Source organism: Mercenaria mercenaria, chromosome 10 (genome assembly GCF_021730395.1).
Source record: "Mercenaria mercenaria strain notata chromosome 10, MADL_Memer_1, whole genome shotgun sequence".
NCBI lineage: Eukaryota > Metazoa > Mollusca > Bivalvia > Venerida > Veneridae > Mercenaria > Mercenaria mercenaria.
In genome coordinates this window covers 77,766,088-77,887,983 of record NC_069370.1, presented here as the reverse complement: position 1 = coordinate 77,887,983, position 121,896 = coordinate 77,766,088, and the positions used below count along the sequence as shown (strand labels likewise).

Sequence of the window (121,896 nt, the reverse complement as noted above, 5' to 3'; positions counted from 1 at the left end):
TGTTTCATCGAATGCATATTTCAACAGATCTAGAATAAAATAGGATTTGATTAACTGTAAAAGGCAAAATAATAAACAAATATTTCATTCAATTCTAATTTCTGTCGTTTTAGTAAAACAGGAAGATATATATACATGTGTAGTTAAAATATTTTACGTTAAAAGGAAGTATATACCGGCGCAGGCTTACATTTTGTTGATCAAACGAATAATTTAGCAATCTTACTTTTTCAAACTTCCTCTTTTCTGTTCAAACGTGAAATGCGACTACAAGTGATTGTCATTTTTATTAGTGCAAAACTATATTTGTATCAATTTTAACTTGTTTTCATTTCGAGACGGACATTTGTCTTGTGAAAACCAAATCTGACTAAGAAAATTAAGGAAGAAGTGGATTTTACAGAATGATCGAGCTTGTAGGATTTGTAGTTCTACTTTTAGGAAGTAAGTAAATGATATCATTACGGATAAATCTTTTCTTATTTGCATAAAAGTTCTACTTGGGACGCAACAAATAAGCTTTCATGTCTTGGTGTGCTCTGTGCATCGGGTAAATATATCTTAACCCTTTTTGTTGCATTTATTTTATTACCAAATCGGTAAACACATGAACAATATGTTTAATTTTCCCTACAATTAATTGTATATGCTTGCATTGCTAGCATTGTTAGACTCTACATAATTGTATACATATATTTCATATGTTTTGTTTTTAATTTAAAGAAAACAAGAAAGAACAATTGATAAATCCTTTCCAAAGTATATCTTTAAAAATGCCTCCAGAAGAGGATTTTCTTACATAATACAAAAAATTACCCTTGTTATTTGATATATTCATCTGTATTTAGTTAATGTTTTATTGCGCATACTAAATGTACTTGCAATGCTAAGATATTCATATTTATGTATGTGAGACAGTCCTCTTACTCAGGCGTTTTGGATTTCAACTTGCCTGATGTTGTTTGCACAAATTAAACAAGCGTTTATCTAACACAGATTCATCATGCTGCGCCTGTTGAAATATATACAGTTAACCAATGCCTGGTAGCCTTTAAATCAATTGCATACTTACCTACACTTAAGTATATTGAATATCAAAATATGAATATTATTTGGACAAGCATTGTGTTGGTAACAATTAACAGTTTCTTGTGAATAATTTTGAAATCATTCACGTTTGCAATCGAAGTACGCAGATATAGCGCCCACATCATGGTGTGGTCAGCATTAAATCTCCCGCATTGAGTGTACGCACGCATTGAATCTACACTATTGAACCTATGTTAAACCTTTATCTAACCTTCAGTCAGTATATAGTTTACTCAATGCGTGCTTACGTGTTGTACAATCTGTGATCAAAATAGAATCGTTCCAGGCGGGCCAAAAAAAAAAAATCTTTAAGATATGTTGGCTTTAAAACACCGAAGGAATGTTGGCGTAATCAGTTCCTGTAGCTTGATTTGGATATATAACTTGATTTTTAATTCGAAACAAAACCATGGTATTCATAATAGGTTTATTTTGTATTTTATCGTCATTCTCAAAACTGCTTAAAATATTAGGATTGTATCTTTGATGAACTCTAATTTATCCGGTACTTGGTTTTAAAAGAATCCTGCCATACTAGCCTATCGTACATTTTCTATATTCTATATAAACTGCTTTACCGGAACTAGGCTTTCCTGTTACTCGACACAACTTAGCTATCCCAAAATATAAAAACACATGTCTTTCAAGCCTTCTTAACCGGTTCACACCAAACTGGTTCATATCGTTTGATCACCATTTTAACCAAGGGTAATTCTATGTCATTTAACTTACTCCCTTTATTTATCTTGATTAAAACGAAACCGGATATGGGGTATTTATTACCAGAATAGTGGTTTAGTCTTAGATTTTTTCCTTCTTGAATTGGAAGAAATAGTAACATTCTCGCATAAACATATTCACAAAATTATCAAGTGTGTGAAGTTGGCGAGTAATTCAACATTCGACATTGAACATCTGATTTCAGAACGACATTGGACATTCGAACCCAAACCGGCATTGAACATTCGAAGCTAAACCGACATTGGACATTCGAACCTAAAACAACATTGGACATTCGAACCTAGAACAACATTGGACATTCAAACACAAAAGGGCATTGGAAAACGACATTGGACTAACGATACCAGAACGACCTTAGACATTAGAACCCTAAACGACATTGGACATTCGATACCAGAAAGGCATTGGGCATGATTCATGAACGACATTGGACATTCGAACCCAGAACGGCATTGGAAATTCGAATTCAGAACAATATTGGATATTTGAACCTAACGCGACATTGGATATTCGAACCAAGAACGACATTCGACATTCAAACCCAGGACGACATTGGGCATTCGAACCTAGAACGACATTGGACATATGAACCCAGAAAGACATTGGACATTTGAACGCAGAACGACATTCCACATTCGAACCCAGAACGACATTGGACATTGGACATTCCAAACCAATACGACATTTGACATACGATTGCAGAATAATTTTGGACAATGGAAACCAGAACCACATTGGAAATTCGAACCTAGAACGACAATGTACATTTGAACCTAGAACGACACTGGACATTCGAACTTAGAACGACAATGGATATTCTTTTTCAAAAAGACATTCGACATTCGAACCCAGAACGTCATTAGACATTCGAATTCAAAACGACATTGGACATTCGAATCCAGAACGACATTGGACATTCGAATCCAAAATGACATTGGACATTCGATATCAAATCGACATTGGATATTCGTACCCGGAACATTTGAATCCAAAATACACTGGACAATAGATATCAGAACGACATTGGATAATCAAACCAAGAATGACGTTACAAATTCGAACCTAGAACGATGTTGGACATTCGACCCGTGAACGACATTGGACATTCGATATCAGAACGACATTGGTTATTCGAAACAAAAACGACACTAGACATTCGAATCCAAAACGACATTGCACTTTCGATTTCAGAACGATATTAGACATTCGACCCGTGAACGACATTGGACATTCGATATCAGAACGACATTGGTCATTCGAAACAAAAACGACACTGGGCGTTCGATTTCAGAATGATATCATAAATTTGAACCCAGAACGACTTTGGATATTCGAACAAAATGACACTTGGCATTCAATACCAGAACGACATTGTACATTCTATTTCATAACTGCAGAACGACACTGGAGATTTGAATTCAAACAGAAATTGGACATTCTAACCCAGAACGACATTGGACATTCGAACCCAAAACAACATTGGATATTTGAACCAAGAACGACATTGGACATACGAACCAAGAACATCATTGGACATTCGGACCCAGAATGACAATGGACATTGGAACCTAGAACGACATTGGATATACGAACCCAGAACGATTCGAAAGTCGGACCTAGAACGAAATTGGACACTCAATTCAAGATAGATAGTGGACATTAGAACCCAGAACGACATTGGAAATTCGAATCAAAAACGACATTGGACATTCGATACCAGAATGATATTGGACTTTCGATTTCTAAACGACATAAGGTATTCGAACTCAGAAAGACAATGGACATTCGGACCTAGAACGACATTGGACATTTAAATTTAGAACGAAATTGAACATTTGAACCCAGAACAAGATAGGACATACGTACCAAAAACGACATTGGACATTCGAACACAGTCCGACATTAGACATTCGAACCAAAAAAAGACATTGGGTATTCGAATCCAAACCGACACTGGACATTCGAACCTATAACTACATTGGACATTCGGACCCAGAACGAGATTGGACATTCGATTTGAGAACGGCATTTGACTTTTAAATAAAGAACGCCATTTGACATTCGAACCTAGAACAACACTGGACACTCGGACCCAGAACGACATTGGACATTCAAACCTAGAACGACATTGGACATTCTAACCCAGAACGAAATTTGACAATCGAACCCGGAATGACATTGGACATTCTATTTCAGAACGACATTGGAACTTCAAATCCAAAACGAAACTGGACATACGATATCAGAACGACTTTGAACATTCGAACCCAAAACAACATTAGACATTCGAATCCAAAACGACATTGGACATTCGATATCAGAGCATTCGATTTCTAATCGACATTTGGCATTCGAACTCAGAACAATGTTGGACATTCGAACCTCGAACGGCATCGGACGTTTGAACCCAGACTGACATTGGACATTCGAATCCAGAACGACATTGGATATTCTAACCCAGAACGACATTTGACATACAATTTCAGAACGACTTGGACATTTGAACCCAGAACGACATTTGTCACTCGAACTTTGAACGACATTGAACATTCGGACCCAAAAAGACATTGGATATGCGATACCAGAACGACATTGGACATTCGAACCCAGAACGAAATTGGACACCATCCCAGTAGCCTCTGTATCCTTTTAACCCATTAAGAGTGATCTCTGACACTTTCAGAAACACTAACAGACTTTCATGAATCAGTGCCAATTGAGGAGAAATTGTCCAAGTAGCCACTGTATCATTTCAACCCATAAGAACGGTCTGTGACACTTTCAAGATGACTCGCAGACTTTCAGGAAACAGTGTCAAGTGAAGAAACATCGTAACAATAGTTCTTGATCCTTTCCAAGTCATTTAGAATTGTCTGCGGCACTGGAGGACTCCCAGAAATCGGTGCCAAGGAAGAAAACACCGACACAGTAATCCTTGTCTCCTTTCAAACCATTCGGTCGGCCTACGACACTTCCCGGCGGACTCGCAGACTTTCAAGAACTGGTGCCAAGTAAGATAACAATGACCACATAGTTTCTGTTTCTTTTTCAATCATTTAAAACGGACAGCGACACTGTCAGGAAGACTCAAAACATTTTCAGGAATCTGTGCAAAGAGAGGAAACACTGTCCCAGTACCTCTGTATCATTTCAACCCAATATAAATAGTCTGTGACACTTTCAAGAAGACTCGCACACTTTTAGGAGACGGTGCGAAGGGAGAAAACATCGTCCAAATAGTCCTTGATTCCTGTTCAATCATTAAGAATGCTCTGCGACACTTTCTGGAGAACTCGCAGACTTTCAGAAATCGGTGCCAAGAGAGAAACCACAGACTATGTGTCCTTTCAAACAAATCAGATCGGTCTGTGACAATTTCAGGTTTGCTGGCAGACTTTCAGGAACTGGTGCCAAGAGATATAGCACTAACCTTTTGGATTCGAATCAAATTTCGTTCTGAGTTCGAAAGTTGAATGTCGTTCTTGGTTCGCATGTTCATTGACGTTCTGATATTGAATGTACAATGTCGTTTTGAATTCGAATGTCCAATGTCGTTCTGGGTTCGAATTTCCAATTTCGTTCTTATATGTTATGTCCAATGTTAGTTTGGACACGAATGTCCAATGTAGTTCTGATATCGAATACCCAATGTCGGTTTGGATTCCAATGTCCAATGTCCAATGTCGTTCTGAATTCGAATGTCAAACGTGATTCTGGGTTTGAATGTCCAATGCTGTTCTAGGCTCGAATATCCAATTTCGTTCTTGGTTTGAATATCAAATTTCGTTCTGATATTTAATGTCCAATTTCGATTTGGATTCAAATGTCATTTTGGGTTTGAATGTCCAATGCTGTTCTGATATCGAATGTCCAATGTCCTCCTGGTTTCCAATATCCAATTTCGCTCTCCATTCGAGTGTTCAATGTCGTTCTAGTATCGAATTGCCAATGTCGTTCTAGGTTCCAATGTCCAATATTCTTCGTTTGATTATTCAATGTCGTTCTGATATCTAATGTCAAATGTCTTTTTCGATTTAAATGTCCAATGTCGTTCTGGGTTCGAATGTCCAATGTCGTTCTGGGTTCGAACGTCTAATGTAGTTCTGAACTCGAATGTTCAATGTCGTTTTGGGATCGAGTGTATAATGTTGTTTTAGATGAAATTCTAGTGTTGTGCTGAAATCGAATGTTCGTATGCTCAATGTCGTTTTGGTATCGGATGTTCAATTTAATTTTGGATTCAATGTCCAATGACGTTATAGGTTCGATTGTCCAATGTCGTTCTGGTATTGAATGACCAATGTCGTTTTAGATTCATATGTCCAATGTCGTTCTGGGTTGGAATGTCCAAAGTTGTTCTGAAATTGAATGTCCAATGTCGTTCTGGGTTTGAATGTCCAATGTCGTTCTGTTATTGAATTCCAATGTCGTTTTTGATTCGAATGTTCAATGTCATTCTTAAATAGAATGTTCTCGTATCGAATGTCCAATGTCGTTTTGGAATCAAATGTCCAATGTCGTTTTGGGTTCGAATGTCCAATTTCATTCTGGCATTGATTGTCCAATGTCGTTTTGAGTTCAAATGTCAGATATCTTTCTTCGTTTGAATGTCTAATGTCGTTCTGAATTTGAATGTTCAATGTCATTCTGGTTTCGAATTTCCAATGTCGTTGTGAGTTCGAATGACCAAAGTCGTTCTGATATCTAATGTCCAATGTCAGTTTGGATTCGAATGTCCAATGTCGTTCTTGGTTCGAATGTCTATTGTAGTTCTGATGTCGAATGCCCATTGTCGTTTTGGATTCGAATGTCCAATGTCGTTCTAGATTCGAATGCCCAATATCGGTTTAGATTCGAATGTCCGATGTCCTTCTGAATTTGGATGTCAAATGTCCTTCTGGATTTGAATGTCGTTCTTGGTTTGATTATCCAATGTCGTTCTGATATCTAATGTCTAATGTCGTTCTGGTTTCGAATGTCTAATGTCGTTCTAAATTCGAATGTTCAATGTCGTTCTAGGTTCGAGTGTTCAATGTCGTTCTTGGTTTGATTATCCAATGTCGTTCTGATATCTAATGTCCAATGTTGTTTTGGATTCATATGTCCAATATCATTCTGGGTCCGAATGTCCGCTGTCGTTCTGGGTCCGAATGTCAAATGTCGTACTGAATTCGAATGTCAATGTCGTTCTGGGTTCGAATGTTTAATGTCGTACTGGGTTTGAATTTCCTATGTCGTACTGAAATCGAATGGTTTCATTGGTCCAATTTGTTTTGGATTCGAATGTCCAATGTCGTTTTGGATTCAAATGTCCAATGTCGTTTTGGATTCAAATGTCCACTGTCGTTCTGGGTTCAAATGTAAAATGTCGGTCTGAAATCGAATGTCTAATGTCTTTCTGGCATCGAATGTCCAATGTCGTTCTGAAATCGAATGTCCAATGTCGTTCTGGTATCGAATGTCCAATGTCGTTCTGAAATCGAATGTCCAATGTCGTTTTGAAATCGGGTGTCCATTTTTTGTTCTGGATTCAAATGTCAAATATCGTTTTTTGTTCGAATGTGCAATGTCGTTCATGCATTGAATGTCCAATGCCGTTTTAAATTCAAATGTTCACATCGTTCTTGGTTCAAATGTCCAGTTTCGTTCTGAAATCGAATGTTCAATGTTCTTTTATATCGAATATGTCCAATTACGTTATAGATACGAATATTCAATGTCGTTTTGGGTTCGAATGTCCGATTTCGATCTGATATTGAATGACAAATGTCGTTCTTAGTGCGAATTCCAATGTCATTCTAGGTTCGAATGTCAAAAGTCGTTCTTAGTTTGATTGTCTAATGTCGGTTTGGGATCAAATGCTTAATGTCGAATGCTTAACTTCTCGCCATCTTCACGCTTTAAATGTCCAAAGTCGTTCTCTTATCAAATGTTCAATGTTGAATGTCGGACTTCTCACCAACTTCACACACTTAAATAATTCATGAATATATACGATAGAAACTGCACGTCTATCATAATTAGAATACGATGAGGATTCCAAATATAGTAACATTGTAATGGATATCCAGACATAGCGGAAGTTTTCCCGTGGAAAATACAGAAATATACGTTACAAAACAGGGGGTTATCGAGGATAATATAATTACAGTTATACAATATTTGTAATTCTTTGTAAAGCGGACAACGACATATGCACATACAAGTTCATTTTTCATTTCTATTAGGCCACACCAAATTGGTCAACGGATTTCCCGCTCCATATTTTTTTCCAGGATCAAAATTTTTTTTCTGAAAATCAGCTTCCGCTTGCTTCAGTTTTTGCAGACTGATTTCAAAATTTCAGGGCGGGCCTTTTTTCAGTGTTTATGTGCCTTGTTCACTGTGAAGCGACAAGAATTCATAAAATTTGAAACTTATAATTATCCATTAAAACAGCAGGAGAACTTGCTTCAAGCTCTGTATTGCACCAGTATGCAAAATTGACAGGCTATTCGCCAGTAAGATTATGTAAATATATCTTGGAAAGATCATTAGGAAGGTCATTATTTAGAACAGCGTCATCTAATAATAATTGGTGATAAGAAAAAATGTTTTGCTGCGATCCTTAAATTAATACACATATATCAACAATACCTGGGTAGCAGTTAAATAATATGGTAGTATAATTCAATTTGGACTACACATCCAGTGTTACATCATTGTCCATTCTAAAATCCCCATCCAATTTCGGCAATTTTAATACTTTTTGTACAGATGGGAAGAAGTTCTCTTAACTATACCCAGTCTATAAATCCATGATGTGCATACTTTACCTTGAGACCAAAAGTCTGTTGTGAAGTCTGTTTGTGCATTCTTAGCACAAATATAGTAAGGAAAATGGAACTACATACCTGTTTTCGAGTTTATTCAGGGTTGAAGCCTTTGACATCCGCACATTCACTTATTCAAAATGTTCAAATAGCAAGACACATAAAATAGTTTATGCTTGTCCTGCTGTTTACCCTCATAACTTGTAAGAAATACACATGGAACTTAATCAGGGCAAAGTAATCCTTAAGAGCCTACAAACTCTCAATCCGAGAAACATCCATTAAACATGCATTAAAGGTTTTATTGTATTTTTAAGTAGAGTTTAAATACAAGAATATTATGTTACTGTTTTATAGTTTTTTTATGATTTGTTTAATAGGTATCATCAGATCTATTTGTCAAAAAGAAATTGAAGATGATAATACATTTAGTTAAGACTTGCAGCATCAAAAGTATTTTCCTTATCTGCCTAAGTTAAAACAAAGAACAACTGAACTGCAAAATTAATTATTGAATTTACAAGTGATAGCAGTGGATGATGGATTTCCTGTCATCTGGCGAAATTGCATTGCAAGTTGACAAACACTATAATGAATAGATCATGTGTACCTAATGAACGGGTGAGGTGACTGCAGTGTTTTCCATATACATGTATATAGTAATTCCTGTTATACACTACATGAGAGTAACAGCTTTCTTATTCTTATGAGAGGACATAGAATCCAAGGAGAAACCCTTTGTTTATGTGACAAGGGCACTGGTTTGCCTAGGATTAAAACTTAGCTATCACATTAGTTCTATACACTAGAAATGCCAGGTTTTCTTGTATCTGCCTGTTGTCCCTTCTCTTAATGTTTGTAAATATTACAATGATCTCACTCTAAAATATATGTATACATTCTAAAGTATTTGAAGTGTTTACAAAGTCATTGTATACTTATATGGAACGCTTTTTATAATGAATTATTCTGGAAGTTTAATTACGATTGCCTGACTAATATTCGAAACCCAGCAGTCATTTAAGATAAAATAGTGAACAGAATGAAAACAGTTTGGCGTTTGGAAACCAGTACATCAATATTTTAGACACAAAACAATGGTCGTTGTTTTTTCTAAAATCTAGTCATTCAAATTAGAATATCATAAAAAAACTATGCAAGCATTCTTTGATTTGTAAAGTTAGGACACTGAAAAAGATACCGTTCACAGTCTTCCGTATGATGTCCACAACTACAACTAAAATCAGTAGCTAAATGATTAGTAAAAAGATCAAACTTCAAGTTGCTGCATTTATTTCTTAGTCGAGAGTGATTAAATACTTTTGTTCGCCAAAGGAATATATCTCCGGTACTTTTGGCACTTTAAACCGTGTGGTCAATAATAACTTTTTGAAAGCAGATAGGCTTTCTAATTGTCTTGTTTCAATGGGTGATTCACTTCGCAATGAACAAGAAGATGGAATAAATGAACTAGAAAATAGTTCAGTACGTCTTCTTAATGTCGCATAATCCTTATTGTTTTTTAAGTTATAAGGGTTATTACTTAGTTAATCTGGAACCATATTATGTTTTATTTCATTCATTGATATTAATTTCTGATATATCTGTCTTTCGGAAAAAACTATCTATCCTTTTTCCTTATGGAGATTATTTAGTGATACGGATCGCGTTGTTCCATTTATAATTTCAAAATTAGTACAATTATCCCATACGACAGCTGCATATTCTAACAAGGTCGGAGAAATGAAATATGGATTTGATTCAAAGCTTTCCTGCTAATGAACATATCAGTTTGCGTGTACTGCCTAATATTTTTGAAGCGGACAGCAATATATTTTTAATGTGTTAATGCCATTTTCCATTGCTACTTAAAGTCACAATAACATGTTTGTGACCACTTACAAATTTAACTGGTATATTATCAAAAGCAACAATAATATTATGCGGCATTGCGTTTGAAAAATAATTGCCTCTGTTTTATTAGATTTAAAATCAACAAGCCACTGATGAACCCATTGAGACACAATTAAAAGGTCATGGTTTAAAATACCTTTTAAATCTGCAATATATGCTGTTGTACAAACCAGAGAAGCATCGTCAACAAATAGACGGGAAATACTCAATAAATTGTCAACAATATCAGATACAAAGATGAGAAATACCAAAGGACCTAACACTGTCCCCTGTGGAACTCCAGCCGTCACAGTCTTGAAATCTGATTGAGACGTCCCTACAAAGATTTGATAAATAATTTTCTATCCAGTTAAAACCTTTACTGATGATTCCATTTTCTTGTAATTTGAATAATAAACCTTTGTGCCAGACACGGTCGAATGCCTTAGATATATCATAAAATACTATGCAAGTATTCGTTTTCGAGTCTAGTGTAAGAGTAATTTGATGATATATGTCGATTAATTGATAAACTGTTGAATGGCCTTTCAAAAAACGTGACTGATACGAATAAAGAAGTTTCGTGTAGACAATTGTATAGGTATTTATACATCGTTTTTTCCATTAGTTTACCTACACAACTTAAAAGATAGATAGGTCTATAATTGCTAACCGTATGAATATCGCCATATGGTAGGAAAAATGCATTCATTTAACGACCTATAAAATATCAAACATAACGGTTTGGCTATCGAATATTTAGTATGTTTAAAAACTGTATGACTAATTAAATCTAACCTACTGCTTTATTAACATCAGGATTAGATATTACATCTATGCTTATCTGTAATAATTATATTAGATAACGAATTTTCTCTCTCTCTCTCTCTCTCTCTCTCTCTTTCTCTCTCTCTCTCTCTCTGGGTGTGTGTGTGTGTGGTTTGTTTGTTTTTTTGGTTTTTTTTGCTTTTTTTTTTGTTTTTTATTTTCTTTTATCCCCTAATAGTAATGGGTCTGGAACAACACATTGATTCTCATACAGGAGGACATAGCTTGGATCTAGTCATAACTGAGTCACGTAATGGTGTTCATGTAGAGAAATGTAAGCCTGGACCATTTTTATCTGATCACTGTGTTGTTAAGGTTCTCTTAGATGTTAAAAAGAGACTATTACTAGTAGGAGTGATACATATAAAAACTTTAAAAGTTTGAACGAATCAGAATTTTCCAACGACCTAAGTGCAATTAATATTGATACACAGAATATAGACAAGTGTGTGAAAGAGTTTGAATCGGAAATAGAGGATGTCTTGAATAAGCACGCTCCCCTAAAAGAAAAAACTACAATTCAGAGAGCACTCAAACCTTGGTTCAATAAAACATTGCAACATCTAAAGCAACAGGTTAGAAAGTCCGAGCGTACATGGAGGCGTTATTGTAAAACAGATCAGTGTGAGTCGTATAAAGAAGTAAGAAATGAATACAATTTTGAAATCAAACGTCAAAAGAGAAACACACTCAATGAAAAAATAGAGAACGCTAAAGATGATTCCAAGACTCTGTATGGATTTGTATCTGAGCTAACTGGTACCAAATCTGAAAACCCACTGTCTCAAGGAGAGTCTAATAATTCATTGACCGAAAAAATAATTTGCTGACTTTTTCATGACAAAAATCTCAGAAATACGTCAATCTCTAAGTGAATACCAAAACTTTGAACCTCAAGTAAAGGATATACAAAATTTAAACAAATTGACTCATAGTCTGCCAATATCTGAGGAAAATGTGACTTCTGATGGCAGTTTTTGTTAATGCTCGGATATTATCATAAAAGTGTTCCTTAGGATCAAACATGAAATTTAAAAGGGGCTGTCGCCTTATAGGGTTCCTCATTGCAGTATAATGGGGTCAAAGGTCAAATGAGTGCATTTGCAGATAAACTATAACGCTGTTCACTCGTTTTATTTTCATATAAACATCTAAACTGGTTTAAATATGTTTTTCAACGCCCTTTAGTATTTTGTAAATAAAACTGATGATAATATTATATATATATATATATATATATATATATATATATATAGGAAAAGTGGCATACGATGGCTAAGTGTGTTATACTTGACATGTTTGCCAATCTATATATGTGGGTCAACTGCAAAAATATTTTGCTACTGTAGTATCCAAGGGTTATTTTAATGTAATTTCAAGGTCACAGACATGTCAAGGTCAAAAATGAACTTTTGAAAAATGACTTCTAAGGTACTAAAGGAAGCACAATAGTGCATTTATTTCATAATAAACTCGACAACTTTTCTAACTCCACACCTGTTATTTTTTTCTTTTATCGCCAAATTTTGACAGATTTGAATGATGTTCCACACAATGTTTAATGATTATTTTATTATAATAAAACATAAAAACGATCATAGCCTGAATTATATTCATCTAACCGTAAGAGTAACAATAAAGCAACCCTTAAATTAAAAGTCATATAATTAGTAAATTCATCACAGCAGAAATTCAAAGTATCATATTCTGAATGTTCAAGTATGTTTAGTTGAAATGAAACATCCGTCAATATTCTCAATATGAACATGTAAATTTTATATCAGGTTTGTGATGTCATTAATGACACCAATTAATGACAAAATTGTTTAATACTGCAGGTGGCAGTACTTGCCACATAGAGACCAGCACCAAGTTACATCCATTCTGTGACGTTTTATTTTTAGGTTACCTTATTTGAAGTGTCGTGGCTCAAAGAATGTACGCAGAGTTGATATCGCTGTTATGTTTATTCAACTGTACTGGTCATTATACAATCTGTCAAAATTTGGCAGAGATAAAAACAAAAGTCAGGTAGCAATAAAATTTGAATTTAAGCTTTGAACTGACTATCAAAAGATTATTTACATATTGTACACCTTTTGAAAAATGTGTGCGAAAGGGAAAATATGGTTGGTTTTGAGGAGGAAGACTACAACGAAAATGAATTACATATAAATATATATAAAAATTCTCACATAAACAGTTAAAATCACTTTACTGTCATGTATACAAACAAGTATTTTAGCTTAATAAGGAGAGCGCAGATCTAAGGGTCGCGGGGTCGTGAGTTTGATTTCCAGGAGAGGTGTATGTTCTCCATGATGATTTGATAATAGACATTGTCAGGAGTAATTTCGTCCTCAACTTCTGAATCATATGGAAAAGTTGGCAGTTACTTGCTGGGAAAAGGCTAATACTTGAAAAGACTCCAGCAACACTGATTAGGTTAATTGACCACCGTTACATGACTGAAATACTGTTGAAAGTCACACTTACATACAAATGTATATGGAATGCTTCTCCAGCTCCTAAAGAAATTATTTCAATACTGGTGATAATTCAATATATGATATTTATTTATGTTAATTTGTCCACGCGGTGATTGTTAAATAGGACCGTTTTATAGGAATAAATGAAATATTGGTCACAATATAGGTGTACACAGAACATGTACGGTAATAAACAAAACAGAACAGATCTGTAGGAATTCAACTAGTTACTCTATACACCATGTCTTTGATTTGCTGTAATTTCTTTCCTTTTTTTACTATCGGTCAGACATTTATCATCATATTTTATGTATTTGTAATTTAATAAAGTAGAACATTTCAAGAACTATCAACGAAGCTCTTAATGCGATATTTGCATTATTTTATTCTGAAAAGTCAGCACGCTATTTCTTTTTCGAATCTTATAATTTTTGGCTTTGCTTCCACACTCTCACTTCCTGTTCAAAACAAAAGTTGAAAACGAATCAGATCATAACAATTTACACATCTGACACTTGCTTTCAGATAGGATGTCCTTGATTACATTGTGAAAAGAAAGCTAGTATCTTGACACTGAAACATTAGTCATTCATATGTTTTACAAATTAAAATGTAAAAATAAAGATATAAAAACATCAGAAAGGTTGCTTTAGATTTATTATAATAGTAACATTAAGGCAGATTCAGTGAAATATTGAAAATGTACCTTTCAATATCTTCATGATTACTGACAGATGATGGTTCAGCTAATCAAAATGATGAATTATGGTGGTTCGATAGTAACTAAGAGATATACAATGTGTAAAAATAACGTTCTTCATGATGAGAAGACTGAGCATGAAGAAGAGATTTGAAATTCAAAACGATGGATTTATAATAAACAAATACTGTCATTGAATATGTCAGGCTAAGACGTCTTGTGCTCACATTTGTCTCATTATAAACATCAGATTCCTTTGTGATACATTGGTAAGCTTGCTCTACCCGGTTCTATCACCAACTAAATACTAGGATATCTTAAGGCGTTGTAACAGGCAAACAAACATGCTTACCCCTATATTCACAGTCATAAAGATACTACTAATAATATTCGATATACTTTCAAATTCACAGACAATTATTAAGCCTTTTTGAGTATGACATTGATAGAACCAACATAAACAAACACTAGTAGTTATAAAATTGTAGATATTGAAAACACTTGAAGAGCGGTTACCAGTCCTTATAATAGCCTAATGTTAATGTGCAAAGAAATATTTTTAAGCTGATTCAAAAATATGAAGAGTACCATTTTCATGCTAATGGAATGAAAATAGAAACAACATAACATTTGCTGTTATCTAATATCTACATTGAAACTTTGATACCGCTTAGTTTTTGTACATAGATGGTATTTCTAAACGCCCACACATTCCTGAAATTACTACAGCACATGCGTTAAACACTGGAATAGATTTTTAATTCACAGCATAGACCATTTTAGGTAATACTTGAGAGAATTTGCACATTTCATACTATCTCACAAACAGACTTAATCAAACTGAGAGTGCTATTTTACGTCCTTGAGTTCTATGCTTCCGAAAGAATCTTTAGATCTGTCAATAGTTATTACAGTCAAACTGTGTTCGCTAGTGCTCGACGGGACAAACAAAATGTGTTCGAGATATCAGTAGTACAAGCCAACGTGAAGTTTATATAGACCTGACGATGAGTTCGAGCCAAGAGTAGTAAGCGAATAATCTGAATTCGAGCAAACGAAGTTTAACTGTACCAGTCTTATAATACGGGCCATAGAATGTTTCTACCTGTACTGTTCATATAGACAATCTTACAGGCAATCATATAGCCTTTTTAAAAAGTGTTTGCCTGAAAATGGAAGTTTTAGAATATCAAACATGAAAAAGGTAGCTTTTATAAATGAACAAAATATCAGAGCGTACGAAAAAAAAGCTCATTCTATAGAAATAACTTTAGTCGTTTTGAATTTTGCCAGTCTCAAATGCAATACATCTACACGAAGTCATTTATTTACTTCTCAAATTATCGTCCTGTGAGTAATTTATCATTTCTATCAAAGATAATAGGTAAGGGTGGATTTCTCGGAAGCACAGAGCCTGTTCTTTACAGATTAAACAAACATGTAAATCAGTATGGATATTGAAAAAAAATGTCAACTCTGTGCGCCGGGCTGGATATGCACAACTACGCAGAATAGGTCACATCTGACGGTATCTTACCAGTGGTGCCACAAAGTCCCTTATCAATAGCCTGGTAACTTCACGGTTAGACTACTGTAATGCCATGTTAAGGCGAATCCCAAACAGCACACTTAACAAGTTGCAAGATGTCCAGAACACGGCAGCTCGCGTCATCACTTAGACGCCCCGTCGCAATCATATAACACCGGTTCTGAAGGAGCTCTATTGGTTGCCAGTGAAATACAGGGTGCAGTATAAGGTTCTGACCCACACCTTTAAGGCTTTACACAATCAGTCCCCTGTCTATATTAGGGATATGATAAAAGTGTATAAACCGGTCAGAAACTTAAGATCACAAGTGACGCTGTCACTGGTCATGCCAAAAACTAAAACCATGATGTATGGCTATCACAGCTTTTCGTGCACTGCTCCAAAGCTTTGGTACTCCCTTCCCTTAAAGATCAGGGAAGCTGACACGCTAGCTGCTTTTAAAAGCCTGCTAAAAACCAACTTCTTTGTACAATATTTTGTTAACTGACCGATACATTGATGTTTTATTTTTCCTCTTCATAAAACAGCGTAGAACAGTATTTAGATACTTTTAAATATGTATGTATGTTTATCTTGTTTAATCTATAAGTTTTACATTCATGATTTTTGTTTGTGGAATGCATTTTTGTATGCGTACTTGTTTGTATTTTTGCAATTTATTCTGTAAAGCATTTTTGAACGTGTACATGTGCATGAAAAGAGTGCTATATATATATATATATATATATATATATATATATATATATATATATATATATATATATATATATATATATGAAAAATAAAGACTATTACATGAGTTGCATTATATTTGCCAAACGGTTTCGTTTATACTCATCAGGGCAAATGATACAATATGGCGTCAATAAATGTGTAATTGCTAAGCAACGTCACTTTTGCATACACATGTGTACACAACGTTAATATTGTAACGTCATCAATTTTGGTTAAGTTTCGGTTTAAAAATATCAATGAAATAGCGTTCTTTAGATAACCTAGCTGAAACATCATTACTATGAAATTTGTAAAAAGGAAATATTGAAAATTTAGGGACGGTTTCTGAGCATATATCTAAATAAGTACATTAAGTCAATTGTCTTGTTGATGGGTCTCTTATTTGTTGGTCATGTACTGTCCTTCTATTTCTGAGTTTATCTCCTGTTTGACCAATATAAAATTCATTACATCCATTACAAACCAGTACATATAATACATTTTGAAATGTACAGTCCATACTTTCTTTAACATGAAATATCTTATTATTTAAACTGAAAGAAGACCCTTCAATAATACAAATACATAAACTACATCTAGGGTCATTGCATTTTTGTACTAATGGAGAAGTTCTGTTACCATTAAATTCTGATTTAATAAGAATACTTTTTAAAGTTGGAAGTTGTCTTTTATATTTTATGATTTCCGTATCGTTTAGTATTCTTTTCATAGTATCATCATTTTTTGAAATATCCAAGTTACATTTTAATATCCCAAATAGCTCCCTGCATTTAGGATTGTATGTAGAAATATATAGTATAATGTTTCCACTTTTATTATTCTGAACGCTTAATAAAGTACTTCTAGGTATTTGTATGGCTTTAATAATACCTGTTTTAATAACTTGTAATGGATATTTTCTTTCTATCAGAACCGCGGCCAATATTTTTAAACGTGCTTTAAGTATATTTTTGTCTGAAACAATTGTACATATTCTCATTGCCAAAGGAAATGGAATGATTGGTTTTTGTGTGTTTAGGATGGCATGATTTGAAATTTAGATACTGCTTTGAATCAGTTCTTTTGAAAAATATATCGATGATAACTGAAGTTCCATTCTTTATTATCATTATATCTAGAAATGGTAATTTAATTGTGCTCTGTTTCATTATGAATCTTATATCGTTATGTAATGAATTTAAAGTCTTTTCAAAATAAATTAAATCTAAAACTGATTTTTCCCAAAATACAAAAACAGTCGTCTCAAAACCTTTTCCATTGTTCTTGAACATATTTAGCAAAATTTTCATTTTTTTCTTGATTGATCTTTTCGTATAATTGTTCTTCTAAAACCATGGTAGCATAAGTTGGAGCAACTTTTGTGCCCATAACTGTACCTTTTGATTGATTAAAATAAAGTTTATCAAATGAAAAAAATATTATTTTCTAGAATTATTTTCTAACCTTCAATAATGAAAAATTTATTAAAACGCTCCAACATTAACTCTGGGTGTTTGTCTAACCAGAATGATATAGCTTCTAATCATAATTTATGTGGAATATTAGAATATAAACTAAAATATCAAAAGAAATAAGACGTGTATATTCTGGTACCGTTTCTGGTATATAATTAAGAAAATCAATGTAATCCCGTATGTAACTATGTACTTTTTTAAGATAGGTTTTTGTAAAATATCTAAAAGACAACTTAGACGACTAGTTTCGCATTGTGGGCCTGCAACTATTGGCCGCAGTTGTAAATCTTTAGAATCTAGTATTTCAATATATACCGAAAATCAAAACTGAGTAAGAAATCTTTTTCCTGTTTAGTTATTTTAAAGTTAGAAATATGCTCCGTCAGTTTTCGTATCTTTTCAAAAACTTCTTTTTTATTACTACTAGGAATAGATGAATAATATGTTTCCTTTATTTTTGATAACTGTTTATCATGCGAAAACAGCAGGTGATAGTTCTTAAATTTTTGTAAAAAGTTTTACATTTCAACATTTATATCTCCAATGTTTGTTTAATAAACGCACTTGTTGGTAAGGCTTTATGGGTAGGGTAGTGTGAAGTATTTCGTTCGTAAATAGTATATGATGGCACCATTAACCGGGAGTTTGAACCTCTTTAAGCAGCTCGTCTGGGCGTACCAGATGCTTTAAGCAATGGTATTGGCAATATGGGTAAAATGACCTCAAGGGGAGGGCTGCTGTCATGACTGTTTGTTACAATACGGCTGTTATTATTAATAGTGTCATTATTAATATTGTTATAATAATTATTAATATTATTATTATTATCATTATTATTATTATTATGTACAACGCCATTATATATATCATTGTATAAAAATAGGCGTTTAATCAAATTATTCAGTTTCAGTTTAGCATAAACACAATCATACCGAAGCTAACAAAATTTATAATAAATAAAAAAAATTAATGCTACGAGACATCTATTATATGTCTTTAGTACACAGTAAATAAGAAATAATTAAATGTTCCTTCGGTAAAATTTAAAACATTGCCTCACTTGTGTCCTATGAGTTTTATTATAAAACATTCCAATAGCCGCCCTGTGTGATACTAAATAATTACTTATAAGGCAAAATATTCATTAAATCAGTACTATAGGGAAGGGTACCTTGGCTATGCAACAAATTTAAATCGCGAAATGCCTCACTTGTGTCGTATGAGTTTTATTATAAAACATTCCACTAGCCGTCCTGTGTGATACTATATCATAACCCATTAGGCAAAATATTCATTAAATCAGTACTATAGTTAAGGGTGCCTTGGCTATGCAACAAATTTAAATCACGAACTGCGCAAAAGCTGTCACTGACGTATACTGTTGTATTAATATGCCAGAATATCGAATAAGAGTAATAAGAGAAAGGATAGACAGAAGAAGAAATAACAATTTATTGAAATAATAATGGTAAATTGAGATATTATGGATTGTAGACAATGAACAAAATTATTTGAACACAGAAATAGTAAAATCTAACTTGAAAATAACATTTTTAACGCGTGTGATGGTGATAAAGAACATATCTTGTCAATTTAGCATAAAATGAACAAATGAGATATGTTCAAACAATTACAAAGCTATAACAATTTCCTCAGTAGTTTTTAAATTATATGAATCTGTACTTTTGGCCCGTATTGAGCAAGATAAGCAATATTCTGTTATAAACCCTTTGCAATTTGGCTTTCAAAAAGGTATAGGCTGTCTCATGACTTCATTTCTGTTTCGTGAATGTGTGAGCTATACTAATGACAACAACAGCTCACTCTTTACCTGCTTTTTAGATGTAAAACAAGCGTTTGACAGTGTCTCGTGAGATACTTTTGGTCAAACTCATCAAATTAGGTCAAGACATTAATTTATACAAGTCCATATATAACTTGTACGAAGGCTTGACTAGTTGTGTCCGCTCAGGTGGCTATATTTCCCGATGGTTCCCGGTTTTACAGGGCACCAGACAGGGTGGGGTCCTTAGTCTTTTTTTGTACTTGGTCTAATCAATGACCTTCTAAATAAGATACAAAGTTGTCCATATGGCATGGTCATGTATAACATCAGGTGTTCATGTCCAACATCCGCCGAAGATATGGTTTTACTTTCTTTCTCCAGACGTGGCTTGACACAGCTCATGAAAATATGCTACGAATATAGCATTGATAACAGATATGTTTACAATGCCAATAAATCTGCAGTTATTGTAACACAAGGGGCTTCCTAGAGCTACTAATAATCACGTGTCATTGCATTTGCTAGGGTTTTTACCTATAGAGGTGCAGGATACATTCCCGATATTGTACGTATATGTAGAAAATACAACTTGTTGTCGGTACTGGAGAGATTTAGGTTAACGGGTTATTTCCCTTCAGTGTATACTTGGAAAACAATGGTTAAAAATAACATCAAAATTGTCTTCCAGACTCAATTTCTTCAGCCTATTCAGTCAAGAAATCAAGAGATTCACTTAGAAACTTTCTTATAGTGCATGACATTACAAAATACAAATTTTGCCTACAATGGAGTCTATCTTATTATTGTTAAGATATATGCAAACGTCTGTCAGAATTATAGGTGCGATATTCTCAAAGCCTTACAGTGTTAAGTGTCGTAAATGTAATAAAGTGACCGACAATTTGGCTCAGCATACAGTGTTATTTTGTTGTATGAACTCAATGAAAAGGGAAATATTGTGGACAAATATATTGAATCAGTATGGTATTACAACATTTAGTGCACTCATGCAAATGCAACCTAATGAGCAATTAGTTCATCTTATTTCTGGCATTTGTCTGAAAACGAATCTCTGGAATGCCTACATATTGTCAGTAAAGCACTTTATTTTATTTTTGTTGATATATAATAAATGTCACAAATTTTATTTACTAGCAATTTGTTATATTGCAGATATATTTAAAAACATTGTTTATACATTTAAACAAGCAAGCAGACTATGATTCGATGATTGTTCTAACAGCAAATACGTATACATGTTTAACAAAAAGAAAGAATCTTTTGTTATTTGAAATAAAGTTTTATTGCATATGTGCGAGTTGTCGTTAGAATAGTCAATTAATTTCTTAAGTTCTCCATTACCGATTCCGAGAGGATATTTTCTTTTAAGCACATTAGTTATTGAAATCGTTGTTAAAGACACGCATTGCCAAGCTCTTCTGAAGCTAGGACACGTCGTTTGCTAGCATAGTACATGTAGCATAAACAGGTACTATTTATAAAAGATCAGCCTATTAAAGTGCAAACGACGATTCAATGCAAACTGGTGATTATGGTTTTATATACATTGGATATAGAACACTAGCTTTCCATTGAAAATGTTTTTATCATTTTATTATATATAGATGTTGATTTAGAATTTCGAAATTAGAAAAAAAAATGCACTTGGTATAATATATTTGTTACATCTTATAAAAACATCCCGCATAATTCATGATATCTAAATTTTATTTACTGTCCTGGTATTGTATATTGTCAAAATGTATTCCAAAAAGTGTCATCCTAAATCTGTAACACATCCAGTAGTAGCACCCCATAACTGTAACATATCCAGCTAAACTGTAACATTTTATAAAACCACGAAAAATTAGACCCACAGTGATTTTTCTACCTCGTATTATAAGTGCATGTTTAGAGAGGGTTTTTGTCGATGCAAATGAGCATAAAATATGGTTAAAATATATTTTAATCAACTTCTTTTAGAAAATTTTCTACCAAAATTTCGAATTTTGTCAATAAACTCTTGATAGACATCAATATACTGTGTTTCGCAGGTTAAACCATGTCTCAACAGAGGTACATACCATTCATCTAGAAAAACACCTTTTACTTTTGCAAAAAAGAGATATATCTTTACCATTTGTTTGGCAAACAAAACACCGACAGCGTTTATTATCCTCCGAATGCTGTAACGTTATCCAGGAATACTGTAACAGTAGCATCCTAAATCTGTAACATGATATCCTCCACAACCGAGTCTCATGTAACAGTTCCTCCCCCGTGATTATAGCAATTCACTTCTTTCACTGACATAATTCTTAAAATTTTCAAATTGATGTTAGTCTATGTCTTTTGCAGCTGTTTCAAGAGCGGAAAATATAACATGTAGCAGTGAATGCTCCGACGAGTTAGGAACCTGTAACCATACAAAAGGCGAATGTTTGCATGGGTGCAAGGATGGGTTTGCGGGACCAGATTGCTCTTTTGAATGTCCTGCAAACTGCAGTTTTCCATCCGAGAACGAGACTGGAACATGTAATCATACAACAGGAGAATGTTTGCATGGCTGCAAGGACGGGTTTGCTGGAACAAACTGCTCTTTTGAATGTCCACAGAACTGTGTCTCTTCCGACGACAGAGGAAGTGCAATATGTAACGCAACGTCTGAGATTTGTGTCTATGGATGTAAAGATGGATTTTATGGTCGCAGCTGCGCAGACAAATGTTCTGATCAAAATCAGTATTGCATGCGATGCTCTGCAAAGAATGATAACAGGTAAAAAAAAAACGTTTATGTTATGGTTTAAAAATTACAAATTAAGATAGTCAGGGAATAGACAACGCAATTTTTCAATTAAATTTTTAATTAACCGATACATTCTGATCGCCGAAGCTGCGAAAAATTTTCACACCTCTGCTCGAGTTAGCCAGAAACAACAAAGAGTAAATTAATACACAGGGACCAGATGTCATGCTCGAGCGATCGAGTTATCGATGCTCGACCCAGCCATGGTAATTTCACATAGAAAATAGAAAGAAATCGGCCGGATACACATGAATTGCTCGAGCGAGCCCGGGTGCTCGAGTCATCGATGCTCGAGCGAGCGGTGTTTCACTGTAGTTCGGAAAGTCACAAATAAGACATTGAATATATCTATGTTTTTAAACTGACAGCTAATTTACTTCCACATGCCGATTATCATAATGGAAAGTTTAAGGATGTGCTCTCTGAGTACATAAACAGTTTGGCTTTATGTCAGTCACGGAATGACTATTTCGGATCAAGTAATTACCCGATACTGTTTCCCTAACTGGACTCGGTATTGTAATAATTTCTTGTTATTCAGGATCATGAAATCCATTCTATAATGCTAGGGGATATGAGGGGTGTTGTAATTGGACTCAGTATTGTTATATTTTCTGGATTTTGGAGTCCATTCAGTTTTCCTGTCATAGCATACTGCTTAAATCGGTGCTTGGGGCGTCATTACCTGTATTGAACAGACTCAAAGCGAGTATTGCATTAGATTGCTTTGTTGCGTTCTATGTTTCCAAAATATTTTGTAGATAGATTTTCTGATATTCATGGATCTTATTACCTTTTTGGATCCATGCGCATATATTCTTCACTTTTTTTCTGGAAACACTTACTCCTGCTATGTCGTTCATAAAATTTCAAAGTTTAAATTATTCTTTCAATTACGTATATTTTATAAAATGTTTCAAAAACATTAGAATTAGTTTATATTTTACAAACTGCTTTCTATTTAGATGCAATATTATTGACCTTACAACAGAAACATGTCTGCCTTAAACAAGGTTAAGATGTCACGTTCCTCTAATTTATATGCAGTGAATTCAATTCATTTCAATAGTTGATTGCCACCGGCCCATACACATGTAATATATATTATTTGACAGAGTGCAATTACATACAGGTCAGTAAATAAGCAATGAGATCATGCACTATATGTTCAATTCCATACATATGTAACATCATAAACATATATTGCGAATGCATCGACTTACTGAAATACTGACTAAAACTGTTCTCTTTGTTTTAACGCATAGTATATATACATGGCCACAATGCGTACAACATGTCCATTATCTGATGACATTAAAAGTAAAATTTGTATACAGATGTATTTCAAGATATAATTTTGGAATATAAGAAGAGCAACTATATGTCTTTATATATAAAACAGACACAAGAGGACAAAGTGATATTCATTTTCAATATAGCATTCACAGTAAGGACAATTCCGAATCACTCTTGCAATATCAAAGTGTCTACGCCTTTCAATAATGAGAGAATGACTAAAACTTCTTAATGCTGCAAGACATTTTCTAAATTTATCTTAATATTAACCACATATCTATAATTTTTAATGGCATATTCTGTTTTGTACCTTGTATAATAACTCAGTTTGTATTGTGTTCACATCTATCTATACTGGTCTTTCAGTAGTTGTACATATTGCAGTATGAACAAATTAAGGTTGTCAACCCTTTTGGTTTCCCACACATACCCATGACCATTTTTCATACAAATGAGTTCGTATATCAGTAACTCAATCACTATAACCAATATTGTCATGATATATAAGCACATCATAACGCATTCTGATGTATCTATCTTTTGGCAAGTTTAACGTATCCAGTATTTGACTATACGCATAGCAGCAAGCATATACATACACATAATAATAATTATATATATAAAGGGTATCCATGAGAGAATGTGTGCATGATAAACATATACACAAATGGTATTGACCTCACTTTAATACCCACTTTATTATTCGACTGAGAAAATATAATGTATCCCCACCACATGAACCATTAACACACGTAATATAGAAAGCACGGTATAAGTCTGTTGTTCAACAAGAGATAATTCCTGACCCTTTTCGAGTTTTATATAATTGTGTCCTTTTTCCGCTCATAAAGTGCATGGATCTTGCAAATTATGTTTTCTTCTGTCGGGCTATTACAGCTGACCTAGATATGTCAGATAAACAGGGTAGTTAACACTGGTTTTGAATTCCTATGATAGTAAGGCGCCTGCAGCTAAGGGATAGGGAACGTGCTAACAAAGCTAAAATTTAAGAAAATAGCCAGATTAACACCGTATATAAAACTTATCGATTTGGACAATGTAGCTTATCTGTTTATACACGGAAAGTCTAAACATGACCTTGAGAATATGAAATAAGGCAAAGCTTCAAACAATACAAAGAAATCAGATTTTGCATTATTTACCTTTTACTCTTATCAGAAGAAAGTGGAAATTTGTAAGAGAATAGTCATTTTGTAAAATATATGTATTCTTCAAACATGTGACAGTAAATATTATGCTTTTCAAATTTTCTGAGAAACTGCAGCTGAAAAAATACAAACTTGAAACCAAACTTGTATGGCTTTTGAGTGATATAATAATTTTGAGCTATCGGATGACGATCTGTAATCACTGCGGACAAATTAAATGCTGGCCGCAACGTTCGCCTCATGGTAAAGGAGAACACCAATTGTTTTCCTTTAGACTTCCATTATAGCATTATGGCGAGTACGGCGTTCCATAAATTTAAACGTGTATACCTTAGTTCAACCAATATATCGGACGAAAAAGATATGAATAGTGATAGTTTGATAGTTTATTGAAGTATGTATTTATTTAATTTTTTTTTTTTTTTTTTTTACGTGAATAAGATGACCCCTTTTTATGTTGTTCATATAGCAGGAGAAATTAGTTTTATAAAACGTTTGACAATGCACATAAAACAAATTTAGTCAAAATATATACTGTATTTTGAAAACAAAAATCACTTCATATGATTGTTTACATGGCTGCATCAGAACGGACAAACATTACCATATTCCCAGTTATAGGCTTACCTTATTCCCAGTAAGTTCCCTATACTTTTTCAATTGGTTGTCAACAAAGTTTCATCAGGTAAATGTCCAGGTTTAAGGAAGATACGGACAGTTTACTTTGGTCACCCCACCCCTCTTCTATATAAAGGCCCATATTCAGACTCTGTCGTCAATTTATTCTAATTTGTTACGTTCTGAGCACTGGATTTTGCTTGGAAGCTAAAACATGGTTCATTCTGGAAGAAATAAAAATAAAGTATATTAAAGTTAACAAAACGTCTTCCTACGCGAAGCCGACCTTAATCGAATGGAATCGTGCCTATCACGCATGAACCGTATGGGACAATGCTTATCGATTAATCAAATGGAATTAGACGCTTCCACTGGAATTATCTGCCCTTATCAGTTGTGTATTGTTTAAACCTTCATAGTTGTAGGTTTAACATGTTATGTTTGTTAATTTTGAGGATTAAGACAATTTTCTATGAACATTCAACACAAATGTTTCTATTAAGCTACATTTCTCATAGGAAAAGCCTGGCTATTTTCTAACTAGCATTCGCCCGGTGGATCATGGTATTGATACGATACAGAAATTTGTTAGACTGTGTTACTTCTCATACAGACTTTTAACTTAGTTACGGCTAAAATAGAAGTCTAAGAAATCTGACGCTTGTAATTGGCGTTTTAAGTGGCAGGGGACAGTTTCGCATTTTATCCTACCACTATGCATTTATCAGGCCGATATCTGCCTGCCGTGTAAACTTGAGGTTATTCAGTCAATGCAGGTTTATACCATGAATGCAACTGATGGACTATTTTTTCAAGTGTATGTGCTATAGGCTATGTAAACTGGGCCAAGAGTTCGAAGCTCAAACATTTCTTCATTTTATGAGGACAGCCACGGTAAAAAAATAAATCAAAATAAAAAATTAGTTCACTCTATCCTAGTAAACCTCCATACGGAATGGTACGGTGACGGTTTTTAAAGTCTGTGTGAATCGACCTTGACTTTGTACAAGATTTAGCTTACCAAAAGGTTCCTTCTAGCGCATATTAAATATTCTTTTTAAGGGATCTTTAATAAAATACTTATGAACTGTGTTTTTGCTGGTTTACGTGCATTCTTATCTATTTATTATAAGAATACTTAAAGTTATTTCACACAAACATTTATTTAACTTAAAATAATAAAAAAAACACCTGTAGATGAGCGATCCTACCTAAATATTATCAGCGGACAATAAATACCATCACTCTGTCAAAATTTCGGGAACCAATGTCGACAGCTGTCCTAGTGGCACAGATCAGAATTTGGTCGTATGTTTGCCTAATTTTAATTAGCAATACAATGGAAGAAAGGTTCTGCCTTATGCTAGTAATTGCATTGCATGAATGGATACTTACAGCTCCAGAACGACTAAACAGGGAGAAAAGGGCTTTTATATAAGTCGGCACCAACAAACTGATGGATTTGAAAAAGGTGCGTACAAAAAATTCACAACTTGAAAATTACAAAACAATTAATCAAAAGGTATGGAATTACAAAGTTCGAAATATTTATAGCTCAGTAAAGTGAAGAAATGCATTATTACAGTTCTAGATAAAAACAAGGGAAGTAATTGAAATGTTGTAATCCGGTGACGGTACGTATCGTGCAATAGCATTCACAGACAAGTAAAAAATCTCGAATAACTTTATTAGTACAGTATGTTTTGATGGTTACACTTAAAATGTTAAAATAATAAAGTTGGTATGAAATAAAATCGTAAAAAGAACCCCTGGAAGCAGCAAAGAATGCAACCGAGAAGAATAATAGACTAGTAGACGATATTTATTGGCGGGGGTCTATTTTTAGATGATAAATATTCATTTAGTTAATCTCGATTCTACAATATAGCATGTAAGATTTAGGAGTTAGATAGTTCAAACTAAATTATTGTTTTTGTAGGTCTGTTACGTAGTTGTATTTCACTAAAGATAGACTTAAAGATGCGTAAAAACACATTGGCAAAGAGGCTATTTGTAATGAATATGCATGAGTACAAAATGGCGGCGCCTACTGGAATTCGGATGCCTTTGATGATACCCTTGTATCCATTACCTGCTCATTCAAGTGTGACATGTTCACCATAAGTGTTCCTTCTCATCAGAAGGAACAATAATTGGCGTTCACTCATTTTTAGTTAGAAATTTACACAAATAACCAGATTTAAGCAGTCGTTTATTGTAATTATTGGATCTAAACCATTCATAGTGGAAGGAATTTCATTACCTCACATTTTCTTGTACGAAAATGGAGTAAATTTAAGACTGCGGGCATTTGAATTCATCTCAAGCGTGGGTTTCGGCTGTATTTTATCCGAGACAAAACTATTCTGCTTGTTTTGTACGTGAATGCCCTGTTAGCACCGATGATTTATATTACACAGAACTTTAGAGGGCAAAGTATGAGGTATGAAATACTGTTTTATTGTAAGGAATCGTGTGTAACTGGATCAAGCAGACAAGGGGTTGAAGGGCGTAGGAATTCACAAGTGAGTGAAATTCTGGATTATTTTTGTATAGAAAAAAACGTTTTGAAAGTAAATATATGTTATACACAGATTTTATCGACTGTAGGATAAATAGAATATTAGGTTACTGTCTTTCTTAACTTAAGTTTATCCACCTCGTCTCCGAAAGGTTTATCCCCCTCGGCAAGCCTCGAGTGGATAAACCTTTCTCCAACTCGGTGGATAAACTTAAGTTAAAAAAGACAGTAACCTAATATTCTCTATTTGCGCATTTGGCATTTTTTAAATTAAAATAGGGAGATGTACTTTAAAGACCTTTATATTCAACTGGTCATTTATGGTGTTTATAGAACAAAGGATTTTATCATTTTGTAAAATAAATGAATAAATGCTTGAAACGAATTTCCTAGTTACGTGTAGGCGGCCCGGTCTAAAATCTTACCTTGGGTAACGGAAGTCAGAGAAAGAGAAACGGTCATCCATCCATCCAGATTCAGCCCAAATTTGCGGAAAAAAACGGTTATGAAATACTTTTCTTTCCGCCACTATTTTCGTCTGGTTACATGCTTTATAAATATAGATATGATTTAGGTCAGTCGTTTGCAGATGCTGCGATCCAGGTCGCGCAAGGTGTGCATTTTTGCGACAGTTTTGCTTCAAAATTTTGTGTCCTGCAACCGGAGTTTTACTCGATTTTTAGCATGGGAACAACGGAATCGTCAGTCTGAAAATGACACATGATGAAGTGTTAAACATATGCAATAAGTTAGACATCATGGCCTAAAGTGAGATATTAATATCTCCTTGAACTGCGTTTAACTCGACAGAGCCCATATCTGATTCTCACTCCAATGACGTACATTTTGCCATTGACCTGTTTATGTGAGAAAGTTGTCACGAGTCGTGACTCACACTCTACTGGTTCTTACTGAAAGTTTGCTGAAATCTGGCATACAAAACAAAGAATGTTTTTAAATGCATTTGACTTTAACAGTGGTACGTAATAGGCTGGTATTACTGAGTGTATACATTTGTCAAACTGAGTACGGGAATCTCGTTGTTAAAACACATTTACTCTCCAGTTGAAATCTCACCTTAAACGACACAATCATCAGTTTTATGCTGCAGTGCTTGGTTGCTTATGATTCTGGCATATTTATTCTTACTGTTTGATCCATCCGTTTTGTAAATGATTTTTTTTTTCATAAATTGCAGCCTTAATATGATTGTTTTATGGGCATTTCATCTCGTAGGTAGTACCTCAGATTTTATTATAAATAGTTATAATCTACTATTAAGGTAGTTAAGCAAGTTTGAAACAACTATTGTTCCACATTGTAGAATTTTATTAAACGACATTATTCAAAGCATCATTATCTCTAAAGGAAATTCAGCCAATAAAAATGTAAGATCATGTGCATGATATTATGTTAATAGCGATTGAAAATGTTAGTCCTCCATTCAAATTTTACAATGGAATCTATTGGAAAATCGTTCTTTTGGTAACATTTTAGCATATAATTAAAGTTAAATGATGTAGTTTCATAGATGTAGATTTTTTCATATAATATTTGTAAATTATATGGCCTAATAAAATGTATAGGTCCATGTGCTTAGTATGATATAATTCGACAAATACCAATGAGCCGTTATAATGTTGCTAATTTTATGTAATCATTTTGGATTGTTTTACATCAACACATATTTATTTTCAAAGCGATCTTTTCAGTTCAGGGCTACCTTCAACAATACAAATTAAAGTTGAAACGCTCTTTACAATAATATCACTATTGTTTTCAAGCGGATTTGAATGCAACGAATGCAACAGAAACTTCTACCGAGATAACGGTAAATGCCTTGCGTGTAACTACTATTGTGTTAGAAAGCCAGATCAGCCTCCTCGAACTTGCAGGGAACGTGACGGATACTGTAACTTCGGTTGTCGTCCAGGTCGCTATGGTTTTAAATGTGGCATAAGATGTAGCAGCACTTGCAAAGATATTTGTCAAAGGGATACTGGTAAGACATTAACATCTATTCGGATAAACATGAATAGTAAAATACCTATATCTTTCATCTTATGTTTAATAAACACATATGATATTGCTAAACGTTAATACATTCTGCAATGCTGTTTAAACGAAATAAACGTTTCCATTATACGTAAATGTCATTATCGATTCAATCACAATGTGGAACAAAACCTTATTTTGAACTTCTGACTAGCAACTTCCATAATTTGCCAGATCTTATACTCATGTAAGCGCACGGCCCAATATGTTCATTAACATGTTACGGTATTCCTACAAATAGAGCAGATTTGTTTCAAATGATGAATGTCAGGCTACTGATCGTTAAGTCCAGTCGGCACTACACCGGCAAAAAATGTTTTCTCAATTTTGGGGTAATATGACCAATGCTTGGCTTATATCAATGCTCGGCGTATGTCATATTTAGCACTGAATAAAGAATTGCATTTATGATGTGTTACGGTCGCTTTTGCGTAGCATGTACGTTTAAAACCGATTTCTCACAACTGCTTCAGGAAGTCCACTCTGGCTCAGTAGTTAGAACATTGGACTTCCACCAAATGAAATGCGACACGGTGTAATGGTCAGTTTTTTTTTCAAGTCCCCGGGTAAAAACAACCAATTGATTTCTTCCTGACTGGTTGTTGTTTTTTCTCCCCCTGGTTAGTATTTCCCTCATTATTTTTTGTTTCACAAAGAAGGTGGAAAACAGTTTGAGAGTTTCCCCCTATTATGTATTTATCTACATACCTGAATGATAATAGACAGTGAAATGTGGAAGAAATTGTTTAATTAACTTTCATGTTTCTACATGAATGAATAACAGACGGCGAATAAGGAAGAAACTGACAGGTTGGCTCTTTCTACGCTAGTATGTATTTGTCTGCGTACCAGAATGATATAGACGGTGAATGAGGAAGAAACTGACTACATGTATGTATCTACAAGTCTGAGTAAAACACATTGAAGCGGGAAGAAACTAACGGGTTGGTTCTTCCCAGCCCAGTGAGCATGTAGCTGCATGTCTGAAAATACACAATGAAGGGAGAAGAAACTGACTAGATGGTCGTTTCCTCCCTAGTGTGCATATACCTGCATGCCTGAATATTCCTGCCTAGTGTGCATGTATCTGCATGTCTGAATAATAGGCAATGAATGGGGAAAACTGACTTGTTGGTTTTTTATCCCCCTAGTGAGCATGTATATGCATGCCTGAATAATACATGGTGAAGGGGAAAGAAACTAACTGACTAGATTGTTCTTTCCCTAGTGTGCATGTCTCTGCATGTCTAAATAATACACGGTGAAGGGGGAAAGAACTGACTTGCTGGTTCTTTCCCCCTAGTATGTATGTATCTACCTGTCTGAATAATACATGGTGAAGGGGGACGAAACTGCTTAGTTGGGTCCTTCCCCTGTAGTGTGCATGTATCTACATATATGAATAATACACGGCGAAGTGTGAAGGGGGTAGTGCGGGGATTTCAAAAGGGTTCAGAAATCGAATCCAGAACGACGTTGGACATTCGAATCCAAAATGACATAGAACATTCGACCCAAGAACAATATTGGACATTGTAAAACAGGATCGACATATGACATTAGAACCAAGAACGACATTGGACATTTGAATCCAAAACGAAATTGGACATTCGATTTCAGAACGAAATTGGACATTCAAACCCAGAATGACATTGAACATTTGATTTCAGAACGAAATTGGACATTCGAAACCAGAACTAATTGGACATTCGGACCAGGAACGACATTGGGCATTCAATTTCAGAACGGCATTGGACATTCGAAACCAGAACGACATTGGACGCTCGAATCTAAAACGACATTTGACATTTGAATCTAGAACGACATTGGACATTCGATTTCAGAACGTCATCAGACATTCGATTTTTAAACGACATGGGCATTTGTTATTTCAGAACGACATTGAACATTCGACACAATAACGACATTGCACGTTTGATTTCAAAACGACATTGGACATTCGATTTCAGAACGACATTGGACATTGAAACCAGAACGACACTGGGCATTCGAACCCAGAACGACATTGGTCAATCAAATCTAAAACGACGAAGGTTGAGACCGGGTGGCGGTCTATGTGGGTGGGGGGTAGCATAGTGGCTATTTCGGGAAAAAAATTGTTACCTCACAATCTTGGTGTAACTATCACCAATACTCTGGATTGGTCCAAACACATAGACAATGTGGCTAGTAAGGCCACTAGAACACTGGGTTTCATACGTCGTAACCTCTCTTTTGGCTTACAAAACCTTGGTTAGACGCCAGATTGAATATGCATCCCCAGTATGGAATCCCTACACTACAGAATATACAGAGGATTGAAAAGGTTCAACGCACTGCGGCAAGATGGGCATGTAGGAGGTGGCGTAGGACCAGTCATGTGGGTGACATGCTGACAGAATTAGACTTGGATAGTCTAGAGCATAGAAGAGAGGTCACAAGTTTAACCTTTTTCTACAAAATTCATAACAATCTAGTCTGTATCGATAAGGATAGATACTTGACCCCTATTACAAATAGGTCACTTAGAACCAGACACAGTCATCCTTTCCAGTACTATAGAATTTCCCCCACATACAAATTGCTTTAAGTATTCCTTTTTCCCCAGGTTAATAACAGTCTGGAATGGCCTGTCTGAGTCAACTGTCTCCATTAGTACAGTGGACTCCTTCAAGAAGGTCATTATGACAATGTAAGGTAATATAGCCATGTACATAGTTTTAACAGGTTATGTCGGCTACCCTTTTTAAAAAACATATAAATTGGCTGTCAGAGCGATTTTGGCATCATAATTACTTATTCGTTTTTATTAACTGTATTATATATGGGTAGTTGTTTGTTTTTATCAACTCTTCTGACTGTACAAATTGCCACCCGCATGACGTTATGATCAACAATGATCGAAGTCTTTAAGCAGGTCTCAAAATTGGTTTTATCCCATTTTCGGATTTTTTCAGTTATTTCAGTTTGGGCGCCCCCAGCTCCGCCATATGACCTATCATGTGTCGGTGTGACGTTAAATCAAAGAAAAAAAAAAAAAAAAAAAAGCTCCGCCCCAGACCTTTAGTTTTGGATTGGACCGGGTTGCCGTTGTAGAGAGTGTTTGTTATCTCCCTGAGCACTTGGTCTTGAAAGTCTGCAAGACCTTCTGAACGTGTCACAGACCGTTTAAAGATGAAACCAGAATGTTAAAACGCGGGCCTTTCGGTCATTACCACAAACTCTTTGTACGTGTTATGTTGTTTCAGAGAACTGATGGTAGACCTCCTTCGTACCCACTTGGGCAAAATGAGGGCAAGAGCAGATGATAGGAGGCAGTGAGGAGGACCTCCTTGAACCCCAGAAACGTATAAAACGTATAAGGAGCCGGTGCTCAGAATCATTATCGAAATTTTGTTGATAAAGGGACCTGCATTTAACTCCTCTCCAAGAGGAGCTATTTGGCGAAAGAGGTCCTCCTGAGACCCGAGAATTAGAGTGGGAAAAGCTAACAATTGAAAACAAAACACTGTTTGCATTTAACACACATAAGTTTATTTCTTTAGAAATAGCTTGACAGACCTTCTCTGTCAGACCCGTTACTGATAATAGGTGCGCATGCGTTTTTTTGTGTGTTTTGGGGGGTTTTTTTGGGTCAGAGGAGGGCCTCCTTCGCCAAATTCTGTAGCTCCTCTCAAAACGGTGTGGAAAGCAGGTCCCTTTATCCGGTACATTGCTATTCTACAAGTTGTGTAGGCTATTAATGATATAAGAAAAAAGCGTCTTCTTCCAAAAAGCTCAATTTCACGACGACAATAGATTTGTTCATTTTCCTTTGAAAGTTGGTGGTATTTTTAAGGTATTTCCTGAAGTTGTTTTCAGCCTCGAGGTAACTGTGATCTTGAGATTTAAAAGAATAACCCCAAAACATAACCCGTTCCACACGCAATACTTAAGTTTGAAGGTTATAGGTATTAGCGCTCTGAAAACAGTTGACCTATCCATGAACCGACCGACCGATACACTGATAAAATTACGTAGTTCCTGCTGTTTTTGTGATTATATACTCGTTCTTATGTCAACAACATCTACGATTTAAATCACCATGTCTGCAACAGGAATGTTCGTTTATATGTTCATTGTTTGGAAAAGCCGGATATATCTTATGCTATGTTCTGCGTTTTTCCAGTGGAATGTAGAAGAAACATTTTTAATTTCATAGACATATTTAAGTATTTTCATGAGTGATAGGAAAATCGCGAAAGAAAATGTTTGACCGTTTTGAATTGCTGAAGTCATGATAATTTATAGCATCAAGTGTTTTTAATTGTACTATGCATGAGATCATGGTTTACTCACAAGCATGCTGTTTACTTAAGTTCTATTAACGTTGTTAACAGAGATTCTTTTGAACTTCTGCAATTTATAGAACATACTCCTGTCCATCTTATAGCTGTAGAAATATTATTGTCTTTTTTGTGAAGGATCCTGTATCGGAGGATGCAAATTTCCAAGTTACTGTGGACCAACTTGTGAAATTAAATGTCAAGATGGTTGCAAATTACAACAGTGTAACCAGTCTTGTGGTTGCGTGAACGGTTGTAATCATAATTACTGGGGAGACAAATGCACGAACCTCTGTAGCGAAAATTGCAAGGAGCCTGTAGACTCTGCAATATGTGACAGTATCGATGGGACCTGTCTTCACGGATGTAAAGACAATAAACATTGGGGTAATAAGTGCATCTCTTGCTCCGATGGTTGTCTATATGGAACCTGTGAACAGAAATCTGGGGACTGCACGGAAGGATGCACGAAAAATACAGTATATGGAGGGCAATGTAATGTACCATGCAGTGACAATTGTCTAAACGGCACGTGTGAGAGAGCCGACGGATATTGTAACAAATGCGCAGAAGGAAATTATGGTGTACACTGTGAAAAGACCTGCAATGTAAATTGCATGAAAAGCACCTGCGATAGAGTAAATGGATCCTGTGTTTATGGATGTAAAACGGGCACCTACGGAGAAAAATGTAACAAAGACTGCAGCGACAAGTGTTTTGATCTGAGTTGTGAAAGAGTCGACGGTAATTGTACTGAAGGATGTGTTTCAGGATATCAAGGTTTCCATTGTCTGACCGGTATGTGCAATATTTATTTGAAAACTTAGATGTTATAGTCCACGGTAAATTGTTATCCTGTGGATATTTTGCTATATTTTGAAAAGTCATGTTTTTAATGCCCATCATTATGACAGTCATCTTAAATATAAAATGGTTTCCATATTTAGATATGCATATGTCGCTTTATTTTCAATCTAGCCTTTTAATAAAGCAGTTTATATGTATAAATGGTAAATGTTCGTACATTTATAAGGTTTATGCATGTATGAAGCTTCAGTTAAGCATTGATTTTTTTTTATCCATGTAGTTTACCTTTTCAGGAAATATTATGTTTATTCAAATACGTGTTTATGATATTCATTTTACATAATATCAATTGTTTTAAGACGATGTATTCATAAATTATGCGTGACAGGGTGTAGCAAAATTCCCTGCTGCAATGAAATACCTGCTACCTTGTAGAGAGATAAGAAAGACATTATATTAGATTTTTCCTTTCATTTAAAAATTATCACTTGATATAGAAAATTCTAAAGAAGTAAGTGTACAGCTTTCCCTTTGTCTCACACAGAAAGTCTAACATAACTGAAAATAATGTGGCATAAATCGAAGAAAATAAATGGTACGTTTTGAACATCATGAATTTACATTTAGTGGTTTTGAATCACTTGAAATATGATATTTAGTAAGATATGACTTTGATAAATTGAAAAAAAAAATTTGAAAAAATGCCAAAAAGTTTAATGGCTCATCGTCACAGGGGCAAACAATTTTCAAAATGTCTTTTTGGCATTTTTTTCTAAGAAAACATTATAATTGTTATGTATTTAAGTGTATATGGCTAATTGACCCATACTGTATCCTAGGTACGTTACTGCCACCTGCGGTCATACCATGTCAATCATTCAGGATACAATTCCAATTGTATCTGACAATGCCTCACTACTGGCATTCTTCTCACATATATTTAGTGTTTACATTTATTAGAAGTAGCTCTTCTCAAAAAAACCAAAAATAGACGATCTTCTGGCAATATGTTTGGTTTTGTCGGTCCGAACGACCATTTTTCAGAAGTTTTCAGGATCAGTTTTCACATGCGTCAGGCTTTTGGGGTGCAGTGATATCCGCTGGTATATTATTAAATACAAAAATATTTTACATCAAGATTCATAAATCTACAGCCAAAACATGACCATGCAGGGGCGCCATTTTGATCCTTGTATAATTACCGTTACAGTAGTGTAACATACATGATCCATGTATAATAACCGTTACCATACCATACTTTTCCCTACGACTGCTGTAGCGCCTCTCGGACTGTGCGACCATAGAAAAAAAATGTTGTTTTTTGTCTCAAAACCAATAAAAAAAGTTTGAGGTCGGGGGAAAATGGTTCAGGTCGGTCGGGAGACTGGAAACACACCTATTTGTTGGCCTTAAAACGTATGATTTCTAAATGTAACAGCAATTATAGTCTCAAATATCTTAATGGATTAGATATCCATTATGCTTATACCAGCCGAATAAACTATGAATAAACAGATACGTGTAGTATAATTACATGTTTACACACTAACCAGCGCACAAGCATACAATGTCGGACCCATGTGGTCTCCCACATGGGATCTATATGGGCTACCCACATGGGACCCAGATGGATTTTGCATACCATATAGTATGTACTATATGGGACCAATGTGGGTCCCTTATGGGTCACATATCTTATAGCCGATTTGAAACCTTTCTGGGTACCATATCGTATATAGTATGGACCGTTTAGGGGCGTTTTGGAATTGTGTGGGTCTTATTTTGTATTGATATTGTCAACAGGTGCCGTAACATTGTAGCTGCCCATGTAGTTGTTTCCGGATCACTATGGACTGTTTTATTCTCCTGATCTACTCATCTCCAAGACACTTCTTCACTTCACAGATTCCTTGTAGAGGCATTCTGTAAAGTGGAAAAGTAATGTCAGTCTGAGCACATGTCCCTAACAATTATGAATATTTACCAAATATCATGATAATTTGCAAGCATTTTACATGTTTATTAAGAAAATAAATGACAAATCTACAAGATTAGAAAGATAACCAAGTACGCATCTGAGAGATAGATTTGTACAGAACAAGAAATAATGAACATTTTTATTAACAAGTAATAAAAGTATAAAGAAATATTTCGGACTTTGGATATAGACCATAAGGGTCCCATATAGGCTTGCTCATAAGAGTCGTGAAAACACATGAAAAACATTTTTTCAGTGCTTTAATCAAAGTTTTTTTTCACATTTTAAACAACAACACTTCATTCAGCTATTTATAATAGTTAAATTATGTTTAAAAACTACGAAGGGTTCTCGCTGAAATGACAAATCTGTCAACAACCCAACTATGGAGCCTCCGTGGCCGAAAGGTTATGTTTGCCGACTTCGAATCACTTGCCCCTCATCGATGTGGGTTCGAGCCTCACTTGGGGCGTTGAATTGTGTCGGTGCGATATTAAATCCAACAAAAAAAACAACTATACTGCCATTATGAACGTTATCCTATTCAAAATTGCGCCCGATACAAATAATTTCGCGATATTTTTTTTTTTTTTTTTTTTTTTGAAAGTTCCTTTTTCAAATTCAGTGTATGCAATAACAAGTTAAGATATGATTACACTATTTTTGCACTTATACAAAATAAATAAATACAAAACAAAAATATAAATATACACTGCCAAAACAGTAACAAATATGGGACCCTTCTGGGAAACGTATTTTTGAGACCAAAAATGTATTACAATTCATGGAAAACACGATTGTTTATACTAGTGTCAACACTTATGAGATCAAATTATCCTTCACTGAGATATTGTATATGAGCCCCATATGTGTCCGATGTGGACAAATACTTAAAATATTGGACCCAGAAGGGAAACAGGTTTCAACAAAGAAAACACACAAAACGAATTTCTACACAAGTGACACCACTTACAAACTTAAAATGAATACACTGGTATATCACATCGCTGAGACATTGTATATGGGTCCCATATGGGTCCGATGTGGGCAAATACTAACAGTGGTACATTTTACCAAATATAGCCCATATAGGCCCCGTATAGGCTTGCGTGCTGGGTAAAAGGCATTTGATATTGTTATCATATACTATGTTCTTTCCTTGTGTGATGTCTTAATAAACTTAAGGTTAATTCAGTCACTTTTAATTCAATATCTTTACACATTGCTGTAAGTATTACAAATACCCTTGATCACGACCTTCTTTTGACATTTTCTTACACAAAAATGCAGGAGTTATAACCATCTGATTTAGTTAACGTTTGTGTCCTTAATATTTTTACATGTCACCTCCCCGAGAAGTTATGATTGTTGGTATCAAATCAATTGGTTCGAATCCTGTCAAGTTCGTTATGTGATGAATATTGCCGACCTGTGTAAGGTAAATAAATGAATCTACTTGGTGGCCACCCAAGCCTGCAAAATGCCCGAAACCAAAGCTAGAAACTTGCCATGTATCCTGAGCTATGTTAGCATGACATTGTTTTTTAACTTTGTTTTTCATCTCTTACTGGATTTTCATTTTTCTTATATTCTTTTCCACAAATATGACAAGAGGTTTGTTTTTTAAATAAAGCTTCATCTTTTTTAAGACATTTTCAAATCTTTGTTAAAGTTTACATTAAATATTTCCTTACAATATTCCTCTTCCTCAAGCATTTTTTCGATAAATTTATAAACTGCATTTGGACCTCTGTAAACTTGTGTTGGCTTAGTATATTTATCATCATAACAACAAACAACTTTATAACCGTAACCATAATCTATGTTTTTGATATGGTTCAGTAAATGAAGATTCATGTGATTGTAAAACAGTAGATATTTTTCTAGTTATTGATTCAAAATCAGCATAAATTACAAAAGGTGCGGCTAAGCCTTTGTGATAATTTTTAAAATGTATTTTACTTCCCTCTTTTGGCATTTTTACAGCTTGAACACCATTAATAGCTAAACAATTTGGAATATGTTCATTTAATATTCTTTCTTGAGAAAAAATTTGTAAACATGATTTGCAAAAAATGTTTTTTATGTTGATCTTTGGTTTTGTTACACATTAATCTATTAAAGTCTTTTATCCAAACATAATGGTTTATCTTATGTGAGCTTCCAGCTCCCGGGGACTCACGTCCATCATTATTAATTAACAACATGTCACAGTGTTCTTTATATTAATTTTTTGGTATGTACAATGGATAAACATTATTATCCTCATAACCAAATATTTTAAATGAAATATCATTCTGAGTTTCTGTTTTAGGTATTTGATTTAATGTTACAGGAAATATTATTCCTTTGTAACTGAGTTCTTCTATATACTTTTGGTAATTTGAAACTCTTTGAGGATTTTCTTTAACAGGAAATTTGTAAGCCAAATGGCACCATCTAAAACATTCATTATCATGCTCATTTTTTATATTTATTAATCCTTTCATTGAATTTTGTAATGGTTTTGGTAATTCTTAATAACTAGAAGCAGCCAGCGGTCCGTATTTATATCTATTTATATAATGAGCATCAACTGACTCTATTCTCCAGCCACTTTCTTCTGAAACCCAATTACCAATCCTATTTATTATTTCATCCAAAGCTTGACGTAAAGTGTTTTTTATCTGAGATTCTCTCATAATAATTAAAGGCTTCGATTGAAAATAAGCTGATTTATATATTGTATCTGTTTTACCAATTTTCGCAAAAGTTATTTATAAAACAACATTTATTTCTATAACTTTTAAAGTTTTAAGTTCTGATTTAAAAATATCAAAAGAGTCTTCTATAGTTAAATATAGTTTAGATCTTGTCTATATATAATTTTAATTTCAAATTTCTTAATATATTGATTTGAAGACCTCTCAATTTCTCTAACAGCCATCTATATATTATATTTAGAAAAAAATCGTTAAGCAAAAAGACCAAAAAAAAAAAGTTTAAGAAGAAAATTAATAAAATATTTGAATTGATACTTTCTCCCATTTGGTTTAGATTTTCCACTTTTTATTCGGGTTTTCCCTTCACAGCACATTTTTATTAACCCGGAATTACTATTAAGGTCTTGAGATGCTTTGTAAATACTTTCATATGGTTTTTCTTCATTAGTATCACAATCGGTTGCAATAACTTTTTTACGAATGTTTCGATGATTATTTGGTCTGGGGCAATCACATAATCTTACATTATTTTGCTCTTCTAACATTAAACAACCACAATCATATTCGAATAAATCTATATTTGTTTTCAGAAAGATAAGGATCTATAACATGTTGTAATTTATCAATCACACCTCTTTTGTATTCATCGCTAACTATTTGATCAAGTTTTGATTTAATAACGTTTCTTCTTTTTAGTACTTTTTTATATGAATTTCTATCTTCATTCATTATTTCTCCTAAAGTGCTAGATAATTTTAGTATAATCATTCTATCTACCTTTCTATTAACCATTTATATAATATACTTATAAAAATGCACGTAAAAAATAAATTCAGCAATCTTAATTTAATACAAGTCTTCTAATTTTTTATTTCTGTATCCGTTAAGTTTAAATTCCTTCATATGCGTTTCAAGAGGCATTGAATAGATTTTCTTTCTGCATTTCTAACAGTATTCTAAAAATATCTTGAATAACTTTTTTTCTCATCTTCTTTATTTACCTTTCCAGTCCGTGCTTTTGTTATTAGTTGTTTTATTTTGTGGTGATGTAATTTTAAAATAGTTTTCTTGTCTTCAACTTTTAGTCTATTAATAAATATAGTAATTACTAATAGAACAGCGCCAGCAAATGTCACAAATATAGGAATAGCTGGAACAAGTGCTAATGCAGCCGAGCAACCAAAAATACCTGCTGTAATTTGTAATCCTGTATTTACTCTTCCACAAAATTTATAACTTTTTCTATAAGCAGCAGCAAGTTTAGTTAAATGATCTATTAATTGATCTATTGTTTCTATTCCATTAGAAATTACATTTTTACTCCACATTTATATAATATATTTTTTAATTTAAGTTTCTTCCAGTTCACTAAATGGAATCCAACCATTAAATTTTTCACTATAGCCTTTCCACTTTACTCAAGCTTGTTTTTTCTTATAGCCTCGTCTAATAACTTTTTCTATTCCAAAAACCTCTTGCTTAGTAGGTACCTTTATTTAAGTTTTTACTGGCTTCAGTCGGTGTCATTTTTATACTGGAATGTTTTGTTTTGTTATATTTATCAACTATTTCCTGTAAATTGTCTAAATAAGTGTAAGTATTATTTGCTGTAAAAGATTTCCACATTATTCTTTTGAAACTTCTATTAAATCTTTCGATTTCTACAGCTTTTCCTTCATTAAATGTATGATACATGTTAACCTTATTTTCATTCAAAAATGATTCAAACCTTTTATTATAAAATTCTTTTCCTTCATCTACCCATAAATTTGTAGGTGTTCTACCTTCTAAAACTATTTTATCAAATGCTTCAGTATCAGATTCTCCAGTTTTTTTCTTTAATGGAATAACCCAAGCACATTTGCTAAATATATAAATAACGGTTAATAAATACTTTACACCTTATTATATTTTGGAAAAGCTTGCATATCAACTAAATCAGCAGACCAAGTATCATCAATATCACTAACTATCACTCTTCGTTTAATAAATTTCCGTTTAATTGGTTAATGTAATTCTTCTGCTAATTCATCATCCCATGTTATTTCGGGGGTCTTTTTGAGTGAGCTTGTATTTACCCACTTTTTCCTTTTTTTTTTTTTACCTTTTTCCTAGTCCAAGTTTGTATTTCGTTTTAATTGCTGGTTTTACAACTAAATGTTTTGCAATCTTTTCTCCAAATGTTTTTGAGTGTTATTTAAGTTGGAAAGCATTTGCTTGTCACATATACCTTTTTTACACCACTGTCGCAGCAAAAGTCATGGTCCATACATACTGCGTCTAGTTCATTAACAGGATGTTCATTATCTAAAGGATTTCCTGGTCCACAATAGTTATATCCTGGAAGTGTTAAACCTTTCTTAGGTAATAAAGGTAACATTGCTTTATGAATATCTAAATTACCCCCTGTACTTTTAATAAACTTTGATTTCATTCTTTCACAAGATGAACAGGTAGCCATTATCATTTTTCTCCCGTTTTATTTCTTTTTTTTTTTCTCTTTTTTTTTTTTTTTGGCTGTAACATAATGTATATTATCAGTAAATTTTCTTTCTTTCAAACAATATATTTTATTCTGTAAACTCATTTATATTATATGTATTTAAAAGTTTTTATTTTTTTCACTGGGTTCAACAAAACTTGTGGTTTTTTAACTTTGTGTAAGCTTCCAGCGTCCATCAAACCAGAGGTTTTCACAGTAATTTGTTAAAACCTGTGTTTTTTTAATTAGTTAAACCAAAGGTTTTTTTTTTAATTGGTCAGCATTGGTCAGTTTATTCAAGGGTTAGGGTCAAAATGAGGTCAAATTGTTTCCGCTTCGGTAGTTCTTATACAGCTTGAAATTAATCACTCCGACCGGGCTGAGCCTGGCTAGTTTAAACTATAACTTTCATAGAAGATCACTCATTCATATTTGCTATCGTATGGGAAAGTTGATCCTAATACAACTGTCTAATTTTAGTTTTATGACACCTGAGATAATAGAAATATGGTATGATTTGGGCACAGACTTATTTTTAATTAAAGTTATCTCGAGCCATCAATTAAGATGTCTTGAGCGCGAGACAAGATGTCGTGCGATCAAGATAACAAGAGCGCCGTCTAGCTGGGCAATATACGCCCGAAGGGTTACATCAGAGCATGGGAGCAAAATTTAAAGAACTTGACTGTTGAACCCAAAAGGACAGGAACAACAAAAAGAAAAAAGTCCACTAAAAAATTCTTACCAGGTAAAGTTATGTCAAAATACACCTAAGAATTGGAGGTACCATCCATGTTGTATCACAGAAAAGTGGTCTCGGTTTTTCCCTACGGCAAATAATAAAAAAGTTTCAAAATAAGCTATTTTTAGTAACAAACAAGGGAAGTAATACAAAAAAAAATATTGTAAGAGAACAAAAAAGGGATCTGCCAAATAAAAACAAGAGCACTGCAATGCAGAGCAATAAACACAAAGCAAAGTCATATATGACCTTTCACTCCTAAGTGTGACCTTGACCTTGAAGCTAGTCACCAGAAACAAGCGCTCTACACGTCGTCTCAGTGTGGTGAACATTTGTGCCAAGTTTCTTTGAAATCCTCCCAGCAGTTCAAGAGTTACAGAGCGGACACAGCAAAGTCATATATGACCTTTCACTCCTAAGTGTGACCTTGACCTTGAAGCTAGTCACCCGAAACAAGCGCTCTGCACGTCGTCTCAGTGTGGTGAACATATTATTATTATTATTATTATTATTATACCATATTTGTATAGCACCCTTTTCATACAAAAGAATATACGTTCAAAAGTGCTTAACAATAGAATGAACATACATGCACAATAGATAATTACAAAAATAAAACAATGATACGGATAAGATACGTGTTTAAAACATTAAATAATAGTTAAAATGATTAAATGCTAAACACAGTTTACTACATGAAAGTTAAACAATATCACACTTGCAATATATCTATGCATATGACTACGAATAACACAGTTTGTCTGGTTAAACACAAATTACATCTAAAACAGTTTACGCAGAAAACAACACTGAAGTGTTTAAAATACGATTCATAACGAGATTAAGAAAAGAATTTAGATTGAAAAGCTGACAAATTCACAGTCGGACTATCACATGCATGTGCATGGTTACTGTCCATAGTATTTTACAAATAAATGTGTTTTTAATGATTTTTTGAATGATAAGAGTGTTCCATTGTTTCTTATGTCATTAGGTAGAGCATTCCACAGTCTTGGTGCAGCATGTCGGAAACTTCTGTCACCGTATATTACAGTACGTGATTTTTGCACAACAAGTAAATTTGAATTTTGTGATCTTAAATTTCTTGAAGGTCTGTATATATCAAGCATGTCCTTGATGTATTTAGGGGCATGATCTTGAAGAGCTTTATAGGTGTGGGTCAGGATCTTAAACTCCACCCTGTATGGTACAGGAATCCAGTGTACTTCTTTAAGCACAGGTGTTATGTGCTCGTTACGGCGTGTTCTCGTTATTATACGTGCAGCTGCATTTTGAACGTTCTGAAGTTTGTTTAAACAAGACCTCGGAATGCCATACAAAAGACCATTACAGTAATCGAGACGTGAGGTAACCAGGGAGTTTACTAGCGACTTTGTGGCATTGGAGGTAATGTAGTCCCTTACATGTTGTATCTGACGCAACTGTATATAACAAGATCGACATACGGCATTTATATGCTTTTCCATGTCAATTTTCGAATCAAGGATTGCGCCTAGATTTCTTACGATGGATGACGGTGTTATGGTAGACTCGCCAACTTTCACTGTAATGTTATCAGTGAGTTTTTCATTTTGTTTTGATGTGAAGACAATGACTTCGGTTTTTTCGGCATTCAGTTTCAGCATGTTTTTATTCATCCAGGTGATTATTTCATTGAGACAATGTTCTACTCGTTGTAGGGATTCAATTCTAGTAACAGACTCTGTTGGCTTAAATGACAGATATAATTGTCCATCATCAGCATAGAAATGATAATTGAGCCCATGATTCTCACAAATTGCACCAACAGGTTTTGTGTACATGGTACAGAACTTAGGTCCAAGGACTGAGCCCTGTGGCACACTATATTTCATCAAAACAGGGTTTGACACCTCTCCATCAATACAGACAGTTTGGTAGCGCTCGTCTAAATAAGACTTCACCCACTCAAGTGGTTTGCCTGCAATACCAAAATGATGTTCAAGGCGATGCGAGTCCCGTGATCAATGGTATCAAAGGCTGCTGACAGGTCGAGTAATACTAGAATTGTAACATTATTGCAATCAAGAGATTGAAGTATATCATTCTGGACTTTAAGCGATGAAGTTTCTGTGGAATGGAATTTTCTGTAAGCTGATTGGTATTCTTCATGAAGGCCATTTAAGCACAGATGGTTCTCTAAACGTGCATCTACTACTTTTTCAAGTATTTTAGAAACAAATGGTAAGTTTGATACCGGTCTGTAGTTTTTTAGAATGTCAACATCAAGATCTTGCTTTTTTAAAAGTGGCCTAATTCTAGAACTTTTGAACATCTTTGGTACATATGCTTGTTCCATTGACAAATTGATAATTTTTGTCAATGGCTGTAAAAGCTCATCTAGGCATTCTTTGAGCAACCAAGTTGGAATGGGATCAAGTTCACATGATTTACTAGCAGATTTGATGATGATACGTTTGACCTCTTCTTTAGATGCTGCACTAAAATCTTCAAGATATTTATTTTGATCTGTTTGCTCCTCATTCCATGGTACTTGTTGACAACGATTTTTAACATTTATACCATCCCGGATGTTATCAATCTTATTGATAAAGAAGTCACTAAACGCTTGCGCCAGTTCCTTTGATGTTGAACCTGATGGTAGTACTGTTTCATTCACCTTACCAAGAAGATGTTTGGTTACTTTATATAGGCTTTTCTGGTCTCGCCCGCATGACTCAATTCTTTCTGAATAGTAATTAACACGTGCTTGCTTCAACCGCTTGTTTACCACTCCACACTGCTCACGGTATATTTGGTGGTCAATGGTCAGTTTTGTCCTTCGCCAATTACGCACCAATTTGCGTTTTATATGTTTGGCATCATGTAGTTCCTCATTGAACCAGGGACATGTGGGTCTAAGAACAATTGTTTTTGTTTTCACGGGAGCGTGCTTGTCAACAAGTAAGGTCAAGTTACTATTAAACGAATTCACAATCTCATCCAGGTCCGTGACTGCATCATCTTGGCCGAGAAATGTGAAAGAATTCAAGTCATTTTTGAAGGCTTTAACATCGATAGAACTCATTTTTCTGAAAGTCACTGTTTTTCTGATAGGTGCTGGTTTTGATACACGTGCATTGAATGAAACAGCAAAATGATCACGTGTAAGCTTCCCGTTAGAGTCAGTAAGTCCAGGGTCGACGACCTCCACATTTGAGATAATATCATCAGTGTCTCTCGTAATCACTACATCAAGAATGTGTCCTGCAACATGGGTGGGCTCAAGTACATGCTGATGCATACCATAGGTCTCAAGACAACTGTTAAATTTTGCAGTTTCACGATCATTAGGTAGATCAAGATGAAAATTCAGGTCCCCAACAATAATAACGCTTTTGTCAGTTGTTGCATATTTGGACAGAAATTTAGGCCATTCCTTTTCAAGAAAATCTTGAGTACTAAGTCCATTCTCCTTAGATGGTGGTGGTCTGTATATTACTGCTAGTTGCATGGAGTACCCATTTATAAGAATTTTACTATCAGTGTACTCAAATGTCGAGAAGTCCCCTTCACCGGTTGAAGCAACAAGACGGAGTTCAATGGCAGCCTTATATATGATTGCGACGCCACCACCTCGCATACTTCCACGTCGAGGAACGTGCTTCAACATATAACCAGTTGGCGTGAGTTCACTGATGCTGATTTTGTCTATAGAACTGCCAAGCCATGACTCGGTGATAGCAACAATGTCAAAATCATTTGAGAGAATATAGTCGGATAGTGATAAAGTTTTGTTTTTCACAGATCTAGAATTTAAGGAACACACTTTAATGTTTCTCTGTGACTTGACCAATGGACGACTTTCATAATTGATCTTAATAATATTCTGGACATTTGTAGAATTGTTGTTCAGATTTTGAAATCGTTTCGGCAGGGAGACAGTTGATATTAGCTGCGGCAACGATCGGAGATGCTTCTGGTTCACTCCTTGGTTATCGTCCCATACCCTTCTTACAGTATTTTGACCGCCCCTTTTCCCTCTATATTTTCTATATTGCAAAATCCCGAGATGTTTTAGCTGTGTCAATACAAAAGGATCAGGTTTAATACCCCAGGCAGTCACTGATTGTTTTACATTGAAAAACATGGACCTGTCATAGGTAATCCATGACAAGTGTTCACTCACAGTCATGATTGCTCCAGGGCAAGTGTACTGAGATGAAAATTTAAAATATAAATGTCTAAAACTGTAATTAAAATCCAAATAGCTGGATAACCACTAATTCAATCCACATAAAACGAACATAAATCCAATCATGGTCACATCATTGAACACATATACAAATTTCAAGATTGTAAAACAAGTATATCTGTCTTTAAATCACAAAAAAATACAGGAGCTCAAAAAATGCAGCCTACACCTGGCGCATAACAGTAAACTATCACATGTGCCAAGTTTCTTTGAAATCTTTCAAGCAGTTCAAGAGTTACAGAGAGGACACGAAACACACTCATATGGCCTTTAACCCCTAAGTGTGACCTTGACATTATCATTATAATTCTTCTTCTTCATTTTCTATATCTATATGGCAGTGTATAGTATTGGTATATGTCCCAGTCATATGTGCTCTAACCAGATTAAATAATGACAAATATCCCGCGGATGATTATGGTTCTGTAAGTTCTGACCAGCAGGATTCCTATCTGTGTAGGAGTTAGTTTTATGCCTTTTTAAGCTTAGGTGAGATTATATATCAAGAAAATCTCCAAACGTCAAATTAATTCCGTACAGGATACTGTTATATTTGTATGGTATGTAACTGAATACACAAAGATGAGACCGGATGAGCGACAATACGATACGATGTGCAACGGTTTTATACATAGAGAATAACTTTGATATCAATGTAATCAGGCCGAGGTTACTATGGGCACTGAACCGAACCCTCAGCCCATATCTGCCGAGCCTGATGACATGCCTATCAAAAGACAGTAGTCTGTTATTCTATTTACCACGAACCTAATACAACCTGCCTAGAATAACATATGTCCACATCACTTATTTTGTAAAATTAACTTCTGAAGCAAAATAAAAATAAATTAATTAATTTTTACTAATCAATATGGCATCCATCTTGAATTCAACTTGGGCAATGTTTATTGTCTTTCTAATATTCTTATAAAAACTAACAAAAAGATTTTAAAATTCACTAAATATACACCGTTCCGAGGATTATTATTAAAATAAACACTTTTGTTTCTCCTTAATAAAATAGATGGCTTTTATTAAGCATTAATCAAGAATAAGTATAGTATCAAGTGAATTATTATCCTTTCCAAGAATCGATCCATGTATGATGATGTAAACATACAATGGGTACATTAAGCAGTGATGACAGTTGAGACAGGCATAGTTAAATTACTAGTTGAGATTAAATAATATGTTTAGAAAAAAATCCATGCAAAACTGAAACTTGACTCTGTAATAAAATTCGATCTGGAAGGAAACTGATGTAAACATATCTGAGGAGCTTAATCAAGAATAATAGGCTACTGTTGTTTTGCTATCAATGTCATCAGACCGAGGTAAATATGGGCTGAAAGTGGTGAGAGAACAGAATTCCTTCCGCCCATATCTGCCGAGCCTGAATAATTGATGTCAAAAAAATCTGTAAGTTCTCCATATCAACTTTTCGACTTGTGCTTTTAAAAACAAATTCAGGTATAACAATAAAAAAATTACATTTGATTTTACTGCGAAAATAAATCCGCATGTATCATAGGGTTGTTTCTCAGGTACAATCTTGTCAGGAAATACTTATTAGAATGTTCACTAATCAATTTTAATATTGACTGTGTTTGACGGAACTGTAATTTTGTACGATTTAGTATCTTTGTTTATTTAGAAGATGAGCAGAAAGAAGAAAATGACGCCGTTAAATGCACAGTAGAAACGGATAAGACTGGACTAATCGTCGGAATATTTTTTGGCATACTGAGTGCAGTATTGACTGTCTATTCAACATTTATTACCATTGCACTGAAAAGGAAGACATCAAATACAGGTACATGTGCATGCATGCATTTTTATTTTCAACGATGCAGTTACTGATGATATTCTAATGTATAATTCTCAAAATTAATGGCTAATTGACTCTAATGGTCATGTCAAGAAATACCGCAAGGATGTGAGAGCACTGTGTATTTAAACCGTATGCTTATATTTTTTCAGGAACCCAGTCAAAGGAAGGGTCGACTAAACAAGCGTAAGCATATTTACAAATCATAGTAGTATTACATATTTAGCACATAAATACTTTATTTTGCTTTGCCGAGACATTCACTTAATGAGGGACTCCTTCTTATCATGTTTGCAATCATACACTTCTTTTACATGTCGCTACAGGACTTTTTTTTATTTTCAGCGAGATTTCTTTTCGGACTTAAAGTGTTTTATTTGCGTAATAAGGCAGTGTTTATAGATAAGTATCAGAAAAGACTCTTATATTTTCATTAGAAATATCAACACTTAAATACTGTTTCTACCAAGCAGCTTTGAAATGTCTTAGTGAAAACAAATGTTACAAAGAGTTTTTACGATCAAGTTACCGCTATCACAATTCACTGAATTTAAAACAGATAGTCTGAACTTTTAAAGAAATACAACAAAAACTTTAAAGCACTTTTTAAACTTGTTATTGCACAGCCCGTATACTATTTGGATGCAATTAATGAAATACGGAAATTGAACATGATGGTATTAATCTTAGTCAAATATGTGTAGTATCTGTTAGAAAATATATTGAAGGAGAATTCAATGCAAATATCATAATTTTGGTGGTTGACTCCTCTTGCAGTTAGTCCTTTTCTTATTTGTTGGTGTTTGGCGACTACTCAAGCATGAGACTCTATGATGCTTTTTCGAAACGAACGGAGGGAGTAGATACTTTTCCTTGCAAATTGCCTAGTCCTGTCCCTTTCAATGTTATGTTCCTGATTTTTTGACTTCAGACATGATATTGAGCATATTGTCATATATACTGATACCTAGGATTGACCCTATGTATATCTTTGAATTTACTCAATAGGGTTTTCTTTTTTTTATATTAGAGCTTATCTCAGCGGAGAATTATCTATTTACACTGACTCGTGTAAAGAGCTGAAGACCGGCTAACTGTGAAATGCGTAGGACAAAAAGGCGTATACGCCTCCCAATGAGATCTCTTTTCATAATTTTCTGACCATTACAAGATTGTGCTCCAAATTTTCTTTTTTTTACCGTTCCGTTTTATCAGTTAAGTATGTTGTTGTGTATGTTAGTGTTGTAAAAAACAAAACAGAACAGATTGAATTTCAGGACATACATAAATGTAGCAGAAGGGGGTACAATCAGAAACGACAGTGGTTCAAGTGAAAACAAGGATAACCCTTCAGTGCTATATACAGATTTAATGCGAAGCTCTACGGATGACAAGACAACATATGATGTTATTCAAAGGATTTAGAAGCAGGAAAATGAGGTTTTGAAAAGGGCTTGTTTTAAAGCAATGGGCTTTGGGACCTTTTCAATGTTTTAGTAAATATGCAAATAAATACTTTTTACTAAATATGGCAATTTTACAAACTTGTACTTTATAATTCTAGAAATGTCATCAAAGGAGTGCTAAATTGATAACGTTTTTGATGAAATAAGTAGGTTATATGATTCACAAACGCAATACATAATATAATGTTATGACCTCGCGGACATTGCATGATGTTGTATGCACTATGCGTATTATTATCATATATTTAGGAATATTGCAGCATATTTAATCTGATGACATATACATTGATATCTTATATACAATTTCTTATACTTCTTTTAGCATCTTTTATTCGCCGCCAAATAATGTAACACGCAACGTTCACCTTACTTCACAATTTTTATTATTCTGAAGAGTACACGAAAGAATTATACTTACGCATCTGTATATATTTTGTTCTTGCGTATTTGAGGTGCATTTGAATCGAAACAAATCTGAAATAAATACACTTGCATAGAAAGCGAACTTTATCGGATATCAGCAGGTATTGTGATATAGATAGGCAAACTTGAGTTAGAATGTATAGTCCACGTTTTCATAACACATTCTATAACGCAATTAATCATATAAATGCTACATAATGTCAAGTATAGATCTGCTTTCTGATATTATTAAGAAGTTCAGGAAACATTCTCTACAGAACATATTTGAATATGAAATTTCAAGGCTACCGTGTTCTTTGCGCCAGTTGATATTTAGTGTTTGTAAACCACGCCAACACTACAAATTGTTTCGCCGTCTAGTTTAACATTCAGATATATATTACGAAACAAGAAATAGTAATGATAAATAAAGATAATTTGTCGTGTCCTCGTGTTGTCGAGTTGACTTAATAGAGTCAATAAATGTACTCACTTGTCAAAAAACGATGAGTTACTAATATATTTTGCCATCGATGCAAGCTTTTTGTTTTATTTTTTGTATTCTTGAATTGAAACTAAATTATATATTTTTTGAGATTCTAAGATTATTTCTGATATTGATTTGGATTCTGGGCCCACATGGTAGATAGGGACACCCAATGTGTAGCCTAAAATGATTACTTACCTACTTATGTACGTACTTATTTACTGAGATCAACATTTTATTAAGTTGAAACTAAGGCCATACCTTTTGTCTTTTGTGGTGTTGGAGCTAGAATATTATGTTCTGCCAGCCTACATCCCCGTTTTACTAAAGATCGTCCCCTAACAATTATTTTATTATCTACATGAAAGCATGAAAGCTATACATTTGATTTTAACATTAAATTGAAATGACCTCAACCTTTCTTATAAGAAACACAAACATACTAATACCTGATCACTTCCTCACATTAATGCAATTTCATAATTATAACCTAATAATGCAAGAGATGTGTAAAGTTAATCGGGTTTCATTACTTTCCATAAGATAATTCATTATTGTTAGATCATAGAAAAAAGATTTCTACATTTATTTCAGTTATATCAACACAATTATGTGCCTTTGGCTAACAAACAGAAAAACCTTATTTGTCCTAATCACAATGTGCACATACATGAAAATACTTAACAATATATTTAGATAATACTGTCAAATATGTTTATAGATAACTAATAGTAAATATATATATAAGTAAGACAATTTTATCAAAAAGCTTCTTCACCATCACAGTTTTGAAGAATAAAATTACAAATTGGTATTTTTGTAGACACTTCTAATCCTTTGACAACAAAAAAGAGAGTCATACAAATTAGAATATTTTCACAAGTACAGAGAGGCTACAAAAGTAGTTCTGCACGAGAATTTCTTTGTATTAGACTATTGTGCATTTTAATCGACCTGGCAGGGCGGGGTTTCGCGACGGTCCGCTGCATTATTGTGCAGGATGTGTAATATAGTCGGCATCCTGATTTCTTATTCAGTAGCCATCTACCGGTACCTTACATTGTAATCGATGTAGCGTTGAATTTTAGTCATTGGTTACTGACTAAAGTACATCTCCAATTCACGCTAAGCTTTGGATCCGAAGACGTGCTATTGATAGACTCGTTCTGACGACCTTCCGCTAGCCAATCGGAGCCTTTCTTTCAACATTTTGAAAGTGGAAGTAGAAGTTTAAAAAATCTATATTTAGCCTGGGTTTTCATGTTATTACGACGACCGCATCATGACTGCGCCCTGTATCATATGTCACGATACGGACTAAGTCACGTAAGGGGAGAATATGTGTCAGGCAGCCGGTTAGCTCGGTCGATAAAACACTCGCCCTGTAAGCGAGGGGTTCCGGGTCCGAGCTCCGGTCTGACTGCACATTATACTCACCCTTGACATTCGACGCTAAGTTGATGGTTCAGTCAAATGCTTGTTGAAACGAGTCGTCTGATTGTGTTCGAATAAAAATAGATTTGCGAAAATAAAAATAACAATATCGGAAAATCCAAATATACAGAAGATAAATAGGAATATGTCAGCTTCAGATCTTTGTTTAGAAGATCGAATACTTGAGTCAGATTGCCTATTTCGCTTACCATTATTTCTTTAAGTCAGAGATTAACTCCGCCCCGCCAAGTCGAATAAAATGCACAATGTCTACTTACATGAAAGAGTTACAGTCGCGTGATTTGATTGGTTACAGACGCGAAACAAAATAAATTTCCGTGATGGTAATTATACATGATTTGCATGAAAAAATATTGAGAAATATCGGTACAAATATCTAGTTACAAATTTACAGTGACATATATAAGGCCAAGACGATGTGTTCAATGTCCTAATATATTATTAAATTAAAGCAGTAATATGCATAATACTTGCAATATTAAGGTAAGTTTAGACAAGACTTTGTTTCTACAGTGTAAGATGGTTATAATTCTATGTTTATAAAACTGTTTTAATGATCTGCAGGTAACAAAGTATATTTAACGATATCAATGGACAAACACTTATGAATATTAGGATACCATGCATAGCCTAGTTCATTAAACAAATATCTATCCATACAGCGATCAAAAAGTTCGGTATTTCAATCAAATGAAGGCACTGCAGTTACGTACTGACACTAGTCACTTTGATAGACGCGATAACTAGGGGAACCATTTATAAATTAACCTCTCCAGAGACTGTTTCCAATCAGAAACAAACAACGGCAGGAAATTATTGTTTCTAAATAGTTTCCTACTATGGATCATGCAAGTCAGAAGCGCCACTTATTTTGGCAGAACAGTGACGAGCAAACGACGACATAATTAAGCATTCGCTCTCTGCAAAGTGGTATAAATTTATTTATACCGTCAAGTCATTGATATAGAAATTAAATTCATTCTGTTATCTTAGAACAAATACTTTGTACAAACTTTGGAGGGTTTTGCCTGGCCTAATTAAACAATTTTTTAATGTTATTTTTTACCATTTTAACTAACAGAAAGGCAAAAACTGTGTAACATCAAATATAATTATGCATTCATTAAAATCTTAGTGTGTATATACTTAATTGCCAATATACGTTTAACATGTGTTATCAAATTTAGATGTGTAAATGAGCGTTTTTATGAATCCCGCAGGATGATACAAGGGAGAATACTACGGTGTTGTTTGTACTATATTTATGGTTGTTGCTTCCCTTTTCCAGAATACTTACAAAGTGTCTCTTGACAGGTTGTCATTACTTCGTGAAAATCTGCTCTAAATGAAATGCAATTAACATATAGTCTATCATTTCGATATCGAACGCACACTTATTCCTGATTTCATTTTGGAGTTTTATTCAACGTTCATTTATTAAATATCAAAATACTAAGGTAGCAGGGTACACTTAGATTCGAAAATTTTGGGCACGGCCAGTAGCGAGTCGCAATATTGCACTTCCCTAATGAGCAGAATCATGGTGGCCATTTTATAAATTGCGTGCATCTTTTGAGCTTTTAATTAATGGCAAGATCAGGACACATACAAGAATACAGAAAGTTATCAAAACGATAGTTTTACATATTCAATTAAAAATAGCATGCCAAAATCATCAATTTTGCACTTGTTGAACAGCCTGCAATGATCCCGCTGCAGGAACAATGCCCAATTTTATTGCATTTCTCAATTTAATAGTCCCTACTGAACTGCAGGATATAAACGAAATCGGAGGGGGGCGGGGAGGGGAGGGGGCATCGAGCATTATCACAAAATAGCGAAAAAGATCCTGAGTATCAATCAACAAGCACGGAACCCTTTCGTGATTTGAATTTCCCGCGTCAAGGTGACTCACCGATTCATACAAAGCTAGCTGCAGTTAGTTTTAAAACTTACATCAGAATTTTGCATGTAACGTTATCGGCTGTTTAAATTTTCTAAAGAATTAACAATCATTATCTCTCACCTTAATTTCAGACATCCAAAATCACGGAGTTCTAATTATAACAAATATTGACGGGGGCCAAAATTCGAAGTGTACCCTGTTACCTAAGTAATCCTTAGCGATCAGTTTTCTGTAAATCCCAGCAGGGTCGTTGTAACAATAGCGCTGTTTGAGGTAGCAGCGTTCTTGGAACGTATTTTTTGCTGTAGGATATTTCTCCTATCTTGTTGGTTATAAAGGAAATGTCTTTAAAGTTAAAACCAAGTATTATATGATATATGCAGTAAAGTGAAAATATAGTCTTAAAATCAGATAAAACTTAGATTAAAATCTGCAATTTTTAAATCATGATTCATCGAAGATAAACCTTATATTGCTGCAAACTTACTAAATATTCTTCCAGTTTTACATAAAGATACAGCCTATCTTGGTTTTAATGCTAGTATTTTCCCAAAGAAACTCACTTTTAATGACACTGTTAGGTGCATTCAATGTACTTTGCTAATATCTTTCTGTCGATAATTTTGAACTGTATATCTGTCTAGTGTATATTGATATTGGTACATGTAATTAAAGTGAAATAAATAATACGGTATGTTTCAAACGTTTCATGTTTATCGTGGACTCCTAAATTTCTATGCATTGGAACTACCGATATAGAATTTGTAAAGATATGCTTATCCACAACAGTTTGAGAATCTTGTAAAATGCTTACTTTTTGTCCTAAACAACATGAATAAGATACAATTTCATTAGAATTCTTAAATCTGTCCTCAAAACATGTAACATAAGCCATCGCTGGTATATGTTCAGGATGGTGTAATCTGTTGAAATATATTTCACACAATCAAAATAGATTTAGTAACTGTACAAAATGTCTATATTTGATACATTCACTATATTTATGTTTAGTGACGTGATCGAATGGACTAATTCCCACCTTAAGGTCATGTACTCTTTATTTTACTGGCAATCTTTCACCTGTTCCTAGAATGCACTGACCATTTTTCATAAAGTCATTAAAGGGAGTTTAGAAGGGCAGAGCGTCTATGCCCTCATTTAGGCTTCTTACGACCACACACCTAGCTAATTGCTGGAGGTAATTGCTACCTGTATGTAAGAGAGGTATCAATCATCAAAGCTTCATATACATCTATAGTTATTAAATGATTATCTCAGAAAGTGATAGTAAATGTCACCGAGGACATAGGAAATTGCTGGAAAAATCCAGATATTAATGCGTGTATGATTTGTATGTACGATACTATTTAGTAAAGAAAAATAGTTTATTGGAAATCCAAGGAAAGTGCGGGCACTACATGTTCATTGACCTTTCTCAGTATCGTAAATACTGGATATTTTATGTTTTGTAATTCTTTCTTGGGATTTATTTACATTCATAGCATTTTACTCTAATTTTAGTTTTATAATATTTAATATTGTAACAAAGTTTAATTTTTAACTTAATAACATATTTTTTCTCACTTACGTTAAGACTTTTTGAAAGCTTTATAGAAATAAAGCCATAAACTTGTTAGAATAGGTAAAATTTGAAATTACACAGACTCTAATTCGAGAGCATAACCACTGTAATAAGTAACAAGAATCAATGCATATTTCCATTCGGACGAACAACGCGCTTTTTATGCCGCCAGTGTCGAAGACCCGGGAGGCATATAGTGTTTGAACTGTCCACCAGTCCGTCCGACACACTTTTTTGTGTACTCAACATCCAACTAAAATGAAACTTAATATACATTATGAACTGGACTATGCACATATTGTCGGGACTTTCATATCATTTTTAGGCTTTGAAATATAACAACTACATGATAATATTCAGTACTCAATTCCTTCTTTAGTTCCATCCAAATGAAAATAAACTTGCCATAATTAATCAACAGGAAGGGGACATGAACCTATTATAAGGACTTCTTATACGTTTATCTTTATTGTACTATGCATATAGGAGATATTGTACGGTTTAATTAAGCAGTCTCCATATGAAAAGCGTGTTTATATGTTGACGCATATCATCGTGCTGATGATTCCGGTGAGCAAACGCTTACAAATGTTATTGATACACAGTATATACTCAGCAAATGTTCTAACTCAACACCTACAATTTTGGATATATCTCGCTAACCTTTGGACATATTGCGACAAAATTTGGAAACTATATAGATCAAATGTTTGATAAAAATAATTGATTAAACAATTGGGTAAAATGGCAAATTCATTGAAGCGTGAACAATTTGAACAGCACCAAAATGAAAGGTCAAACAATCCGATATCTTAAAACCTCGTGTGCCCTCTGACAGAATTAATAACGGTTGTATACCTGGAACGCATGAATCGATTGAACGGTCGGATACGCCCCTGTGGAATAGCATTCCTTGTTCTTATAACAGCATTTGTTGTTCATTGAGATTATGAGGAACATGTCTCAGACTCTTCGCCCAAGTTCATCCCACAGCTGTTCAATTGGGTTCAAGTCAGGAGACTTTGAACACCACGGTAGCACACGAATGTTATTTTCGTTTCAACTAGTTTTCGAATATCATTTCATATAAAACATGTTGTTTAAGCGTGTACCTCTCGGTTTGATATGCCACTCTGGACCATTCCGACAGCGCACCCTTTCTCATACTTGTGAAAACAGGAAACTTTTATGTTTTTCACCGTGAACTGATCACACAGATTTCAAATACACATATTTTGGACCGTGTTGAGCGACCGATAGATATCCAAACATGAAAAAGCACGTAATGCACTTGCACTGTTATCTGTAGTACGATACGCAGGTACTTAGCAGATGACATATAGATATATTACCGGCTATAGCATGAACAACATCCATATTTCAAAAGTGTAGAATTGGAACTTTTGCTGAGTGTATTTGCAATATTATTATACCTTGCACATTATTTGTCTGATCCGACATTGAAGCCCCCATTAAGGGTTGACCCCGTTTATTTGCCCCGTCATAGGCAATGTAGGGGTCGAGGCGCACCCCCTACAACTGATTACATTGAATTATTGCGTGACTTTAGTATTTGCTTTAGTCAGACTAAACATTGTTAGCCTATTACTTTGGATAAAGTTTTATTTTTCAAAAGGAAACAGTAAAACTCATTGAATAATTTCAAGCATGTAACTACACTGTATGTTACATACAAGAGGCGTTAAAAAACCCATCTTCGCCATTAAAGGCTAGATGTTCTTGAATCGTGTTACAACACAAATGCAGATAAAATTGATCCTTTGTATTTGTGACCCGTTGGTCTAGTGGTAACACGCAGCAGTCGCTCGACTGTCCGGGGTTCGAATCCCGGTCTCCAGTAGTCAGTACTGGCTATTCCTAGGAAAGTCGGCTTCGCATGTTTCGGTCCTTTTATACTGAGCACGTTTAAAAACCAGATTGCCCATTCGTTATGCGTCAGGGTAACGTAGCCGGGCTTGTCTGTATCTAAAAGACTTTTCCCTTTTTCTGTTGTGGGGATCTTTCTCTTGCTCTATCCCTCTGGTCAGGTTGATCTGCGTCTGTACTGGTGGAGGATGAATTTGCGACCTGAAAGGCTGCCTTTGTCATGAAAATAACGCTATAGAAATCCCTGATATAATATAACACCTAAAATTGGCAAAATAATTATCTTGTTATATATTCTCTGTATAATCCTGTGTTGCTCCTCTAAACATATAAATACATTGGGGTCCACCATGCCGAGTGTTGAAAGTTGATGGTTCTAACCAGGTGTCATCTCATACCCGAAACAATATTTAGATGGGGAACAGGGGTATTCCTCTATCATGTAAAAGACGCCATATGATCCATATTAATTGTTGCAACGTTTAACCCGAAAAAAAGAGAAAAAAAGAAATATTCCAATTATACCTTTTCAACAATAAAAAATTCATTTACTAACGAGAGATTAAAAAAAAATACAAATAGGAACAGCCATACTAAAATGTTTTCTATCTCATAATGTTTTAAGAAATAAAAGGCGACGCCATAATTTTTATCACATTAACTATTTTTTTAAACATAAAAAATAATAAAATCTAAATAAGAACAGTCTGAATATACATTCCATTTTTTTTTTTTTTTTTTTTTTTTGGAAAATGATAATAATGCAGCATAGACTTATCCGGTATACTTCTAAATATTAGGGATGCAGTGTATATGGCTTCAAGCATATGTAGGTAATGCAATGAACCACCGGTCTCAAAGAAAAATCAAATGAGTATGAGTATGAAACTTCAAGTTATAAAAATATTGTTTATAATTATGGCATTCTAACATTCTTTACTTTTTCAGAATTTAGCATGGATGACTATTCCCGATATTCACAGAAAATAATCTAGATTAATGTTTCTTATCAATGCATTTTGAAATATAAAACTCGTGTTTCAGTAAATACATAATCTACAGAAGATCTCCTGGAAGCACAGATCACAAACAAAAGGCGTAATAGCAGATTTGGGTTGGTTAATTCTTTTCTTTGAGATATTGTATTGTGTAACAGCCCTCGTGCACTCTATTACCGACTTACCTGGAACACCTGAAATTGACTTCGTGATATGATAATGATAATAATGATAATAATAACTTTATTTAAAGAGGATAACATATTTGGCTATAGCCAGTCTAACATATGGTCCTCTAACATGATAACGTAAAAATTATTCATTCTAGGTGCGTAGCATAGACAGTGAAGTGAAAGACAGGAATCAAAATAATGTATTATAAACAAATCAATTCTTAGTGGCATAATCAATATAAAGTACAATGAAGAGAGATTAAGACAGGATAAAATTATGCACAAGTGGTAAAAGAATAAATGTTATTTGTAATCCTCGCACCAAAACCCTAAAAACTCTTATGTGAGAAAGTACGGGAATACTTTTTTATAAATGTATATAAGAATGACTTTTCGTGAAACTTACAATGTCTGAGAACTCATGAGTGGGAAGGATGAACAGTCAATCTGACTTAAGTACTTGATCTTCTAAACGAAGATCTGAGAACGACCCATTCACATACACTTTCCGTATATTCTGGATTTCCAGTATTGCTATTTTTATTTTAACCAATCAGACGACTTGTTCCAATTTCAAGAGTAAGAAAAATGTGCAGTCATTCCAGGGCTCGAACCCGGGACCCCTCGCTTACAAAGCAAGTAGCCTACCGATTGAGCTAACAGGCTATCTGATACATTTTGACATAAGAATTGTAAATATCAAAAGTCAAGGATACAGGTATATTTGCAAAATATTGTAAGTTAAGCTCTGATTGGCCAGGGAAAGGGTCGTCAGAACGAGGCTATGAATAGGTCGTTCTCAGATCCTATGCGTAGCGTAATAGGAGATGTACTTTAGTCAGATTGGATGAACAGTATACACGATATTGTGGATGGTGGTGGTCAGAGAATGGAATGCACAAATCAGGAAAATAAGGAAACGAGCAGTCATGACTGCATCCTTCCCCTGAATATTGCCGGATACCAGGTGCTTAAATGCCTTACATGATTCGCCCAGACGGGCTGCATATACAGGTTCAAACAAATCATCCCATAGGACCAGAAAATATAATAACACTGAGTTCATGTACAAAGAGACTTTTACGGTCATCACAAAACACTCTTAGACTGCTGTTGTGATAGTTCATATAATCTTGAAATGACGTTTCAGAAGTATTACAGAAATTATATTAGTTTTCTTTATGTGTTGATTATTGACTTTTCTTTCAATATCGAAGAATTGGAGTGATAAAGTCTTCATTATACAACAGCTTAGTATAACTGACTCCCATTTCCCATATGCTCAATCTTTAATTGATTTTACACCTATGTAGTTTCACGTTAATGGCAACAATTAAGAACATATTTAAATGAATGTACAACAGATGTTAGCTCTTATTGATCTCATTTGACAAAACTTTTCTGTGCAATCTTTGTTAATATGCTTATCTATATAAACAGTCTTGTGATACTGCTATCTGCGAACTCGCCCACTTAGCTCGATAAAGAGAGCGCAGATCCTCACATTACGGGACCGTGAGTTCGATACCCTAGCGAGGCTTATGTTCGCTGATGATTTGATAGAAGTATTGTGCCTAAAGTCATTTGGTCCTCCACCTCTTCATTTGGAGTAGCCGGCAGTTACTTGCGGAGAACAGATTAATACTTGTACAGAATCCAGACACACTGGTAAGTCTACTTGTCTGAAATACTGTTGAAAAACGACTGTCAACCAAACTCCAAAACAACCAAATAAACTAGTTGCTGAGATGTATACATGCACGACTATATCACATTTCGTTGACAGCTTATGGAATATAAATAATGTTGTTATAATTTCAAGAAATTATATCTAAACTATGCACCAAATAATAACGTGTTAAAGGCACTGACCTCAAGATTTTTGTCTAAAAATGAATTTTCTTTAAAACTGAAGTTTGAACATATGTGAACATTAGAACATTAGTTTTCATTTCTAAACTACCTTAAAATGCCAAATTAAGAAAAACTCGGGAATCGAACCCCGACCGCCGCGACAATAAAACATTCCTACGTTCTTGACCTATAAACCTGGGAGGAATACGTACTTAACGATTGTTAAATATTACGCTTTACAATTCCTTTACCCCGTTACAAACACTGGACAAATAGTAGATACAACTAGATTCTAATTCTAATGTGTTTCCATAGCATAAAATCTGTCAGTAACTAAGTTTCAACGCCTTCGTAAGAAATAAAGCAATAATTTTCTGGTATAAAAATATGTTCCATTTTTGTTGTCTGGGGGTCATCGCCCTCCTAAATTTTGCGGTTTCGACTGCTTCTTAATATTGACGTTTTTGAGGTAAAACATCGTTTGTTTAACACAGCAAAGCCATTCGCAGATTTAGTAATTTTGTTTGAACATAAAAAAGCATAAAGGACAAAATGATTCTAGGAAAGCTATAAATTTGCAGCTTGTTGAGTGGATAACTGTTAAACGGTGAGCGAAATGCAATTCTATAAAGCTCCCAAAATTAAACAATGCATTAGATGACAGGGCTAGACGCTTTGATGGACACAGTAACAAGGGAAAACTATTTACAAATTAACCCCTCTAGAGTCCGTTTCCAATTAGAAATAAACAACGCCGAGAAATGATAGTCTCCCAATAATTCACTTGATTGGATCATGTCAATCAGCAGAGCCACCTATATAGACAGGATAGTGCCGAGAAACAAATAGTTACACTGGGGAACAAAACAGGTACAACTAAAAAAACTTTTTTCCACAAACACAATTCTACTTGTGCAATACTGTTTATTGCTCTGTTGCAATTCGAATATTTCGTGTTTGTAAGGTTGAGGGTTTGGTGGTCTGTCTGTCGAATTCATTTTACATGCATGTGGCCTTTCCCAGAAATGCGGGTTTTCTTGCTGATATATTTCTTGATATTTTCTGAGGAACTTCATACAAGGAACATTCCGGAATTATAGCGAAAAGTAATATTATTTGGACTGTTATGAATAATGGCTTCATTCTTTTCTGTGAAAACCAGATCCTTTTTAATAGCGAATCACAATTCCGGTTTACGCGTTCGAATTTTTCGTGTCAGATATTTTAAAACACATCTTAAAACAGTCAGTATATAAATTTTCAAGGATACTTATGTAGGATGTAGTTAATGTAAATACTCACAACCGCAGGTAGTAACTGAAACAAAATTAAGATTTAAATGATGTTAAACTTCGCATTTAAGCAGAATATTCCTTTCATGTAGAAATTAAAAGAAGTCGATGTCTCGGGCTAACAAAGATATTTCCTATTTGCTCTCATGTGTATCACATTCAGCTGTTATAAAACTCAATGATTTTCCAATGGTATTACCCTTAATTGGATGAATAGTGAAACGTGAATGAATTAAGAAAATTGAGAGTCGATTGTGAGAGAGAATCTAGAGTAATTGCTGAGACAAATGCAGGATTTGTCAAATTACCGAACTCTGATTATATGGTGTTTTAACGTTCATTGAATTGATTGCTCTCTTCTATAGTTTGTGACAGATCAAAATTAGGATAGAATGATTTAGAATTAGAGAGAAACCATCTTCATCACGGGATTTTTGTTACTGACCTTGTTTTGGTTATTAAATTTTTCTTTAAGATTCAAAACGTTTTTCTACAGAATAAGATATATCTACAGCATGAGATAAATCTACTCTAATGACTTACGTCTGTTTTCTCCGTGTTCTTCTGGTCAAACCGTCGTTTATATGACTGATTTTTTTAAAAGCCGTAAAACCGGAAAACATACATAGTTCTTCTGATTAATGTGCACGTGCTTGTTTTCTTTGTGAAATTCCCTTGCAACTATCATATGGTAGGACAATAACTTTTATATGTGATGATTTATAAGATAAATTAAACTAGAACTGTCACAGGAGTGACGAATACCCCCACAATACGGTCTTGTCACAGAAGAATGGCAACCATGAGAAGATATGGCCACAAGAAGGTGCAATATTTTAAATCGAACTTGACCTGTATTTTATGATATTACACATGTGTACCAAAATCTATCTAAATCTGTCAAGCTTTTTGTGAGTTATTGTCCGGCAAATTTTGTGTTGGAAAGGGGCCATAACTACATATAAAATTGGTGGTTTGTAGCCAAAGTCGAACTTTACCTGTATTATATGATGTTACACCTGTGTACCAAAAACATTTAAATCTGTCAAGAACTGTCGCTGGAGTGTTTAATGACTCCAATGGTGGATGAATATTGCACAATAGCTTGAGTCTGTGTTAAAAATATCAAATAATAAGAGAGGTACAGATAAAGTGTATCAAAACACTATATAAGTATAATTCTAAGCAAAAAGGGGGCATAATTCAGGAAATATTGGTGCAAGAGTTATGCACTTTGGGTCATATGATGTGGGTGATAAGGTGGAACAACTGATTCAAATTTGAAACAAATGCATTTCGTAATAGCTGAGATATAGTGAAAATGCATCAACATTAACCTTAAATTCTAAGTAAAAGGGGGCATAATTCATGAAAAATCGGTGTCAGAGTTATGCAACTTGTGTCACATGATGTGGGTGATAAGGTGGAACATCTATTTTAAGTTTGAATTAAATCCATTTAATAATAACTGAGATATAGTGAAAATGCATCAAAATTAACCTTAAATTCTATGTAAAAGAGGTATAATTCATAAAAGATTGGTGTCAGAGTTATGCACCTTGTGTCACATGATGTGGGTGATAAGGTGGAATATCTATTTTAAGTTTGAATCAAATCCATTTTGTAATAACTGAGATATAGTGAAAATGCATCAAAATTAACCTTAAATTCTAAGTAAAAGGGGACATGATTCATGAAAAATTGGTGTAAGAGTTATGCACCTTGTGTCACATGATGTTGATGTGGGTGATAAGGTGGAACATCTGTTAAGTTTGAATCAAATCCATTTAGTAATAAATGAGATATAGATTTCGGAACGGGACGGGACGCGACGCGACGCGACAAAACTGACTCCTATATACGTCCCCCAAAACATGTTTGATGGGGGTATAATAAGTTTATTTTAAATTTTCTGTGAACCCAAGTCGTTTAAACAAACATGAAAACAGCAAGACAAGTATCAAAATGGGACATGAAATTTCTGACACATAAGTATCGACATTACTAGAGAGAATGCTACTGCATTATATTTATACAGTAAATTATCTGAGCATTAGTGTACAATTTGCAAACCAAAGACAACATGATTAGAATAATTTATTAAAAAATATTTTGCAACATTGTAGGGATAACGCATGTTTTTTCGTGTTATAACGTCTGCAGAATCCCGAGGGATTGGTTGGTGCCCGAGTCCGTAAGGCGAGGGTACCAACGTATCCTGAGGGATTCTGCAGATGTTATAACACGAGATGAACATTCGCTAACGCTATTCTAGCATAAAACGCGGAAAAAATACTAATAAATGAATACATCCTACCTCAACGTCTTTAAATTTCCGTGAAATGCGCGGGAATGTCTGAGCTGTTTTTTACGTTGACGTCATTTCGTTTTGAATTATCCGTTTTGGGACCGAATGACGTTTACGCTTTGCCATGGAACTCGCATATATAAAAAGGTGTTATAACAGCACGTGAGCGCGAGAATCTCTCTGTTAACACACGTTTTCTCTCCTGTTAAAACACCCCCGAAATGTGACAATAACAGCAGTTTTATGCTAGAATGAATATTATCCCATGTTTTGTTGTCCATGCCATGTTGTTCTCGTTGAACAAATGCAGCGTCAGCAGATGGATCTCGAAAATGAAAAAATAACTTTTTTTAACGTAAGTATCTACCGTGCATAAACACTATTATCTACAAGTGCAAACTTAAAATGTAGAGCACGACCCTTTGAAATGTAGAGCACGGCCTTTCAGCATTCTTCTTTTTCTAGGTTAATTTGAAAGATGTGTTCCTTATTTGTATATAAGGTACAGTATAACTCATCTGTTTACTTAAAGTCTTAAAAGGTTTCTTTCTTCTTTATCCTATTTAGAAATTATATAAACCTTTATATTTTGAAAAAAGTATTTTATATCTCTACCAACACTAATTATAGTCTGTATAACAACAAAAATATAAAGAGAATAAAAAGATTCATCTATCATCCATTACTGACCGAGGCTAACACCTAGGATGATCCCTGAACCTAAAGTTGTTACTGAATTTTATATATTATTCTCTTCTCGAAGGAGCCGTGTAACAAAAATGGACATATGCCTTCAACCTAATCTTATGCCGCAAGAGGGTAATATCACCCTTAAACATTTTTTCAAAACTCATTAAAATGGTTCCTCAAGCAGGAAATAATTTATGAAATTATTAAAACTACTACTGTTTGGTATAGTCCATCTAAGACACATGTCAAGTCCTTGGTTACCTCATGGTTAGACTACTGTAATGCCTTGTTAAAAGATACTTCAAACCGCACACTTGACAAATAGCAACATGTCCAGAACACGACAGCTCGCATTTTCATTAGAATGTCCCGTCACAATCATATTACACCTGCACTGAAGGTGCTCTATTGGTTACCAGTGAAATACAAGGTATAGTCAAGGGCTCAGACCTGCACCTTTAAGGCTCTACACAATCAGTCCCTTGCCTACGAAATATGGTAGAAGTGTATAGACCAGTTAGAAACCTAAAATCACAAGACACGCTATCACTGGTTGTGCCAAAAACTAAAACAGTGATGTATGGCAATCGGAACTTTTCGTTCACTGCTCCCAGGCATGCCAAGATGAGGGAAGGTGACACGGTGGCTGCTTTTAAAAGCTTGCTATAAACCCACTTCTTTGTACAACATTTCGCAAAGTTTTTCACATCACAGTTTAGGATAGTGTTTTTATCTATATATGTTATATTCATGTTTTGTTAATGTAAAAATGCATTTTTCTGTTTGTGTTGAATTTGTAATTGTATTTTCGCAATGCATTCTGTAAAGCCCTAAGGACGCGTACATGTGCATGAAAAGAGTGTTAAATAATAGTAATATAATAATAATACAAAATAGTAATATGAGTATAAATGTGGTATAATAAATAATAATCTATCAGTTTCAGTGTTTAATCTATAAGAACTTTTTGCTCAAAATAATATTTTTAATATTAATCAAATTAAGTTATGGTTGAAATATGAAACAATTTATTTGTCTGACAAAGCGCTCTGTCAGAATCCTATAGTGCAGTTTTGTCCAAAAGAAAGCATTTGTTTTTTTTTTTCAACAACAATGTTCCTTACACTTATCATAAACCAAGCTTCATGAAAACCTTAGGCGCTCCGTAGAGAATCATATAAAGAGCACAAATATGTTTTATTTTGACTGGTGTTCGAAATCGTGGTTATTTTTATTTGATTAACCACCGAAGTGCATAATACTTTTTAACGATTTCACAGTTTCTCAACCCATCTGTGACTAAATGATTAAACTAAATATGCTACAAAATGAAAGCATCTGTATTTTCTCAAATACTATGGAAACTGCTTTCCTGTGTACTTTTAGCATGCTGTGTTGTCCTACTGGTTGGTGGTGATACCTCACTCTAACATTTTATCATGATGAAAACCAGGAGTGATCGTTCGTCTGCTATATCTTGTGTATAATGTTGCACTCATGATTCCTGACCTGTATAAAATGAGCAAGCGCCTAAAAATGTTTCTTGTTGATGGTTCTTCTTTTCTACACACATTTATCTTGTGTGTACGTTTGCACCGTAATCATAACGAAAAAGTCCTATACTGTATAAAAAAAATCAGTGCCTACAAATATGAAGCAATTAAATAGATAATTGAAAAAAAAATCTCTGACGCCGTTTAATTTTTCTGAGGAGAAGCCGAAATGTTAAAGCTGCGGGATAGACCAATGCGCAAGATGGCGCTACGTTACGTCACCACGTGACCGCCATGTTTATTCAAGTCTGCAGACGATAATTGATGTAGTGATATTTAGACTGCATGAAGCATGATTTTCTGCTTCGAATGATTTTGAAGATTTTTCTCTTTTTCAAATTGAGAATAACTTTTGCATCACTGCACAAGACACTTAACATTGAAGCAATTTGAATATGTCACACAGAAAGGACGTCCGCCCGTGAAATATTGCAATCATTTTCACGCAGAGAATCGTTTTGATCTTTATTTTTGTAAACCTTCATTTAATATTCTACCAATTGAGGTATTTCAAATAATTTCCTTTTCATCTTATTGTGTTGGGAGTTTAATAGACATGGCTAAATTCTGTCTGAAATCTTGCGGAAAATAGCTCTGGCATGATATGCATTATAAATGTATTTATTTTTCGTGTTATGATATATTATGATATGATATTTCATACGTTGAATAATTAAGTTTATTTTTGTTTTACTTCCGTTACATTTTTATGCAGTATCTCGTCAATAAAACTGTTCTTTTTAACTTTCTGCTCATCTTCACACGAATTACTTTTGAACCGGTGCAAACAGATATCCACAATTAAAAGGGAGAGTTCATACAAGTGTAGGTTGAAAATGATGTCTTTGATCGTGCAATTGAATGTTTATTTACATTTATATCATGTCTAAATTCTATATTTTTATCATTATTTGCTGTCGTTTCATTACATTGCAAAAGATATTTTACTTGAATTCATACAAATATTAATGTTACAGAATTAAAGCAAAAAAGTGTTTTCTTGCTGCTGCTAATAACAACAACCTTAAATGTACAGTAGTGTTACAATACAGTAATAGGTCTTAGGGAAGATCCATTTTTAAAATTGAGATGAGATTTTTTTCTAACGTTTAGCTCTCAATTTTGTCGTGTCCTTGTGATGGCGGGGGCGCCATGCAGCAACATGAGGTTACGTCAATGTAGCATTCTGTCGTGTTGTCGTAGGGCGCCACGAAACAACACATGGACATGACACATTATTTTGTCGGTTTTTTTTCTTTTTTGTTTGCTTTTTGTTGTTGTTGTTGTTGTTTTGTGTGTGTGTGTGTGCGTGCGTGCGTGCGTGTGTGCGTGCGTGCGTGTGTGTGTGTTCCCCCTTCCTGTTGACATAAGGGCATATATTGCCACCTAAACGTCACCCTTGAGACAACAGAAAATAACTGTTCGTCTACCGTATTGAATAAAATAAAAATGATACGATCATGGCTCGGTGGGGTACTTAATTTCGTTTACCTACATTAGTGGAGATTGCATATATATTATTTAACTTTGTATGTCAACCAGACGGTGATAAATATTTCGTGTCCTCATAGTAACTCGCGCACGACAAAACGCCAACACAACATTATGCTACTTTGTCGTGGCCTCGTATTTACACTTGTAACGCCCTCGCAGATACGACAAAATTTTGTCGTGTCCCAACGTTGTCGCGAGCCTCTCCGCAAGCACGAGGTCCCGACGACACAAAAGACAAAATTGTCGTGTCGTTTCTGTATTTTTATCGTGTCCTCGTGCTGTCGTATTCTAGTGCAGACATGCTGGCGGGACAACAAAGACAACATGGCATGGTTGATACGAGCCTCTCCGCAAGCACGAGGTCCCGACGACACAATAGACAAAATTGTCGTGTCGTTTCTGTATTTTTATCGTGCCCTCGTGTTGTCGTATTCTAGTGCTGACATGCTGGCGGGACAACAAAGACAACATGGCATGGTTGATACGAGCCACCATACCTTATACATAAAAGCATTTACGGCTTTTTAACAAATGACTTCATGTGATATCATTATGAATGTATTGATAACGTTAAAGTAATTTGATGAAGATTTTCTTCATTAGAAATTAAAGTATAAAAACAAAATGCTTGGTGAAAGATGCGCATTGGATATCTTTAAAACAAGAAGCAGTCTGTCCTTTGCTTCCTGTATAAAACATTTCTGGAACAAAGGCGAATGTCCACTTGGAATACCGCAATTGACGTTGCAAACTGACTATAACTCTACTACAAGTGTAGGTCAATTCTATTTCTTAGGAAAACAACTTCACTAAGTAAAATTTAATACGAAATCTGGTATTATATTATATATTAATTTTAGAACTTAAATACAATTACATTGATGGACATTAAGTTCTCTTACTATACCTGATGAGAGTTGTTATCAAGTAGGAAATTGTCAACGATACATAACCTTAATTACCCACTTCAAACAATTCAAAGCGTTTTTCTGCCACAATTTCTTTTATGGCATTTGTGATACAAACCCTTGGTTGTCCTGTAAATGGTAATCCTTACGACTCATTAATCTCGAATCGGTTCATTCGTATACTGTATACGTTAATGGCTGGGTAATTAACGCCCTAATGCCATTAAAGCAAACCCTGGCTTCTTTATGGATCATTTGAGCGTCTAGCATCACCCGCTGAGGACACTTTATATACTTAAACGCTTGAATCATGCGTCGGATAGTAACGACAATTACAGGCTACTACATTCTGCCGTGGGACATAGCTTCAAATGAATATACCAAAAATAATATCCGGCTTATGTTATTAATATTACTGCTGGTGCTAGTTTTATGAATGCAGAAATTGATTTATATGCGTTTTTATTCCGTATGTGTTTCGTTTGTTCACCAAAACGAGACGACGTCAAATCGAGATATTTTATTAAAACAACATTCTGTCCTTTCAAGTGTGCTTAATCACCAATTAACGTGGTAATAATGGGTGAAATATGAAAATGTTGCAAGCAATCGTTAACCCGGGAAAATAAATGAAGGTATCCCAACAATAAATATGGTTCATATTGCTGCCTATATTTCAATAAACATTTTATCAAAATAGACTAACTTTTGATATCAAAACTTAACTTTGCAGTTTTTATCCAGCAATATCAAACAAAATCCTGTTTTATACGTGTCATTTTAAACTATCCCCAATGAAAACAGAACAAAACGTAAGTTTTATTTTGACTTGTACATAGTACATCATCATATACTTATTTATTACATACTCATTTGTAAACTCCGTTAAGTTACAGTGGAACTGAAACGCCAATATTTTTCCATATTGACGTTCAAATTTCATATCGGTGCGTGACGTCATTGGTGACGTCAGTTTTATGCATTCCGTCATGTTTAAAAGTTCTTTAACGACAATATTTTCAATTTTACTCAGACTGAAGAACAAATTATATCATTTATATAATAATTATAAGTGTAGTATGCGTATGTAATAAAAAGATTTTTAGATTTGCATCGAGAAATATGCAATCGTTCTTTTGCGGAATGATATTGCGCGACTTTAGAAGCAGGTGTATGTTCCCCCTTGTTGACGACTCAGCAAAAGTATAATATGTATAACAGTATGATCTGTTATATAATTGGCCATTCAGATATATTAGGCAAAAAGCTACATTTAACCGTTAATAATAGTATTTCTTATTTCAATAAATTTTGTAATATATTTAGCTAGATTGTTTAAAACGTACCTTTTATTTGTAGTAATCAGTTAAATAAATTTCATCATTGATGGCCTATTGTAATGATATTTCTTAAGATGTTCTATTCTTATATCAATATAACACTGGCATATTAAGATGAAACGATATATTCGTCTTCAATATCTAACCTTTTTTACTGAAATGCAAGCTTTAAGAGTACCTGTGTTTCGCAACATATACAGTATCTTTCGTTGCGTGGTATTCTGTTTTTGCCATATCTACTAAAGTCTGTTCCATTCCAAAGGTTTACCCCAACTTTGGTGTCATATGACAAAACAACGACACTTACCGGCAAAGTAAACATGGTTTGATAAACTAAAAAAAAGTCACCCTCGAGAAATTTAACGATTTTTTTCTGCTTTGCCAAACATCCAAATAAATGACAAATTTATATTTTCAACGGCAGTCTCCCATTGTAATTTCTTGTCGCCATTGGAGTTTGCTCTCTAAATTTGGAGTATTACGGGAAAATTCACGTGAATTTTATCGGGAGCGATTCAAGACTCATTTCGTTTATGAATGCATGAGTGAAATGAAATGTTGTATTTAAAAAAAAAAAAAAAAAAAGCTATAACAATGAACACATTATTTAGATCTAACAAAAATGTAAATTGACTCACTTTTAACAAAGTTATATACACTCCAAAATTCTTCCAAGTCTTCGGTAGCTCTATCCAATCCTCGATGAGTAAATTGTAAACAAACAAGCTCTTTTAAACATCGGTGAAATTCAGGCATCAATCGCACCATGCCCTTGAAACGATGACTTGTTCAAAATAACATCATTTCCAAACGCATGGTTCAAAGATAACCTGTATTTTAGCATCCTTACTGAAGTATTTACAGTCCGCCACATATCCAATTTCTTTCACAATGGTCAGTTTTGAACTTCAATAAACAATATTCACCGGTTGTGTATGCAAGAGAATTCTTTTTCTCCGAAAGAAACTTGTGACGTATTAGACAAATGACGTAATCTTGCTGTGGCCATATGCAGATTTATATGAGGCGCACAAGGGAAATATTACCTCCAGGTTTAAATACACAATCAGCTGATAGAAGATAGAAATCTTGACGTAACTATGTCACGCTATCATTATACTTTACTTCTTGAAATATATATTTAAACAATGCTTAATTGTTTATTGTTTTATCAACCTATCTATTTTATTTCATTTCTTTTTTAAATTTTGCTGTTTATATAGAAGCATCTCCTTTTTCTTTTAAGCTCGTGACTTACTCTTGATCCGAGGGCTGCTAATTTAGATTTCTTTTAAAGCGAAATCGGACCGCGAACCCATTCTCTCTATTTATTGTTATCAAATCTATCATTATTATTATACCAGATTTATATTTGACTTAAATAACTTGTATGAACGATCCAGAGAGCAGTCATAGAGCCTACTCGGAATTTGAAGTTATTTGTAATGGCGATTCCAGAATTAAATTTATGGGGGAGGGGCGGTGTCGGACGGCAATCGAATCTTTTAATGACGGGTGGTGGGTTCCATCGGAAAATCATAATTATGGGTGGTGGGGTCCATCCAAAAATCATAATTATGGGTGGTGGTCCTCACAAAAACCGTCTTTATGGGTGATGGGTTAATTGTAAAAATGTATAAAATATGGATGGGTGGGTGTTTGATCACCTCTATTAATTAATTACGGATGTTTTCCTTTCTTTTTAACTATAAGTTGCTACTTTAATGAACGCAATTTTGACATTACCGATCTAAGAAATATTATCTTTTTTGATAAATTTCTGTTCATTAAGCATTTCTTTTTTTCTGTCTCGTTCCCTTTGAATTTGAAGTCTTGGTCATGCTTTTAGCGTCCTTAATTAATCGCTGAAAGTATGTCAGTCAACATTTCCTGACGTAATAGAATCATGTCACCGATTATGTACTGTATATCGCACTTGTGCAGAAGTCAATAAAATCCGTGGAGACTGATTGATACCTCACTTTTCCCGCCTTTCATTCACACTCGTGTATTCTGTCTGGCACGTTACGCGTATAAATATTTTTTTGTTATGCCAAGGATATAGTTTCAGAAATGAAATCGAGGCAGGCCGAAAGGAAAACATGCGTGAATTGAGTAAAAATCTTAGCATGAAGATCACTGTTCCCAAAATTAGTCGAATTTTCCATGCACGCATAGATACTTAAAACAGGCGTACAGAATCCACGCGCAATTCCACACAAAATCGTATGTTAGTAAATAGTACCGATTTCATTATCCGCTGCCGACGTAAATATCATATCGTCATCATCTATATTAAGGACATACCTGGCACAGGTATTTCAATATATTGTGAAGCATTAGCCGATTCGGATTTGTTTACAATAAAATGCTAAGTCGCTAAGAAAACCCACATCAATATTCATTCACGTCTATAATTAATTATGGGAAGTCACTAATGTCGCACACAATCATATTTGAAATGTTTTCTTTACTAATACGTGGTCTAACATGTATTTGAAATATTTAAACTGTTGCACACGCTGTTTTGTCTATTTTTCTTTCGAACTGTTCGGTTAAATCGCTTATGCAAATCGCGAACATCAATTTCTTCTTTCTCAAAGCCAACATCGTAAAAAGAAAACCTTTTTAAAACTTATTTTACGTTGAAGTAAAAAAAAATTGACGTGCGAAATGTTTCATATCTTTTCCGAAACATTACCTGTCTTTACTATTTCTTTCATAGTTAAACAGTATGTGGCCAAAAAAATCACAAGTTGTTACTTTAGCGTTTAGCCATTTAAAGGCACTGACATCCAGATTTTTGTTTGAAGTTTGGTCAGATTTTGAATATATGAACACGAGGTTGTGTTGCTAATCTGTTTCAGAATGCCAAATTAAGAGATAAAAACATGCCCGAGTCGGGGATCGAACCCGGGCCGCCGCCGCGATAAAAATTTCCCTGGGGTCGTGACCAATACATCACGGAGGAATATTTAAATAAATATAAAGCTTTATGATTAAGGCAGTTTACCTCCAGTATCCCGTTATTTTGAATAAATCGCCAAAAAAAAAAAATAATAATAATAATAATAATTCTTATGTGTTTCTGTAACATAATCTAACATTAACTATTAAAACTTTCGTGAGAAATTTAGCAAATAATTTTCTGATGTCTATTTTTTGTTGTTGTCATACTTCCTGGTGTCGATCTGTCAACTCTTTATTAACTGAGTTGCAATCGTTAATATGTACTATAGCACTACTTCATAACTGTAGTGGGCAGCTTCACCCCGAGTATTTTGGGCAACAAGAAAAAGATGCAATACACGCGCTACTTCAATCACTTTTATTCCTTACGTAGAACATACAATAGTGTAGCTTAGCGAAGCGGTTATCTGAAAGTCAAAACATTCAAACTATCAGTAACCATAATACATAAAAGAATACGCATAAAACCGCATACGAACATACAAGTATTAACATAAAGAAATCATAATACATTGTACATCTTTAACAAAGAAATTGCGGGAATCCTGCACTAGTTATGTGAACAAAGCCATTACTTAATAAAAATACAAAATCATCTACCTTAACAATAAAATGTGTAATTGTTTCAAAAAAATTATTTGAACAAATAATTCCTCCGAACAAGGCAGTAAAAACAAAAAATTAACTTACTGAACAATGCTATCTGTGCCCAAAACGTAGTGAATTGAAACATATAGAACTCGTGCCTTACTCGACAAATTCTAAAAATCAACTGCCCTCTGGCAAGGCGGCAAATTTTGCATTTGCATATAGTTATTATTTTCTAGGGACAGTTTGACCAACCACAATGCAGAAAGCGCCCTCTAAGCAGATAAATTCAAAATTTCATTTTCTATATATGGGTGACACTCATCTCTTGTGACCCTAAAGCGTTGGCAGGAACCAGAAAACTATAAATTAACATTACGTTGGACAGCGGACATGATAAATGTCCATCAAAAATTAGTAAACCCGATAATCAAAACCTGAACAAATATTCGGAGTCTGAAACATCTGGGGATCAGTGCTTTTAAAACAAATTTAGTAAAACATATACTGCGTGCAATTATTTGAAAACGGGCTAAATTTCCTTAACCCGCCGGCTTAGCTCAGTAGGAAGAGCGTTGGTCTACGGATCGCGGGATCCTCGGACGGGGCGTATGTTCTCCGTGACGATTTGATAAAAAACATTGTGTCTGATATCACTCGTCCTCCACCTCTGATAATTAATGTGGGGAAGTTGGCAGTTACTTGCGGAGAACAGGTACTGGTACAGAATCCAGGAACACTGGTTAGGCTAACTGCCCGCCGTTACAAGACTGAAATACTTTTGAAAAACGACGTTGAACCCAAAGCCAAACAAACAAAAACAAATTTCCATAAATCATGTCCAATGAAATTACAAGCCTTGTCGGCGTCAGGGAATGATACTAGTTTTAATGACTCAACACGATTCTTACGAAACCATATTTCTGTAGAACCTGTGCTAGATCGATATATACATTTTCGTACATTGTTCGGCAGATGTTGAACACAACGTTAAGATGGAAACGGGAATAGTAACATAATGAAAATCCAGCTTAAATATACGTAAATATCGGGCCATCGTATACAACATAATGAATTTCTCCATAGAACCGGAAGCAGACGTTTCTTCTTCGTATTCTGGCGGGAAAACTGCATTGCCTTCCATGATGCTCCTTCGGAAATGACCGTGTGCTTATGGAAAATTACGTGTTGGCGTTATATTTTCGCGTCACCAGAAACGTTAAGTACTATGTTGAAACTATCATGTAATTGTAAACAAAATGCACTACTACAAAATGAAAATGCATGCTTTAGAGCTCGAATTTTTATATTGTGCATGTACGTCCGTGACAGACTCTGAAATGTCTGTATTTATAATATTTTTCATTCGAGTTTCAGTGACAGAAAAATTGATATAAGAATAATGCCCATGTGTTCTCAAAATAACGAGACGTTCGCACGCACATTTGTTTCTTTTTTTTTTTTTTTTTGGAAATCACCTTGTTTTTTGTGTTTGTTTCTTTCTATTTTCTTATTTATTTATTTTATTTATTTATTTATTTTTCATTTTGAGGTGGCCTGTCACGAATTCCCCAAAGAATTAACATAACACAATAACAAACACAGTCTTTTCAAATATTAACTCGGGCATTTTAATTTTGAGTTAACCCCTAGTTTATTGCGCTACGGGCGCCGCCATATTGGAAAGTCGACGTAACGTCATATAGCATTACGGTCTATGGGGAAAAAAGAAAAATCCAAGATTATTTCTTTAATATATACTTTATTAAAGAAATGAAAAAAAGGTCTAGAGATATTGATGTATGGGATATAAATATGTTTTTTTGGACGATTTTACCGATACTGATAATTCAGAAACGAGGTAAACGTAATAGGTGGAACAGACTTTAGTCTAGATTCTAAAAACGTATGCGGATGCTCTATTTCTTGTAACATTCAATCTAAGACTTTTAGACTAAGTTTGACTTTTAGGCATTACATCATGATAATATTCATACCCTTTTGTCTTTTTTTACAATTTTCATACAAATCTAAGACTGAACTATTTTCTATAGAACCATGCCAAAACTGTATATAATTATCAATAACTCTACGTTTAAACATTTCTGGAAATAGTTTACAATCTATTTTATCACAATAAGTAAAATATTCTGTTAAACCATACATATCTAACATAGCCTTAACATTTGTTACCCAATTTTTCAGGCCTTTTTGACAATCAGACACAGTTCATAAATAGATTTCAGTAATATATTGTCCGTGTTTATTGATTTACACCGATATTTATTTATTCTAACATATCTGTTTATATATAGGCGTTTTAACTTGTTTTAAAGGGGAACACTCTACAGCATTTCCATCCCTTAGAATTGATTAAACGGATTAAAACGGTCACAAAAATATTATTGTTTTCAGTGTAATCCCGAAGAAAGACGAACTTTGTAGCACTTCATCAGTGAGATGACAATAAACTGTGACGTCACTGGTACACATACATGTACGATAGGACCGATACATTACGATAACATTTACCTATACAAGTTTTCTTACATTTTGTATATAACTAAGTTTATAGCAATTATACATGAATTACTTACATGTAATTCGCCGATGTATGATTATACATATCAACCCATCCGCCGGAAATACGGACACGGTGACTCGGCGGACATAAAACTTACCTAAGATACCCACACTATACACATGTAAGGAGAATGGGAAGACTAATTCTCTGCTGAAGGTCATTATAGCAACGTCAAAGAAGTTAAACTGTTACGTCATTATTTAAGGAGAAACGCACGTGCAAAACAAAGAGGTAGACCTCCTACTGATGAAAGAGAAACAGTGCACTATGGAAAACATGCAAACAAAAACAAACTAAGCTGTATTGACAACAAAGAAGTGCGAGTAACAAAACTAGAATCTGTTGTAACGAACGATCTTAAAACATGTAAAACTTATATTCAGTCAAGTAGAGATTCCATCAAACAAACTCAAGATATCTTTTGCATTTACACAATTATGATCATATGTTGATAATTGCGATGTATCTGTATTGGACCCTTCGCCGGATGCAGGAATCACCTACAGACCCTGATTAACGGAACGGGTAACACGTGCTTCCATTTGAGATAAACCGAACAATCCAAATGGTATTTCAAGACCATGGCTGCGTCCCCTAGCCGATATCTCGCAATACATAATCATGTTTAAACACTAAAATGAATAATTTTAGATTGTAAATAACTATAGAGATCTACAAGTAATGCCAGTTATCATTTAAACTCATTTTAACATTTGTTGAGTGTCCTCTTTCAAGTAATAGACCATTGGGACATATAGCAACTCTACCTGTATATAGATTTGGATATTTGTTTGGTCCATATATTACGTTATTTTATTCTATACCTATTTTATCTATCCAATCGCGAACGTTCATTTGCAACACGTGACCGTACAATATATTACGGTATTTGGATGCACGTGCGTACAAAATCCCGTATTTTCTGTATTTGGACGCACGCGCGTACAAAAAATCCTGTATTTTCTGTATTTGGACGGTTCAACAGTCCCATGTTAAACATACGATAAAGCCCGAAACGCGTGAAAATGTTCCGAATGTAAATCGGATGAAGTTGGCGCTCTGTGTACAGAGTTTGATTATGCATCTTGAAATCTGGATTTAATTTGAGTTGTTGTTTTTTGTTTACAACACACAAAAACGATTCAAGAGATAACAATGCTATCTGATTTAGATATTAAAACGTTCGTTAATAATCAAAAACTTAAAAATACAGTAAAAAGGACCATCAGATGTTGGAATATTTGAAAAGTCGCTAAAAGAAGCCGTTCCGGACGAAACCTAGAAATTGGTATCAGCCCTGACTATCTGAATAGCTACCTCTGTATTTTTTGTTTAACGGTTAAGAAACAAAATGGAGAAGATTATAAATGGCAGCGGGCGGTCAGCATCCAAAACATGTCTGCTCTATAATTCAGTTTTCGTCGGCTCTTCACCAAACTTGCTGAGAATGTTTGTGGGCATTACATCTCGGCAGACAACGTGCTGGCAAATGCTCACAATAATATTAATTAGAGTTAATATCCGTGCTTCAATTTATCACTGTAGCAACATTATATAAAAACTTCCAGTCCGTAACAACACGGAATGTCTTTCGAAGTGTCCAATGTGAACCAGGATCAGCACAGGTTGTCCAAATAGCCATGACATTTAGAGTGTAACAAGTTTTTTCCTCATGTACATATCGTCAGTATGAAGCTGAAATTAGATATAAACAGAAGCAGAAGGAAGTATATATACAAGGAGAGGGTGGGTGGGTTTACAAATAATTTTTTTCTTTCCTATGAATTTTGATGAATGATGTACCACAATTAAGAATCGAAAATGTACCTGAATTCGAAATGTTCCAGAAGTAGAATGTTCTACTGAAGATTTCTATAATGCTACTTATTCTTTTAATAATTGGCTTTGGAGCGGTGATCAAGCAGTTTACTAGTAGGAAATTATTACACACGTCAAAATGACACTACCCTTTACTTAGAAGGGCAAAATAATAACACAAATACTGCAAAAAATGAATATAAAATTTACTGACATTTTAAAACTAATATTTTACAAAATGATCTACAAACAAACAAGTTAGAAAATTGCCAAAAACACTGACGATGACAAATCAGCTTTAACAATAAAAAGATTGAAATTTTAAGTTCTGCCAAAAAGTAAAATATAATAAAAATTAATGTTATTATTTAAATATCTTAATGTATTTTTGTGACCCAGTGCTTGTATGCATGTGCCTAAAATAACAGCAATGTAAATAAATTACCAATAATCACTAAAGAATTTAAAGATGAAAACATAAAAGATTAACATTGCTGTTAAAACAATAGGATTTAAGTTACTTAATTAAAGAACTTTACTTATTTAGAGAAAACTCATAATGAATTTAGTTAGGTTGAATAAATAGCCAAAAATAAATACAATGTTAATCGTTAGACGAGTTTTTCTAAATGTTGTCAGTCATTGTGAAGAACTGGCTCAAAAATTCCCATAAAGGATGTAAAGTACATTCTGACTGGTCAGCCTCTTTCTGATAAGCCATCCAACATTCATCTTTCAAATCAGATCAGCTATGACCTTACCAATGTTTATTTAACTTCTTTGTCTATATTTCATAATAGGTCATAATGAGAATAGCTGATGACTACAAGGTATATGGGCAATAACATGTTAAATCTGTGAAAAACCCTTTGGAAGCATAGAATGCAACCAAGCAACAAAATAGCAGAGTCGGTTTGATTGAGTCTGTTCATAAGAGGTAATGAAAATATGCAACACCCCTCATGCCCCCTAGCACCGACTTAAGCGGAATTCTAGTATAGTAAAACTTAGACTGGTCACAGTCCTTACATTTGCCAGTCATAGTCTCTTCTCATATTTATGTTAAATAAAATCTTATTATCAGACTAGTAGCTAGTCTAATTAAAACTGAATGTTCTCTATGATCCCAACGTATACTGAACTGTGTAAATATGAAGATATCTATATCTGTAGATATAAATCAGCAGTCTCAGACAGACGAGTTGAATGCCCTTAATAAGCTAGCTAAATGTCTATCCTTTCTAAACTTAAATACAATATAAACATTTATGATAAAATATTAGACTGTTAGATTATATTATGCAATACTAAAACTGTGTATCATGAACATTTATGTTGTAAAATCCAGCTTTACAACAAATGTAATCCATTAGTAAATATATTTCATATGGAATTTACTGATGCTGGCTTTACCAGTGGCTAATTTTGTAACTCGTACTTTTAATCATAAGTATTACATTGTAATTCTTGAAGGCATTTTAACACAACCAGGATGTTGAGGACTGTACCATTACAAGTTGGCTCATTATTTTCATTTTTTATATGAAAAGTAAATGCTTACACATTTGTATGCCATATATCACCATCATGTTTTTTCTAATACTGGTCTTGTTTATGAAAAAACTCTCAAGATTCATTGGAGTTATAAATCAACTTTTCAATATTTAAGCGATTAATATGACTTTGAAACCATTAAAAAGACCATGATATCGGTTTATGAACATTGTGTCTTTGAAATAATTCCCACTCGAGCGTGCATATCTCCACCCCTGTAGCCTAATGGGTGTCTATAAGCCCTTGTACAGGCTCCGGACTGAATGCTTGACTTAACAACCATTTTTTCCCGATTAAAATCTATTTATGAAATATTCCATTTACTGACACTGGAAAAGACAAGTTCTATCAAAAAGCTGAATATATGACAAATGTTTGAAACGATATAACTTACGCTTTTTAAAAGAAATATACGTAGGATAGGCATTTGTGGCACTTGGCCCTTGGATAAATACTGCGACTACCTAAATGTGTTCTCTAACTACTTTCTCTATGGATGCATATATATGCCACTAAATAGCTAGGAAGTGATTTACAGAGTTTTTATCATATGATTTATGTCATTTTTCTGGTGGTTGAGTATGTATGAATATGATTAGAAAAATTTCGTGAAAATTCAATAAAATGCATCCCCTTGTATACAGAAACATTGAACTGACTCCATGAAGTTCATAATTTTATGTTGGCAAGATTTATAATATTTACATCGTTCCTGCTCGATATATGTAAACTTTGCAAAACCTCTTGCAGTTGCTTGGTTGCGTTATGTGCTTCCAAAAGTTTAATTGTTTCCGTGGTAAGGAACGGATAGCAGAACAAAAATGTATTTGGTCATTGTAAGTTACATCTACGAAATATTTCGGCTAGAAATTAAAAAATTAGACACCTTTTGGCATGGATATATTGACACATGTTTGTTCAGCATTCATCCGGGGAAGACTTCGGGATACGGAACATTTACCTGTATATGCCTGGTCATATGTAGTGTACGCTGGAATCACAACATTATAAATTTTATAGAACTGTATTAAACTGAGCACCAGCTGTTATTAACATTGAAAGGGAATAATCTTTAATAAATTTCAAAGCAATTATTGCGTTCTTCGAAGTCTTACAGACATGGAGTTAAGATAAACTTTCTATTAAGTTCAAATCAGTCATAGTGAGAGTTGAGTTACGAGTACAAAAAATACTTCTAAAAAGATGCAAAACACAATATGATATGGATCATGTAGTTTTACTTATGGAAAGTTTTGTTTTGATACCTTAATTAAATGATAGATAGACTAGTTTGTCAGTTCATAAGGTATAAATGAGTACGTGAATATGAAATATACATCTACTGAGACAATTTTTAACGTTGAATAATACAGATCAGGGTGGCAGTGTTGCTGATGGACAGATCAGGGTCGCACTGTTGCTGATGGACACCTTATATTTTATCTTTTAATAAGATTTCTCTTTACAATGTTGAAAACAAAGCTGCATATTAGGCATATGTCTTATAACATATAGAAAATAGCAATACTAAAAACAGCGTAGACTGTTAAAAACAAAATTGCATGACGTTTTGTGTAAATCATGTCAATCTTAACTTTACATCTGATTAAAATAGGGTTGTATATGTTAAACCTGTCGGGAACATAAACGATATCGCAATATAGTAGCTACCTATTAATACTCAAATATTCCATTTAACAGAACGCAATGTCACAAACACATGTTTTGCTTGCTTTTATTCAGTCTATACGAAGATCCTATGGAAGCATAGAATGCAACCTAACAAAATAATAGCTGGCTCAGTTTGTCTGTCTGTTCACCGGAGGTTATATACGCACAACACCCGTGACTCACGCACCCTAGCGGAACTCTATTACACAAATATCGAACGGACTCCAGGAGCCACAGAAAACAAGCAAACATATAACAACCCGAGTGAAAGTACAGGAAGGCTTCTTACGACCGTCACACGTAAGGTAATCGTTTGGAAGCGTAGAATGCAACCAAATCAAATAATAGCAGACTCGATTCTTTGCAGGCAGTACAATTTGCAATACCTCATACGTCCCTAGCTCTGGCTTGAGCAGAAATCTGTTATACAAATATTGAATAAACTCAAAAGTTCCAAAGGACCAGAAAATAATAACAACGCCGAGTCCATGTATAGGGAATTTTTACGGTTGGCGTGACACAATTTTTAAAGAATTGTGGCTTTTGCTAAAATTTGCAGTACATGTTTTTTCCAGCGCACCCTTTGGAAGAGTCCAAGTTAAATTGTAATTTGTCTATGATATACATATAGTGTTTTTTTCACAACATTTTTGACATTCGAAACGTATGAATAGAAACAAATCAGCCTACAAAATCGTTCAGGATGTGTGGTGCTTATTGCGCAATTATTTCTGGGAAATGGATCAAAGTTCTTGTCGAATATCAAGGAATATTTTTACATGAAAAAGATATATCAACAATATGTTATAATTGATTCAACAAGAAGCCGTAACGGTCTCACCAATGATGTGGAATGCACACCTAGATATCAGAAACACAACATGTGAATATGCGTCTATCCTTATGAACGCTTGATTAGTATATAATGACTTAATGACTCGGTTATTTTGTTTGCTGTGTGGGTAAAATGTTTAACATTCAACAACAAATTCTTAGAATAAAACATGCTTTGGAAATGTATTATTGCAGTCTAATATCATGAGCAGTATTAAGGGTTAGGACAAAATCCAACAAGGTCAAAAGGAAGTTAATGCGCTGAATTATCGGTCAATGGCCCTTTGTCACTTTACATACTTAGGGAACCTATGGCCTTTATTATCTTATATCTGTATACTATATAGCTATACATGCAGTTGGTTTGTTATAAGAAATAATACATATATTTGTTAACGTATTACACTTTAAATTTGATGATTCACCACCCGGAGTGCTGCGTTGTTTGTGCCTTGTGGCGGCCGTAAAAAAATCTCCCCGTACGTTCAGTCAGGGCTGTTATATTTCGATCTTCTCAGATCGTTCAACACGACCTTTTTATGTCGTGTTATTGGTACTGTTTAGTTTCTCAGCTTGAACGTTTCGGCTTAGGTGGTTCAAATACTCCCGCTTTCGTAGCTTTTGGTATTATATAAACACCCCTTGGATATGTTTTGTCTTTTGGCAGTTCCTGTGATATGCAGGCTTTATAACCTCAGGTCCCCTTTCTAAATTCCAGTTTGTTTAGTTCTGCCCATTGTTTTCTCGTTTAGGGCAAACTGGGGTCAATACGCCGCTTATCATGGAATTAAACGCTAGTGTATCATTGAAGGTTCCATGTGCACCGCTGTATGAACACATATACGGATGTCTCTAAATTGTTTTTGTACTTGTAGCATGTGTAAATGCTGAGTTCTGCTCAACCCGGGGGTAGACGGTAGCATGCATTTTCACTACCGCCCATGAACAGGCTCAATCAAACCGAGCCTGCAACATTTTCGTTTTTATCGTGTTGAACGACCTGTCGAGTTTCCATTTTTTCTTTAACTAATTGTTTAACATGGTAGGTCTGAGCAAGGTAATAACATTATGTACACTCATAGTACCAGTGTGTATTGTAAATGAAATAGCCAAGTATACCCCGTAAAGCTTTTAGCAGGTACAAGCAGATTCTCTCTAGCTATAATTCTCTCTTATTGCCATTTTCATATTTTTCATTTTATCTGTTTCGTTGTCTCAGCAAAATAATGCATTCAACATATTACACATGGAATAGATTAACAGCGTATCAATGCATAAATCAGCATGCCTTTTAAGGGGCATAGCCAGTTTGCCATATAAAGGTCGTAAGTCAGTGTTCGTTTTAAAGGGATCTCCTTTCTTATAATCTTTTGGCCATGGATGTCACTACCCAAGCAAAATGAATTCAGAAACATATCATATTTATATAGAACCATTGTCTTTAAAGATTGAAAATAAGAAAACAATACTTCAGCATGGCTAAGTTTTAGTTAAAAAATAGAATATGTACAATTTTTCACTTTTTACGCATGCGATGACTTACGTTTTACTAGTAACTAAAGGAACGCAACAGAAAAGAATATCAAGGTTAGTAATTTTTAACGATAAAAGATGGGCATAGAGTAACAGACAGAGTTAAAGACAGACAGGTGGGCAGAAATAAAGACCATTTGAACCGCACCATGAGAAAACCAACACAGTGCATTTGCGACCAGCATGGATCCAGACCAGCTTGCGCATCCGCGCAGTCTGGTCAGGATCTATGCTTCTCTAATTGTAATAGGTTATTCTGTTCGCTAACGAATTCTCTAATTGCAACAGGCTGTGAAAGCGAGCAGCATGGATCCTGACCAGACTGCGCGGATGCGCAGCCTGATCTGGATCCATGCTGGTGGCAAATGCACTATGTTGGTTTTTCTCATGGTGCGGCTCATTTTATTTACATCTCCCATTTCATTTATCTAATCAATTAATTAGAACGATTGTTTATAAGCGCACATACACAACGCTGTACTATAGTATTTCAAACAAAAACATTTTCCATCAGTTATTTGAAGTATGCATGCCTTCTAGAGCGGTTTCGGAAGCTGAGTATTTGGCTACTTAATTGCTTTGATAACCCTCCTGCTACCGGGCACTTAGGCTGAAAACAAAAATGTAAAAAACTTAAACAAAGAGAGACAAAGATTAGCTTTAATGATACCAATTGATGATGGTTGTCCTCAAGGGCTATCTGGTATAATCAGCGGACAATCTACTAAATAAACCCCTCATTAATGCAGTCTAAAACACTTAACACTAATATAATATTGAGTGTAGTTGAATAATTAAGTATTATGATACCCAGCTGAAAAAGGTTGATAAAATAATTATCAAAATAGCTGCTTTAAGCACTGTTTTCAATAGTACTTGTGTATAATGATTTTTCAATTATGAATCAATTTAGAAACAAAACAATATTTTGCTTAATATACGGTGGACACATCCGTATCTCTGAAGTGTTTGAGTTAATCAAGAGTTTTCTCAAGGAGTTCATGATTGCCAGTGTTTGCAAACGTTTTGATCCTATGGATAAAATACAATGCATCTATTGTTTACATCGAGGACATGATGCCGAAATGACTGAAGTTGTCTGTTTATATACATACAGATGTGGTCTTGCTGCAACAAGAAAATGGTATATCACCAATGAATTTATTTCATGGGTACAATGATGCACCTTTATAATTCGCTTTGATGTTTTTATATATACCACAAATAATTTAAAATAAATTTCTAAGTCCATCCCTTAATACTCAACTTCCTAGGGATATGAAAATAGATCTGGTCCGGTAATGTTAGTCAAAATTGATGTGCAACTCGCATATAGTATCTGGACTTTCCTTTTTTCAGCAATATACATTAGCGCTATATGTTGAAACTGTCTCAACATGTATCATCAATGTTATCTCATAGGCGTAGGAGCAGGGGGGGGGGGGGCGGGCAGCGGGGCCAGACCCCTCCAAAGCTAGGAGAGCGGGGAGGGGGCAAACTTTAGTTAAAGTTTGGCCCCCCAATATTTTGGAAAAGAGATATAACTTGCAGCCCAATATAACATTTACTTAGCATCATATAATTCTTTCCAACCTGATTTCTGATTTGCATTTTGCCTTCCTTTGTATTCTGACATGTCTCTTTCCGTAGTGTCAGTACTGAAATCTGTACGCGCCACGCCAAGGATTGTTTGATTACATTTTATAAAAATAATATGTCATTGAGCGCAATCACTACAGTTTGAGCGTCTGCAAAATCTATGAAACTATTAACCCTATTTACGCACCCCCCCCCCCCCCCCACCCCCAAGTTAAACTCGCTCCTACGCCCATGTATCAGTGAGGTGCGTGGTATCCAATGTACATTGGTTTGTCGCACTAGAGTAAGTGACACTAAGAGGTTAAAACGGGTACTGACTTTACAAGATGCAAAAATTTTGGAATTTTGATTACCGTTTTCATCCGTCCCTAAGTAGGAGTCTAATATTTGAATAAGTGTTTAAGAGTGATTGATATGTTTGTCTTCTATAGGGTGTGAAGAGCGTGTTAAATGCCGTCCGCACGTCAATTATCCGGCCCGATGATTTGAACCCTCACGGTGTCAAGTGAATAACATAATTTAGAAGCACTTGAAACGGTTTGTCTGTTTATTTGACAGCCAGATAAGCGTCAAGTATCGCTTAGCCTACTATAGCTCCTGCTTCCAACTGTGTTTGATGACACTGCGGACTAAATTCGTGCATACTATAATCCTTGTAGGACAGCTTATACATCGGTGTCAAAATAATTCGATTGTAAAACGAATTAGTAAAAATCAAATGATTTGAATAATTTATCAATACAGCCTTTTCTGTTATCTTTATGCTTCGTTTATATGTGTCATATTTATTTCAAATACTCTATGATTGATCGAAAGATTTAAAATTGGCCACTTTACTGTCATAATTTAACATTTACAAATCGACAATTTATTCTTCTAATTGACTAGAAAACAGTTCATAACTATCCATTTATAATTTCGTTAAGATCTGAAGTTTTATCACGTGCGAGGTACTTTTCTTGATGTTGACATTTTATGTTATCTCATATTTCATACAAATGAAATATTGTGTTCATGAAAGTAAAATGAAGTGCTCATCTAAAATTAGATAGTACTGTTTGTTGGTGAAGTGTTAAGCCACACCGACTTTCCAGCCTCTGGTGGTGGAGATATATCTCCCAGTGTCCCTTGGGCATAATTTCCAGGCGCGGAAGGGCACCTGGGTAGAACCGCCAATCTTATATATGTCAGATTTATAGTCTTCTACATATCACAGAATTTTACAATTCAAATAATGTTTTGAACCCGCAGCGGTGAGAGACTAGTGTTTCGAAGTTAGCGACTGTAACCACTCGGCCTCAGGGACCCCTCAAATTGAATTTACTAACGTGGTATAAATAATGTAAAAGAAGTCTATATTTCTAAGGTAGGCCGCTTGATTCTATATGTGTAGTTTTAAATCAATTAAATTTTCAATTCAATTCAAAATAATTCCAAAGTATGAAAAGCAATCCTCTCATCAATTAGAAATTGAAGTAGGAAGATATGCTGGTGTGGATAGAAATGAAAGAATATGCAAATTATGTACCCAAAATGTAACCAAATCGGAGTATCATTTTCTATTGTGTTGTGACAAATATAGAGATATTAGACATAAATATCTGGGCAATGTTTCTTGGCCCTCTTTAAATAAATTTGTTTCTGTTATGTCAGTTATGAGAAAGAAACATCTCTTAAACCTGTGTAAATTCATAAAAGAAGCTATGCTTCAACGCAACAATACCCTGTCAGATATTACTGTTTCCTAGTAAAATTTTTGTTATTTATGTGTACATGTATAATTATGTTGTTATGATTTTGTAAAATTGTGTCTTTGCCATATTTCTATTACAATGTAAATGGCCAAAGGCAAGTACTTTGCTGATTTGCCAATAAAATTTGAACTTGAACTTGAAGTAATGCGATAGGGTTCATGGCTTGTGTATCAGATTTACACATTAGTAGACAGCTTTGTTTCATTATACAACTTACAAACTTTATGTAAGTATTTTAATTCAACTGTGAGAGACTAGTGTTCCGAAGTTAGCGACTGTTAGCCAACAGATAATGGTTATTTAGAAGTATTTCTGCTTTGAAACAATGGGAAAATGTGTGCAAATCTTGTACAGATGAAATTTTTCAACAAATTTCTTAAATGAATGGACGGTCAGTTTCTAAATTTATGTGATTCATTGTAGAAAATTATTAAACTTCGACAATATCTTAAGATTTTATTTAGATTTTAGTTTCTTTTTTAAAAACAAGATAATTTCTCTTTTCTATGCCAGGCTCTTCAATCCCAGTTCATAACTATATTTAGTCTGTAATATAGCATAAATGGACTGGGTCTACTTTCAGCTTAAATGTTTAAAATTTGATTTATACCACATAAACCACTTTAATATGAAATGTTATATTAAATAATGAAATTAACTACAGTTAACATTATTTATATAGTTATATGAGAATACATATTAACAATTATTTACAATTCAAAATATCATCAACTATTTCTATAAGAGATTAATTCGTTGATTTCCACTATTAGATTGGTTTTAGCCGTGATTTTATTATTTGTTTATAACATCCGTCAATTATTATTATGTGACATGACCTTTTAAGTTCCATATGTAATGCATTTGTTGTAGATCAAGCAAAGAAAACATGTATGTGTACTTGATAAGTAAATATCCAATTTCAGATAGGCAAAAAGATATTAAATCAATGTCTTTACAGAGGTGTACCAGAGCACTTTATATTACGTCACTTTTCACTTAATGTTTAAGTAATTGTCTGCGTTTACTATTTCATAATATCTACATATGCTGACAGACGCGCGCTTCCGAAATAGATGCCTACAATTGTACTGTTACTATATTACCCGCATCGTAATTAAAGTGGCCTTTTGTCGCACGTAACGCTCTATTGTTAACGTCGAAATGTGGACAGGTTTAATTCAATTTCCGTCTCAATATTCTAGATTTAATTCATTGCCACTTGTTTTCTTTTAAGCTGGATGATTTGGCTTGAATTAATCTCAATTATATCCAGTTCAGCGCTTCTTTTTAGTCCTAATGATTCAATTAAAATCCAGCCAATCTCGGCTTATCACTTCCCACAGTGCCTCACGTTGCGCATCGACCTAGAGCGTAAAGAAGTCAATTGCTTTCTGACAACCAATGACAACGCGCGCTGCGAACATTGGCGTGTGTCATTCAAAAAACGGCTTGACAGCTGCGAATCAGTGAGTTGAATGGGAAACAGAAAAAGATGGATCATTTTCATTAAGTACCACCTTTTTGGGTTTGGTGTAAATATGATCGCACTGTTTACAGTAACATTCTACTGACAAACGATTTTTACAATTCTCTCTCTCCACGCGTGCTTGTTTGTAATAAGATAGCCTTGCATACAATTTGTGCATGACGAATATGTTTATTTAAGAAATAGCATAAACAGGGTGCTAATTAATAGGTATCTAAGAAACATTCGAATCACAGAACTTCTGAAATTCCATATCATCAGGAAGACTTTTTCCATATTGTACAGTGCGCGACAAGTCAATAAAGATAGCTGTTCTTCTTTATAACTATAACCTAAATAATATCGTTGTTATGAGTGATATAAAGCTGGATTTATTGAAGTGCTATTTTCGCTTATTTAATCAACTATGAATCACCGAGGGTCTAATTCGTTTTCAATCGACTCATTAATATCTTCACCGTTTTCATCTAGATACGGTTCTATGATGTACAACAGTGGTTACGTTTTCATGCCGCCGGCTTCTACGACGGTGCTACCGTACGCTCATACGCCTTATGGCTTCCCTTTAACGTCACGTTCAACGTATCCTGGACATTTTCACAGCGCATTTAGTAGTTCCGTAATGGAAAATTACAGACAAGCGGACCTTCCACTTTCAACTTTTAACGAATACGCTCATAAGCCAAAGAAATTAGTTCAGGAGAGTCCCCCAGTGTCCGACAACGACGAGGAGGAGGATGGTTCCCATCCAAAGGATTTAAGACTGACAACAAATTGTCAGAAAGATGAAGATCGTGAGATGCAAGACGAAAATGATGATGACGTCATGAGTGACAGTTCAATAACAGGTACAATTACTGAAACAATTAATATCATATAAATCAAGCTTAATTTGCATGACGATTGTGTAGTCAAAGTGGTGTCTGGTGTGTGTAGGTTTCTTTATATAAATATGTTACTAATTTTATTCAGTAGATATATAGTAATATGAGGAAGTTGTCTATGGGATACCAGTGCGCGTTGCTGCCGAATGTGAAAATGCTAATTCCAAATTGCGAAATCCTTTACTGCATAATGCTAAATCCTTTACTGCTACTGCATAATGCTAAATCCTTTACTGCATAATGCTAAATCCTTTACTGCATAATGCTAAATTCAGTTGGTTCCAGTCGTATACATTTCTGTTTGAACAGTGTGCTAACATCTAGCAAATATCAGTTTATCAAATAGCATTTTTAACTGCATGTAGGGAAACATCGAGAGAGATGATACAACGGAGATTTACAAAATCTTTTGTCTTGTGAGCAAAGTATACCTTGTAATATATTTATTACAAAGTACTGTAAATGTTATTTAACATCCAGTACAGGTTTTCAGTTCGCATTAGGTATATTGCATTTTATATTCACATTTAGCAGTTAGCGCTCTATAGATAAGAAATGTAAATGCTTCCTTCCAATGCCATCAGTAAAATATGACCACTTAGTTTTTAATGTTTGATGGTCTTTGAAGTACCAATAACCAAACTTTAAGCACTAATGTTTGTAATAATAGTTCTAGCGGTATTGGTGTTATTCTATTTGAATTATAACTTATCTTGAGTCTAACGATAGATAGTTTTGAAAATCATCGGTTTAATTTATCATGGAAAATGAAAATCAAGTTATACCTGAACAAGAAAACACATGCTGGTTTTATAACATCTGATATGTTGAATATCAAACACATTTACCTAGGGCATCTTACCATTCAATTAGTTAATAAACAAAATTTTACAATAATCATTTTTGTATCTTTTGTAGTGTTGTATGGTTGATTATTGTAACTGTCTTCAGGCATTTGTACAGTATATATCACGACTCTACATGACTGATACAAATAGTATATAATAATCTTTATTTATGTTTGATGAATGTACACTTACATATAGTTTTTGTTCACCCTTTAGTTTCGTAAATAACACAGAAGACCCGAATAATTTAGTATTCATGTACAATACATACAGTGATTACAGCAAAGCTATATACAAACAGTATGAGACTATTACTGCACTTGTTAAAAGAAAGTACTGGTTAATACCAGTTTAAAATAATTTTAAAAGCACTTGTAGGTCAAACGTCAAGAATTAACAGCTACTTTCGACATATTTTCGGGATGTCACATATTTTCAAACAAAAACTTCTACTTAACGTTTAAATCAGTAATATCAGTTCCAAACGAATTTATTTTGTTTCTGGAACATCTAAGACTATCTGATAGTAAAACTGATGATGAACAATAAAAATTCCTTTTATTAAAATCTTGAGTATGATAATGACTTAAGTTTTCCGAGCGATTGCGTATTCAAGTTTGCTATTTCAAAACTCATTCGGTCATAACAAAAAAAAACTGCATTTATATCAAACGAAAAATACCGAAATAGAATACGTACTGTAACAAAAAAGTCTGGAAGGAGTGTACGGAAAGTTCAGGTTGCCATACATCATGTTAACGTGTAGTGTAGTTTGACTTTCAACCATTTTGCCCCCTTGTTGAAGTAAATTTAAACTAACCTCCAATTTTTACTGCTTTTCTGGAGTTTCTCCTTTCACTGTTACAGTAATTTACGATTGTAATGCATTTTCTGCATGAACTGTGCGGTCAGATGTAGTTTATATTCTATTCTGTGTTGTTGATATGATACGCTGCACATTTATTCAAAAGTCGGATTTAATATCAATTTATTTTCACGAAATATAAGATCTTCACGGCAAGAATTTATTCATATTTTAATGTACAATTCTTGCAATAAATTGTTTATTTTCTTTGCAGACAATTGTTTGAAAAGCGAAAAATAATACTACGGAATAAATATCTGTTTGCAATGATTATAAAGAGTTTGCCGGCCGAAAATCGTGTAATTTCCCGACTTCAGAAGCACTATTCATGACTTTTTTCGCAGTGCCTGTTTCAAAACACAATGTCAAATGTTAAATTATCAGAAGGAACTGTAAAAATCTTTGGTTGTCTGCATGAGAAGGTTGAATTTATGGTAGGCGAAGTTTCCTGGAAATCCGATTTTTTTCATTGGTCGTTCCTTTTCGTAAAACTATTACTTTTAGTAGATGTTCTTGCGAAAAACATTTGTTTGTGTGTGTGTGTGTGTGTGTGTGTGTGTGTGTGTGTGTGTGTGTGTGTTTATTTTCTTATTAGCGGCAAAAACATCGGTCCAAGTGAAAAGAAAGTCTTGACTGTGCTATGAAGACACATTTTGACACCATTTTGACAAATCCGAGCAACTGAGCGTTAACTGTTTTCCTATGGCAGGCTGACTAAATTCCTTCTAATATGCCATTATCCTATAATAACAATTCACTTTCGAATGGTCATCACTCAAACTGTGGTCAGTTTTGACCGCCTCCTCCGTTAATAGATCCATTTCGGTGTCTAAAATAGTAATTAAGAGTTCGTGATATTATAATTACATCGGTAGGGGGTTAATGCGATTTGATTCAGTTTTGTTTTGCTAAATCGACTGCGCATGTCAGAACCCATTTAAATGCGAATTAGGAAGTTCTAATACTCAAATCAAAACATATGAAAAGTTTAATTTGAAACCCAATTTCTAGATCCGATGATATAATCAGTTATGATCAGCTGCACTATTTTGATATAAATAAAACCGAAAATAATCATAGAAAAATCGTTATTTTAATCAGGATGGAATAGTCTTTATTGATGATGATGGTGGTGGTGATGGTGGTGTTACCACGGTGGTGGTGGTGATAACGATAACAAAATAAAAGGTAGCTAATGTATGTAACTTTAATTGGAGAAGTTTTAAATGGATCTGATGCCCAAAGTTCTTGTTTAAAAAAAATGAATAAATACTACACAGCATGTTTATACAAAATATGTGTATGCGTATAAATTGTGTTGTGTGTTGGGTTAAAATAGTGAAAAATATATAACCATGACATGAATTTGCACCAATAAAATCACCCGCATATTTTGAAAAACAATACACTGTAGCTTATATATTTAGCTAAGTTGAAAATGATTATAGGCTACATTTAAAATTAGTAGAGTTCAGAGACAGATGTCTATCTTTTAATCTCTATCATCACGAGGACTATAACATTATTTTTACTTCCAAGTTGAGATTTAGCGGTGTCAATTATTTTGATAACATGGAAATATCTTTAAAGGTAACATTCATTGTACACACCGTAACTAGAATCATATATCAGGCTATCGATAATATACTATTATATATAGACTATTTTTATCTGTTCACGCATGCATCAGTTATTTAGTGAGAATTTACTAATTGTTTAATAATGTTATGAAATTTAGTTGTAACACGCAAAAAAACCTATTAACTATGTCAACTGATAATGCTTTTTGCAAAGTTTCTGACTTGAGAAGAATTGTGAAATATATTTTTCTTTACATTATTGTCTTCAGTAATACATGTATATAGAAAAGAAAATGCATCAGCAACAGTTTAAGAAATAAGTACAGTTTTGATAAATATGTCAACATGTTGATTTTAACTGAAGCTCTGTCCGGATTAAAAACTGTTAATACAACTTCGATCATACAAGCATTTAGGTTTCTCGAAGACAATTTCGACCATACAAGCATTTAGGTTTCTTTAAGGCAATTTCGACCATACAAGCATTTAGGTTTCTCGAATACAATTTCGACCATACAAGCATTCAGGTTTCTTGAAGGCAATTTCGACCATACACGCATTTAGGTTTCTCGAAGGCAATTTCGACCATACACGCATTTAGGTTTCTCGAATGCAATTTCGACTATGCAAACATTTAGGTTTCTTGACTTTTCTGTTGCAGACGAGCCAATGCTGGAACCAACCAATGAAAATGAAGATGAACGGTCAAACCCAAAGTCAGACGAAGAAGAAGATAGTGCTAATAAAAGTATCAATCAGTTGAAATCAAACCAAACCAGTGACAATACCGGAAAAGTAACGCTTCCGTCCGGTAAAACTCGACGGCGGCGTACGGCCTTTACATCTGAACAACTTTTAGAACTAGAAAAGGAATTCCATAGTAAAAAGTATTTATCACTAACGGAACGTTCACAGATTGCACATGCGTTAAAATTAAGCGAAGTTCAAGTGAAAATTTGGTTTCAAAATAGAAGAGCAAAATGGAAGAGAGTAAAAGCCGGACTTGTACACGGAAGGACAACATCAGATAATATTAATAAACCAAAAATTGTTGTCCCAATACCCGTGCATGTGAATAGAATAGCCATACGAAGTCAGCATCAGCAGTACGAGAAAACTGTGCGAAGCTCGTCGTTTCACTGAAAAAAAAAAATCCTAGTGTAACATGGTGGGTTTAATTCATATTAGTTTCTTATAAAGACATTGGGCGGTGTTTGCACATCGTTTGTTATTAGAATTGAAGTAAGCCAGTCTTAAAAGTGCTGATGTCAGATTGAAAATATCTTTAAAAACTGTTTTGATATTTGTACTAGTACTAGTCTCGCTGCTTTGGCAGATGGACAGTTTTCTATTTAATGGATGACACTATTGGATCTCTAAACAAACTGACGTTAAGATGCTGGAACTGGTAAAATGTTAAGGTTTCCGGTCATGGCTATGTTGAATAGAAGCACATATATGTAGAAAATAATTATTTATCATGTTTATTTCGAAAATTAGAAAATAAATGTTTTACTTGTTGAAACAGTTTTTCTTTTCCGATCGAAAATGTTCAGTTGATCATCAAAATTAAGGAAGTTTCATCCCAATCTAGATAAAAAGTGGAGAAATCGTCTTTTCTGTAATGTCCAAATAATGTGGTTAAGGGTAAAGACCAAAAGCTCTTGTGATGTATAAAGCGCATGCGCTTGACTTATCAAACGATATATTCGTTGGCTATCAAACAAAAATTACTCGTAATAATTATAATAGAAATAAACAATACAAGATGCGGTGTAGAACTGAGATATTCTGTGATGAAATAGGGTAAAACATATTTAGCAGTATCTTCTGTTTAATATCGTAATTATACAATTAAATAGAAATTGAATATCCGTGCGACATTACATTATTGTTCCAGCGTAACTCAAACAAAACCAAATATCCATTTGTGTTCGTGTACATTTATAAAAACTCTGTTTGCCCTTAATGTTCGACACAATGCAAAACAAACTAGAATTGTGTTCACTGGGACACGGATGCCCCCACATACATTCTCTAAATATAGCAAAACTATTAAAGGACCATAACTGCGGTAAAAGTAATGACGGAGAAAAATGCATTCCTTTATGGTCATCTGCACATCAAGCTTGTTCATTTGTGAAAGTTCGCAGAAAATCAAACTAACAGTGTGGTAGAACTTGGACACACAAGATTGTTTTCTGTATTCTATATAGCAAAACTTTGAAAGGGCTATTACTGTGGTTAAAAAGTCACAGAAAGAATGCCTTTCTTTATGGTCATCTGCACATCTAGTTTGTTCATTTGTAAAAGTTTGAAGCAAATCAGGCTAATAGTATTGGAGGAGTTGAACACACAAGATTTCGGCCCTTACATACGTACATACGGACATACGTATGGACAGCAGCTACGCTATATGTCCCCCACATAAATGTTGAGCTGCATACCCGAGATGTCTAACGGGAATACTCAGACAGATATTGCCGAGTGCCGTTACGGGTCCACTACCTCATTTAGACTGATAATAACCATAGTTACTGATCTACTCGGCATATTAGTTGAAAGATTTTAGCTTATCTAATATTTGTCATTTTCGTGACTTTATTTTTGTGGCAGGAGTCTTCTTAAAAACACAGTTACCCTTACCTCAAAAGTGATATATTGTGCTTGTTTCTCATAAGCCTAAATTTACATAAATTGACACACGAGATGTTTATTTGGCTTTATTTAAGAAATATCATAGCCCAAACAGGGTTTTGTTGAATAAAGTAATTCTTTGTTGTTCAAATACGTTGGATTTTTATCATGAGGGTGCAATCATAGTGATGTAATAGTATGCGTCTGAAAGACAAACAATCATCACCATCATAGGTACTCGCCGTTGGAAAACCGTTCGCTTATTTTTGTCTAGCTTGTCATCCATACACATGTGCCTTTTTCGCCGACAGCAATTAAACAAGTCCCCCAAATATCACCATATCAAATAGTAAGACTTTACTAATAAAGCAATTTCTTTAAAAATTGGAACATGTATAGGTTGCTCATGGATCATTATAAAAACATAGACAAAAGTCAAACAGGAAAAGACATATTCAAAGATCACAGCCTCGACGCAGCTGATTGCTTGGTCTGCGAATATCTGCGAATTTATCATGTTTTACAGAATAAAAGCTATGTTATAATGGCATTTCCTGATAAGTCGACAATTTTTATGAGATGACTACCCATTATCGAACACATTTGCCGCTCCAACTACAAAGTTTAAATAAACATATTAAACAAAACAGCTAGCCAACCATTTCTTACTTTGCCATACCGAAATTCAGATCCAGAAGTAATGTCACCTCGTCAACTGTGCATTTATACATCGTAGTCTGTATTATAATAGAAATTAAATCCAAGATGTAAGCTAATTAAATAATGATTACATGCATAGATATTATATTCTAGGAATGTTTCAATTTAAATATATAGAACTTCAAAGTTCGCCGCCGCTCGCAAAAATTAGCGTTTCTTTTGTTAACAGTAAGCCCCATCCCCTTCTGCACCCCCTCCCCACCCCACCACCCCACCCACTCCCAAAAAAAGATTGACAACAATTGACATCAAAGCAACACGCTCACTCCTATGAAATTATAAGGATTTGTAAAAGTAGTCAATTGGTAAAACTTTCGTGACATCCTTGCTGATGAAAGCTCGTTATGGAGTACTAAATTACGACAAACACAATTTTCTGACGTCAATAACGTCAGTGACGTGTGGCATTCTTCGTTAATGGTTAGAGAACACCAATTGTTTTCCCATCGACTTCCATTATAACATTATGGCGTGAACGGCCTTCCATAAGTCGAAACATGTATATTCAGTCACATTTTTTTCAAGAACTGTCTTAGTTCTATCAAAATATCGGTTGAAAACATATGAATAGTGATATTTTATTCAAGTAATTTTCGTGCGAATGAGATGACCACCTGTTTACATCGTTGTCATGCGGCGGGAGAAATTCATTTGATGAAACTTTTTTCAATACACATAAATGTAGCAAATTTTGTCAAAATGTATAATGAAATACTGTAAATGCATTAAAAATATTCCATTTTGAAAAAAATAATCACTTCTTGGGTTTGGTTACATGACTGACCAATCAGAACGCACAGACGCTACCCTATTCCCAGGTATACACTTACCTCATTGCCAGTAAGTTCCCTGTATTTTTTGAAAAGGTGGTCTCTGACCTACTATACCGTCTGTGCCTGTTGATATCTCGATAAGTAAGCAACTACAAATGTATTTTTATGATATTTTCAAAACATATTTCAAACAGTTTAAGGTAATTGAGTAGTAGGTTTAGTTGTTTTCTTTTCATTATACACAGTGACATTACGTTTGGATCAACTCTCGTAAATGATATTCACACGTTTTCAAAAAAAAAAACATAACTTCTATGTACATGTTTGTCTCTTTAAAAAACTGGTGTGTGATAGTTAAATGAATAACAATATAATTGCATCACAAGTTTGAAGTCGTTGAACTGAAATCGATCTATTTTGGTATGGAACTAGTGTAATGAAACTTTGACGTTGGCGTCATTTTAATTAAGTACAGGAGATGCTTGGTCTAGAATACGTAAAGAAAGAAGAAATTTTGTTTGTTTCACCCGGGGAAAAGTTAACAGGTGATAAAAATAATATTACTTTTGGGGTCTTTCCCCATTGAAAACTTTAAAAAATTGTTTTAAAATTGCGTGTAGGGTTGTTTTAAAACAGTATAAAACCTAATGCTGTATAGTAAATGAAAAATAAGTAATGTATTACAACTCCAAACATTTAAAAATTTTTTTTCTTTTTTTTCCCTTTTTTAAAAATAAAAAAGGTTAAACCCACGTCCGTTGCGAAAGCAATTCAAAAATTTATAAATTTTTTTTATATTGATTTCATGAGGATATTCAACATGCGCTTTAACCTGTATGCGTTGATGGGGGATTTCTCGAGCCTTGTTGATGAAGTACATTTTTTCCCCAGGGATGGGTATTTTCCCCCAAAAACACTATATCAGTACAAAAAACCCCTTTTGGGTGTCATATGAAGGCGTTTTGGGCGGGTTCATCATTTCTTCCCGATGACTCCAATAAACCCTGTCCTTTAAGCCGGTAGAAGCTGGGGTAGAAAGGGGTTTTTGGGGCCGCATTGGGGGAAGTTATAGCTGTAATTTTTTTCCGGGGGAAGGCTTTTGCAACATGCTGGTCCCTCAATGCTGAAATAAAACGGAGGGTAATGCTATTCACATCAAAGAAATTCTCCATGACATTAAGGAAGTCCGGTAAAAATTTTTTGGTTTGACTGTGAAAAAATCCCCCAAAAGGTGTTGGATTTTTGGGGTCCCTTTTTTAAAAAACAGTATGGATATGGAACAAAAGTCAATTTCGGTTGTCCCGGGGGTTGATATCAAAAACTACGCGAAAAATAGGTCCCCATTAGACGGTACCCTTACCAGTGATCCCCAAAGCCCCTTGTCAAAGCCTGGGCCTCAGGGTTTTAACACCGGCATGTTTGTTAAGTGGCCTATTGAAAAACAGCCATTTGGGAAAAAGTTGAAACATGCCCCAGAACAGGGCCCAGCTAGCGTTATCACTAAAAAACCCGTCGCAGTCATTTAACCCCCCGGTTCGAAAAAGCCCCAAAGGGGGGGCCATTGAAATACGGGGTTGCAATAAAAGGGTTCGGCCCCAGACCTTTAAGGAAAATTACAAAACCCAGCGCCCCCCAAAAAAAGGGGGCTATGGAAGAAGTGTAAAAACCCGGCCCAAGAAATTTAAGATCACAAGACACACTTTAAATGATTATGTAAAAGGGACAAAACCCCCTTTGATGTAGGAAATTTCGCGGCTTTTTTTTCACCCCCTCCAAAGTTTTGGAATCGTTTTTTTCTTTGGGAAACCCGGCTTCCCAGTCCCCATGTTTGTGTTTTTCAAAAGCTTGCTAAAAACCTACTTTTTGCCCAACATTTCTTTTAAGGACCGATACTTTTTTTTTCTTTTTCATTTTTTACAGCGTTCGAAAAATTATTTTGCTAGGGTCACTTAAAAACTTTTAAAATATGTTATATGTTTGTCTTGTTTTACTATTTTTTAAAACATTCATGAATTTTTTTAAATTTGGGAAATGATTTTTTTTTTGGTTGAAGGGTGAAATTTTGTTTAAATTTTTTGAAATTTTTATCTGAAAAACCTTTTAAAATTTTGGGGGTACATTATATTGTTTATTAAATTCTCATCAAAGTACAAAAAAGAAAATTAAAACATAAAAATTCTATATACTGTATTTGGGCCCATCTTTGGTGATTTATAAAAGACAAAAAAAAGCATGATAAAATACAGTTTTAAATAATTGGGACAATTTAGAAAACAAAATTCACTTTTATTTAAGAGTTTTAAAGCTACTTTTTTAGAAAGGGGGAAAAAAACACCCAAAGAAGTAAATTTCAAAACCGAAACCTACAAAAAATTAAAATGTATTATTTTTTTTGTTTTTTTTTAAACCCAGAACTGAATAAAAAGAGTGATTTGGGATTTTAATTTAGATTTTAACCCAAAAAAATGTACTAATGTTAAATAAGTGAGTCCAAGCTATATCTTTTAAAAATGTTTTAAATTTATTATGTTTTTACTAAAGGCGGGGAAAAAATCAAAAAAAAAAAATTAATGATTTTGGGCCCATTCATTCGAAAACGGGAAAATTTATTTAGTCTCATCTCCCATTTCCGCAGATTTTCTTTTAGTTTTTTATTTATTTATTTATTTATTTATTTATTTATTTATTTTTTTTTTAAAATGAGCATGAAAAGAAAAAATGATAAAAATTTAATAATAATAAAAAATAAAAAATAATAATGTAGGGTGCGTCGTTTAGTTTCAATTTATTATCAAATAAAATGAAAAAGGAGAAACGGGAAAAACAATATAAAAATTGTTATATACGTTTTTTGCTTAAAAATGAAATTAAATTTCATAATTTTGTTTTTCGAAATAAACAAAAACAAAAACCCCCAATAACTTTTTTGAAATTTATCGAAAATTTACATTTTCTTTGGAAAACGAACAGTAAAAATATAAAAATTTGGGTTTTGGGACAACATGCGTAAACAAAAAAAAAAATTTACTATCTCAACAAATACCTTCCCTTAGAAATTTACAAATTTTATTCGGGGTTTCTCTTTCTGCCCGAGGACATCAAATTGTCAATTTTTCTCAGATTTTCCAAATGATTTTTTGGTAAGTTTTTGAGTAAATATTCTTTATCTTGGACAAGTATAAGTCCCTGGTTTTTAAGTTTCCCACTAAATTTAAAGTGAAAATTTTGTACATAATCTTTGCCTTTAACTTTTCCTTTTTTATCTTATGTCTCTATAGCTAAAAATGTAAAAGACATTCAAAGAAAGGGAAAACAACTTTCTCGGGAAATTCTTTAAATCAACATTATCCAAAATTGACTAAAAAAACAAAACGGGGTTTTTTAAATCTGGCGTGAAATTCTATTTTCGGCAAACTTTTACATTTTTTTGCCTTTCTTTTTTAAGGAAGGGTTGGTCTGTATTTTCTTTTTTTTAAAACCCCATAGATAAATAATTAACTTTCAACCCCAATATATATCTTTATTTCCATTTTTCAGTGATATATATTTCAAAAAAACATAAAAAACAGATGGGGAAGGGAAATTTATAAAAATTGTAGAAAAACAACTGAAACACAATCAAATAAATTTGAAATTGAAAGTTTTGGGGGTTTTAATCAAAATTATCTTTTTTTATTATAATATGAAGAGAAAAAAAAGGTTTTTTAAAAAACCCTTTATAAAACCCATGGTCACGTTTCATTCGGGCAACAAGGGCAGGGTTTGCAAAAATTTGGGCTTTTGGGCCCTTTTTAAATTTAAAATTATTTAAAAAATTAAACCCATTTTGCAAGTAAAATTCATACTAAAAAAACATTTTCCGTTTGGAATTCTAAGAAATGTTATGAACTTTTTAAACAAGAAATTTGTATCAAACTTTCCCCAATAAGCTTCTAAAATTTTTGTGTCTTTTGTCCCCTTTGAATAATTCATGAAATTACATTTTCGCCCCAAAACTAAAGCCTTATTACAAAAATTCATTCTTTGGGTTTTCCCTTTTATCCAGTCAATTGTTTTAGCACTAGCTTGTTATTACAAAAAAATTCCACAAAAATACAGAAAAATTTTTCATCGGGGTTTTTGTCACACCAAAATTTACTTATTTGAAATGCTTTTGTAAGGGACTAGAATCCAGTGCACAGCCCCAAAAAAGGCTCTTTCAATGTTCGTATGCAAGAGACAAAAATCTAAAAAAGTATTGTGGGATTATTCTTTTTTTCCATTTATAAACTTCCAAATTTTTGGGAAAACATTTTTTAATTTTTTTTTTCCCCTTTCTTTAAAAAAAAAAAAATTACCTAATTGTAATTTTTATTAGGGATTCGAAAAATTTGTTTTTAAAAATTTAATTTCCCGTTTTGTCAGGAAAAAAACCCTTTTTTTTGTCATGTTGCTTTTAAAAATCCGCCTAGATCATTAGTAGTGGGGCATATTACAAATCACCCAAAAACACCCCAGCTTTCTAGCTTTTTATTGAGAAAGGGGGGCCGGTTTTTTTCCACCCAAACCCATGCTTAGGGATATCAGTACGGGGTTCTTTTTTAAAAAACCCTAAAATTTTTTTTGCTGCTAATTTCAAAAAAATTTGGGTTGGGAAATTTCTTTAATTTCCACATTTTTTTAAGGCTTTTCCCACAACTCCCCAACAAACAAAAAGCGTGGTTTACAAATCTTTTGGAAAAGTTTAGCCGATTTTTTTGGGGTTTAAAATACGACTGGTAAATTTTAAAGGGACAATAAGGAAAAAGTGACGATTTGGTTTTTGGGAAAGCATTTTTAACCTTATCTCGGGCGGTCATTTTGTTTATTCAGGTAAATACCGCCCTGTTTGACATTTTGAGCAATCTAAAATTTTACCCCGAACTAAACTTGAAGGCTTTTGGATTTCTATTCTTTTGAACGGTCCCCAAAAAGGTCCCACATAATTTTTTGAGGGGTTTAAATTATGTATTTTATACAACATGTATATTTGAAAGTATGTCAAGCATACCTCCCAAAGTTTCCCAGGGTTTTATTGCTGCCCGGGAATATCGTCTGCTAATGTGGTTTTTCCAAATAAGTATCTAAAATTTTAAATGTCCGAGCCCATTTTTTCTCTAGTTCTTCGAAAGGAAATTAATAAAAGTTATAACCCCGGGGGAAAATTTATTTCCCCCTGTCAAATTCCTTGTCGTTTTGGAAGAAATTTGATTTGAAAACCTTTTGGGCCGCCCCCCAGCTTAAACTTTTTTGTTGGGCATAAAACGATTTGGGGCCCAAAATTTTCCTGTACCCCAAGTTGGAAACTTGAAAAAGACTCCTTTTTTAACCCAGACAGTGAAAAAAAGGGCCTTTTTTTTGTAAAGGGGAAAGCTATTTTATACTTTTGAGTTTGTTCGTATTAGGGTATATGGGACACTAAAAGGGTTTAAAAGGGAAAAAAAAAAAATTATTGCGCCGAATGTTTTTGGTTTAAGCGTTCTGTTGGGGTTTGGGAAAAAGGGGATATTGCTTTTCTGAATCCGGGAAGGGAAAACCCGATCTTTGAAAAAAATTTCGAAAAATTTTTATATAAATGGGGGAGGGTTTGGGGGGGTTAGTTTTTTCGGATCTTTTGGGGTTTTAAAGTTTCTTATATCCCGGTTTTATAAACCCTTTCTTCCCCCATGAGCGGAATTTTACCCCCCTTTAAAACCCATTTTAAATGGGTTTCTAAAATTGAAGTAAATAAATTTTCCCCCCATACTTTAAATGTTCGTTGTTTCATATAAAAAGAGGGGGGGCTTTTTTAATTTTGAGGGTTTTAACCATATTTTCGAATCTTTGGTAAAAAGGTTGGGAAAAATAATTTGGGGAAACGTTAGGCTTTCATTGTTTGTTGATCGGTTTTTTCCCGTCATTTCCCCCCATTTTTTTAAAGGGTCATCAAAAAATTTGTTCATTAACAGTGGTAAATTTTTAATTGTTCGTTAGAATTTGGGAAAATTGTTTTGGGTTATGACTTCTGGGTCCGGTTTTCCCCATTTTTTTTTCCCTAACTGCGAACATGTCGAAGACTTCTTACCTTTACGTTTTTTAAACCCTTCCCCAAAAAAACCTATTTTTCAAACTCGGGTTTGGGGAAAAGTTCACCCAAAAAAATTTGCTTTTTACTTTCTCGGGGGCCCTTTTTTTGAATATTTATAAAATTCTTTTTTGGACAATTAAATTTTGAAAGATGAGGGAGGCGGCCCCTGGGGCCCCCTTTCAGAAAAGCCGGAAAGGCGTGCAACCCTTTTGTTTATCATGCGCTTGTTTTTTTTTCCTTTGCCCAGTGGGATTTTGCGTTTTTAAAAATTTTTGTTTTTGGGGGGGGTTTTAAAAAATTGGGAAAGGGTTATAAGGGCTTGACAATGTCATTTTTAAATCAAATCAAACATGGGGGGCTTGCCACAGTTTTAAAAATTTGTAAAAAAAATTTTTGGGGGTAACCCAGAAATTGGTATTGTTATTTTGCCATGCAAACACCCGCTTGGTTTTAATTTGAACAGATGAAAAGGAGGAACTTTTATAACAGCAAAACGGCCCAAAGGGTTTCTGAGACATCAAAATGTCATACATAATATTTCTACTTTTGCTACAAGTCCTTTTGCCCCACGGTACATGAAAATGTGTATAGGATCTTTTCCTTTGGTTAAAAGTATTTTTGGGGGCCCTTTTCCCAAACAAAATTTTATCCCCACCCTGTTTTTGGGGAATAAAAATCGTGTAATTTTTTTTCCCCGGGAAAAGGGGGAAAATATGACCCAAATTTATTAATTCAGTAACTGGTACAGCTTTAAACATTCCTAAAAAAAAATACTGTCCCCTTTTTAGTGGGAAAAAAAAAAAAATGGGAAAATTGGGTGTAAAGGGACTTTCGGAATAAGACTCTTTTGGGAAAAATTAGCTGAGGGCATAAAATATACAAAATGCATATATTTTTTATATTTCACAGTTTTTTTTCTACCCCCAAAAATTCTTTGGGCGGCCACTTCACCCTTTTTTCTTTTTTAAAAAACTAAAGGGATTTTTTTACAAAATTTGCTACGCCCCCCTTGCCGAAAGGGGAAACCAAAGGGGGTTAACTTCTTGATTACAAACCTTTTAATTTAAATCTACTGTTATTCAGAGATTTTAAAAAAGTTCTTTGAATTTTTCCAAAAGGTTTATGCTCGGTTAAAATGAAAAAGTCAAATTTTTCATTTGTAACGGGATTACTCAGCGAGGCTTCTGAGGACATTATACCTCAAACCCATTCCAATTTTACAAACCCGAAATACTACTCGGGCGAGAAATTTAAATCGTTTTGTTGGTTTATGTTTACCCCATTTTTATGAATTGTAGTCACCGAAATTTGTCAATATTGTTTTGGGTTCCCATTTTTAATATCCATTTAGTTTTGGTTCCATTGTTCTCGGGTCCCTTTTTCCCTGAAACGCATATAAAAGGGGCCCAAAAAATTTTGGGGGTCCTCAAACAAGGGTAGTCCTCAAAAATGCGGACGGAAATTTTTGGTTTGCTAGACGCCTGATTTATCCAAAAACAGTTCCAAGGGTTTTTTACCCCGCGATCGAAAAGTATTCTTCGAGACCAGGTCTGTCCCGAATCCCCCCCCTTTTGGTTTTTTTTTAAAAATTCCCCCTTTTTTAAAAAAGGTTTTTTTTTCTTCTTTTACTGGGGCCTCGATTTTTTCCCTTTTGAAGAAATTGTTTTTTGCCGGGCGATTTTATTTTTCTGTGTTTTATTGGGTTTCTCTTTTTTCATTTTTGGGATACTGATTCTTTTTTGGTTTTTTTTAAATGGGGGAATTTTTTTTTTACTTCTTAATTTTTTCTCATGCTTTTCTGCGTAACCAAATTAGTTTTCTTTGTTTGTTTTTAAAATTTGTTTTTCAGTAGAGTGTTCATATTTTTTTTTGTTTCTTTTTCGGCCTTTTATCGGGGGTTTTAAAACGTCGTTTCTTTCTCGTAAATTTTACAGGGGCCCGCTTAGGGTTTATTTTCCCCTTAACTGTTATTTTTTGGAAATGATGAAGTTGGTTTAAATGTTGGGTTTTTTTTGGGGGGAGGGACGGTTTTTGGTTTATAAAACATTTGCAGATTTGAGATTTTAAAAATTGCGGTTTTTAAATTTCAGGATACCTATTTTTCACCGTTTTTTTATTTTTAAAAGATTTCGAAAAGGTGTTCACTTTTGCGTTTGCTTTTTGTTTTTCATATATCGTTTTTTGTGACGTCTTTTCGGGTTTTGTTTTTTTTCAAGTGTTTTGGGACTTCTTGTTTAAACGCGGAAAATTCTCTTTCATATTTCCTTTTTCTGAACTAAGTGAGTGGATCTCTGTTTCAAGGGTTTATCTTTTGTTTATTTTTTTTTGTTTTTATCAGGTTGTCTTATTTTTGTTAAGGTCTATGAATTATCGGGATCTTATTTTGTTCCATAGTATTTGGGGTTGAAAAAAGCTTTGGTTGCCCCCGGGGTCCCATTTTTTTTTTTCAGCCCCCTGTTGAGACGCAAGTGGTGGTTTTGATTTGTTTAAATATGGTTTCAAGTTCCGATTTTTTTTCCCCCTTAATAAATTTGCGTCTAACAAATAAAAAATCATGGAAAGTTTCTCATAGGTAGGGTTTTTTCTTGACCCCCGGTGCGTTAAAATTTCCCCCCATGGGGAAAGTCTTCGTTGGTGTGCTTTTTGAAAAAGAACATCCTATACTGCATGATACGGGCTCCGAAAAAGTTTTAAATTAAGAGATTATCTGTTTTTAAAAAACTCGTGGAAAGTTTTGGGGGTTTCCCCTACCCGAATAGCAAAAAGCGAAGGTTTAAAGATTTCGTTTCTGATTTTTACATTTCTGGAGGGATTTGGGGTTTTAAGTATTAACGGGTACATTGAAATTTAGGGTTTGGTTTTTGGCCCCGTTTTAATGTTTTTTAAAGGTTTGCTTTTGTTTAAAGGGGGCCCACAAAATTAGAAACCCCTACAGGGGCGTGAAAAAGGATGGAGGTGTATGCGTCATTTTGCGTTTTTTAAGCTGCGAAAGGTTTAAAAGTGTATAAAAGGTTTGGGGAACGGCTTGTATCTTTAACCCTTAAAACCCTAAAATCTTTTTACAATGGGGTTACGGTAAACCCATTTAATTTATTTTTTCCCCCTTATTATAACACATTACCTTTTAATTTCATAAATCATTTTAACCTGCCCCACATAGCCTTTAGAAAATTTTCAAGGTGGCAAAATTTCTTTCCCTTTTTTTGAAACGGAATTAAAACCAAAAGGGAGAATATTAAAAAGGGGATTGATTGTTTTTGCAGGATAATATTTTTATGTAGAACCCTTTCAAAATTTAGTAAATGATTTAGCTAAAAATATATCGATTCTTTCCTTTTTTTCATCCAGGGAAATTTGCGTATTCCAACATTTTTAGGAGCTCACAAAAACACACCTTGTCACTTTGCCGCTCTTTTTAACATGTTTAGCCCAAATTTACCCCTTGGGGAGAGTTTTTTTGTTACATTGAGTTTAAAAAATCGCCAAAATTTAAACCCGGATTTTTTATAATTTTTAAACCAAACTTCAGGCTCTCTCCTCCCTTAAAATTAAAAAAGGGGATTTTCCAAAACCCAAAGGGGACGTAATATTTGGCGTTTTTTTTGTTTTAACTTTTAGCAGTTTTTGAAAAATTTTATTTATTTTCGATCAACTTTGTTGTGTTATTTTATTCCCACACTTACCCGCAGTTAAAGTTTTGGGGTTAAAAACCTTTGGGGTTTTGGGAAAACAGTAAAAATTTTTTTTTTGGCCTCAAATTTTTAACGGGAAAAGAAGGGGTTTAAATCTTACAGATTTAAGTGTTTGGCTGGGACGGGTTTTTAAACGGCGTCAGTTAAAAAAACCTTTCGATAAAAATTTCCTCCAAGTTTAACCAGAATGAGTTACTTTTTCTAAAGGTGAATCATGTATTTACCTGATATTAACTTTTATTTCTTTTTTCTCAAAAAAATAATGGGTTTTTTTTATTAATTTTTTTTTAAGTCCCCATTTTAGGGAAAAAACCCTACAGACTTTTTTAAATTGGGGCCCGCATCTTTTTTGGGATCAGTGGTAAATAACCCCCTATAACTAAATTAAAAACATGTTAATCAAAAGATGTTTAAGGTCATTTTGGGGAAGCGATTTTTAAAAATCAAGGTTTGCAGAACAACATTAAAAATAAAAAAAAGGTATTGGGAGGGGGTTTTTCCTTTTTTTTAAGCCGAGTAAAAACTTCGAAAAGTCCGAAATATCAGAGAAAATTCAAACCAAGCAGTAATGCTCATAGTAGATTGTGTTTTTTAAATTTAAGTATCACACCTATTTAAAAAACCTTAAAACACTTTGATTTAGCAATGGTATAAAACCCCTTTTTTCGAAATTTAAAAAAAAAGCCCCTTTTTACAAGGGATTTTTTTTGGAGAAATTTTTTTTTGGGATAAACTTTGCATAATAAATACACAAAAAAAAGTACCCCTATTATTGAAAAAACCCAAAAATTGGTACGTCACTAACACGTTTTGATCCTCGCACCATTTGTTTGGGTTTGTTCCTTAGTAACAATGGAAATTTTTTCCCATTGTAAAAAATCAAATAATCCCTCTAAAATTTTGGGAAGGGGCAGATTGTCCCCCTTTTTTGGGGAAATTTGGGAAAACTTTTACCCCCCTTTTTTATTCAGGGACATGGGGGTTTATCCTTCGGGTATATTTTTTTAAAAAATTTTTAAAAACAAAAAATTGTTTTTATAAATTTTGGTTTTTGAAATCAAGAAAAAATCTGCACCCCACTAAATCGCACCTGGTGCTTATTTCTAGACAGAGAGATATGGTTCTTTTTACTTCTAAATCTTAAAAAAAGGTTTTTTTTCTAGTTTCTATCTTAAAATAGGGCCAATTTGGCTTTTTTGGTCCTCTTTAAAATTTTACTTTCAGTAGTTTTATTAAGATTTCGGAAATTTTTTTTTTTAAAAATGTGCAACACAATTTGGGGATTACCAGATTTTTTTGAAGGGTTAAAATTTTTTTTTCCTTTGTTTAAAAATGTTTTGGTGATTTACGACTTAGCTTAAACATATTTCGTTTTCTGTCTTTAACAAACCTGTATTTGGTTTTTTCGTTTAAATTTCCCAAAATTTTTGCGGTTTTTGCGAAAAAATAAAGGGATTTTTCCCTATTCTCACCCAAAAAACCAAAAATTTCGACCCATTAAAATTAGAAAAATCTTTAAAATGGGGGGGTTAAATAAAAAGTTCTTAATTTGTATTATTTAAAAAGTCCAAATCCCCTTTGGTTGTCTCTGAAAAATTTCTCCCCAAAAATTTGTTTTAGCGTTTTAAACAATATCGAAGTTGTAATATGTGTTTTACTAAGTTACGGGGGGTTTAGATTTAGTGCCCATCTATTTTTTTTGGACATTAAGAAATTAAACAAAAAAGAAATTACTTATTCAAAAAAAAATTTTAAAAGAAACAAAAATTTGAAAAAAACAGGGAAAAACAAAGTAAAATTTAAATATGACATTTTCAAACCTTTAAATACCGAGATAGAATAAAGGTATATAAAATTGAAAATTTTTAAAGGGTTTTGTATTTTTTAAAAAAAAAATTTTAATTTACACTCGTTATAATTAAAAAATTGAGCATCGTAAAGAAGAAAATTGGAAACCTTTTCTGTCAACTTAGAAGGGCCTTTTAACACCACACAAAAACTTGCGGATGGGGTTACGTTATCTCAGTGCGGAATGGCTATTCAAAAAAACATACAACCCCGTTAAGGAAGTGAAAAAAATTTAAAACAAAATGAAAAATAACCCAAAAGGAAAATTGTTGTTGTTTTTTTTCCCATGGGAACAGGGTTTTTTGGAACTTTTACAAATGTTTTAAAGAAATAATAAAAACACACCAAAAATTTGGGACATTTTTACACTTCCGGCGTGTTTTTAAAGTTTTAGAAACCTGTAATAAAATAAAAAAAAAAAAAAAAATTTACATTTCTTTTAAAGAGACAGTTTGGGAAACAGTACTTTTTTAAAACCGTTTAACGGGCAAACGTTTAAAAACGGGCAACTAAAAAAAAACTCCCATGTGTGGTTTTATAAAAAATTGGGAATATACAGAAAAATTTTGGGAGTTTAAGTAAGGGAAAGTGTTTAATGCGTTAGGAAAAATTTGTTTTTAACATGTATATTTGGCTATAATCAAACTGCGGTGGGGTTAAAAGATTAATGAGATAATATAAAATGTCGGGGCTTTTAGATAAAGTTAAAATTGATAAAGCCCTTCATGATGAGGCTTTTTATCCTTTCTACGACTGGGTAAAAGAACTCAAAACTTTTCTTGAGGTTCCTGTTTTTCCCTAAAAAAATCAGCAATTTTGTTAAAACTATTTCTGTTTTTTTTTAATTTTCTTTTTTCCTTTTGGGAAACCAAATGGGATTTTTGCTTTTGGGTTACAATTTTTCAAGAGTCAGGAAGAAAATTAATCAGAACTTTTTCAGGAGCTTTTGTCTTAAATTACGCAGCCATCCAGATGAGTTCATCCCCAACAAATTCTGTGATTTTAAAAGCAAATTTTTAAATTGGTTTTTTCGGTATTTTGATATTAGGGGGTTTTTTTTTTACCATTCCCCTGAAATTTTCCAACTCATAAATAAGGGAAATTAAAACCTTTTCCCTTTACAAAACATTTTTGTTTTTCTTCTGTCAAATCGATGTTCGGACGTTCAACTTTACAACATTTTCTACTGGATAATAAATTCTGAAAAGTTTTGAAAGAAAAAGAATGCAGTAAAACTAAAAAAAAATTTACCCGATCGGTTTTAATTAAGCCCGTTCAAATCATTGTAAGTATAGTCCCCACTACACCCTTTTTTCCCAGGGAAGAAAAATAGTCAAATTTCCCCCAAAAAGGGAAAAAATTCAAAAAAAAACCCAAATTTAAAAAAAAAACCCAAGTTAAGAATCCCTTATTTCAAAAAACATAAAAAAAAAAATTTCATGTAACCCGAAACCCTAAATTTCGGGGGTAACAAAAAAAAAAATGTGGTCGCGTTTTTACTTTTTCTTTTAAAAAAAATTTAGTAAGTATTAAAAATTACATAATGACAAAGAACATTATTTAAAACAGATCATACGGGTTTACGGGTGACAAAACAAGGAAAAGTTCAAATGCAGTCAGCCCAAACCCTATCCCCACCTCCCCAAAAACCGTATTTGGGAAAAATCAGCTCTTATATCCCTTTTCTTAAGAAAAAATAGTCGGGAAAAAATTTTATTTTTGGGATTCTGAGCCCGTTTTGACATATCTTTTTGGCCAAAAATGTTAAAGTATGAATGTGCACTGGAAATTTTTTAAAACACGTTATCGTTTCCCGTAACGGCCCTGTTTAAAAAAGGATATTTATTTCAGCGCTTTTTTTATGTTAGTTTTATTTCCCCCCCAAAGGAAAAAGCAGGGGAAAAAAAAAACCTTTTAAACCCCCCTTAAAAAATAATTCATAAACTTCATGTAGTGTAATGCTTTTTTGTATATAACTATAAAATTTATTTCTTTTTATTTAAAAAATTTGTTTACAAAAATTTTAAAAATTACATTAAAAACCCTTTTGCATTGTTTCTGTTTCCCTTTGGTGACGCATGGAGAAAAACTTTTTTTGTGCTTTTCTTTTCAGAAGGCCCAGTTAAAAAACGCTAAGATTTTTGTTAGGGAAGTGAAAACGTTACGGAAGAGATAAAATTATTTCATTTTTGAAAAAATGTTCAAATCCCTTGAGGGGCATTTACTAAAAAACAACCCTTTTACTGAGCAACCCAAGGTAAATGATAAAGACCAGAGGGAAAACAAACCATTGTTTTTAAGGGACATTTGAAAAAGCCCCCCGTTACGGAGAGAGTTTTTAAAATCGCGACAAAATAAAAATGAACTGGAAACAAAAATATCAGAAATATTTATTTCAGAAAAGTAACAAGGGTGTTTTTTTAAAAAAGTTATATCATTTTACGACAGTTTGTGTCACTTTTGTTTGCAATATACCTTTTTTTAAAAATATTTTTTGGTTTTATTAGATATTTTTACGGTTTGGGGGGAGAACGGGTTTTTGGCCGGGGCAGTAATAAATTTGACCCGGGATGAATGCATTTTTTGCTTATGCCCACTGAAAATGTCAATTTAATGAAAACCCCCTTTTTAAAAAACCGTGCATGTAGTTTTGGCGCACAAAAGGGACTCCCGTGCCCATCAACAGAGTTATTTTTTGTTCAGTATTTTCTAGGGGGAAATGGTTGGGAAAAGAGCGAAAGCTTTTTTTTCAATCTACTGCACATAAAAAGTAAAAAAAAGAAACGACTAAAAATATTAAAAAAACCCAAAAATATGCCCTTGGGGAAAAATAAAAAAAAACCCTTTTCCAAAAGTAAAAATTTTTTTCATCATGTGTTTGTAAAGTTGAAATAGAAGAAAGGGAAAGGGAAGTTTCAAAGGGGGCAAAATTTTTTTGGGGGTTTTATGGGTTTACACTTCTTTATTTTCCACTTTTTTTCGAAAGAATTTCATTTTTTGCCCGCCCACTTTATCGTTTAAACCCTTTATTTTTTCTTTTTTAAAATTTTTCGGCCTACAATATACAGACTTTCCAAAAAATTTCAATGAGAAATCTAAATTTTATCTGTTTTAAACACTTAAAAGTTGGAAAATTTAAAAACTATTGCCTTTTTAACCCAAAATCGTTTGTTAAACATTTATAACATTTTCTTTTCCCCTTTAATAATGCTATTTGGTCAAACAGGGCTTTTCAGAAGTCCCAATTTTTTTTGTTGAATTTTGTATTATCATTTTCAATAAGACATGATTTGTTTTGATATACAAGATTATAAGTAATTGGGCAGTGATCAGAGTTCTTGGTTAATTCCATAACTGTCAAATCATGGAGAAACTCAAAATTTCGGGAAAAAGCGTTATTTAAAACTCGACTAGATGGACACGGTATTAGGGTTTTTTAAAAAATTTATTTTGTGCATTTTCCTTGGTTAAACAAATAAAAACCCTAAAGTTATAATTTTATCGCATGTTTTTTACCACTTTACTAGGGAAAGTTTTTCCCTTTTTTAATTTTTTTTTGTGCGATAAAAATATTTAAAAAAGGGGGCCTATTTTTACTTTAGTCTTAATGGTTCAGAAGTAGTTTAAAAAAGGTTTTTTCCCCGTATTTGGGCACAAAAGTCATTTAAAAATTTTTGGGGTGATATTTCAAGAAAAATTAAAAAAATTTTCTCGTCCCAAAAATTTATTTCCCCGTTTAAAATTCGTATTTTCATTTCATTTACAAATTTTTTATTTTAAAGAAGTTTGGGTTTTAGGTCGAAAAAGTACGTGGAATACTTTAATATAATAGAAAAGTTTGGTTGGGAAAGGGGGCGCGTAGTCGTAGATCAGGTCGACAATAAAAATGTCTGCTTTTTTTGACGGGGGTAGCTGTAGATCAACCATCGGGAAAGGGTTGGAAATTTGGGTTTAACCCGGGTTTAGCTCGTGATCAACCATTTGAAAAGTGTTTAGGATTGGTTGACCTGGGCGTAGCTCGTAGTCAAACCCTTAAAAAAAAGTGGTTTAAAAAATTGGTCGACCTGGGTTTGCAGCCGTAGTCAACCCAAAAGAAAAGGTTTTGAATTTGGGTTGGGCCTGGGGGGCGTAGATCGAATTAAACCCTTGAAATGAGTTCAGAATTGGTCGACTTGGGGCCCTAGATCGTAGATCAACCCAAATTTGAAAAGTGTTTAGAATTGGTCGACCCGGGTCGCAGCCCTTTTGTCAACCATTAGAAAAAGCGTTCCGAATTTTGGGGACCCCGGGTCGTAGCTGTAGATCAACCCTTAGAAATTTTAGCTTGGTTGGGCCTGGGGGGGGTGATCGAGTCAAAAAATTAGGGAAATTTCCCTTTAGAAAAGGTTTGAAAAGGGGGCGTAGCTCGAGATCAAAAACCCTTAGAAAAGTTTTTTAGAAAATTTGGGTTTACCTGGGTCGTAGATCGTTGGGTTTAAAACCTTTTGACATGAGTTCGGAAAAGGGCGGGCCTGGGTGCTAAAATCGTAGATAAACCCTTAGAAAAATGTTCAGGATTTGGGCGACCGGGTGTAGCTCGTGATAAAACCCCCAGAAAAAAAGGGTTTTGAATTGGTTGGGCCCGGGTCGTAGCTCGGGAGTAAACCCTTAGGAAAATGTTCAGGTTGGTTGACCCGGGTTTGTGGGTGTAGATAAACATTAGAAAAGTGTTCAGAATTGGTTTGACCTGGGTGCAGTCGTAGATCAACCATTAGAAAAAGCGTTCAAAAATTGGGGCGACCTGGGTCGTAGCCCTAGATCATTTCCCTTTTAAAAGTGTTTAGAATTGGTTGACCTGGGGGGTAGTCGTAGATAACCATTGAATGAGTTCAATTGGTCGGCCCGGGGCCCTAGGGGCGTAGACAACCATTTAGAAAAAGGGGGGGATTTGGGCGACCTGGGTCTTTGCTCTAGAAACAACCCTTAGAAAAGTGTTTTGAATTGGTTGACCTGGGGCGGAAACTCGAAAAACCAACCCTAAGAAAAGTGTTCAGGATTTGGGGAAACCCGGGTGGTAGCTCGTAGATAACCAAATTGAAAAGTGTTCAGGGTTGGTTTACCGGGGGCGCAGCTCGTAGATAACCAAATTTGAAAAAGTAGGGGGAAAAATTTGGGGACCCAGGTGCAGCTCGTAGATCAAAAAATTTTGAAATGCGTTCAAAAAATTGGGAATGGGGCGAAATGTAGATCAAACCCTTAGAAAAGCGTTTTGAATTGGTCGACCTGGTCGCCCCCCCCGTAGAAACAACCTTAGAAAGCGTTTTAGAATTTGGGGGACTGGGTGTTTCATGTAGGAAAAATTAGAAAAATGTTCAGAAATTTGGGGGACCGGGTGTAGATCGTGGGTCAACCATTTCAAATGAGTTCAGAAATTTGGGGACCCCGGGTGGAAACTGTTTGATTTTTTTCATTTGAAAAGTGTTTAGAATTGGGGTTTACCTGGGGCGTTGCTCGGAAAATCACCAATTACACAGAGTTCAGGAAATTTTGGGGGGTGGGTCGTAACGTAGATCAACCATTTTGAATGGGGTTCAGGGTTGGTCGTCCTTTTTTTTTTGGGGCGTAGATCGGAGTCAAACCCTTAAAAAGTGTTTAGGATTTTGGGCGAAATGGGGTTTCGTAGAAAGGTCCCAAAATTTTGAAAAAGTGTTAGAATTTGGGTTTAACCCTTTGGGCGCAATGTAGATCAACCATTGAAATGAGTTTAGAATTGGTGGAAAGGGGGGCCCTGCTCGTAGTCAAAACCCCTTTTGAAAAAATGTTTTTGAATTGGGTTTACCGGGGCGTAGATGTTTGGGTCAACCATTAATTTGAGTTTAGAATTTGGGCGCCCCCGGGGCGTAGTCGCCCAAAAACATTAGAAAAATGTTAAAGGGTTTGGGGCGGGCCTGGGGGCGTAGCTTGTAGATCAACCCTTAGAAAAATGTTTAGAAATTTGGGGCCTGGGGCGTAGATGTAGATAACCATTTGAAAAAGAGGTTTAGAATTGGTGGAAATGGGTCGTTGCTCGTAGATCAAAACCATTAGAAAAGTGTTTTTGAATTTGTTGACGGGTCGTAGATCGTAGATTTTTTTTCCCTTTACAAAAGAGTTCAGAATTGGGCGACCTGTTTAGGAACGTAGTTAACCATCGAAAATGAGTTTAGAATTGGTGCCCCCCCGGGGCGTAGGGTCGTAGATCAACGTTAGAAAAGTGTTCAGGATTGGTTGACATGGGTGTAGCTCGTAGTAAATCAGAAAAACGTTTAGGATTGGGGTTGGGTGGGTGTAGATCGTAGTCAACCCTTAGGAAAGTGTTCAGGGAAATTGGGCGACCTGGGTTTGCAAACCGTGGGTTTAAACCCTTAGAAAAGCGTTCGAATTTGGTGACCCGGGGTAGCCCTAGAACAACCATTAAATAAAGGGGTTTTGAATGTGTTGCCCGGGTCGTAGATCGTAGATCAAACCCTTTGAAAATTTAGTTTAGAATTGGTCGAAACCCGGGGGCATAGATTGTAGATAACCCTTAGAAAAATTAGGATTGGGGAACCCGGGGGGTAGCTCGTAGATAACCATTAGAAAAAAGGTTTTGAATTGGTTTACCCGGGTCGCGCTCGTGATCAACCTTAGAAAAAATTTTAGAATTGGTGACCTGGGTCTTTTCGTAGTTTAACATTTGGAAAAAGGGGTTTGGATTGGTTGGGCCTTTGGGGGTAGTCGAAGATAACATTAGAAAAAAGTTTTGAATTTGGGTTAACCTGGGTGTAGTATAGACAACCATAGGGAAAAAATGTTAGAAAAGTTACCTGGGGGCGTAGCTTTTAGATAACCCTTTGAAATTTAAATTTTAGATTTGGTTGGGCCTGGGTCGTAGGGCGTAGATTTAAATCGGAAAAGGGGTTTTGGTTGGTCCCAAATCTTTTTCTTATGGGTTTTTCTACGATCTTGGGCCCAGGGCAAAAGAATTTCAACCTTTTCTAATGGTTGTGTACGAGCTTCGAACCCCGGGCGGGCCAATTCTGAAAAAATTTTTTAAATTTTTGATTACGATTACGACCCGGTCAACCAAATTTTAAACCTTTTTTTAAAAATTTATTTTAAAGTTTTTCGAAACCCGGTTGACCCAATTTTGAACGAAAATTACTGGTTGATTAGAGCTTCGACCCCGGGCGACCAATTTTTAACACTTTTCTAATTGGGTTTATCTACGAGCTACGGGCCCAGGTCAAAAAACCCAACACTTTTTTTAATGGTTGGTCTAGAGCTACGGCCCAGGTCAACCAATTTTGATTTTATTTCCGATTTGGTTTTGGGTTTTCGATCTAAAAACCCCCGGTCAAAAAAATTCTGAACACTTTTTTTAATGGGGTTTATTTCGATTTACGACCCGGGTCCACCCAAATTTTGAAAACCCCCTTTTTATGGTTTATCTACGAAAATTTCGACCCAGGTCGACCCAAATTTTGAATCATTTTAAGGTTGACTACGTCTACGGGCCCGGGGGCCACCCCCTTTAAACACTTTTCAATTTGGGGGATCACGAGTACGACCCCGGTTAAACCCAAATTTTGAAAAAATATCTAAGGGTTTATCTACGACTCGACCCCGGTTTAAACCCTTTTTAAACACTTTTCTAAGGGGTTGATTTCGAGCTACGCCCAAAGGGGACAAAACCTGAACATTTTTTAATGGTTTATCACGGGGGTTTCGACCCAGGGGAAAACCCAAATTTGAACTCATGGGCAATGGGTTTTTTAGATCTACGACCCAGGTTTAACCCCAAATTTTAAAAAACTATTTTAATGGTTGATCTACGAGCACGACCAGGTTTGACCAAATTTGAAATATTTCTAATGGTTGATTACGATCTAAAGGAACCCCCGGGGGAAAACCAAATTTTAAAACTTTTTAAAGGTTGATCTACGAGCTGCCCCGGTTTGACCAAATTTAAAGATTTTTTAATGGTTGATCTACGAGCTACAACCCGGGGTAAAACCCAATTTTAAACACTTTTCTAATGGTTTTATCTCCCATCACGGACCCAGGTCAACCCAAATTTGCAATCATTTCCCATGGTTGATCAACCCCCAAACACCCCCCCAGGGGGACCAAATTTTTGAAAAAAATTTTAAAGGTTTTTCTACGTCTACGACCCAGGTCAACCAAACCCGAACATTTTCTAATGGTTGATCTACAATTCGACCCCCAGGTCAACCCCAAAAATTCTGAACGCTTTTTTTGGTTAATCAAAAAGATTTACGAACCAGGGCGGGCCAATTTTTAAAGGAAAAGAATTTTTAATGGTTGATCTACGAATACGAACCCCGGCAACCAATTCCCAAACTTTTAATGGGTTTATCTTATGAGCTACGACCCCGGTCAACCAATTCTAAAAACTTTTCTAATGGGTTGTCAACGATCTAAGCCCCAAAAAACCCAAACCTGAAACTTTTCTAATTGTTTATCTACGAAACTTCGACCCAAGTCAACCCAAAAATTTTAAAAAAACCTTTTTTTTAAAGGGTTGGGTCAAGAGCTTTCGACCCCGGTCAAACCCAATTTCCCAAAAAATTTTTTAATGGTTGATCTAGATTTTAAAAGACCAAAGGGCAAACCCAAATTTTAAAAAATTTTTTAAGGGGTTTATTCGAGCTAGACCCGGGGGGACCATTGAACGCCTTTTTAAGGGTTTGATCTAGGGGCTTCGACCCCGGTGACCAATTTTGAAAACTTTTTTAAGGTTGACTTTGAGCTACGACCCAGGGCAAAAACCCGAAAAACTTTTTTAATGGGTTTATCTAGGCACGACCAGGTTTAACCAAAATTTTGTTTCCCTTTCCGATGGGTTTAAACTACGATCTCGACCCGGTCCACCAATTTTGAAACCCTTTCCCATGGTTATCAACCCATCTAGACCCCGGGGCGACCCAAATTTGAACTCATTTTAATGGTTTATCTACGATTACGACCGGGGTCCCCCAAAATTTTTAAACACGTTTCAATGGGGATTACGAGCACGACCCAGGCAAAAAATTTGAACCCCATATTTTAAAGGTTGATTTTACGATTACGGGCCCAGGTCAACCAAAATTTTAAAAATTTTTAAAGGTTTTAATTAAAGGCTACGACCCAGGGGCCCCCAATCCTGAACCCCTTTTTTAAAGGTTGACTACGATCTACGACCCAGGTTTGACCAATTTTTTAACCCCATTGGGCTAATGGTTGATCTAGATTAAAGAAACCCCGTTCAACCCAATTCTAAAAAACCCTTTTTTAATGGTTTTTTTCTACGGCTACGACCCAGGTGGGCCAATTCTGGGAAATTTAAATTTTTTTATGGTTGTTTTAGAAAATTTCGACCCAGGTCAACCAATTAAAACTTTTCTAATGTGATCTTGAGCAGGGCCCGGTCCCCCAATTTGAAAAAGCATTTTTTAATGGTTTATTTACGAGACAACCCCGGGTAACCAAATTTTAAAAATTTTCTAATGGTTTTATCTACGATTTACGACCAAGGTCAACAATTCTTAATCTTTCCCATGGTTGATCTACAATTTTTGGGGGCCCCCGGTCGCCAAAATTTTAAAAAATTTCTAAAGGTTGGGTTTCGAAACTCGGCCCCGGTAAAACCATCCCGAACACTTTTTAAAGGTTTAACTACGATCTACCCCAGGTCAACCCCAAATTTTGAACCCCTTTTCTTATTGGTTAATCTTTTATCTAGACCCCGGTCGACCCAATTCTGAACATTTCTAATGGGGGATCTACGAACTACGCCCAGGTCAACCAATTCCCAAACTTTTTAATGATTTATTATGAAACTACGACCCAAAAGGGCAACCAATTTAAACACTTTTCTAATGGTGATCAACGATCTACGACCCAGGTAAAACCCCCCTCTGAAACTTTGGGAAAGATTGTTTTTTTAGAGCACGACCCCAAATAAACCCAAATTTTAAAAACTTTTTTAATGGTTGATCTAGAGCTCGACCCCGGTAACCAAATCCTAAAAATTTTTTAATGGTTTTCCCCCACGAGCTTCGACCCGGGGCAACCAATCCCGAAAAACTTTTTTTAATGGTTGATCTACGAGCTACGAAACCGGGGAAAACCAAATTTTAAACTTTTCTAATGATTTGGGCTTTCGGGCCCAAGACCAGGTCAAACCAAAACCCGAAAAACTTTTTTAATGGTTTTATTTACGAGTAGGCCCAGGCGACCAATTTGAACTAATTTTTTTTGGTTGATTTTACGATCTACGGGCCCCCCGGGGCAAAACCCCCTTTTTAAACCCCTTTTTAATGGTTGATCTACGAGTTTCCCCAAAGGGCCACCAAATTTTGGAAAGCATTTTAATGGTTTATTTACGAGCTACGACCCAGGGTAACCAATTCTAAAAAATTTTCTAAAGGTTTTATCTCGATTTACGGGGGAAGGTCAAAACCCCTTTTTAACTCATTTCCCAAGGGGTTTATCTAAATTTTCGACCGGGTCGGGCCAATTTGAACTCATTTCTAAAGGTTTTATTACGATCTACGACCCAGGTAACCCAACCCGAAAACCCTTTTTTAATGGTTTTATCTACGATTCGACCCCGGTAAAAAAATTCTTTAACTTTTTTTTTGGTTAATCTAGAAATTTCGACCCCGGGCCCAATTTCGAAAGCATTTTTAAGGTTGCATCTACGAACTACGACCCAGGTCAAACCCAAATTCCCAACACTTTTCTAATGATTGATCTAGGGGCTACCGACCAGGTTTAACCAAATTTAAACAAATTTTTAAAAGGTTGGGTCAAAGAAACTACGACCCAGGGAAACCCAAACCCGAAACCCCTTTTGTAATGATTTATTTACGAGCTAGACCCCAAACAACCAATTTTAAACACTTTTCTAAGGTTGTTTCGAGCTAGACCAGGGCAACCCCAAACCTTAAAAATTTTCTAATGGTTTATCTACAAACTTTCGACCCAAGGGGCAAAAAAAAACCCGAAAAACTTTTAATGGTTGATCTACGGTAAAGAACCCCAAGGGGCCCAAAAAATTCAAACCTTTTTTTAATGATTGGTTACGGGCTACGACCCCGGTCAAACCCAAACCTGAACCTTTTTTTAAAGGGGGATCTACGAGCAAGGCCCCGGTCAAAACCCAATTTTGAACTCATTTCTAATGGTTTTATTTACGAGCTACGACCAAAGGTTTGACCAATTCTAAAAAACTTTTCTAATGGTTTTATTACGAGTTGACCCAGGTAACCAAAATTTTTAACACATTTTTAATGGGTTTATCTACGATCTTTCGGCCCCAGGTCGACCCAAATTTTGAAGCATTTTTGTACGGATAACGCATTTTTTTTTGTTAAAAGTCGGGAGAAACCCCAGGGGTTTGGTTTGGGGCCCGAAACCCGAGGGGAGTGTACCAAAAGTATCCCGAGGGGTTTTCAGTTGTTTTAAAACGAAATGAACCCTTTCGCTAACGTATTCCGCATAAAACGCGGAAAAAAAAATAAAAAAGAAAAACATCCTAATAACGTCATTTAATTCCCTTAAATGCGGGGAATTTTCTGAGCTTTTTTTTTACGTTTACGTCATTTTTGTTTGAAATTTTCCGTTTTGGGGGCCCCAAAATGATGGGTTTTCACTTTGCCCCGGAACCCCGCATATATTTAAAGGGGGTTTTTAAAAGCACGTGAAAACGCGAGAATCTCTCTGTTAACACCGTTTTTTGTCCCGTTAAAACAAACCCCCCCCAAAGTGGGCAAAAATCGCAGTTTTAGGGTTTGAATAATGGTTGGGTTACGAGGGGGGGGCCATTTGAAAAACCCCCTTTTTAATGGGTTTATTACGAGCTAGGGCCCCGGGTCAAACCAAACCTGAACATTTTTTAAGGTTATCAAGATCTAGAACCCCGGTCAACCAAACCCCCCGAAAACTTTTTTAATGGGGATCTCTCGAGCTACGACCCAGGTCCCACCAATTTTAACCCCTTTTTAATGGTTGACTACGATTAACCCCACCCCGGTCGACCAATTGTGAACGCATTTTTAAAGGGGTTTATCTACGAGTTGACCCAGGTCGGGCCAGTTCTGAAACCCTTTTTTAATGGGTTTATCTACGAGCT

At 34.5% G+C, this 121,896-nt stretch overlaps 2 protein-coding genes across 2 annotated transcripts; both read left to right on the top strand.

Moving 5' to 3' along the window:
- Positions 1-219: 219 nt before the first annotated feature.
- LOC128546260 (multiple epidermal growth factor-like domains protein 10) lies at positions 220-51,481 on the top strand. The gene is made up of 7 exons (XM_053516556.1): positions 220-444; positions 22,435-22,852; positions 30,271-30,488; positions 35,005-35,664; positions 49,466-49,624; positions 49,792-49,825; positions 50,917-51,481. The coding sequence occupies exons 1-7, from the start codon at positions 405-407 to the stop codon at positions 51,062-51,064; spliced, it is 1,677 nt and encodes a 558-aa protein (XP_053372531.1). The 5' UTR covers positions 220-404; the 3' UTR covers positions 51,065-51,481.
- A 38,398-nt stretch (positions 51,482-89,879) lies between these two features.
- On the top strand, positions 89,880-96,085 carry LOC123561055 (homeobox protein GBX-1-like). The gene is made up of 2 exons (XM_045353211.2): positions 89,880-90,676; positions 94,667-96,085. The coding sequence occupies exons 1-2, from the start codon at positions 90,235-90,237 to the stop codon at positions 95,146-95,148; spliced, it is 924 nt and encodes a 307-aa protein (XP_045209146.2). The 5' UTR covers positions 89,880-90,234; the 3' UTR covers positions 95,149-96,085.
- The last annotated feature ends 25,811 nt before the right edge of the window (positions 96,086-121,896 follow it).

What these genes read in the sequence shown, in the direction of transcription:
- LOC128546260 (XM_053516556.1), top strand. Translation starts at nt 405, where the DNA reads ATGATCGAGCTTGTAGGATTTGTAGTTCTACTTTTAGGAA. An exon ending in TGTAGTTCTACTTTTAGGAA is followed by an intron (nt 445 to 22,434) that starts GTAAGTAAATGA and finishes TGTCTTTTGCAG; the next exon opens with CTGTTTCAAGAGCGGAAAAT. An exon ending in AAGGAAGACATCAAATACAG is followed by an intron (nt 49,625 to 49,791) that starts GTACATGTGCAT and finishes ATATTTTTTCAG; the next exon opens with GAACCCAGTCAAAGGAAGGG.
- LOC123561055 (XM_045353211.2), top strand. Translation starts at nt 90,235, where the DNA reads ATGAATCACCGAGGGTCTAATTCGTTTTCAATCGACTCATTAATATCT. An exon ending in GAGTGACAGTTCAATAACAG is followed by an intron (nt 90,677 to 94,666) that starts GTACAATTACTG and finishes TTTCTGTTGCAG; the next exon opens with ACGAGCCAATGCTGGAACCA.